The sequence below is a fragment of the Mchenga conophoros genome, linkage group LG7 (assembly GCF_057382185.1).
Source record: "Mchenga conophoros isolate Kocher_MC1m ecotype Shallow Benthic linkage group LG7, M_conophoros_male_GT1.1, whole genome shotgun sequence".
Classification (NCBI taxonomy): domain Eukaryota; kingdom Metazoa; phylum Chordata; class Actinopteri; order Cichliformes; family Cichlidae; genus Mchenga; species Mchenga conophoros.
This window is the reverse complement of record NC_140532.1, coordinates 48,018,362-48,162,540: the sequence shown is the minus strand read 5'-3', so window position 1 is coordinate 48,162,540 and position 144,179 is coordinate 48,018,362. Positions and strand designations below refer to the sequence as shown.

The 144,179-nt window shown below is 41.1% G+C and overlaps 3 protein-coding genes across 4 annotated transcripts; 1 reads left to right on the top strand and 2 right to left on the bottom strand.

Moving 5' to 3' along the window:
- Positions 1–39,859: 39,859 nt before the first annotated feature.
- On the top strand, positions 39,860–44,186 carry klf4 (Kruppel like factor 4). Its single transcript, XM_085279783.1, has 5 exons — positions 39,860–40,181; positions 40,312–40,423; positions 41,088–41,943; positions 42,512–42,682; positions 43,064–44,186. Exons 1-5 carry the CDS (start codon positions 40,177–40,179, stop codon positions 43,237–43,239), a joined length of 1,320 nt encoding a protein of 439 aa, XP_085135909.1. The 5' UTR covers positions 39,860–40,176; the 3' UTR covers positions 43,240–44,186.
- Positions 44,187–46,269: 2,083 nt separating this feature from the next.
- On the bottom strand, positions 46,270–58,405 carry rad23b (RAD23 homolog B, nucleotide excision repair protein). The gene is made up of 10 exons (XM_085279784.1): positions 58,187–58,405; positions 57,256–57,337; positions 55,558–55,637; positions 53,867–54,048; positions 53,725–53,774; positions 51,200–51,327; positions 50,973–51,108; positions 50,689–50,816; positions 47,032–47,202; positions 46,270–46,804 (listed from the first exon to the last, which is right to left on the bottom strand). Exons 1-10 carry the CDS (start codon positions 58,250–58,252, stop codon positions 46,691–46,693), a joined length of 1,137 nt encoding a protein of 378 aa, XP_085135910.1. The 5' UTR covers positions 58,253–58,405; the 3' UTR covers positions 46,270–46,690.
- A 4,276-nt stretch (positions 58,406–62,681) lies between these two features.
- znf462 (zinc finger protein 462) lies at positions 62,682–119,170 on the bottom strand. Of its 2 annotated transcripts, none has more exons than XM_085279781.1 (13): positions 118,370–119,170; positions 92,094–92,344; positions 86,644–91,841; positions 85,860–85,994; positions 82,286–82,689; positions 80,245–80,363; positions 77,959–78,156; positions 74,560–74,815; positions 74,023–74,162; positions 72,599–72,822; positions 69,292–69,649; positions 68,614–68,755; positions 62,682–67,074 (listed from the first exon to the last, which is right to left on the bottom strand). In XM_085279781.1, the coding sequence occupies exons 2-13, from the start codon at positions 92,302–92,304 to the stop codon at positions 66,855–66,857; spliced, it is 7,605 nt and encodes a 2,534-aa protein (XP_085135907.1). In that variant the 5' UTR covers positions 92,305–92,344; positions 118,370–119,170; the 3' UTR covers positions 62,682–66,854. The 2 variants fall into 2 exon arrangements, with proteins under 2 accessions (XP_085135907.1, XP_085135908.1); XM_085279782.1 differs by lacking the exon at positions 118,370–119,170 and adding an exon at positions 111,715–112,808.
- Positions 119,171–144,179: the final 25,009 nt, after the last annotated feature.

Here is a 144,179-nt window from a genome sequence, read left to right as displayed (position 1 = left end):
AAATCATTGTTTGCAAATGCTAACTTATTTAGCAAGAGACACCACGTCTAGTATAACCAGTTTAGATGGACAGGATTGCTCTGGAATTATTGCAGTTTATTAGAAATTAGGAATGTTTTGCTTGAATGGCCATAAATCATTTTCATAATCTTACTGGACGGCTTATTTTATAAAAGTCATAATGAATCTTTGTTATATCAACATTGCTGCAGAGTTTCAAAGGATTCCTCGGGGAACAAGCTGACTGGGCACCATCAATCTTTCTGTGTCAGGGGGGAAGGATTGGAGGTGGTTAGCACATTATATCATTATAGTAATCATAACTTCACTTAGGCAGAGTGTTTGTGGGTAACACACTGATCCTATAAAAGTGTTCTCAATAGAAATCCTAAACATAATATGAAAAAAAATGCTAAGTGCACAGCACTTTAAAATGCATTATCACTGACTGTCATGGTCCTGGGTCGGTGACCCAGCGCTTTTAGTTTGTTATCATTTTCTAGATGATGATTGTTTAAGTTCTGTGTTATTTTCGACCTGCCTCTAAGTCTGCGTCTGTACCTGTCTGTCTATGGTGTCTCCCCATCTGTTTGTGAATCTGTCTGTTTAGTTCAATGTCTTGTCTGGTTCCATGTATCTGAGTTTCCTGTTTTATTGTGAAGGTCTGTGTCGTATGTGAGTGTGATCAGTTTACGTTTCCCCTGTCCCGTCAGCCCAGATTCCTCCCAGCTGTGTTGCCCTCCTGTCTCTCATCCCCTGATTACTGGTGTGTGTATTTAAGCCCTGTGTGTTCTCCTGCCTGTTGCCGGTTCGTCTGTATTACTCAGTGTCAGTCTGTGTATCCACCGTGTCTTCTCCCTGCTGTTCATCGTCATCCTCCTCTGCTCGTTTTCATTCAGGTTTGTGCTCTGTAGTTTAGTTGTTTCCCAGTTTAGTTTAGTTCGAGCCCCGTTTGCTGTTTGTCCACATTCTTTTGTGTTCAATAAATCACCTTCACTCCTCTACGACTGCCTGCGCTTGGATCCTCATTTATTCCACACGGCTCGCCTCGGCAGCCGTGACACTGACAGTATTTACCACCACATTTAATGCTTATTACTTCAACCTAATTGTTATATACCACAATGTATAGATTTTGAATATGACACTTATCCTATATGTCTATGTCTATAAGTTGATTAGTGTGAATGTGTGTTTGCATGCAATCTTAATGTAAGCAACTGCAATCCCTGCCTGCCGTGCATGAACAGACCATGCATCTCATCTATACTGACTAACACTGCAAAACACTGCAAGTCTTGAGCGATTTTAATGCAAATTCCCCCACCTCCCACCCTTTGCATTTCTTTATATATTTATTTTTTTTTTAAACCAGGATGAGATTACAGCTTTTAGAGTTCGTGAGTGTGTCTTTTATCCAATTTTTCTTTTAGTGTGATTAAATAAGAGTCCAGTGTCATAAAAATTCCTCTGTGAAACTGAGGCATCGACGTGGTTGGGGCTAAATGCTAATATCTGCATGAATAGAGGCTTGCTGTGTCTCAGAATACGTAGCTTACTTCCAAACTTGCTATATATAATGCTTTAAGTACATGAGGTGTTCAAATGAGGACCCGGTGAAAATGTGATGAAATGTGAAATGCTTTAGACTTCCCTCAGTGGGTATGTGCTACTTAGTAAAGAGGGAGGGACCACTCGACAATCACCAGCCTAGATGAATGAGAAATAATCAGAAACAGTACGATGCCAATGCTCTGGCAAGCTAACAGTGCCAATGCAGGCGAAACCACACATTGCACATATGCAGAGGTGCTGGTTTATACGTGGTTAAGCTTGACAGAACTTTGACAAGACTATATGTATATTTATTTACCATGGACAGCAGAATTTTGCTTTTGTGTTTTATTATGGATACTCCATTATGGTAATTAGCGAGTAAAACCCGTCTTGATGTAATAGTGCATCATTCAATTTTTGCTGTTTTCCTTAGCTCCATGTATAGTGACATTGTGTTCTGAGTAGTTACCAGTGTTGGGGAGTTAGTAGCTGAATTGAGTTACAATAAAATTACAATTAATTGTAATCCATAACAATGAAAAAACAGTTACTAAATTACAGTTACTAACATACTCAGTATAAAAGCATGGAAGTCACTTTGGGGTAGAAGAAATGACACCAGTGTGGAAGCGCCTAAACTGTTAGCTGTGGTTGTAAAAAGACTTCCTGTGACCGTCTATGGAAAAATAGCTTTCTGACTTGACCTCTGTAAAGACTTTCCTTCCAAGTCTATGGGCTCGGTCACACATTATGGATCTTACTAATAATGAATATTTTTTGGTCAAAATGGAGGATTGTCCATGGCTAACAGCTTGCGATTGTAAAGTCCTTCGCCAGTGAGCAAGTTGTTTTAAAGTCAGACTCACCTTTCATTATCACATCTACTTGTGAAACCAAGATGGCAGCACAAATCTCAAAGCTTCAAAACAGCTTTAAGCTTCATGGTTACATATGAAAATGTTTTTGTATTTCTTATTTGTAAAAAGCTGATATGTAGGGTACAACCTTCATTCATTGACTCATTTAATGCTTTCACTGTGCAGGAATGAATAGAAATATGTGAAATGTTAGCAGAAAAGACCAAATTATTTTTATTAGCTGCCTACTTGACTCAAAGGGATTTATTAATTTGGAAACATTTGCTCAGATTTTGAACTTTATTTTTGCATGCTTCTTGCATCACCTCTTACCTGCCTGTCCAGCACTTACTAGGCCAACTGACCAAGACAACAGAGAGTGTCAGGTGGCTATGTTGCAAAAAAAGAAACCTCATGACTTTCAGTGTAGAAAATTTACAACATTTTCCTTTTGAAAACAGCAACGGCTGTGAAAGATTGGTGAGTAGTCCAGGGTGCACTCAACCTGTCTCCTTTGACAGATGGATGGATAGAAATCCGCAAGGGGTACTTGAAACTGAAATTATTGGGGAAACATCTACTCCCAGTAGAGAGCGTATGGGCTTCACGAATCAGTCTAAAGAATTTTCTTTTTAATAAGGATCAAATGTAAAAAGTAAAGAATGTAAATGACTCGTAATGTCTAACATATCATTTTGCAAAAGCGAAAGCAACTATATGTATGTTATTTGCTTATTTTTTTACTGACAAATTTATAATAACTAACAAACCAAAGAGAAAAGTTTAACAAGTAAACTGTTAAGGGCCTGTTTACTACATTCAAACTCAGTATATACAGTGACTAATGACGTGTTCGTGATGCAATAAAGTGAAATGAGAACAACACCGATTGCACACTGTGGACATAAATCACATGAAGATTACCTCCCTGCAGTAAAAATTATAGCATCAGGGTTATGGTTAGACAAGTAAAACAGTTTGGTTCAGATTATGTTCAGAGTTGAGAAACTTTATGCCTGGTTAAATAGAGGATAAGATTTTGGAAATGGAATCCTAAAACTCACACTCGCTCACATGAGTGGGGGATTAAACCCAGGTCAACAGAGTTTGAGGCAATATCCAACCATCCACCAGCCTAACCACAACACCCTCACTTTCCACTATGTTAGTTCACTGTGAAAACCACTAGCTATTTCCTTCACATAATCCTAATGTGTGGGAACTGTGCAACTGACACTTTTCATGAAAGTCAACAGTCTGCAAGTTTTCGTGTTCGTAACATGACCATTTTGAGAGGGCACTGGTGGAAATGAGAGCTTCCAATGAAACTTTTATCAAAACGAGAAGTGAGAAGTTGCATTTAACGAGGACTTGCATATAAGATTGCAAAATTAACCACCCAGTATGCCACTTTCCCAGATTTTTTTCTGTTACAAAGAATCCTGACAGAGTTCCTAATTAGAGCCAGACAGGAGTTGCCAGATTCCTCTCGATGGTTTACTGAATGCTGATGTCAGAGATGCAGTGGGAGTGAAAGTTGAAGCCAACGATTCAGTTTGCCTGTTCAAATCTGAATAAGCTGTCTGGGAAAACAGGCTTAACTCATATTTTGCCCTTGCTTTCGACTATCTGCTGGACTTTAGCAGAGTTTAAAAAGGCGGTTCATATCTACATGGAAATTTATTCTTTTAGATTCATTGTTTTGATCAGAAACTTAATAAAAATCCAATTAACTCAAACCCATTTAGTGTTCACTTTGCGCACTTTCAACCCCAACTGGAATCAATCAGCTTGAAATAATTACATACTGGGTTTGCACTGTTGACTCGCCAAGATTAAATATATTGACTTTTACAATGTGTTCCTTCCATATATAAACAGTGATTTTTAACACTTGGGTATTTTATTAGAGTATTACATTTATGGTTTGTTTATGATAAAATCTCACACTTCCAAAGAAAGCTAAAGAAAGATGTTAAATGAAAAGCTTAATGATTTTTTTTAAGTGCACAATCATAGCAAAAAGAAAGGTGAGAAAGTGAATTGACTGGTATGAAGACTAATAAGACCAGTTTTATTAGTGTTGTCTTTCAGCCACAAGTGGTTCAGATTTTGAGGAGGTCAGGGGTCATCATACATCTTAATCAGCCAGTAATATGTATCAGCATGAACTCTCACCTCCAGCGTAGCCTATTTAAACACTGGATTAAATTATCCTCTTTTAACATTGCTTGTCTGCATTTACATTTTAGGTTTATACATAAGTTGTATTTCTGCTGAAGCTAGTCTCAGACTGGAAAAGAAAGACACATATGATAAATTAATGGGAAGAAATGAAGCCAAAAGCATGAAATGAAGTTGAAGAATATTAAAGTATAGGAATACTGCCTAGTATACATTTGAATAAGCAACATAGCTCATCATTGTGTGCAGAAGTGAGGAAAATACAGTTTGCGTGGACAGACAGTATGAGCTGTGGTCACCGAGGCCGTATCAGACTATGGGGACCAAGCAAACATGACACCCTTCGGAGAGATAAGTTGGACCGACCCCCCAGACGTCTGTATGTTCAGCAAATGTAATTAGGGGTCAATTAGGAGAAGAACATTTTGACACATGTCTTATATTTGGAGTGAGAAGAATCAGATATCAGCAATAGAGGAAGGTGGAAATTGTGTGGGTGATATTCAATACACTGCTGATGTTAAGTCCACGAGGTGGATTTAAGTTTATGGTAAATCATAACCCAACGACTCTTGAGTAGAAATAGTTGGTCTTGCTTTTGCTTTTCAAACGTGCCTTTATGGAATTTTTCAGCAAACAGCCTCTCACACTACTATTCCTCTGGCAAAGCTATGAAAAAAAAGAAACTCGTGCTTTTGATCCAGTGCAGTACCAGCCTTGAAATTTCTTTTGGGAGTCGCTCCACGGCATAACACATTCTGGTGAGAAAGTACACTTACACGGCTGCCATGACCTCACATTTCTACATGCGTACATAAAGTCAGTCACATATCCAGGTTTCCTACGTCACTGGATAGCTCTCTGAAACCACTAAAGCAGAGCTGTGAGTCTTGTTTTGGTAAACACTCCTCTAGAAACCACCCCGATCAGAATGTGGCTCGGAGGCTGCTGCCAGAATTAATATACGCTTAATGACATGGTTTGGCAAGCTGCCCTTGCTCTATTGATGCAACGTGGATTCTTCCAGTCCGCTTTATTATGCTAATGTAAAACATTCATCACTGATGATTCCTGCTGTCCAACCCAGCTGAATACTGGGGAGTATTTTCCCTTTGGCAGCCAAAGAGTTCTCAAGCCGAAACGGAATATTTCACATCATCAGATTTGCATCAGATTTACATACTTGAGTCCTCTACAACCTTAAGTAGGTTAAAGGCCGTGAGCCATGGTCCTGGTGCTGAGAAGGTGGCATGATGTGCCACATTTTAAAAAATGTAAACAGTAGAAGAGTTTAAAACACATAAAATAAAGTACAGTTTATCGCTCACACTCTTTGCCTGACTGAAGATCATTTAGCTTTTGTGAGTGGGGGTCATGACAACATCTGGAGGCGATCTATGATTTCAGAACAGCAGAATAGCGGCGCACTGTTAGAACCAGTACTTGACAGCCAGCAGGAGAGAGAGAGAGTCCCTCAAACACAGCATGAGCTGAATAAAGCAATTAATCAGGAAAAACGGGTACTGTTTGAGACTTTGAAGTTATAGGCTCTCTCTGTGTGTCTCTGTTCCTGGGATGGGCTCCAGGTGTGTTGCAACCCTGTGGCTGTTTCCAGGAGAGACACTCATTGCATAGAGAGAGCTGCAGTTCCTCGTGATAGGTTTTTCATGAGATAGAGCCAAATCTAAAAAAAACTTGCATCATCATCTTTGTTTATTGTAATTTAAGGAAGGATGCAGAACTGCTAAGTCTTGATATTTTTTTATAGATCGATAGATAGAACTGTATTAATCAATCATGTAAGTTCCTCCTATTATCTAATATTGCAAATCACTGTTTATTCTGGTTATTCCTTGAAGGCATAAGGAAAACAATTACAGTAAAAAAGAGCAAATACTCAAAGCAAAATGCAAAGTAGCTGTTGGACAACAGGTTAAAATGTAGCATTCTAACATTCCTACTTCTTATCTCTTTTTTGCATGGGGTTTGATGGATTTTTGGTGGTGCTACCTAAACCTAAGTCAAACAGAAAGAGGAAACCTAACCACCACGTCTGTAAATGCTGCATAGTTAAGAGTAGCATCCCTCCCACAGGCCAAAGAAATGCTTTTTAGGTTAACTGGTCATTCTAAATTGGGTATAGATGTGGTGTGAGTTGGGCCCCAGTCATTCAAACCTAGAGACAAGTTGGTAACTGCCTGGCAACCACCAGTTGCTTGGAAAAAGTTTGTATTCCTTAACTTGTGAGTCATTGCTGGAGGCTGCTGGCAGTCGATGTGAAATTGATTGACATGCTCCAGTCACGTAGGCCTAGAGATCACTCAGTGATCCCACTGTAGCCACTGGCAATAGGGAGAAATACTGTATCTATTTCCTGACCAGTTGGTCAGGCATTGTGGAAGGTTGCTTGGTGTTACTAGCTGAACTTGGTCATGAAGAAGTATAGAAAGTCTCATGGTGATTTTTTGGTCACTAGCAGGTTGTCCAATTTACCAGGAGCTTGTATGGAAGATGCCATCTTGTCTGCACTTGCCTAGTGGAAGTGAAAAAGTGAAAAGTGTGACGCAAACTGGAAACCATTCACCTATAAAGTAAAAGTTGTCAACTGTGAAATGTGCAGGTTTCAGCAGTAAGGCACAACTTTTACTTTCAGTACTACTTGGATAGTTGTTGGCCAGCATTTGCAGACAATTCGGTATCCTCCCTGTGAACTATCCGCAACGCCGCCATTCTGCAAGCAACCAGGGGTTGTTTTGTGCAGCAGCCTCTTTGTGACTGATTTTGACCTACACTGAAAAAAAGGCCATGTTGGATTTACTTGATTCAATAGTGGACATTAGTTGCACACAAATGTTTTGCTTTGGCAGAAACTTAAACAACTGAGTTAAATCAACACAACTTTTTCATATTCAGTAAACCTGTGCATTTTGTGTTCATAAAACGCGATTGAAACATGTTTAGATGAAGTAAGTTGAGCTCTTGGAATATTTTAATTCTTTACAATTCTGTCATTTTATTTCAACACTATTCAATAACTTTTACCCCAATACTACTTGGTCACTTAAATACTACATGCTGTCTTCATATTACATAATCTTCAACAAAGTCTAGAGTCTGGTTACTATAAAAATTGAATGGGTCTTCAACAACTACCATCCTTCTATCTTTATCCTGGTTGCAGGAGGGCTGGGAAATAACCCTGAAGTGATAGGTTACAAGGCAGGGTACACCCTGGACAGCTGACCAGTCTATCACATAGAAACAAACAACCATTTACACTTACATTCACAGGTAATTTAGAATCACCAGTTAACCCTAACTCTAATAACTGCATGACTTTTAACTGCAGGAGGAAACCAGAATACCCAGAGAGAAACCTGCAAACTAGCCAGAATGTGGATTTGAACCCAGGACCTTCTTACTGTGAAGCAACAGCACTAACCACCATGCCAACAATCTAGGAAATGTAGGAAAGCTATTCAAAGGAGCTTGGAAAGAAAAGCGTCTGGACTTCTTTAAGTTGCTTGAAGACGTTTCACCTCTCATCCGAGAAGCTTCTTCAGTTCTTTTTTTTTTTTTTTTTTTTTTTTTTTTTTAAATGACATCAGAAACAGCAGTATGCGACATTACGTGATGGCAGAGCTTCAGTTCATCCTTTGTCATTTTTTTTTTTTTTTTTTAAATAAATAGGACAGGGGGAATGAATGAGAGAAAGAGGGGGAGAGAAAGAAAGAAAACCAAAGGGGAGAAGAGACGGTGAGAAGGGGGGGAAGAGAGAGAGAGAAAAAAAAAAAAAAAGAACTCCTGGGTCACCTGTATGGAGAAAAAAAAAAAAAACAAACAAAAAAAACAAACAGAGGAGACAGCAAACAACAAAGAGCAACATAATAATAGAGAAAACAAAGCACCATCACAATAAACTAGCTAGTCATAGATATCAATATTTACTAAATAATAAACGATATTGTGCAGCACGCAAGATAGACAGCGCACAGTGTGCTTTGAGGCAGCAGCCAAGAAAGCTTTAGTCCGCGTCTGTGAATACCCATGTGTGCATACCTGTGTGGATCAGCATGCTTGCATTCCAAAGGTTTCTCCATGTAATGATCTGCTAGGGAGTGTGGGGGGGCCACAGCCCCGTCCTCCAGGGTGTGAAGCAGGTATGGAGGAGATCAAAACTCCAGACATCCAGAGGCCCCCAGAACACAAGAGACCAAGGAAGACCAACAGAGGGGCAGCTGCGCCACTGTTCCAGTAAGAGCTGAGGAGAGTCCCAGATGAGGGCTCGCCCAGCAGCCGCGGAGCAGAAGTCAGGGGGAGTTGCAGTGACGCGCCCGTGAGCTCCGCCGGCCCCCAGCTGTGCCTGAGTGACCGAGCCCCAGGCCGAGAGGCCGGGGGCACCCCACCTCCAAAGGGGCCCGAGCGAGCCCCAGGCCCCAGGCCCCGACAAGCGGCCGCCAAGGAGTGAGCCGGTGTGTACCCGGACGCCCACCCCCAGACACAAAGAACCACCAACACACCGACACCTGAGGGAGTCCGCCACCGGCAGGGGAAGTGGTGGTGGGTGGAGATAGGCCTCCAGACCTTGGAGGGCCTGAGGTGTCCCCAGAGAGGTGGCGTCTGATACCCAACCTGACATATAGACACAGACATACAGGCACACACAGACACAAACATCCATTCCCACCCTCATGCTCTCATATGCACTCACTCCACACTCAACCAACGTGGAGACAGACATAAAGAGACGCTGTACACACGATCACACTCCCCAAGCGTACTCTACAAACCGGGTCTAGGTACCCTTGCCCCTGGAGGGGGGAATTGCACCCAGACCCAGGTGGTGTTACCCTTTTCCCTGCGGTGGGGAGAGGCAGACCACCCCGACTCCGCAGCAGCAGGGAGGCCCCACACCCCAGACCGCAGTCGGACGGCCAACTCCTCCTACTAGCCCTCCCGCAAGCTTCTTCAGTTCTAAGGTCAAATGGTGGAGAGTCCCAGATATAAACCTAGTGGGAGTATCCCCCCACAGAGGGACAAAAGGACCCCCTGATGATCCTCTAATCGCCTGAGCCAAGGTGTGAAACTGGGCGTGGGTTCCAATCAGCCAGAGTTTCGGGTGTGTTCATTGTGAAACCTGGCCCCACCTTATCATGCGAATTCCTGAGGTCAGATGGCCCAGGATGTGAGTGGGCGTTAAGGCGTCTGGGAAGGGATCTCAAAACTGGATTATAGATGGCAGAGAGTTGGTGTCGTAAACCACCGCCTCTGTTCAAAGATGGTCGCTCACAGTGGACATAGATGGCTTCTTTCACTCCTCTTTCAAACCATCTGTCCTCTCTGTCCAAAATGTGAACATCCTCGAAAGAGCGTCCTTTATCCTTAAGATGCAGATGGACTGCTGAGTCTTGTCCTGTGGAGGTGGCTCTTCTGTGTTGTGCCATGCGCTTGTGAAGTGGCTGTTTGGTCTCTCCAATGTAGAGGTCTGGGCATTCCTAGAGGATCATCAGGGGGTCCTTTTGTCCCTCTGTGGGGGGTCCTCCCACTAGGTTTATATCTGGGACTCTCCACCATTTGACCTTAGAACTGAAGAAGCTTCTCGGATGAGAGGTGAAACGTCTTCAAGCAACTTAAAGAAGTCCAGACGCTTTTCTTTGCAAGCTCCTTTGACTACGATGACCTGGATGACTGAGAACCTTCACAGACGTAGGAAAGCTATGATTTCCTGTATTTGATGCAGAATTTTTTTGTTTTTGTAATAATACACAATAAATAGCAATAGCATGCACGTGGTGCGTGTGTAGTTGTCTGCCTCTTCTAACTCCAGTGATTTTCCTGCAGTTTGAAATCTTGTGCGATCTTGTGAATTTCATGAGTTCAGCAACTAAGCACTCTTACTAGATTGTATCATGTCGTCTCAACAAGAACAAATTAAGTTGTTGAATTTTGTACAGATTCTTCATGATTTAACTACGTTCATAGAAACATGAAATTATTGTGTTCAAATTACAAGTTAGACTTTTTTAATGCAACAACCACCCAATTTACTTTTTTTGGTATACTAAAAAAACTAGAGGTGGCTGCTCGACTTGACTGAGATGGATGCCTTCCTGAAACCACGATCTAAAGAGCGCGAGTCTGAAACCCGTGCAGTGTCGCGGGATTTAACATTGATATATTATTGACTTACTTCACTTGAACATGATATGAACAATTTAATCTAGCCTCTCTGCATATCATGTCGTTTCTACACTATGTAGTTACACTTAACTTTAAAGCATGAGGCAATTGTGTTAAATACACGCAAGATGCTTACGTAAGAGCTGGCCAATCCCTTTTTTTCACTATAGTGAAAGTCAGAAACCTCAAGTAACCATTCGTCAGCTGGATGGGGAATACACATTTTTACCTAGCAACCAGTGGTTACCATGGGGTCACTTATCAGACTCAGGGCCTGCATGACTGGGTCTTAGCAACTGAGTTTTCATCAACTCTGCCAACCAACCAGTGTGGGAATGCTCATTCTTTTCTTGCTAGTTATCGGTGGTTGCCAAATGGTCACCAATTTTTTGTTGTTTTTTTATTTTGTTTTTCTCGCTATTTGTTTGTTTGTTTGTTTGTGTTTTCAAGTTTTACCCTGGCCTGGTGATGGGGAAGGAGGGCTTACTATATTTCCAAATTTTCCCAAGAGTCTTGCAAAGTTTGTTCGCTTTGCCCTTGCAGTCATGAAGCTGTTACTAATTAAATACTAGGATATTTTTTCAGGTGGGAATTAACGGGGGAAGGGGGGGCATTTGATGGCATCAATAAAGTTATACAAAATAAAACACAGGGTGCAAAAAACTTGAGTGCAGCCGTGTAGAAGAGCTGGTGAGCAAGGCTGATTTCCAAAGCTCTGCTCTCAATAACGGAGAAAAACCTGACATTTTAGTAGGTTACCAGACTCGTGACAGATTACATTGGTATGATACTTCATGATAAAGCCAAGTTTTCTGTAACCCTTGATCTGGGATCATGTTATTGTTTATAATGGCATCAAGCAAACCAAACTAAATAACTGCAATGCTCATTAAAACTCCAAATTAAATCCAGGTTATAAAGTGTATATGAATCCAGTAAAGCTGGCTTTTTTTTATTGCAATAAAAGCCTACAGAAAAACAAAGCTAACGAGGCAGTGATCCTAACAAGTATTTGCTAATTTAAACAATGAACATGCACGCTCAAGATTAATTTTAAGTCAGTCCAACATACATGTACTGTACAGCTCTGAAGCTGCATTTAAAAAGACAAAGGCAACAACTCCGTCTTTATATCTTTCTCTTTACCTTTCCTACTAAATTTATATCCATTTATATCCAATCCAATTTTTCACTCTGTCATCATATTTTTTCTCCACTTTTCCTGCTGTCGATGCAGCAGTGCTGTGCTGACCCACCTTACAGTACTGACACCTTCCTGTCTTGTCCCATCCCATCCTGTCATGCCTCGCCTTTCCCTGTCACCCCACCCCATCCTGTCCACTTCTGTCCCATCCATACTGATTTCCATACCTCTTCTCAGACTGTCGCTTCCCTTAGTCAGTTTCTCTTAGTCTTTGTCTCTAAACTACCTTGCATTCCTTCCAGTTTTAGTCTTTAATGAACGTAATCATTGTGATATTTACCAGGCAGCTAAAATATTGACAAACACGATTTGAATCTGAGCAGAGAGCCCTTTATAAACTGTACAAATTAGCGCAAGAAAGCCAAGCCTCAGATTGTTTAAATTAGAGCAACTGCGTCTTTCAGCCTCGCTTCTTCTACACACACACACACACACACACACACACACACACACACACACACACACACACACACACACACACAGGCAGTGGGTGAAGGAATTGTTACAATCCAGCTGCCTCCCATCTGAGACTTTTCCAACCCAAGCCAAAAGATGATGCTGATGATGATGAAGTTACACTGGACAGCAGGCCAGCGTTGGTCCCATGATGACATCACAGGCTGATGTCAAGCAGATGGGTGTGGTGATTAGACAGGCAGCTGAGAGGGGTATGTGTACTTGGTGTGTGTGTGTGTGTGTGCTTGTTAGGGCAGGGTGAAAATATGCAGTGTCCTCTGGGGTTTTCTGCAGTCAGAGTTTTGGATGGACACTCGCTATTACGTTTGTGCTGGAGCAGGATAAGATTGAGGAAGAGGAGTAGAAGGAAGTGGAGGGGGAGGAGGAGAAAAGAGGAAAGATTAGCAGGAAGGAAAAGAGCTCAGATGATTGATTTAGAGGTGGAAACGATAATGGAGACTAAGAGACTGAAGTCGTTTTCACACATACACTGAAGCTCTGAAGTTTTCCAGACCAGAAAGCAAATGTCTGAAGCAGTTAGACTGGATACTAGCCCTTTAACCTGCCGGGTCCCAAGTGCAAAGTCTATCTGATGTTGGACTGTAGCAACGTGTAACTAACATATCTAAAAGTGTGCTTGTGTCCTGCTCGTTGCACACTTTATCCAGTTTTTGCCTTTACATATACCAGATAGTCAAAACTGGAAAACTAAAGGAATGTGTGGAAAAAATGCATTTTAGATAACAGTAAAAAATAAAATTTAACCTTTTTTAATGCAAAAAACAAACAAACAAACTGAAATAATGTGCACCTAACTAATACAGTGAATTCCCCTTTGCAAGTCAGCAAAGTGTTACTTGTATTGCTTTTCTATGTCTGTTATTATTATTAGTTTGTGCTCACAAACTGCAGTTCCTCCTATGGCCACTTGAGGCTGGCTATAACAACAAGTCAATACTAATAAGACTCCAACTGATCCATTTGCTCACAACCCCAAAACCTGGCTCAAAGGTGGGAGCTAGTTAACATTAGTTATCTTACCTGACAACTCCCCAGGTTTAAATATAAATTTATAAAAACATGTGGCATCCAGATCTAAAATCCAGAAGTATCTCAAACCTGTTTTCTTTCCAATGACCAGCAGTCCCGTGGTTATAAAAAGTCCAGGATACAGTAACACTGCCCTCTTCTCCATTTCTCTATGACTTCAAGAACTTTCCTGATGACTGAATACAGTCTGAGTTTGAAACGCCAAAGTGTCTACGGCAGAAATGCTCATCAACAATCAGTACTTTAAATTCAAAACTGTGTTTTCTCTAAGTCGATGTATGGAGCTGAGAACTGGCATGATGTGCCCTCTCTTCTCGGTTTTTGTTAAAGTTCTACATAAAATGTGTTAATCAACATGTCACATCAACATGCAACACGCATCTCCAGTGTTGAACTGTTACTCCAAACAGACATGTTATTACACATTATTTGATACTATGATACTTTGATAAGTAACAGTGCATTATATTGTTTAATTACTTCCTGGAGAAAGAATTCTGTTGCCTTTATCACTACTGTCATATAACTGTCATATTACATCTCAATTACTGAAGTGCATTGTCAGTATAATGACCAGTTGACAGTACAGTAACACACGCTGACACAAACTTCTAATGATGACAAATACAAATAAAGGAATATCTACAGGTGACTGCAGTGATAGTGCACAGGGAACAAAAGCATATTTGATGATTTTTGGGGTAAATAGTTTCTTTCTATTTGTTTCTTTCTACTTACTTGAGGAGCCACTGTAACACAAGTAAAAACACAACTGTAACTTTAATGTGATTACTGAATTTAGTCTTTAGTCTTTATGTACTATAACACATTACTATGTTACAGTACATTGTAATGTATAACACTGTAAAGTAACTGTAACACATTACACTATAACATGTTACACTTTGTAACCTTTAATGCTTTAAGAAATTACACCTTGTAATGTTTAGCACTGGGTAGCATATTACACTTTGTAACATAATACACTTTTTAACAGATTACACCTTGTAATGTATAACACTTTGTGATTATAACATACGGTAACATATTACACCGAACACCTCTACACCTATTCTCAGTTTCATCCACAACCAAAATAAGTTTTAATTAAGTTGGAACATTTTGGCATTCATGTCACCAAACTTGTTACTGGAAATCCATAAACCATCTGTAATCACTGATTTAGCTCATACGTGGTCCACAATACCGCATACATTTGATAGCAACTCTAATCTAATCTCTACAGTTGCTTACAGTACACCGGAGTAGTGGGTTTGGCTTAAAGCTTAATTTTGTCCTCTCCTTCCTGTCAGTAAGCAAAACCCTGTATAATTTCTTGGACTTTGCGTGGCCTCCTTGTGGCACTACATTGCACGACAAACCTCCCACGCAGTGCACAAGCGATAAGACTATATCAGCAGCTGTGGCTGCTCATAACTTTAGGTTATGACAACAGTAAACGAGGCACATTATGCGGTACTGCCAGCATTAAGAAAGCAAAAATATTATTTGAGGAATGGGTAGGATATTTGAAAATAGTAACAGGAGACACGCAGGTACACAAACTTGCTTTCTCAAAATAGAGGCCAGGACAAAGAGTCTTTATCAGATAGCAGGCTAGAGATGAGTCATGTGTGGGTGAAAGTAGGGCAGTCAGAGAACGAGAGACACAGGTATTCATGGGTGGAATGTTACCATGGAGCGGAGCCACAAATCATAGCCTCACCTGTCTGCTTATACACTGCAGAAAATGTATGGATAACTATGCGTATGACTGAATGGATAGAGTCTTAAAGAAAATGATACAAAGAAATAACATAAATCAGTTACAGTGTAGAAAATGTAACATGAGAGTCAAATGGGACACCACATTTACGCAGAAGAAATTTCTAGTATCTTACACTGACAAGTTTTGACTAGCTAACATGCTACTGAACGGAGAATGACTAACAGATTTGAACGGAGTAAACAGTTGTTTATACCACAGTGGAAAGGACTTTTGTATTTGAAAAGTACAAAATCATAAAAACTGTGCGCTGTTAAGCATTGAGGGTTTAGATGAGAAAGCTGTGGCTCGGTTTGGTGATCTTCTTTAAAAATAGAAACTTAACATTTTGTTGATAATGTAGGACTTTTGTCAAAAACAGATAAAGGAAGAAGCTTGGCAACCCAAACCAACTTGATACTTTATTTATTAATTAATTAATTAATTTTTGGTGTAGAGAGTATGACTGCATGTTACATAACTTAGGGTTTGTTTTGCTGCAGTGAAGCAACTTCGAATATGGCCCCACAAACCCAGGAGGTTCGTTTATAGACATGCAATTTACTTTTATAAGCTCAACTTTTAGTAGATGAGAGTCAGGGATGAGGAAGGAAAAAATAAGTCTGCCAATGTTTGCATGGCCCGCTTAAGAAACGGTGCCCAGCAGAATGATAAAAGATTATGTGTGCGCAGTTATGAACGCGTCTTAAAATAAAATGACCAACACAGAAACTGATATGTTATGGTAAACATACAGATTTAGTGATACGGTGGAAGTCTGTAAGTGTTTGGACAGTGATAGACTTTAATTGTTTTGGCCCTGCTCCAGCACTTAGTGCAGTACTTGTGAGAGGAACAATGCCTTTGAGGTTCAAGTGTTGACTCTTGGTATAAAGGGGTTTCTGGGTGTTCCATACTAGTTGAACATTACAGGAATATTTACACACTGTAAGCCAGCTATTTTTAATTCCTTATCTGTTCATCCATTTCTTCAATTTCTTAACTGCTTGTGTTCCAGTGCAGTTAGTGCAAAGCATAAAGCAGCCGAAAACTTGCCTCAGGGCAAGAAAATACAAAACAAAGGCAAAAAAAAAGAAGATGTGACGTGCAAAAATTTACACTTCAGACAATGTTTACCTTTTTTTAAAAAAAAAGAGTGTTTAATATACTAGCTGCTGACACTGTGGAGGGCAGGGCAGGAATGCTGACTGCCAGACTGTAACAGTCGAGGCAGACAGGTAGTGAGGTCTGTAGTGGTTGATTGCTGGCCAAGGGGGTGTGGGTCCACTTCCTTTGCCAGCGTCGTGTCAAATCTTTGCTACTAGGTGGATGGAGAGATTCTGATGATGAAGTGCCCCGTCATGGCACAAGAATTAGGGAGGAGATGAAAGACTTAGGGTAGGCATGGATGCTGTCTACACTGACTTTTTAAATATAAGGTGAGTAGATCCAAATATCTCCAGCACTGGTAAGCAGATAGGCTTACATGGGTGTGTTTGCATTCCTTGTTTTTGGCTGGGCCCTTCTTGTGTGTATCCCTCCAGTTGACAGAAGCTTCCTGATGTAGTAATTGTCTTCTCTTTTTTTTAACTAGACTGAGGCGCCCTGTAGTCCACAGCACTTCAATCACCTGCTAGACAGCCGAGAACAAGTTCAGTGAAGGACTGCAAAGTAAAGCGGAAGAGAACAGACAAGGCTTTGAGGTGAGTGTAGGAATGTTAAAAATGTCACAAGGCGCAGAGGCCAGTCACTAAAGCACTTCAACTAGCATGAAGTGGCAGTAGCCATTCTCGACGCTGCATAAGTTTGGCTTCATTCAGTTCCCCTTGAACTACATGGATCTGAATTATGGCCTTCTCTGTAAAAGGAGCCTATAATTGTTAGTGAAATGAATAGTAACAAGATTAGACCTGGCTTGCCTTTGTGTCTGTAATAACTCCACCTCTGTGGCATTCATAACACAAGCCTGGGTCAGAGTTAAGAAAGCGAAAGGATAAAATAAAGCAGCAGCAACATTCTTATCCAGTGCTCCCCTCCCTTCTCTTTTCCTTCCTGCAAAATCATATCTGGCTTGTCTCTGCTCCTGGCCCCCGGAGAGCGAGAGGGGGAGATCTGTCTGTCCTCAGCGCTTCCTCCCTAGCCTCGCCAACATGGGTGGCGCTGGGAATGTTGCATAATTGCGGGTGGACAACATAAAATTATGAGGTCATCGCCCTTTGACCGAAGGTATGCCTCCTTACACTCGAGCAAGTCCTTTCCTTTCCTCTGATGTAGTGAAAGTAGGTCAGTCTAAGGTTACGTCAGGCTACAATAGGTGCATGAATGTATGTAAGGATAGAGACAATGACACTGAGGTATTATGTCATAGTTCAAAAAATAAAATAAAATAATGGCAGAGGCTGAAGCAAAAAACAAACAAAACAAAAAAAGCTACAAAAAAAGCATTAGTTGTGATTTACTAATCACACTGATGGACAGAACCAACAAGGATTGGCCACTTCAAAGAGTAACTGGAATAATATCAGTATTAGTCTCACATGGAACTATTGCAGCCACTATTTGACAGATCAGTGTGAAATGTAGTACATGCATAATGCACAGCATTTAAGAATGATGATGGTAGAGTTATTCAGTAGCACCATAGTGATGATGATTTATAGCCTGTGCTGCGGACATTACTTTAAAAAGTATTGTATTACACATTACACATTAGTTTTCTTAAAAGTAACGCAGTGCATTACGTAGGACCACTACTTGTCACATTACTATAACATTACTGAATAACAAGAGCTGAAATACACTGTCGCATGATTGTCAGTCAACAAAATACCTGAGGCTATAGTCCCAAGCACCAACACATAACAACACATCAAAAGTTGTTGATTCTTTTCCTCCTCCCTGCATATGAACCAAAATCAGCTAATTGTAGTGCAAGTGTGGATTAATAAAAACACATATTTTATGTTTTTTTAATGAGTGTTATGCAGATAACTTAAGAATCCTTGTGACGCAAGTTAAAATATAATTATGATATTGAGTTCGATTGTGAATTACATTAGAGCATCACTGATGCAAAATTGTAATATGATTACAGTAACATGGACATGTTACCCCAAACACTACTTATAGCTGTACAGAGTTAAATATACAAAATTATTTTTATTCAGCTTGCAGAATGCTATAAGGGCAGACCTGTCCTTTCCATTCAAGATTTTAAAAAGATTCGTGTAGCCATCGTGACATCACGCACCGGTTCATGATGTCATGCTGCATTTTAAAGGCTATGAAAAAAAAGAAAATGCATGACATATGAATAGACTGGATTGGCACACTGCACGGTAACAAACCAGCTTCCTAATCAGCATTAGTATATAGCCTAATTCGTTAGCTTTATGCTATAACAACATTTTTGGTGGGCATTTTAACATTGAAGTCAACGCACTTGGTATAAACACGCTATGCCTTTAGAAGTAGTTAGATTTTGTTTCAGGCATACTTACTTGTGTTACTGAGTGCTTTTGCCTTAATGGATGCCTTGATTCTCTCGAACAGTGTTTTGAACTACACTCACGTCTGGCTCAAATGGGCCTACATGAACAAAAATTACATTATGACACCTTCCAGCTTCAACTTCTCTACTTTTAGACTGGTGCCTGCAATCGGCGATAATATGAGAGTGTGTCTTTGTGCTTATCAGTGGAAGCATCAGTGAACTCAAACAGGAAATGTCTTTTTAATGACCACGCTGTCCTTGTACCGTAACGCTATGCTAGCCAATTAGTTGCCAATAATTGCGTGCTTGTGTGTGTTTAAGAAATGGACCTTAGCTCTGAGCACATTTATTCGTTTTGTTTAGACAGTGAAGTCACAAACAGTCCCTTTGAGAAGCTCCTCAGGTGTATTCTGTCACTGTGGTCTGTGAGGCCAGCTTTCTGTGGTCGACTTTAATGTTTCCTATTGCAAAATTGTAACATTTTGTGCCGTAGCTGGCCACGACATAGAGTGGAGACCAAGTGGCGCACTGAAATTGCGATAAGCATCAAATTGCTCCCGTCAGTGACAAAAAACGCCTCTGTTTCTCAACTTTTGCGGCTCGGGCAATGATCCTTAGAAAAAGGACGCCCTTTGAAAAGGAGCTGAATAACATATTATGGAGGAGTGAATAGAAAAGGAGAGCTATTTCAGCGTCTAGTTAGGGAATGACAAGTGGCTGAACCCTGTAGCATGTATATTAACGTTTATATCAACATTTTTCAGACAGGCAGCACAGCTAGAGCACTTGACATGCGATGCAGTCTGGCCTTAAATGCATATTTATTTACCATTTTATTCATTTTTAAAACTTTCCGTGTTCACTAAAGATGCTCCATCAGCAGTTTCTCATTGCTCTGTGCAGTTAGTTTTCTGTCTGGTCACCATTACAGAGCCTGTGTGTGTATAGTTTAAGATAAAAGGCTCCTCCTATCTGTGGGCAGAGGGTGTGTACTCCAGATCAGCACGCATGCCATCGTCAAGTGGATATTTACCCTCTGGCACGGTTCCCTAGCGTTTTTCTCACAATGGCATGTGACGTGGTTTCTGTGCCTTCGTGCTTGCTGAGCATGTCCCAACAGTGGCCGGTGCCACACTTTGATCCGTGCCCAAGCAAATTTTCACATTCGTATATGCCATTTTTCCTCTCGGTTTCAGACACTGACCAGAGCTGTGTCTAATATTGTCATACAGAAAAGCTGATACAGTGACAGGTTTGATATTTTATGAAGCCAAGTGTAATAGTATTGCTGGCAGTAGCCACTGTGACATTATAATTTAGGTAACACCCTCATTATAGCTTAATGGAGCTGTAAGAGTGACATAATACTACAGAGACCCTAAACTTCACTGGAAAATCCCCCTGACGCAGTCTTTCTTTGACCCAGAGTTGAGTTTCTTCGTCCTCGGCACCTGCTGATTGCCTTCGCTGGCTTTCTCCTGGACTTCACATCTTCACATCCTCACTCTTTCACTCCAAATATCCCTCTCTGCTTTCACATACTTTTGCCGCTTGTCACTATGTAGTTAGTGGATTGTTTTACTACCCAGACTTAGCAGTCCAATCTTAAATTGCACTTTAAGAAAAAGAAACAAATTCAACAGCTGAACATTTCTATGAAGGTGCAACCTAACCCGACTGCTACATCTTTTTGCATAGCTGTCAGTTACAGCAGCTTGGCACGGGGAACCGGCACTACAGCAACACCAACCATGATGATGATGCCGGTGAAGACGACATGACGGTAGTAGATAATGGCAGGAGTCATGGAATACTACTCTATGGCATGTAGCGGCTGCTTACGCTCTTATGAGAATGAGTCACAGGGAGGGGAGGGTCCTTCCTCCCTCTGCAGCTTTGTGGTTTGGTATTTAAGTAGTGAGGAGAAAAAAAACTGGTTTGACAGACGGTTACACAATCAGGATTCTTCTGTTATGTGTCGTGTCCAAATTCATGGGCTGCATTCTCCTGAGGCCGCATTTGTAGACCGATTACGTCACAGCGACGCGCCGAAGGCTGTCCAAATTCGTAGACCCCTCCGAATGCAGCCGACAAATGCGTGCTCCTTTTTCCGAATTTGAAGGATGGGTCGGGTGTGTCCTTCGTGGCCCACCATATCCCAGAATTCATAGCGCGGCCCAGCCAAGCTCCAGTTTCCGGCTAATGGCGGCCGCTACTAAGTTTTAAAATTACTCTTATTAATCTTTCTGGGTCACAAAATAAACTTTTAACATATTTTCAGGCGAGAAAGTAGCTGTGTAAACATCAAGATATCGCATCTTTGCTAAAGTGCTTCGACGTTTTCGGAGACGTCTGCTACCCACCAGCTCGATAGCTAGCCGGGAGCTCGAGGGTTACTGATGCGGCCGAGAATGGCACAACTCCCGGCACATCATTTTCAGATCACCGCGGACTTTCGCTGCTCGGGTTAAACGTTGTCAGCGGGGCCGGGGTTAAAAGAGAGACGCCACCCACCTGTTCGCCACTCAGACATCATTCTCTTCGTGTCAGGAGCTCCGAAACTCTGCCGACGTCAGTCTCCGCCTGATTCAGCAACCGTGAGTGATTATCCCTTCAATCCTTTTTCTCTTCCCGGCTCCGCTCGCTCTCTGTCGGTAACGACCGTTCCGAAGCCACGCTTCGTGCACTGATCGTTACTAGAATAACTGCGTGCCTGCTCCAAACCCACCGCTAGCCTTCGCCGCGCTTGGGTCTAGCCAGCACGCCACACGGGCACGCCGAATTACTGTGTGTAACCCGCCCGGCCGTGACAAACGTAATATATAAGTCACTTAGACAACCTAAAAATGTTATTGTTGGGCTTTTTTCAGTGTTTTGTTTGTTCGTGAGTAAATCGGTTTGGCTGAGATTAAAGTTATTAGATTAGATAAAATAAGACTTTATTAATCCCCCGGGTGGGTTCCTCCTTGGTTTTTACACAGCTGACTAAACGTCAAACAGAAAACTGATTAAACAGAAGTGTGAGATGGCCGAGAGTTTACTCCAGTGTCCTGTTATATTTTAGACAGCAAGGAGCAGACGGCTGAGTTTATTAAACTCCACCGAGACAGCGGTGACGCTAATCAGAAGGCTAGACCATCCAATTTCACGGCCGTCTACCCAATCTTCTGAGGACCCGGCCCACGTAGACCGCGAAGGCCGGGTCCTCAGGAGGATGCAGCCCATGAATTTGGACACGACCATGGAACGAGGGAAAGTAATTGTTGATGTGCTGGTGAGAGGCAACCGTGCACATGCCTGTGCTGTAAATGCGAGGACAAACAAGGCGACGTGCAAGTATTGTTTAAAGGAGAAAAATAAAAAGACAAAATAGTCAGTGTGGTATTTGAAACAGATCACATTTTTTATTACATCCTCCGTCCTCCACTTTACCTTAAAGGAGCCAAACTGGAACCTAAAAATGACTTTTGTGGGAACATTTAGGACAAATATGTCTTGGCATAATGTAACCTGCATGTGTGAGCAACTAAATACATTTCGGTGTCACTGTATATGCAGAGTAGTTTGGTGTAAGAAAATAGTGAAGTCTGCAACTTGATGTTTAGAGTAAACATCTTGGGGTAAATCTTTACTGCTTGCTTTTATTTTTTCAAACAATTCGAACCCTAGACTTTGTTTAAAATCACCATTGTCAAAAGCATTGTCTGTCTTGACCCATAATGCTTCTTTTAAGCAGTGCTACTGGCAAGGATTGGTCATTTGAAGGAGGCTGCCTATTCCCAGATTGGAGCAAATAACTTGATATGTATAATTCGATTATTACTTTGGATGGTTCTGAGCCCAAGCTATGTTTAAAATCCTTTGGGGGAGTACTGAAGCCTCTGACTGGTCTGTTTGCCTGCATAGAGTAGCAGCACACACCCTTTGAATCAGGTTGCATGTGCCAGCTTTCATTGACAATTGGGTTAAAATTGCATGTAGTGCATGGACTGTGCATGTAGACTCCACTTTATTTACAATTTGTCAGCTTAGATAACATTAAACAACAACACAAGGCTTGCAGATGGATTCTTTTCCCCAATTTTTCATAATAAAATGTGAGGGTCACACTTTAAGTTATGGGATTTGCCTAAGAAAAAAAGGCAAAAATACTGGAGAAACCATGGACGGACAGGAGTGTTGGCAGGTATAACACAAATGAAGTGAAGACCTCTTTGACATGCAGTACCATTCGGGAGACAATGTTATTCATTAAACAACTCTATTACAATACTCTAAAAACTAGAACGCAGCAGAGGCTTCAATTTCAGCGCCTCCATTAAGAGCAGAAGAGTCGTGGCAGATGCTGATTGGCTGCGTCTAACTGAAAACCTCTCCCTTGAAGCAGCCATTCCTCTTATGCAACCCTATTCACCCCCTATGGACACATTATGAAGGGGAAAATAGGGGAAAAGCCAAAGCGTTTTTTATACCAGGATGTAAACATCCATTTTAATGTTGTAAAGCTAGACATTTTAATATAGGAGTCTTTTTTGGGCTAGCTTACTTTTCTAGCCAGCCTCAGGTGGCCACTAGAGAAACTTTCCAACTTTTTTTGGTGCTGTATTGGCTTCTTTTTTAACTCCCCAGAGTCTGATGCTTGAGTGAAACCACATATCGCATATAAATGTGGATTTAGCCTTAATGATACACAGTGGATGACTGGCCCTGCCTAAGGTTCTGTCAGGGGGGTTTTCCTGTTGAAATGGGATTTTCCTTCCCTCTGTCACTACGTGCTTGCTCATAGGGCATTGCATAATTGTTGGGGTCTCTTTAATTTAAAGAAATACCTTCAAAAAGTAAGAAATTAGCTATTTATACAACCTATCCAAATCCGTTTTGGAGGGCCTTTCCCCAGCAATCTCTTCCAGCACATTTGAGGGTGCACTGAGGAATTCCCAAGCCAGCAAGAGGTATAATCTCTCCATCATGTCCCAGGTCTGACTCTGGACCTCCTCCCAGTAGGACATGCCAGAAGTATCTTAGCTGCTTCTATTCAATGTGGAGGAAAAGTGGCTCCCTGTATCTGTGACCTCGATCTTTTGGTCACTACCCAGAGCTCATGGTCATATGTGATTGTGAATATGTTAATACAATAATACCTTTAATTAACAAATAGATTGTAACCAAAATACATCTCAAAATCTGTATACCTGCATATGAAATGCTGACTCACATCATTGCGTAACATTTTTCTCAGATGAAGTTCTGCCCACTTGTCACCTGACCTGTGTAAACTTTTTGACCCCCTAAAAAATGTTTCACTTCAACAGCTACTGAAAGTCAAACACAGCCAGAGGGACTGAACGGTGACTGCTGTGTTTACTGCTGTGTTTCCTACACAGGATTCACTTTTGCCAGTTATATTTAAGCTATTTTTAAAGTTTATTTGTAATTTATCTTTATCAAGAGCATCCATGACCAATGAACAGACTCTGAACATCTGTCTCTTGGTCACTCTGTTATTATATTAGAAGACATGGACACTCCACATGGAGTGTCCATGTCTTGACATGGAGCTCCATGTCCATGACATGGAGCTCCACCACAACCAGAACCTCCAGTGTGAGCTCTGAGGTCACAGATGCCTCAGAGTGGGATGAGATGCTCGCCAGTCATGCAGCTACCCCAGGGACCACACCTCTGCCACAGTGATACTCCACCAATCCAAGTCTAGTGTGTCAACTTGAGATCAGACTCCCAGGACCTCTGCCCCTGACTGCCAACTGGTCTACAAAGCACCGAACGCCTACAGTCCTTTCAGTGAGGGAGTCACTGGAAGGGCGGGCCCATTTAGCGCTTTCAGGCCATGCCTGAACTGGAACGATGGGCTAAGGACCCAGCCACGGGCTGGTCTCCTGCAAGCACCCCCCTCTGCCCTATCCTGGGCATTGTCCCTTGGTTTTCTTAAGCAATTAGACACTGAAACCAACAGTTTTATTTATATTAGGTTGTAAAAATGTTTATATCTGCTATACAGTTGGCATTTTAACATGGGAGTCTATAGGGATTGATCCACTTTTGGAGCCAGCCTGAGCTGGCCAACCAATGAACATTTAGCTTTTGGCACATGGACCTTGGCTTCATTTTTCAGCCCTGGAGGTTGCCACTTCACCGAAACTGATGGTGTAATCATTTTAAGTCCATACAGTTGTCTTCTTTAAGGATTGTTTTCAGACACACACAACCACATGTAGAAACAGAAAATGAGGATAGTCATAGCTCCTGGCTAACTCTGAGCATAAGAACACCACCGTTTAGTCTCAGTGACCTCTCCGTCACAACAGGTACACAAACTGCTGATTGTTCCTGTCTTCACGTCATTCTGCAGACTGTGGAGCCAGCTCATGCACTTATTTGCTCTAGTCAGGAAGGAGTCCCTAACCTATTTAATAGGAAAATACACAGGTGCACTTTAAATAGCAGCATGACTTTCGTGCAGTATGTGAATGTGGCGAAACAGGTGCTGAAGCCTCCAAGGCAAACAAAAGTTGTATTTTTCCTAAAGCACACAGAGTCGAGGTGTGTGAAAGTGTGTGAAGGAATATGCTTACATGGCGTTTGCATGCTCACGTCATACTGGCTTTTTGTTAAGTTCCTTAATGTTGACAGCACAGACCCTGCATCAATTTTTCCCTGCTACAGATGTAACTAGCTCATGTCTGCCATGTATGTGAGCAGGCATACATACTGTATCTTGGCATAATGGAATAAGTCCACACGCTCTCACACCATCAACAAGCTGGAGAGCTTCCACTCTGACTGTAAGGGCTATAAACCAGTGCAGGGGCAACAAGGTCACGTAGCTTGAAAAAACCACAGAGTGAGTCTCCCAGTCCTCTTAAAGAGGTCGGTGACTGTATTGTTGGAAAAGCATTTAAGGTAAATTGTGCTAAAGTACTAAAGAACTAAATATGTTCAAGGAAAGACATCTGAACTGTAATACATGTGCACTGTATACAGTAGCTGAAAAATATGTTTGAAAAATGACAACTGATTATCTGCCTTCCATTTGTGCTCAAAGCAGACCAAGAAAGAAAACTGGCTTAAAGCACAGTAAATAAATAATACCATTAAATGTAAGTTGTTTTGCTGTAGTGAAATCTCTTTAGCTCTTTCTCAGTGTGCACCCCTAACAGTGTTCTTGTACGAGCAGCTGACGCTAATGGGATCAGTGCTTTATCTTATAAGTTCCATCAGTTCCAGTGGTTTAATGAGTGCTTTTTGCAGTGTTTCCGATACAGTAATGAACACTGATGTGGATTTTTTTTTCTAATCCATCTTTCTTATTAAACATCAATAAAATCTGTGCGCAAAAAATACTGTTCAGAGTGACAAAATGGCCAAACTTTAATGAGTGCCATGCTTTTGTCATCTTTATGGCCATTTATGTGGAAGGTTCTGCCAGGGAAACCCTAATTTAATTCTTAAGGACGTCTCAGTGTTTTTTCTTCTTCTATTTGCTCACAGTGCCATATAGTCTCCATGCTGTGTCATAAATGTCATTAGCAGCTGGTGAATTTACTTTAATGCCTTCTAAGTGCACAATTGATCGCAGTTGGTATAAAATCACAAAGCCTCTGATGTCTTTTCAAAAATGTCTGCAAATGAAAGTGCTTTGCTAATGTGGCAAATTTCCCATTTTGGTTCTAAAGAAATTCATGTGAACCTACTAATTTAGTGCACTTCTAACATCCAGTTTTCTCTTCAGACTCATTAAATCCATGTGTCTAATGAACAGCCTATGCAATAGTTCTCTCTCTTCCTCTCTAACAGTGCATGCACATGTATACTTTTACTTTGGGCTCAAAGAAGAACTTTGACAGTTTGACATTTGGAGAAATGCACTTATTTTCTGTTGTGCTGAAAAGACTGACACCACCCCTGAGACTGTCTAACAAATAGACAGAGGAAACCAGAGGAACCAGTTAGCTTAGCAAAACAGAATGAAATCATGAGAAAAGAGTTAGCCTCAGTGCAGATGCATAAAGTACAGTGCAAAAATCTGGAGCCACCCCACATTTTGTTATATATTTATATTTTCTTTTATAAAGTGGTGTTCTCCAGGCTCCCCTAAGGTTTTCCAATTGTTTCTATAGACACTGGCTGTGTTTTTGTTCATTTCTAATCCAGTCCTTGTACCTGACCATTTTCAGAGAAAAGGCACCTAATATGAGGAATGAACCAGTCTACACATGACAGTCACCTTAGCAAGGAACCAGTTTTAAATTGTGTCTTTAGGCACTTTGTTACCATCAGCCTGTTGCACAACATCACATATTTGCACTTCCTTGGTTGAATCTACAAAAAATGTCAAAAATAATATAGTTTGGCAGGCATGCAACAGAATTTAAACACCAACGAGGTTATTCCAAAAGAGCTACTAGGCAACCTGGCATATCTCGGTATGCTGTGCAGTGTATCATTAAAAAACTGGACAAGTGGAGAACAAAAGAAGAAGTGGGAGGCCTAAAACTATCTACAGCATATAAAAAAATTACAGAAAGTCATAATCTTAAGGAATGGGGGGGGGGAGTCCAGCAAAGACCTGACGCAGGACCTGAGAGGTTCATCTGGCTCTTCAGTTGATCCATCTACTGTTCCTTTAAGAGTGGCTTCTTGACAGCCAACCTTCCACTTATGCCAGTTCTGACGAGGCTTTGGCAAACAAGGAGAAAACACTGATGCACATAAATTACTGCAAAATAACAACTGGACTGTGTTATGGAGTGATGAATCCAAATTTAGAATTTCTGGTTCAAATCCAATCTCAGCATGACAATGATCCCAGACACACTGTCAATGCAGTAAAAACATACCTGGATAGAAAAATACAGAGTTGAACACCATCAGTCATGGATTGGCCTCCCCAGAACTTAGACATTATCAAAGCAGTTCAGGATTGTCTTCACAGAGAAGGAAAAAAAAGGCACCAATCCAAAATAGAGATTTAAATGTCTTTTAAGAAACCTGAAGAACTATTCCTGCAGAATACTAAATTATTTTAAGAAGGTTTGCTTCACCTAGTTACCATTTTCCTAGTGAAATATAAAGAAATTAGGGGTAGCTCGAGAATTTTCAACAGTACATCCCCCCCAAGTTTGTTGTGAGACATCAAGGGGACCATCTACATGTATACTGGAAAAACAAATGCACTGTAATAATGCATTAAGAGCTGGTCTTTATATAATGTTCCCAGACTTTCAAAAAAATAATACAGTGCTTTCTGATAGACTGCAATCTCCTGAACACACCCTCCGAGCAAACTTGAAAGTAGCAGGCTAAGAGCGAGCTACATGTTTATGGTTCCCTCAGTAGTCTGTTTGTGTGTCCACCACTAAAGTTAACACATTAACATATTATACCTGGTTTATCCTACAACCAGGTCAGCATATAGCCCTAAATTAGTCATAACATCATATTTAGAGATGCTGGTACATTTATTTCACAGAGCCAGGCTAGATGATTCTTGGCTTTTCCAATTTAGAGAGTTAAGCTAAGCTAATGGCTATAGGAGCTATAGCTCCAGCTATATTTACCATATGGTTATGTGATTGGTATCTAACTGTTGGCAAGAAAACAAAATGTCAGACTATTCCCTCAAGGGGATTCATTAGTCTATCCTGGCTGTTCCAACAAGAAAATCTGATGTAAAATCAGAGGATTTTAAGATGAAAAGACAGTACTTTCGCCATTTACCCTGCCATAGCGTCTTTATGATAAATGGCATAGTATCAAATTCCTACAATCAGTACAAATAGGTCAGTTTTACGACATTTTATTTCATAGTTAAGTATTTCATTGAGCCAGAGTAGCCCTGTAAGTGTAAGAGAAAGAGAAAGCCAGCGAGAGAGAGTAGAGTTGGGGAGGGGGGCTTTAAGTTCATGAGCTGGTGGCCCATCTGGTTTGAGTTACAGAAACCCCCCCTTCTCAATTAGAGGCAGCATGATGTCAATAAAACGTCAGACTGGAGAAGCCATCACTTAAATTGTGCCTGTCAAGTTTTGTTCTTTCTTCAGCATTCCAGCCGGGCCGATGGGTCTGAAATGATTTGTAGTTTGATTAAGGTTACCACAATGTGCCATTTCTGATTTGATTTGGGTGCTTGCCTCACAAAAGTTGCCACAAAAGTTGTTTGCCTGTTACTGGAGATGCATGCACAGAGCAAAGTGAGGAAGGAAGGTGGCTTCCCCAGTCAACGTGCTTTTTGAGCAAGAAATCAGCTTTTGCTTTTAACTTTTAATTAGTTTTCCAACTCTAATTTTTCCATGTCTCTGCTCTTCACAACAGTTGTCTTTTTTCCAACTGTTACAGAGTTCTGCCCTGCACCTCTTAGATTTATGCTTGAATATTAAACCATGGGGAGGTTTGGAGACGCAGTCGTGACATTTATGTTTCTCCTCTCTTATTGCACATAAAATTTATTAGGAGTTCCCTGGTTTTTCAATGGGGCTTTCCCACCAAGACAGTTTTCTCTCTTCTACAAACCATGGATCATCCAGCAGTATGTACGTGCTGATATTTTGGATTATTAGTGTCATTTTAATTCTCAGAACGTTACTCACTTGCAGGTATGTTTCCAGCACGACAATCTGAAAAACCTGAAAAACAGCAATACACAAAAGGGGTCAAACATTCCCAACCACTCCCAGTGGGAAAACTTGGTGCACAAGGAACCCAGGAGCCTGCTACCCTCAAATCTGAAAACAATTATCATATGAATTTCAGGACTTTATAACACTAGAGAGTAAACCTGTAGCCAAAGGTGTTCATCCAGTCTGGAGATCATCAGGATGTGATGTGTTGGCAGTTTAGCAGTTTTACATGTAAAGCTTGTGCATTCAAATATTTAGCCCTCAACCACTCTTGAATTTAATCCACATCATAAAAGCTTTAAAATTCCAAGTGCAATAGCATGCAAGCTCTAAGCCGTGTAAATCACAAACTTTTGGCCCCATTTCTATGTCGCTGAACCGCTGAGCGTCTATCACATTGCATCTTAGATTCCTGTAAGCCTCACAAACATAAAGATTTAATCAAGCGATGTAAAAATATGACAGGTCTGGTTTAACAGCACTGCATCAAGAGGATCGACGACCTGTTAGCTGCCTTTGAGTCAATGCCAGTGTTCTTCTTAAGCATTTGAAAAGTGCTTGTGATTGGCATATTAGCTGCGCAGGGTCTGATGCACTCATACAGTGAAACAGAAAACTTTAATACTCATATGGAACCTCTCTAACATTGTAAAGATCCTGGTTTACTCACTGAACTGTACACTTAGCTTTTATGGTACAAGCATGACTGAAATTCCTCGTGTTAAATTAGACTGTTTTGTATAGCTCATGTTCCCCTGGCCTGTACTTTAAAAATCATAGTTACAGGTTGGACAAAATAAAGAGAACCTTTTCAGAAAGATGCATGGCTACAGATGTGTACAGATGTGTGTTTCTGGTTATGAAACAATGCATCAATGTCTTTGTAAACATGCTATAGTTTGTGCTCTATAGTTTGTGCTCGTGCACTGAAGACTTGGCCACTCTGGCTTGGTTAACTAACTGCATCCTGTTGTCTACATGCTGTGGACAATGTGTGTGCCTAGCCACAAACAGTGTGTGTGTGTCTGCCTATTTTTTTTTTTTTTTTTTTTTATAGACTTTGCCTTGTTTATGCAGACAACTCAACCCAAGAGTGACCCTCAGCAATGCAAAATGACCATCATGTGACTATTTAACAATTTTTTGACTATTCTTTTAATCCTAAACCATATACGCACGATTTAACTTGATGCCATTTCAAAAATCATAGTGACACTAACAGTATTAAAAACATTGTATTTAAGTCTGATATTAAATGGATTCAAGGAACCTACAGCACTGTGCAGAACTTTTGAGTCACCCTTCATTTCTTTAGATTTTGCTTCCAAGGAGCCAGACTTTTTAAAGTGCTCTTGAGCAATAGTTGTCCAGGCTTTCTGAAAGCCTTTCAAAGTTTTTCTTTGAACACTGGCTGCTCTCTCACTCATCTTCATTCCACTCCATGTCGTCTGGCATTTTTCAGAGGAATGGGTTTTTTTATTTGTTTGTTTGTTTGTTGAACCACTTAAAACCGACCGGTCTAACAGAAGGGATGAACCAGTGTATTTTAGGCACTTTGTTGTTCTAAAAACTCACAGTTGAATGTGTGATAACACATTTTGACAGAAATAAAATTGTGTTTTTCCACCAAAAAGGTGATTCCCAAAGAGCCAGTGGCTGAAAACCTTGCATATCTGAGCATGGCGTCCAGTACGTCCATATAAAAAAAAAAAAAGAGGAACATGTACAAGTGAAGGAAAAAAGAAAAAGTGGCAGGCCTAGAATTTTTAAAAAGGACCCAAGAGATGCATCTGGCCCAGTTGATCCAGCTACTGTTCAGTGAAGCCTCATCAAAAATGGTCTTGATCGGTGCTCGAAAAGAAGACATTCTTAAGGAAGGGGGAAAAAAACCTTAAGAGAATCCAAAATTAGACAAAAACTGCCCTGAAAGTCAGTAGCAACAGGTCTCATGAAAAATATAAAATTTTTGGTTCAAATCAACATTGGAGTGTATGGAGGAAGTCAGGAGTACAGAGAGGTTCAACAGTGAGTGTTCACAGCCATCTGTGAAACAGAATGGAGGCTCTGCCAAGGTTTGGATCTGCATTTCAGCCAGTGGTGGTGGGGAGCTTGTCAAAACTGATGGAGTTATAAACACAGAAAAGTACCACTATCAGATTTTAATGTGAAAAGTATCAGATTAGAAACAGCTTCATTTTTTTTATGCATGACAGTGATGTTGATGACAATGCAGTAAGCATACCTGGATGGAAAAACACACATTGGAACACTATAAGTCATGGATTAACCTCCCCACAGCCTGAACATCAACATTACAACATCCAACAGTATGGGATTGTCGTGACAAAGAATGTAACAAAAGGTCAAAGGAGCTTGCAAAGAAAAGCGTCTGGACTTCTTTAAGTTGCTTGTAGACGTTTCACCTCTCATCCGAGAAGCTTCTTCAGTTCTAAGGTCAAATGGTGGAGAGTCCCAGATATAAACCTAGTGGAAGTGACCCCCCACAGAGGGACAAAAGGACCCCCTGATGATCCTCTAATCACCTGAGCCAAGGTGGGAAACTGTGCGTGGGTCCCAATCAACCAGAGTTTCGGGTGTGTTCATTGTGAAACCTGGCCCCACCTTATCATGCGAATTCCTGAGGTCAGATGACCCAGGATGTGAGTGGGCGTTAAGGCGTCTGGGAAGGGAACTCAAAACTGGATTATAGATGGCAGAGAGTTGGTGTCATAAACCCCCGCCTCTATTCAAAGATGGTCGCTCACAGTGGACATAGATGGCTTCTTTCACTCCTCTTTCAAACCATCTGTCCTCTCTGTCCAAAATGTGATCATTGGCATCCTCGAAAGAGTGTCAAGCAACTTAAAGAAGTCCAGACGCTTTTCTTTGCAAGCTCCTTTGACTACGATGACCTGGATGACTGAGAACCTTCACAGACAATGTAACAAAAGGCAGCCAGCAGCCAAAATAGAGCTGTGAATGTCCTTCAGGAAGCCCGGAAAACTATTCCCTACGTCTATTTAAAGAAATGACAAGAAGGCTTGTCTGAGAGGTGAGGCTATTCTGAAGAATAAAGGTGGTCACACCAGATATTGACTTTTCCCATTTTCCGAGCAAAAACTGAAGAAATTAAGCGTCTCTTGACTTTGTGCAGTACTGTACTTCCAAACAAAATGCCTTCATTTGCACTTTATATAATTACAGTACTCAAGGATGTCATTCATTTCTAAACTAAAATCCCTATTTTCCTGCCATTCACAAAGTTTATTGGAAGCGATGCAAACACCTTTAGGGGCTTTAAACTTTAAACAGAGTCAAATGTACACAGATTGGCCAGATCATTGAGTCACTAAGCAAACCTAAGATAACTGGCTTAAAAACAAGAAAGAAAGCCAAGCAAGCATGGGCAGATATTTGAGTTAGTCCTCATGCTCAACTGATGTTAATCCCAAACAAGCTAAATCGTTGTTATAGTTGGAAAATGTTCCCACTTGAAAGGACCTGCTTGAAGGACACTCCCATTAACGATCGGAAGCAAAAAGTGATGTCTAAACTGAAACTATGTGGGTGCTCAACAGAAAGGTTCACAGTAAAACCCTGTATTGGCCTACATTTCATGCTGGACAAATATTAAACTGTATTATATCGAGTGACTGGAAAATTAAAAACCAAACATAAGGCCCAGGGGCCAGAATCGGCCTGGCAAAGACTCAAATCCGGCCCACTGGGTGGCCTTGGAAAATGTGAAGGAGAACATCAATTTTGGACTTTTAACTGTATTTTCATAATTTTCCAGCTTTTCCTGAGATAAAGATCTCCCCTCATGGTCATTCATTTTAGGTCAAAGTAATTAATATATAGATTTCTGTAATTTCACGCATTTAATTCTTACAATTTAAGCCTAGACAATTTTCTTTCCAGCCCACATAATATCCAAGTGGGTTGTATATGCCTGCAATGTAAAATTAGTTTTAAGCAGAAACCCAAAGATCACCTACAGGTCACATGACCAATCTTGTCAGTGTTTGAAAGAAAGCCTTATGAGTCTGTCTTTTACTGGCTCACTAACTCACAAATATCCTGCAGTCAACCTGACTACAATCTAGACTCAGGTAGTTTCTGGCTGGTCACAGTTACAGCAGTCCCATTTATGTCTCACTGGCCATACTTGATCAGGGAAGCTGTTTTTAAATCTCAAAGAATGAGCAGATAAGAGAACAGATGTGTGCAGGGAGGGAAGTGAACTTAAGTGTGTGTTTCCTACATGGGAAATGTTCACCACAGGCAAAATGTTTGTAACATCATGCCACTAATTATATGTATTTACATTAAATTAAGGCAGACATATTTTATATTATCATCTAATTAACTGAGCCCCATTTGGATGAGACACAATATAAATCTGACAAACATCACAGGCTGTAATGTGAGGTTGGTAATGATTTCAGATTCCAGATTGAGACTCGAAGCGGTCCAAGTTCTCCATATGTCAACAAGGTGAGCTCATGGTAAGTCCCTGATTCTCCCATGTCAAACACAGAAACACATTCTCTCCAGCTCTGGCAGCCCAGTCCCAGGCCTTTTCTTTTTAGAGGCTTCTAATCCTGGTGGGTCCCTGGCCTGACGTCACACGGCCCTCTCCCCACCCCTCTGTCTGCTGATGTGCTGTACCCACGCTCTCATTTCCTTTGCAGCTCACGAACACCAATCACTGCCCCGGTCCTTTTGACTTCTTACGTCTGAGCATCTGATTAAAACAGACTGCCTCATCCGACGCCTCATTTGGCCAGCTGAGGCGTTTAAACCTTACAGAAAGGAGGCGCTGAGCGCTGATTCTGTGGGCTGGTGTGAGTACAAAGTAGCCAACCAGGCTCCCTCTCCTTCCCTCACTCGCCCTTCCCCACTCCTGTTGCATGTTCAGCTTCTTAGGCTTGATCACGTGACCAGGAAGTGTGGCTCTCTTCCATTTCCCCTCCTGAAGGAAAGAAAATATTTAAAAGGGGGCTGGCGCTAGGCTCTGTTACGTGGGCCTGGTTAAAAATAACTTAGATATTTAAGGCTGGAATCCCAGGGCAGGCAAAGGCTGGACAGCTTGCCGCCCGACAGGAGCTCTCGCCTCCCTCTCACTCTGTTTCTTGCTAACTTCTTCCTAACAGTGCTCCGTCGTCTGAAGCCATTTCGCCTTACCCACGATCAACACCCTGCACCTCAGAAACATTTTCCTACAACCAGTGGATGCTCAGGTCTACATTATTAAATGTTATGAAAATTCAGTTGGTGCTTCTCAGCCCAGCCGCAACTTTGTTTGGCTACTGAGGTTTGGCCGGAAACGTCCAAACAAAGCAGCCGGACAAACCCAGACTTCATCCATTTGCATACCATGACAGAACTGTAAACCAACAACTATCCATCAACTATCAAAATGTATGTAAACCACTGCAGTGATTTACATACAAGGCCACAGCACCACATGTGATATACTGTTGATCTAAAATAAGTACTGAACTGGACACCAAATCTAAATCCTTCAATAATTTGATTTAGCTTTAGATGATTAGAAAATGAATGCAACTCATCAGATCTGCCCCTAACCTAAGGTTATTTGAAAGAAGCACATCCAGTGAAAAGATGCTATATTGCATATTATTATAATATTTTAAACTGTAAACATATATTTTAATTTGGGAACAACTATTTGAAACAATGTTAACACCCATAAACTAATATATTAGGTACATTACATAATAATAATATTACTCACATAATATTTCAGTCAAATAACTAATAACAATTAGCCAGCTAGCAGAATAGCAATGCCTCAATTCCTTTTTCAGCTACAACTGCATAAAATTAACTGAAAATGTTTACGGTAATTTATTATTGTCCTTTCTTTCAGGTCTTTTCCACATTTGGGTTTTGGGCTGTAGGTCAGCAATTTAAATATAATCATTAGTGACATTTTTTCTGTAAACCTGAAATGCTCAAAGAGCAGTTTGGGATTTTTGAACAGATGCTGTTGTCAAATAGTGCGCTGTAAGGGTAAGTTTAGCTGCGAATGTTACAAACATTTGCTGCTTTTGTGCCGCTTTTTTTCTTTTGTGCAGCACCAGTGAAGGAATTGAGACTCGTAGCTGTCTGAGTGCTACAAACCACAGCGATAGGGGAAATAATTTGATTACAGCCACAGTCAGTACCTCGTTGCTCGTGCTGTTCGAAAGCAAATAATCAGAAAGTCATCTGAACTTGAGTTCCTCTCTGGCTTTGCACTGGCTTTGCAAAACAAAAAGTTCCTACATATATAATTGTATTAAACCTAATGCGAGGTGGAGTAGTGGGGAAAGTACAGCGCTGAGATTCAACAAAGCTTGACTCAGCTTTCAAGAATTAGGGAAAGAATGAAAGCTATTTTTTAATTACTGAACAGCATCTGGAAGAGAGCACAGCAAACCTCAATATCTGGAGTTATGATCCGCTGATACTCATATGCACTTGGGCGCTTTCCAGGAGGGGGAACTTGACTGAGGGACACCAGTGGAAACAATGCCAGAAAAGCTCAAATTCTCCAGTGATAGGCAGTTAAGCGTTTTGTTATTCAGTGTTCACAAGTGTGTTGTTAGACTATAAAATACGTTTGTTTTTTTTTATTTGAATAGCCACAGATTATGTCAGCAAACATTTTAGAAACAAAACCAAAAAAAAAACCCTCTCAGCACAGCCAACAACAACACCCCCGTTCTTCTTCAGGTAGGCATCATAGCACTCACACTTTATCCATGTTGATAAGCAGAAACAATACCAGGACACTTGTTGAAGTTAATCAGAGGAAAATATTACACCGTACAGATACTAAACAGTTATGCTTGCTCATACAAAAACATTACCTCAGTCTCACCACCTCCGATTCTTATGTCATCAATGCCTTGCAAAAAAAAAAAGTCTAAAACTGGGTATTGCAGATTTGTCTTTCATATTCTCAGCCGATACTGTGAGTGTTACATTAACATGTTCTATACAAGCGTCTGGTGTGAGTTACTAAATCACCACGACTTCATTGTGTCAGAAAAAGAACACAGCCTACAGTGGTGTCACCTTCTCCTCCTTTATCTCTTTCCTCTGTTCCTCCTCTGCCTGTCATTATTGCAAAAGCAACTCAGTTGTCAAAGCCAGGCCTTTGTTTTCAGGATCACTTTCACCACCATTATCTTCCATCATAAAGAATATGGCTATATTCACACAGGTTCCTTTATCTTCCTACCTGCTGTAGGAAGCAGGTCTTGAAGAACAAAAGATGTAGTGCAAACGTTGTTGGTGTGAAGCCATCACTTCCCACCGCACATTTACAGGCGTTAAAAGACAACGCAGGTTCGGATTTTAAGTCTCATAGTATTAGTATATCAAATTATTGCAGTGAGCTAACCAACAGGATACACTTGCTATTTACCAAAGAATATTTACATTTTAGTCTGCAATTTTCCCACGAGACTTGTTTGCCAGCCCAAGCGCTGTGCATTTGTGCAATTTCAAACGGTGAATGAAGATATTCACTGAGATGTGTCCTGTTGAAATGACGGCACATTTGTTGACATGCCTAACAGACAAGATCCTGATGCAGCAGGATCAGCAGCGAGCGCTTTGTTTGCTCTTGCACTGAACTCTTGATTCAATGTGTCTAATTATGCTGGATAGAGAGGTCTGTGTTAGTTCTCCTGTTCTGTGCAAACACTGCTGAGCCCAGTTCAAACGCAGCTCAAATGAGAAGTGTACTTTAATGCTTGCAGGAAAGGTTAAGTTTACAGTGCTGTTTATAGTTTTTCATGTGTTTTTTTTTTTTTATGGGTTAAAAGTGACAGCAAGATAATTATTATGTGTCGTTTCTTGAAGAAACGTAGTAAAATGTTAAAAGGGATTTAATTCTAGTTGCCTATATTTCAAGCACACCACATAGCATTTGTTTCAGAATGATAACATATTTTGTATATTGAAGGCCCATTTAAGGATAAGCATTGCACGTTACCTTTGGCTTTGGTGTGTAGCATGGCTAGCTCTCAGAATTTTGGCCATGCATAAACTGCAGTGTGTTTGCAATACAGTGTAAACATTCTAAATAATTATTAAAAATATTGTCCTAACATAATCATATTATTTTATAAATAATAAAATGATACATTTTGCAGAGCAGTGGGAACATTTGTTGCATGAAGGCTGGCCATAGACTGTATATAAAAGACAGGCATAGTCACCGTGGTTTCATTGATTTGTGGAGTGCCATTTTTTAAGTTTTTTTGTTTGGTTCTTTGATGTAAACCAGACGTCATAATTTAGAAAGGGAACTGAACATACCAGATGCTCATATAGTAGTGATCTGTCAGTGTCAGCCACGCCCTAAGGCAGGTCACATGTACGTCACAGTTCACACTGATTCACGTCAGGCTTCAGTGCTCTCTCTTCGCAATCATTTTGAGTTGGGCAGTGTCACGTGGATCTATTTCTTTGTTCTTCATGAATAAAAAACAGAACAAAACGTACTTTTATATAGTGCTTAGACAGTCATTAGCCACCCAGTCAAATCAGTTTAATCAAATGCTCCAGCCAATGAAATCATGAAAAATATTCCTGAGAGAGTGAGATGGTTGCAGGTCAGAATGAAATTTAAAAGAAGATGGCTGTTACTTAGCTTTTTATATACAGTGTCGTGTGTAACATGTTACAAAGTAACGTCTTACATGTTTCAGTAACACAGTAGTGTAACGTGTCACTGTAGTAATTCAGTAACTACACTACATTTAATACTATGTCGTTACTTGTGTTGCAAGTGTTCTTTAGACATCTGTGTGCTGGGCGAAAAAAAACACATCCTGCACAATCCTGCTAGAAGATTATAGCTATAGGTTTATATTACTGGTGATAATATGACAGAGCATTTCCGGTCATTTGATCTATTAATAAATTAGTAATGCAACAAGTAGTGCAACAAATTACTTTCTCAATTTAGAAATCAAGTAATATATTTCATTACTTAATACATTACCTTTTCTTGAGTAACAACTCAGATGCTGGTTATGTATGAAAAAGCTTTGTAACAGCTAGATGGTCTCATGGTAACTGCTAATTAAAGATATGTTAACTTGATTTGTGAGTGATTGATGGTTGGTGCTCCAAAAATTCCTCTTGAAGACACGTCGATAAGTAACAGGAGTATATCCTACCCATGGCATACTGTCTTTTCATCTATTTTAACTTAGACTAATTTATCTTAAACTATAATTTACAAATAATTTACAAAAATGAAACCTGAGTTGGATTAAATACGATGTTTCACTAAGGATTAAGACCATGCACTGAATAAGAAGGTGTCTACTGAGATTATAAATCAGGTGAGCAAGATAAAATCTGACATATTTTTTTAAAAACAGAAGAGTCGCCTGCAGGACTTTGGAAAGACAGCAGGGTGCAACATTGGATTTACTTGCTTCCGGCATTTCCGTCATTTATATACAGGCTGTGTGAAGCAACTCAGTACTCAGTATGTCCAGGACTAGATAGTGTTTTCACTGCCTTACAGGTCTGTCCGAAAGCAAAGTATTCAACCCTCAGTATTGTCTGTGATTTATTTTTTGTGTTCAATAAAGCACTTTTTAATTATGTTTTTAAAGTGCTATACAAATGAAGGTTTGCATTATTAATTATTATTATTTCACAAACTATAAAGCCATCATGCATTATTCTGAAGATGAAAAAAACGACCACAAAGTTGATTAATTTGGAAGAAAAGCACTCAGCATAATATTTGCTTTAATTGCGTGACACAAATTAGATATTTAATGGGGGATATGAAACGACTCCCTATGCGGTCCTTTACACAGAGCTCCCTATTTCACAGTGAGTGGGGAGTAGTGAGTGGCCGAATGATTTCCAACACAGGGTCCTTGTCCCGGCTCGTGATGTAACATAGATAAACATAATGTTTACCCACAATAATTTGCATATTTACCTGTCATGGGATAGGCCACCGCTTTTGGCACTACTCTGTGCCACTAAATAACAAATCCACAATTACGACGGGAAACAAACGCAGCAATGACAAACACAAATAGAGTTGTTGTTATTGGATAAATACGCCAAAAGCAGAGGTACCTGGTGTTTTTACAACTCAGGGTTAGCTAATGAAACTAGGCCCTAATATCACCTGCTCACGTCAGGTGACTCTCCAGTCGTTATTAACGAAAGTCTCAGGTATTCCCATGTCAGCCGTGTGCAGAATTTAGAACAACGCGGTTCTTCAACCACATTTCGCACGACTAACAAAAAGTAAGGAGAGTCACGGTTGCTATGAATACAAACAAACTTCTCTCTCCAATCTTTCGCTCTCCTTGCCTCTCCCTCCAGTCCCCTCCCCTCCTCCCCCTTCCGCTAATGTTTTGTTGCCGGGGCGACAGAGGCGGTTCCCTTCGCTCCAGTGATTTAAGACGAATACCTCTCACGCGCTTCCCTCAGTTCAGACTGCCGGTCCCTGCATGGCAACAGGAGCAAGGGATTCCCCCCCTGCCCCGTCGCCCCAGTCTATCTTCCCGTTTAGCATCGTTTCAGCTTTAAAAATGCAGCAGCCCGGCAGCTTTTAACCCGTTCGCGGTGGCATGTCCTGGAACCAAAGTGTAATGCGCGACGCGGAGCAGAAACTTTAAAATCCGGGGGATATTCAAAGCAGTGCAGCCGCATCCTCAGAAGAATCTTTTCAAACGGGACTCCGCATATATATACATTTATATATATGTGTGTGTATATATAAACTCTAAGCGATGAGGTGTGGACCTGACAAACTTTTAATGACAACATCTGACTGACTAACATCTCCTTGTTGGACTACAACAGCCTGCGCTCGCCCCAGGGATCAGCCCGCGAGGATTTACGTTATTTTTCTGTTTAAATTTCAGGCAGCCTCCAAATGACGTCGAGATGGCATTAGGTGGAACCCTTCTGCCCTCCATATCCACCTTTGCCAGCGGCCCCACTATCAAGAGTAAATCTATAGGAAACGCCAATTTAGTGAGTATCCTGTGGTCACTTCATATTATGCGCGCATGCCAAAAAAAATAGCACTGTGTGGGGTAAAAAACAAAAATAAAAAAAGCATCAAAGAATTGGGTGCAGTGTATTTCTAGCGTGCTTGTTTTTCCAATGTGTCTCTCCCATGTTGTTACACTACAGCCAGGGCTTGACACCACGCTCCAATGGGGCGTGCACCAGTTTACACAGGCTGCTTTAGCGTGGAGACAGTGAGACATGCACGGGAAGCGCACATGGGCTACTGTATTGCTCCGTGGAGAGCATCCAGCTCGATTAGCTTTCCAATTAAATGCAGTTCAAATTCAAAATATTGAAAGGAAGATTATTCTGAGTCTGATCATTAAAAAAAGGGCCCACTCTTTCAGCTACAAATCAGTATTCTTGGGAAGTGCTTACAGCCAAGGACACTTTCTGCACCACACTCAGCTCTGTAGCTAAGCTGTCATAATAATCAGTCTCCATACTGCAGATCCAGGTTCCCTTCACTCTAAATTACCCTGTTTTAGGGCTGTTTTCAAGCAGGACAGACAGGATAAAACCCTAGTGTGATTTTCTCGACTCTGTGCCTGTAAAAACAGCAACATGACACAAATGATCAAATTGTGCCAGCACACTCATAATTGCCTCTATAACTTTCCCGTAGAGATGGAAGGAGGAGTTGTCCCATCTTAAGAGATCCAGCGTGCCAGACGAAAGCAGCTGCCCCGACCCAGACCATCCCACTGCCACCAGCATGTCCAAGAAAGACACAGAGCTGGACCTGGACTTAGACTATGACTTTATTTTGTCCAACTCTATTCTGCAGCAGCAACAACTGCAGCAGCAACAGCAGGAGGATGCCATGGCATGCACCTCTGCCCAGGGACTGTCTCCTTCCCCTGGGTCTTTCACCTCATCTTACCCTCTCCCTTCCCCTCAGGGAACTGCCAGCGAGCTGCTCTACACCATTCCAGACATCAACGATGTTTCGCCCTCTGGAGGCTTCGTGGCCGAGCTCATGAGACCCGAGCTGGATCCGGCTTACCTCCAACCCACGAGCCTCCATGGGAAGTTTGTAGTCAAGACAACAATGGACATGGGAGATTACAACCAAAGCATGAATGTTAGCAAGGCCTGTGTTAACGCTGTGTCAGACCCGACTCCCTCACGTGCCTCGACGACCTTCGCGTGCCACAGGATAAAGCAGGAAAACCCCAGTAATTGCACCATCTCACAACCCATGGACCTACACCTGGCTGGAGTAAACTCCCATGGACGAGGAAGCCAGCAGCAGCAGCGTCCCAGCCACTTGGATCTTGGGTTCCATGGCAGAGGGCGCTCCATGACAAACAGCAGGTTATCCTCATCCTCTTCCCTCTCCCCGGACCACCCCTTGAGCCGGGAACACCAGGTGTTGGGCCATTCCCACTCTCAGATCCCTCTTCCTCCCCAGGGATACCACCATAGTTCGCCACCGGGATACACGTCCTACGCCCAGACATCATCCATGCAGTACCAAGGTTAGAGAGCATTTATTATAATAGAGAGTTCTTAAAACTGTGTTTTCTTAAAATCTGTCTAAGAACACAACTTATACAGAGTCAATGGTTTTAAACGAGCCATTGGTTCAAAGTATTGCACTTAAAAGGATCTTGTCCTCGTAAAACTCTTTAAAAGTCTAGCCCGCATACAGAATTTGAATTTCTATAGAATCTGTGTTGTTTGTTACTTTAAAACATTAAAACGAACCACTTCTCTGTTGTGGTGGGGGGTTTTTTTAATTAATTGTGGCACTGTGCAGTGTTTTGCAGAGAAGTATTAAAGCTTTTAGAATAGCAGCTTTATTTTGCACAAGCCTTTTATATGATTTAAGAGAGGCTGATGTTTTCTGAGTCCCTTCAAAGTTCGAGACAGAAGATACATTCTTTTTAAACAAATATTGAATTTTTATGCCTCTGTTATATCGGCTATAAGCCTACCCCACTGTTCAGTGACCTCTGATATAGTTATAAGTTTTCTCTGCTCATGTGGAGTATGATTAGGGACCATGATAACAGTTATTGTCACCTCTGTTTTTTGACTCCACAGAACCCCTCATGATATCTACTGGTGACTGCATGCCGGAGGAGCCAAAGCCTAAACGTGGTCGACGGTCCTGGCCGAGGAAGAGAGTGGCGACACACACGTGTGACTTTGTCGGCTGCGGGAAGACATACACAAAGAGCTCGCACCTTAAAGCGCACCATCGTACACACACAGGTATGCAGATGGGTGTTTGACGCTTCTGGCGTCCGCTTACACTAGTGTTAGCTTTTAGCCTTAGCACGCTCTCATTAAGCTTATTCTCTTATTTTCGTGATAGTTTCCTTGTTGAACATCACTTGCTCATTATGGACAAACATGTTTGAATAGGGGCTGGAAGGGTGGGGGCTGGGAGGGGGACTTGTTTAGCAGGTGCAGTAAAACAGGTTGATACTGATCCCTTTTCAAATACAAACCCCAGGCCGGATGGTTTGGCCTTTACACACTAGCTGCAGGACAGGATGGACCTCTTTTTCTCCTGAATGTGGGGAAGGCTGGGCCATTTTTAACCTCAGGGCCAGTGCTAACCGCTCTGTGTGTATTGTGTTTCCATCAAAGGGGAGAAGCCTTACCACTGCGACTGGGAGGGCTGTGGCTGGAAGTTTGCGCGTTCGGATGAGCTCACCCGCCACTACAGGAAACACACAGGCCACCGGCCGTTCCAGTGCCAGAAATGCGACCGGGCGTTTTCAAGGTCAGATCACCTAGCTCTCCACATGAAGAGACACTTATGAGACTTGGATGGTCGGTGGATGAAGGCTCCAGTGGGCGGGGAAGGGGACATGTATGTACGTTAGCAGAACCCTGAACAAACCTGTGACCTACAGTTTTTTTTTTCTTTTAAACCACGATTTGCCTTCAAACTGGCGTCAAGCAACAAGACAAGCTGTGGTGTTCATGGCAAGAAACAAAAATGAAAGAGCGCTGGATCTTTAAGAGCCAAGAATTTCTCTCAAGACTGATCCCGTGCTCGCACGTTGTGCAGGTGACTCGACAAGACCTCTCAGCCAGGGTTGTAAACTTTTTTATGAAAGGGACCAAACTGGAATTTGTGTTATTTAACCGACAAAACTTGGAGGACCAGGTGCCAACTGTTTTTTTTGGGGGTTTTTTCGAACTGGAAGTGTATTTTTGTCAGGGAAACCAGGAGCAACAGAAAAAACATCTCCAGAGGCCTTTACCAGCAACATGTCTTCATAGGCCCTGTAAACGACACACTGTACAATTAAATGCATATATATTTATATACACATTTCACCTGCAATGCCATTGATTTCAGGTACAATGTTAATTTATACAGAATGGTGCTCAGTGACTCTGAAGGGTTTTTTTGTAATAAAAGGTACCAAAGATTATACAAAAAGGGTGAAATGAAAAAGTGCCATATGGTTTTTGTGTTTCTTGGAAACCTCTCTTCCGCAATCTGACTTAAATCAGGTAAACACTTCATTTTTTTTTAAAGGTGATGGCAATCTTCAATGCACTGCAGCTGCAAAGTGCAATAATTTATATGAGACGCTTGTATTTTTGTATTGAATGAATAACTCTGAACAAATATTTGTTTGTTTATAGCCAAAATATGTAATATAATCTTGAACTTTGTACATTTGTAAATAATAATTCTTTGTTATTGTTTTGTATTTTACATTATAATAAAATGTATTTGGTATAAGAAGAAAAATCTTTATGACCTTTATGCCATTTCATTGACAACCTTTGATATCTAAAGACATGAACAGTTGGCAGGATGAAAGACATTAGTCCTATAAAAAAAAGTTTTACAGTAGGTTGAAGATTACTGCACTGACCTCTGTGGTAATGGTGAGATCACTCCAGGCGACCTAACACAATGTTGCCGTTAAAAAAGGTTTTCCAAAGAAAATTCACTCCTACAATGTCGCACTTCCATGGAGTTCTCTTTCCACCTGTCAGGCGGATGAATTGGGAGGACAACTGAGTTGGTGGCTGACGTTCAAGGGTGACACCAAATCTGACACCGATGTGCACAATAGGAGTACAAGCACTCAGATATGCTGCGGTGAGATAGATGACCTGAGACTTACAGCACTGAAAAGAGCTCAGTAGAAAGGTGATGTTGCTGAGCCGTTAAGGCTCTATACCTATACTGTGCAGGCCTCACAGTGTGACCTCGTAGAGATTTGGACTATAATAACCGTACTTATTTTTATGTATGTCAAATAAGTTTAAAATACAGATGGTGATCATTTTTAGATATTTAAATAGCCCTTCATTTTGACAGGGGATGTCAAAATGTAATAAATCTACCACTGTATCTAACACTGGGTTTGCAACAGCTGTGTTATTTATCACTAAGTATTTGGATTTGTAGCGTGATGACATTATAGCACCTTGCAAAGAATTTTATTAAATTTATCAAGAAAGAAAAAAGTAATTTACATCCTGATAAGAAAGAAAAGGGTAAAAACATAAGAACCCATGTATGAGTATTTACTTGTGTATTTAGATGTTGACACATTTGCTGTATAGTTACATTTATTAAAGTGGCACTTGGCAGGTGGGTGAAGCCTGAGATCAGATGTTGTGGTGAAGCAACGATAATAACAAAAACCCATAGAGACTCACCTTAAATTAAATCCTGAGTGAATTTGTACTGTGGCCTCCATTGGATTTGTTTTCTTTGAGGATTACGTGATCGCCTGAGTGGTGCTGCTGTGTCTCTGAGGTTTACTGCTCTTTGAGAGTGTACAGCCTTTGAATAATACAAAATTTTTATTATAATTTTTTAACAATATGAATTTATAAGAGGATTCAAAACATCACATACTGATTACAGGGAAAAAGCATCCTATAGTTAGGACATTACAGCATTCTTTAGAGACTTAAGTACCACAGCACAGGGATGACAAGGGGAAAAGAAGGATGTGGACCATGCAGGTAGCATTGCTTTCCATTTGTTGTGAGTAGTAGCCCCCAGTCACACATCTTCAGGCTTGGAAGTTGGAAATATATTGTGGTCTATGTTGCCCCCTATAGGTTTATTTGGTTCAAGCACAGCACGATCCCTTCAGAATCTCCCTTTTAATTAAGAATTACACTTCTTAAACCAGACGGCTATAATTGCAGGTGTCATTTGTAGTGCTTGTTGCTACAGAAAGAATATGCTAATTTTCAATGTCTTTTAATTCAGCATTTTAATGACTAAAGTGTCAGACGGATTGTGGATTTCTTGTGCATGTGTGTTTATTTATTTTTTACATATAGATGTAAAAGTGAGTATACACATTTATTAACAGCAAAAAAAAAAAAAAAAAAAAAAAAGCACTGTATTACTTCTCCCAAAGCTTTGACCCTCTTTATACAGTGCTCTGAAAAATCATCTCCTCCAAATGTGGTACAACTGGTTTTCAGGCGTTTTCCTACACCAGGCCTGGCAAGTTTGGGAACATTAACATTTTCACATTAATAAATGAAAAACTGGATTTTGTATTTATTCAAGTTACCTCTAATATTACATTTGTTTGATTATTTGAAAATAAAAAAATAAAAAAAATAAATCAGGAAGAAGGCTAATACTTCTCCATAGCACCACACATGTTAAAATGCATGCATATCTATCCATCTATGCGTATTGCAGATTCACCAGTTTAGTGTACCCTACTGGGACAGGCTCCAGATCCACCTCCGAAACACAACACTAACTCAGATAAGCAGTTAATCGTGGTGTTTTTTCATGCTGAAAAACAAAGATGAATAAAAAAAATAAATACAAACAAAACTCCACGTTGCTTGTGTTGAACACTTTAATTTTTCAAATCTCCATTTTAAGTCAACTCCAAAAATCAAATAAGAGTGCATGAATACTGTCAGAACCTTTCAGATGAACCCAGAACTCATCTCACATAACAGAAAAAAAAACTTAACATAAAACATACTGGTCTTAAGTATAACAAATAATAAACAGATTATTTCTGATGCAAAATTATTGTAATTTAATTTTTACTTCATTTTTAACCAATAACAAACAAAATCCTCCCCTCGTACAGCAGCCACCAGCTGATAAAGATCCAGTGTTACAAAGAAAGTAGAACGTGGAAGTGGTGAATAAAATAGTTTTTTTGGAAACTAAAAGGCTTATTGTGCACATTTATCAAAAAAAAAAATCTGCAATCAAAACATAGAGAAAGTGGTATGAAGATGGCTTGTTTAATCCTCATCAAAGTTCTGTTGTAAAAGGAAGTTGGCAGCCAAGTTCTCATTCTTCTCACAAGCAAAGTAGGCTTGTATAACAAGTCCCTCTGGAAATCCTAAGGCTTTTAGCTGGAATCAGAGAGTCATAGCTTAAAGTTAGTCAATCAATACGTTAATACATACTCCCCAGTCAGTAATATCCCTTCATTTGACATTTTGTTGAGTAAATGTTGCACAAATGTGACATGTAAGGGAAACTGGTTCACATAGATAGTCCACCATGTTTGGTAAAGGAGCCTTGAGCTTTGCAATTATGGAAAATGTGTCATGTGTCATCCATGTGTCGTTCTCCTCACCCTCTCAATGGCCTCCTTCTCCTGTGGTGTGACCTGGATATAGTTCATTTGATTTCCGCCGCCGCCGCCGCCACCTCCTCCTCCTGCTCCACTGCTGCCACCTCCTGGCACTGGCTCTGGGACGGGTTCATTTAACATCTGAATGAACTGCTCTTGGTGGCTGCTGATCTCCTAGTGTGGTAGATAAAAAGAAGACTCCATAGCAATGGAAACTCTCTACTGCAGAAATAAATAATACATTAAAAATAAAGACTACAAACGATAATTTTATAATTAGAAAAAAATAGGTGATTAGGTATAGTAGTTTCCTAGAGTCACAAGACTCGCAAACACCAAGGGTCTAAAGGTTTATTTGCACAAAGCAGCTGGAATCTCATGAATTTGCTGTGCAGTCACACAACTCAACACAACATGAAGCCAGAAAGTTTCACTTCTAAAATAAACAAATTAAAAAAAAAATACATATTTTCTGACTTAAAGTCAATTTGTCTGCGCTCCCCTTATAAGTAGTCTCCTCATGGCAGCACTCCACTACTTCCAGCGCTTTTGCTACTACAGCCCGTGTCACAGTTTAGGTGGTTTGAGTTTAATGTTCTTCCTCAGACACCCCTTTATGCTACAGGCTACAGCAGAGCTGTATGTTTATAGTTAGAGACAAATTCATGCCGTAAGCTCTTTGTTGCATTCTTAACTCGATGAACTGACTCGGACCTTGGTCATCCATGGTGAAGTGGTGCAAGTAATCAGATTTGGAGTCCTAGGACGCGTACTAAAAACAGAAACTACTCTGGAAACGGTCCAGAGGTGCCTAAGGAGACAACCTGGAAGGGGAGACAATCACTCTACAATTTGCTCTCAATGTAGAGCAATTTTGATATAATTTTTTTTCTAATCTTATGGTTAAACTTGTTAATATGCCAAGTTAGGAATGAACTGATCTGATATATGGACAGTATATCAGACTATTCCCCACTTGAAAAGCCAGATTAGATATGCTCACAACAGGCTGAAGCAATTCTTCATTTCTGTGTTCCTTGCCAACTGTGAGTCAGCAGCAGTGTAACAGTTGCTGGCAGGAGTGATACTGGCAGCACCGGAAACGTGCTCGTCATCTCCGAGCATGATGTGAGGAGAGCCTTCAAGAGAGTGAACACCAGGAAAGCAGCAGGACCAGACCCCCAGGTCGTATCCTCAGAGACTGCGCATACCAGCTAGCTCCTGTGTTCACTGAGATATTCAACATCTCTTTATCTCAGTCAGTGATCCCCACATGCTTCAAAGAGTCCATCATTGTTCCTGTCCCAAAGAAACCCCACCCTGCTTCTCTCAATGACTATCGCCCTGTAGCCCTCACCTCAGTAGTGATGAAGTGCTTTGAACGCCTGGTCAGAGACTTCATCATTTCTTCACTACCAGACACACTGGACCCACTACAGTTCGCTTACCGTCCAAATCGTTCCACAGACGATGCCATCTCTCATCTCCTCCACACATCACTCACTCACTTGGACACTAGAAGGGGGAATTATGTTAAAATGCTCTTCATAGACTACAGCTCTGCATTTAATACCATAATTCCCTCCACACTCACCACCAAGCTGGAGCATCTGGGACTCAGGTCATTTATGTGTCAGTGGATCTCCAACTTCCTAACTGGTAGACCACAGGCAGTAAGGATGGGCGGACATGTCTCAGCCTCCACCACTCTCAGCACTGGAGCCCCCCAGGGGTGTGTTCTGAGCCCCCTGCTGTACTCTCTGTACACATATGACTGTGTGGCCACTACCAGCTCCACCACCATCATCAAGTTTGCTGACGACACCGTCGTGGTGGGCCTGATCTCTGATAACAACGAGACGGCCTACCTGAAGGAGATTAGGAATCTGGAGAACTGGTGCCAGAGGAACAACCTCCTAAACGTCAGTAAGACAAAGGAGCTGATAGTGGACTTCAGCACTAAGCAGGAGAGGAACTACCAGACCCCCGTCATCAACGAGTGCCCAGTGGAGAGAGTGGACAGCTTCAAATACCTCGGAGTTCACATCACGCAGGACCTGTCATGGTCCTGTCACATCAACACCGTGGTGAAAAAGGCCCGTCAGCGTCTCTACCACCTCAGACGCTTGAGAGACTTCCAACTGCCCTCCAAGGTGCTCAGGAACTTTTACTCGTGCACCATAGAGAGCATCCTGACGGGAAACATCTTAACCTGGTTCGGGAACAGCACCATGCAGGACAGACGAGCTCTACAGAGGGTTGTGCGGTCAGCTGAGCGCACCATCCGCTCTGAGCTCCCTGACCTGCACTCAATCTACAGCAGGCGGTGCTGGACCAAGGCCAGGAAGATCGTGAAGGACCTCAGCCATCCCAACAACAGACTGTTCTCTCTGTTGAGGTCAGGAAAGCGATTCCGCTCCCTGAAGACCAACACAGAGAGACTGAGGAGGAGCTTCTTCCCGCAGGCGATACGGTCTCTCAATCACACCACCACACAGTACTGACCCACACATATAGTTCTTACACACACACACACACACACACACACACACACTGGACATTGTTTTCACTTCATCACTTAAAGCATATTTGCACTGCACAAGACATAATGTGGAGTGCACAACTCTGGTCACTATATTCTTCATTTCCAGTTAATACTTGTACAGCTGCTGTTATTGTGTGTGTGTGTGTGTGTGTGTGTGTGTGTGTGTGTGTGTATGTATGTATGTATGTATGTATGTATGTATATATTTTTTTTTATATTACTTCATACATTCTTATATAGTTCTATACTGTGTATTTTGTTGTACAGTTATTTCATTTTTAACCTTAATTTATATTTTATTCCTTCCTAGTTAAATTTACCCTTTTTAATTTTTCATATTTATTTCCTATCTTATTCATAGCCTTTTCCTTTTTTTTTTTTTCCCCTTTAGGTCACGAGCAGTTGTCTAAGCATTTCACTGCATATCGTACTGTGTATGACTGTGTACGTGACAAATAAAATTTGAATTTGAATTTTGAATTTGAGTGCTAACAGCATAGCAGAAGCTAACAGCAAAGTGTGAGCAGTTTGAGCAGAGGTATTTCACATCTGCCATAACTGAAAATCTCCAGTCATGGTGCTTTTCAAATTCCCATTATGTAAGCTTGAGGACTCATCTTCTTCAACTTATACGATTTCGGTTTCACGGTAAAGATGTGCACTTGTGATAGTGATTCCCAACTAGCTAAAAGAAAGCAATGCAAATACATACATTTGAACTGAGCAACGCAAAAAAAAATGTTAAAAATACCACTTCACTAAATTAGAATTATTTCATTAAATTATTTGTTGTAACGCTTAAATTCAGTCTGATGCTTCCTCAAATATAAAAGAGTGATTCTCTGAGCCCCTCCTTCAGAGTAAGGGATATAGCTTATCAACTTAACACTGATATCAGGCCTTCCAAAGGGAAGGTGTATTCTATCCAAACTGGAAAAACAGTTAATCTTGCATTGAGTAAGTAGAAGTATGAACTGGTCAAGTGACCTGTTAAGTGAAATGTGACTTTTTAACCCCTTAATTATATTAAATAAGAATTATGTTAAAAGCCTTTACTACATCCATGTTTCCAACAACATTTTTATTTTTTGACACATAAGGCTCTGTCCTGTCACCTGCAGCAGCTCTGGATTTTCCCTGCCGATCTCTTGCAGCAGGGCGGGAAGAAGGGCTGCGTTCTGCTGGATCAGCTGTCGCATCACCTGGAATTGGGGCTGATTTCTTAGGAAGTTCAGTGGATTGCCTACAAGTATGAGTCACACAGCGCAGGCAAAAAATTGAAAGAAAAAAGCCACAAAGACAAGGGGGACAAAAAAAAAAAAAAAAAAAAAGCCACAGGAAGAAGAACAAAGAAAAACATTTTTTCATTGAAGCTGCAGAACAATATAAGGCCATTTACCTCCCCCAGCACTTGGTGAAGACCTAGTATTGGCAGGAGCACTAGCATTGCCTGCAGGTACAGCTGGAGCTCCACTCGCTGGAGGCGCCGCTGCATCACGACCTGATGCATTACCCTGATTTCTGCTTGGGATACCCTGTGGGGAAATTGATGACATACACCTGTTTGTTTGCTATGACACAGTTACTGAATATACAATACTCTGTTAAAAATTTCACTGCTCTTACTGTGAGGAGGTATTCCATAGCTCTGTCGGGGTTGTTAAAGCTTGCTCTCAGAGCAGCCACCACCTGCTCCCTCTCGTAACCCATGAGCATCATCTCATTCACCATGGCATCATATGAAGAGCCTGTCACTGTATGGATACAAACACAAAGACGGAACATTTCGTTATTACAAACTGAAAGTCAAGTTTTGCTTTCCGACATTTAGTACGTCATCAGCCACTTCTAGAAGAATGTAGTAAACTTAGGAACTTCTGCTCAATGGTGCAACATTGTAATGACCCAATATCTGCATATATGTTCGGTTTCAACAGGGACATGGGCTGTGCGATATAGAGATGGACCGATCCGATATTACGTATCGGTATCGGGCCGATACTGACCTAAATTACTGGATCGGATATCGGAGAAAAATAAAAAATGTAATCCGATCCATTAAATATCACGAAAGCACCTCACAAAACTTGCAACACGCCGTAACTCGCGTCAGAACGTTAGCACGTCGGAGCAGTATGCATCACGTGATAGAGCGGCTGTGGCATGCGGGACCTGTCGGTGGTCTGGATAGCATGTGGAGCTTCGCTAGCAACCCGGCATTTCATCTCCGACAAAGTTATCCAGAGAGAAGTAAAGCAAGTTTGTAAGTCCATCTCTGAATGTTTGTAAAGCATTCCTGCGTTAAGCTTAACAAGCGACTGCCTCTTCTTGCTGCTACTTCAATCATGAAACTGCTTAACGATCAGCTGATCGGCTTTTCTGTCGCGAGTCCGTGTCTCTAGTTTGCTTTTGGCCCACTTTGCACCAGAAAGAGGAAACCAGCGGCTGAACAACAGCAGCACGTTTAAGCTTGATCAGCTGTTGTTAGAATGTATTTAATATTACTTTCTACTCCAGGATCTTTTTCTACGTAGCTGACGCTGGTAACTGTGCAGGGGCGGATCTAGCAAAGTTTAGCCAGGGGGCCGATAGGGCATTAACAGGGAAAAGGGGGCACAAAGACATACTTTTCTTTCTTATTCTCATTTAAAATGTCAAGCTTTTAATAAATAATTATCTGACACCCAAAGTTTTAATTTGATGCAAAATGAATAGAAGTCCATTACTGTATATAGTGACTATTAAGTCTAATATATATACCCTAGTAAACTATAGTACTTTTTCCTTTGGGAAGGTACCATCTGTGCAGTCTGCAATTTTGTTGAAGAAAGATGTTGAATCTATTTAATATTTCTTGAAAAATAATTGATTTCTGTGCATTTTTTTTTTTTTTCACACTTCATCAAATTAAGGTTGATTACGTGGATTAAGCATCATGAGGTGGAGCGTGAGGGGTGGTTCCCTATTTTTTATTTATTTATTTTTGTTGTTGCTGGGAGTTGGAACCCTATTAGTTAGGTTGCTTAATATTTATGCTAAGTACTCTTTAAAATACCAGAATAGGGAGGATGGTGTAGGTTTAAGTTTATTAGATTGATCAGTATTGCTGAACTATGAAATATTTTTTTTTTTGCATACAGGTATAACAGAATAGCTTTAGTGTAGTTGTTGTTTTGAACTTGAGTATGAACTTATACAAAATGCAGCAAGATATTTAAAAAAAACAGTTTTGTTGATTAAAAAACACTATATCGGATTCATATCGGTATCGGCAGATATCCAAATTTATGATATCGGTATCGGACATAAAAAAGTGGTATCGTGCCATCTCTAGTGCGATATGACCAAAATCTCATATCCTGATATAAGACATCTATCGATAACGATATTAAAAAAAAAAAAAAAAAAAAAAAAAAAAAAAATTAACATTTTAAATTCTGTGAATCTCGGGCAGCTCGACTTGCGTGAAGTGTTTCCAGCTGCGCGTCATGTACCTGGAGTCGAGTGTTTTAACCGATGCATGAAACGATACATTTTTAGACATAAGTTGTAACAGCCGCTATTTTCTTTGTGAATATTTATTGCACGGCGTGCTGCGGGGAAAAGCCCGTTCCAACGTTTGAGTCTAGGGTTTATTTTTTAGCACCTGGCGGCTCTTTTTTGCTTCTCATCCGTAAACACTGCATACTCTTTCATGTGAATTAGTTTATTTTGAAAAGTCTCAACAGTATCTTGAACTTTATTGTGAAAGCTTTATGTGGAAAATAAAAAAGCGGACACGCGATGGTTTTACCGTTGTTGTTGCTAACGACAACGCATAAAAACAGGCGCTTGTCCGTCCGTAGTGTGGTTATATTAAATATAAGAGAAAGAGAAAACTTTAAGAAATTAATATAGCCACTACAGTGACCATCAAAACGATGAAAAATTATTGCCGTAAATGGTTTATTTTGTGACACCACGAAACAAACGATAGCGTAAAAGGAAATGATAGACGTTTTTATACAGTCATCCGATATATATTGTTATATCAAACAGCCCTACTTTAGCCATTATAAAATCTTTCCCCTCAAATACAACAACAAGAAAAAATAGAAATCCAACAACAATAGAACGCAATAGAATACTAAACCTCACAAAAACAAGCTTACCTAGATTTGAAACTGCTTCACTGATTAAGTTTGTTGAATCTCCAGAGCGTCTGTAACAGAAGGAGACCTTGGATTAGGTCTAAAAGTCGTTTCTCAAAGCCACACACTGAACAGTTAAAGAGAAGCATCAGCCCGTCTTTACCCGACAGAAGTGGAAGATGCTTCAGTTGTTGAAGGCTGGCTCTCCTCTGGTTTGTCGTCTGTAGAAGATTGCTCTGCTGGTTTGTCTGAAGTGGATGATGAATCAGACTGTGCAGCTGGAGCTGTAGTGCTGGGAGCAGGCACTGCTGTTGAACGCTGTGAAGCAGCGGGGGCTTTCTTAGGCTGCAAAACAAATTTGTAGTTTTTTTTTTTTTTCTCTTTTAGTTGTAATCAAAATGGTAAATTTGGGCTGTATTTTACTTAAGGCTGCTCTCTGCTGGATCAGCTGTCGCATCACATGGAATTTGGGACTGATTCCTTAGGAAGCTCAGTGGGCTGCTATGGGTCAGACAGTGTGAGCAACAAAAAGACAGCCTCAGGAAATATCCAGCCAAAGACAAGGATTTGCTCACTGAACGATTGCTTGGATATAAAAAGTTCTAAGGTTGTAGCCGATTATGTGACTATGTGAATCCTTAGAAGGCCCAAAACTTCACTATTGATGTAGGTATTTGGGACAGCCCTCATTTTTTAATACCATAAACCTATAGCTTCTAGATACATAAGCAACAATTTTGGCACTGCAGTCGCTCCTCTCTCATAATCAGCATTTTACCTCATGGATCTTAAACTTGGAACTACACCATTCTCCAAAGTATAAAACTGTAAAAGCACCTGCTCATACCCAAAACAACAACATGTTTTAAATACACAAAGACATTGCCTTCATTTTCTGTGGCTTACAACTCAGCCTCAAACATGAATCAGAGCCCAAGTAATTGTGCTACTTTTACATTACTCATCATTAGGAGAAACTGATTTTCATTACCTTTGTTGGGCCTACTTTTGCTCTGGACTGTGCAATCTATTTCAGTTGTGGCGGCTGTATTCCTCAGGACTCCAGTGTGAAGTTTGTGAAGTGATGTAGAAGAGGGGGTTCTGATATTTTGGGCAATATTTGGCTTCTTATTATCAGTATTTTTTTCTAGACTACTCTGCACTGCTGAGCAAATAAGATTAGAGGCCTACAGACACACAGTGTAAACTGCACATTCTCTGCGAAACAGGGAGCACAGGAGTGGAGAGAGAAAGAGTACAGTAGCTCACATGAAAGTGCAGATAAAAGAGCCAATTAACAAATTAAAACTTTTTGTTTTTGTTTTATGTTTTTCTGCACTTTATTTTTTAATCTATTTTAAGTTTGGTTGGAGAGTTTACAAACGTATTGAAGGCTACAATCAGCCTATTTCTTATAGACACATTTTCACAGGCAGGGGACCATTGTGTAGCACAATAGAGTTAAAAAACAAACAAACAAAAAACAACCCCCTCCCCAAAAAAAAAAATTAAAAAAAAATTTAAAAAAAATTTAAAAAAAAAATCGTAAAAAAGTAATTCTTGTACGTTTTGAGGATAATCCCTGCTTGGAACAACTAATTTTCCATGCAGTGGAATAGACAGCAGAGCTAAACAGTGACCTTCTATCCATACTGTACTGATCATGCTGTGAGCACTCGTTCCTGTGCAGAAGAGGATATTTAATAGCAGACAAGTGGTTGGAAATGCCGAATCATAGTCGAGTATGAGCTTGTACTCATAATATGCAAGGACATGGCGTTCTACAGAAACATCACAAGATGTGCTTGACAAAGAACACCTGCAATTTACTAAAACTATTCCTAATTCCCAAACCTTTGTCACCATGACGACCACAAAGTTCTTCTCGTCGATTTTGTATTCTTTGAGCGGTGAGTCATCACTGAGGATTTTTCCTGTAACACACAAAAAAAAAAAGTCAAAACTTCAGGGCATTCCCTCCCTTAACCTCAACAACAGATAATATCAAACTATGTCAGTAAACAGATGAATCATCTGAATTTATCACCACAACTTGTTCTTCATGATATGATTTGCTACACGGCTTTTGTTTTGTACTTTATGTATGTCGGAGAATTTTTTAGCAGGTCAAGCAAAACCCTGAGGTCTAAATGGCAATACAGTATTGTTATATAGACAAAGCTTCTAAAGTACAATGAGCCCCCGATGGTTTTCAAAAACACAAAAGCTCAGCTGTGTCACTTAAGTTTGAGGGAGACAAAAATCTATATTTTTAATGCAGCTTTTCCCTCTATTGCACTTTTTGAAATATAGACACTAGCAAAAATTATTTAAACAAAGGAAAATTAGCATTTGTGGTGACTTCAATTGCAACAGGTTCCCTGAATATACTTGATTAAGGACTGAGTCACATAGCCCTAGAGCCTAGTCAGCCCAACAAAGGGTTGGCCAGTAACCCTGGAAACCCTTTGAAGGCTAGGAAAAAAATATGTATTCATTCACTGGTTGACGAGCGGTTGTTGGAGGTTGCTGACTGCACCCTCATTATTCTTTTGTTTGCTAGCCGACTATCATGGTCGCCAAAAGCTCACATGGAAGATACCAAGTTGTCCGCAAACACTCGATTGTGCAACGCAAGTTAGAAACAGAACATTCACCTTCAAAGTAAAAGCAGTGCTTTATTGCAACTCCAACGTGTTTCAAAAGACACAACCTTTAGTTTGAAGATGAATGTTTTGTTTACAGTTCGCACAGCTTCTTTAACACACAGCTTGTACATCAAGTGTATTTGCAGACAAGTTGTTGTCTTCCATAATACCTTTTTGTGACCAATTCCATATAGCCACTACTAGTAACTTCCTGCAACCACTTGACAGCTGGTCAGGGAATGCACATTTTCCCTAGCAACAGGGGATAACCAGTGGGTCGCTGACAGCAGGTTGCTAACTGGTCATTAGGGCTGTGTGACTACAGCCAATAATACCAATAATGGTTTAAAAGCATACATACAAAAAGCAACAAAAATTGGGACAACTTCAGTCAGTTCAATGGCTCTGCAATGGTCGTCTTTCATTGAACTGTAAACCTAAAAAAAGCCCTAGCCTACAACTCAAAAATACAAATAAAAAAAATCAGCTCCTGCATATATAGCAACACTACTGAGACCTTATAACAGCTGTCAACCTCTTCGATAATCTGATCAGGGTCTTTTAACAGTTCCCCGCCCTCATTTTAAATCTCAAGGTGATCATACTTTTGAGGCTGTAGCTCCTAAATTCTGGACCAGTGTAGTTTAAACGACTGTTAGTGTTTTCTTAAATGTTCACTCATGTTTCATTATGCGTTTATTGGAGTTGTGTGTATGTAGGACTGAATGTAAGCCAATGTTGGCATGTTTGACGCTTTTCTTTAATGTGTGATTTTATCCAAACTTTGAAGCACTTTGTAACTGTGTGCTTAAAAAGGGCTAAAAGAATAAAGTAATTTTTAAAAAAATGAATATTTCCTTGAAGAAAGAAAGAAGTTAAGAAGATACAAGAGCATATAACATACCAGCATAAATCAGTTTCTGTCCGGCAACTGAAAAGATTTCCTTCCCCTTTTCCTGCTCAATCCTCTCTTTCAATGTCCTCACCTGTGAAATAAACATATGCATTTTTACTTCATATTTTCATCCCTTACCAACAAAACCATTAAGATGTTTTACTGGCACCATTTTGTCCAGCCCTGCAACGCTAACAGGAGTAAAAGTCCAAAGTGTGACCCAACTGTGTCAGCTGTGTCATCGGTGATTATGCAAAACCATACATTTAAAAGCAGTGCAACTATAATCTGGCGACTAATATGCATACAAGCACGTCGAAAGTAAAAGTAAAGTGTCTGCACTAAAGTTAATCATATTAGAATGAGATGTAATGAGATGTGCTGTAGCCAGCCGGCCTTCAGTAGCCGACGGTTAAAGCTAACGCTAGCTCAAAGATTTATATCTTTGCCCAAAGACAAAAGGGAGTTTATACAAGCTTAATAACAAGTACAACATGTTTTAATTACTTTAAATAACACTACTTTCTCTAAATGGCACCAATGTTTTCTTGTTTTACCTTAACCCAAATGTTCCAATTACAATAAGTTTTACAAGCTAACATAAAAAGACTGAGAAACACTAAAATGGTAAGGTTCAAGCTAACCTGTCAACCCCACCCCGCCCCCCGTAACACTCACATTTGGAGCCTTAAGTGGGCTACGGCTAAATGCTGAAAACAAAAACAATTTCCTGATTGGTTTTTAAAAATAATGCGCATCTGCATTAAGCCGAACTTCTAATGCACGTCAGACGCATCCAAAAAGAATCTTACGTTATAACCCAGACTTGCCTATAAAACGCCAAAACTGGAAATGGTCAAAACAAATCATGTCGATTTCAGGACATACTCAACTCCCATTCCACTCCCCTGTCACAAAATGCATGATTATTAACTCTCACCGTCTCCTCTTCATCGATGTCGATTTTGAAAGTCTGCTGCTGTAAGGTCTTCAAAGTTATTAGCATTTTGTCGGTGGAGTTTTATTATTCCTGCGTCCGGTTTAAACGCTTTAAATCCAACTTGCACGAGTCTTTACTGTTTTCGTTAAATCATCGTAAACTGTCAGCCGCCATGACGTATCGCTTTTCTTCTTCTATGTTAAATACTTGACGGACAGCGCTCCTGCTGGATTGCTTCGGTACTGCAGTAAATTGAGCATTGGTCACAATGCTCAGGTGTGCTCGTTGATGAGTTTTCCAACACGCTTGATTCCAATGAAGTATTACAATGCAGAAACACTGCGAGCTGATTAACTGAAGGCACACAAGTATAATCGGCAAAATGACGCAGAAAAACTTAAGTAAGCCAAGAGTCTTGTGGATTATAATTTCAATAACATGCAAAAACATATTTTATAAGCTGATGTTTTATGGCTATTTATAATACCTGCAAATCCAGCATTAACTGGAGATGAATGTGAATTAACAGAAAACAGAAATTCTCCAGTACAGTTAAGCACATTACTTAAGAACATTTTTACTGCTCATCATTCATTTTGTTTCATGTGATGCATAAGGGCATACACATAAAAAGCCACTCCCCCAGCTACTAGTCCCCAGGTGAGCTTGCAAACTTTCCTTTCTTTTCTACTCATTTATTTGTAATACAGTACAGGGTAAGGTACTGCGCAAAAGTCCAGAGTCACCTGTCATTAGTTTATATTTTGCTTCGAAAGAGCCAGACTTTCTTGTACTTTTTCAAAGTGGTCTTGAGCAGGTCTTGGCTTTCTGAAGGTCATTTAAAGTTTTTCTTTGGACAATGGCTGCTTTTTCACTCATGTTCAGTCCTTTTACGTGACCATTTTCAGGGAAATGTTTGCTTGTTTGTTTCTTGAACCACTTAACTTACGTATGACTCACTAACCACAATAAAACACTTAACTCGAGCGATGAACACAGTGTCTTTCTACACATAACAGACATCTTGGCAAATTGTATTAAATTGTATCTTTAGGCACTTTATTACTAGCAGCCTGTCACAAAAGCACATCATTTGTTCCCATTTCTTTAGTTGAATCTACAAAAAATGCCAAAGATAACACAGTTTGAAAGGCATGAAATAATATTTCTGTACCAATGAGATGAGTCCCAAAGATCTATGAGCTGAAAACTTGGCATATCTCAGCATGCTGTGCACTGTGTCCTTAAAGATTTTGATGAAACTAGACAAGTGGAGGAAGAAAAAACAAACATTCCCCCCCCCCCCACACACACACACACACATCAGCAGATGAACAGTATCTGAAAGTCATGTTCCTAAGAAATAGGAAGTAAAAATCATAGGTCTGACACAGGTCTGATAGCTGTTGATCCATCTACTGCTCACTGAAGCCTCATCAGGAAAGAGGGAGAAAAGACTGGACCGAACTGAAAATCAGCTGCAACAGAATATAGGAGAGAGTATCTACAACCATCTGTCAAAATTGATGAATTGAATGTGAACACAGATAAGCACCACCAGATTTTGATCCACTGTGCAATACCATCTGGAAAGCATTCATTCAGCAGGCTTCATTTTTCAGCATGACTATGATCAAAGAAGAGCTTTGAGTGTCCTTCAAGAAGCCGGGAGAGCGATTCCTGAAGGCTACTTCAAGAAAGCCTGCCTAAGTTCTGGCTTTGTTGAAGAAAGAGGCAGTCATACCAAATATTGACTTTCAAGGTTTTATTTTACAAACTCAGTTTTCGTCTCATATACTTTACTGCTGGTTATGTCTGCATATGTTTCAATAAATTGCTGCATTTATTTCCCATTTTCCTTGTAAAATATGAATATAAATGAGGGATAGTTCAATAGACACAAAAACAATTTTCAGTGCAATAGTGTTAACAGCTCTTTTTTCATGGTATGCATTTTGCCTTGTCAACACAGGACAAACACATGAAATTAAAATAGTAACAAACTAAGTAACCAAGTAAGCCATTATAACAAGTCAAAAAGGCCTATATCTTCAATTTAATCCTTCAAAGGTCATTGTAGCCTGTTGCATACACTCGTATTCTACAGTACTAACCTCTTCAAATTAGATGCAAATTGTTTTCAAAGCAGGGACAGCATCATCTGAGCAGATGCGAAGGCTTGCAGTATGTAACCACTGGCATGCAATGCATTACTTGAATGTTTTTGCTGCTTGTTCATTACATTTGTCTCAAGACTGACGTTTTAGGAAAAACTCTCTCTCCTTAGTAAACATGAGCTGGCAGTTTATTCCGTTATCAACCTTTCAACAATCCCAGGTCCTTCTGGCATGCATAGAGGAATTTCAATATCACCCATCCAGCACTCAGCATTCAGAGGTTTTATTGGCTTCTATCGTCCAGCTGCCCAGCCCTGACTTTAAACAGGACTGTTGAGTGCAAAGATGATATGCTGGAGGCCGATGGGGTCTCTTCCCCAGGTCATTTCGCCCTTATTCTTATATCGCTCCCTCTTACCTGCAATGACTGTTTGTATGACTCTGTCTGTCCTTATCTACCACTCCTCTCAACTGCCTTTGTCCTTCTGCCTTCCTTGTATCCTGCCTTCCCCTCCTCTTTCTCTCCACTCAATCCTCTCCCTCTATCATCCAGTTATTACGACGGGGGCAGTGCCCTCGCCTGCCTTGGCCCGAGCGCTCATCAGGCATTCCTTATGTTGCTCCACTCAGCAGCGGCCGCACGAGAAACAATAGTGTCCTCCTTTCCCCTCTCCCACTGTGGCTGTGACTCTTGCTCCTGTCTCCAGGGGTCGTCAGTCTGCCGTCAGCCCCCCTCTGAAGTGAAGAGCCACAGAGATTACAGTCTGATCCCTGGTGACTTCAAGATATTTTTAAGAGATGATGTTAGACATGTGAAATCAAGACGTTGCAGGCAGGAGAGGAAATGCGGCAAAATAAAGGCTTTCTGGAGGAAGACAGCGATAATGGAGTAGTCAGAGTGGTGCCTCTTGGTCCAGCGTAATGGTGAGAAAATGAGGAGCTCGTGGAACATGAAAGCGTAGCTAAATGTACCTTTGGTGTCGGTGACTTGTGACATCCAGAGCTGCAGCATTTCATGCATGTGCAATAAACAGACACAAGGACTCACACAAGTACACAACAGACACAACTGGTATTTGCAGGAATCTGTGGTTTTGGTCAGCGGAGCTGTTGGAGGGTGTGGAGTGGTGTAGAGACACACAGAGAGAGAGAGAGAGAGAGAGAGAGAGAGAGAGAGAGAGAGAGAGAGAGAGAGAGAGAGAGAGAGAGAGAGAGAGAGAAGGGTGGAACACAGACTGAAGGCCACTGAGATGCCTTCTCAGCCCAAAGCTATTTCCTGTGAAAAAGGTGTAGGCACTGTTATTGGCTGGTACTGGGGAGATGTGTTACACTGGAAATCCAAAACATTGCTGAGTACATTGCTCTAAAGTTAAGTGCCAACCATTAAAGTTTTACAAAGTACAGAATATAACTGGAATCATAATTCACCAGATGTGTGAACAAAGAATCCAAACACAGTCTTCCATCTGAGCAAGTGAAATGTCTACTGCTGGTGGTTTCCGGATCTGGGTGGTGGCTGGTACCGTCAGATAAAGCCAACACGCAGTGTAAGCTAAAATGCACACAGTGATGATGCTGACATAGCCACTGCATTTTTTAAACAATCTTCACTATTTCAGTGCAGCATGTACTGTAGTTGTGCCAAGTTTTGCTAATTATCCCTAAGCACACAGCCGGGGCTGATGGCAGCATGCAGCCTATTACAATAAATCCTGTGCAAAAAATAAAATAAGGAGGAAAAGAATGCTCTGACTAGATCAGCAACACCAAAAAGGGCTGGAAAAGCACAGGAGACAAGTGAAGTGGGATGATCGCAGAATTCTTTCTTTGGTTAACTAAAAAGACTTCATGAAACCAAGTATGGAGGAAGAGTGAAATGCTTATGATCCAAAGCATATTACATTATCTGTCAAACATGTTGGAGGCAATATTGTGGCATAGGCACTCTGGCAGCCACAAAAGTGGGTCACTCGTGTTTACTAATGATGTGAAAGCTGATAGAAACAGCAAGATGAACTCTGAAGTGTACAGGGCTAGGCTCTGCTAGGTTCAAATGAATGCTGCAAAACTGATCAGACAACACTTCACAGTGTAAGTGAAGGATGACCCAAGGCAAGCTGCAAAAGCAACCCGAGAGTTTCCCAAGGCAAAGAAATGGGATATTCTTCAATGGCTGAGTCAGTCACCTGATCTCAACCCAACAGAGCAGCTTTTTTTTCCCTCTGATTTAAATAGCTCCAAAAAACATTATCAAACATATCAAGTCAAATGTACAAAACTAATAAAGTTGTTTTTAGTTCAAGTTCCACAGCTCTGTATTTTAACTAAACCTTTGTGCTAAGCAAGGAAAATTGGAAAAAATAGAAAAAACCCAACAATTAACTGTTATCTGATAACTTTATTATCAAGTTAAAAAAAGACAATGAATTACAATATTTACAGAATATCCAGAGATAAATGGAATAAAATTGTAAACAATCATTCTAGGCAACATCACAACCCACCATCAGGTAATCAGATTTATATGGGGAAAGGCAAGAAGGAGAGATTCTAGTGTCAAACTATGGAGACAACAGTCTGAAAGGAGAAATGCATTGGAAACAAACTAAACATATATACAAGTATCCAGTGTGTTGTCAGCAGGGGCGTAACTTTGGGTAAACTGGGAACATTACAGTCTAGAGACTGCACACAGTGAGGGATTCATAGTCCTTCTCTATTAAAATGATCACAGAACAACAAACAATTTTGGGTCGACAGCTTCATCACCCACATTGTCCCAGATTATCATCTGGTTTAACCCTGGGATTTCAAGCTGGGTAACAAGCTGCCTTACAAAGCTTATTTCTACAACAACTATTTTCAAAGAGTTTTGCTTTCAAGAAAAAAAAGGATACAAGCTGGTTCAGTAAAACAGAAAAAAAGGGCTTTGAGATTCAGCACCAACTCAACTGGTTTGAGGGTATTAGAAGGACCGGGGAGTCCGACTCTCAGAGTGCCACCTATGGTACTGTTGAGTGGGTAGACGATGGAAGGGTACACTTGGAGAACATGAGCTGGTGCCCCTACTTGCCATGGACAGAAGATAACGGTGTGTCAGATTTGGGCTTTGACAAGAATAAGCTAAATCTTAGAGCAGGTCAAGAGGCTCACTAGGAACTGGAATCCAGATGTTGATGATGGTCAAGCCCAGAAATAGAACGGTTTAGGTAAATGCTCCCAAAGCAAACTATTCTTTACTTGTCTCTTCCTCAACAGTAAAAGCCCTGGCCATCAATCAGTAGAGAATTGCATTAATTTCCTTTATGTTTACTATTGTACAACCACACTGTGCTTCCTATCTGCTCATTCCCATTACGATACAAAATAGGGATGCATTTCCATTGGAACCAGACATTGCACAACAGGATAATAATGTTCGATTGGGGACTCAAAGCCCCCCAAGGGTTAGCTATGATCTTTAGATTTATTTTTTTCCCTTTAAAAAAAAAAAAAAAAAAAAAAAGAGTCAACACTTAAAGAAAAAAAAGGGTTAAGTTATCCTTTCTGAAACACCACAGTTCAAAACACTTAACGAGTAGTTTTGTTGTCTATACATGGCTGCAAACATGTACTTCGTCCAAGTTCAACCCATAGAACAAGTCTATGGTTCAAACCCAGATTTGCCATTTCCATCAACAGTTCAATGCTTATGAAAGCCGATTCCAGCAGCAAACACATCAGGCGTGGTAAATATTTTGGTACCAAGAACACATTGCTTTATTACGTGTTCCTCTTAACATTGGAGTTATTAGCCATTCTTTTTTTCCCCTCTCCAGACTGTTTAATTGTTCTTGCTGGTCTTATTGGAGTTGGATGCAAATTTGACTTCATTGCTATTCACTTCTCATAAGGCTTATGGGCATTCAAGCAGCAGCTTCCAACAAATACAATCTCTGCCTTTTGTCAATATTAACAATTATATAACAGCTTTGTCTAACAAGAAGCACACAAATGCAGACTATGACAGGTGCGTCAAAACAGAAAAAAAAAAATTCCAGAGGTCTTTAAGATCAGGGAATTTGAGACCTTTAAAAACAGTGAATTTTTAACATTGTCTCATATTTTTCCTATAGATTTTTCCTATACACGTAGAAACAAATGTTTTCAGAGCTTCCTGCTCAGGTTACACTTGTCTTTTCATTGTATTTTTTTAAAACTGGGCCGGAGACTATAGCAAAACAGGGCCATTCCCTTAGCCTCAGCCATGTGTTTCTGAAGAGACATTTCAAAGCCTATGTTTGAATGCTCAACGCAAGCACATACAAATACAGTAGAGCAACCTTTCCATAATCTAATCAACAGAGGTGACAGTGAAAGGTCCAGACATTTTTCAAAGAAACAAAGAAGGCTGCAAACATACTCAGTTTAGCCCGGGATATCATTTGTGGTGCGAAAACATGAAACAAACACTCAAAAATAATCAAAAGCAGCTTTTCCTTCTATATACACACCATCCTCCTTATCGAACTCTCAATAATGTGAGCATAACTAATTAAATCCCATGTGCTTACAGTGGATCGGGGAGGTCAAAAGAAATAAAATGCACTATATAGTTGAGTGACTAAAACTATATCTGGCGGATTAGATTAGAATAGGTTTTTTTTGGTAATCTGGTTACGCTAAAAGTCTCAATATCTTTGCGCTACATGATAAATCACATTTTACTTTTCTGGTACTTGCTCTGTGCAATTACAATAAAGATAAATTTAACTCGATCTGATCTGATCTTAATTATTGCCAATAAGGCACACATTGGAATAGATTCATATAGAGCAAATTCTTGCGGAAAAACACACAACTTTAACTTGAAATTTTAGAGGGACGTTTGGTGTTTTCCTTATTACTGTTAAAGCAATCAAAAGCCATATAGCGGCCGTAAGGGGAGCTGCATTTTAAGGCACTTGTGCACTGGTTTTGAAACACAGCTGTGGTGGGTTGACACTTGGCGTGGTCCGATCCCCCGTGCACAGTGTAATCCAGTGAACCAGACCACTCCAATACGGTTAGAACCTCCTGATCTCGGCGGAGGCGTGGACTCTTACTCCTCCGCAGAGGACGAGGAGAGAGCGGGATTTCAGGCACACCTGATTACACATTTTGCATTGAAAAGACAAGTGTAATCTTTGTCTCTCAGAAAAGTTGCCATTGATCGTAAAACTGGTAGTTGCAATCCAGGCTAATCCTTAACGGACACAGGTAAGGTCATGACACATTAAACAAATCACTAGGTCAATCCATGTTAAAGTCACTTCCACCTCACAATCTGCCTTTTTTGGTATAATAACTTCAGTATATTCAATGAAGCAATGCAAAATCGTGGTGAATGACAAATGGAGTGGTACTTATACATTGCTTTTCTTTTTTACCTTCATGCTATGGAAATCAATTTAAGTAATAATGATAACTTTATTCTTCTGTAAAGATCCTTCTGTCCCTTACAGGTTATGGGGGTTCAAAAAGGCTAGAATATGAAATAGAAAGTGGCAATAGCAACCATCGTGTACTTGGGGAGGCTGTAACTCGGAAGAATTTCAAAGTATGAAGGTAAAATGTTCCACGGTTTCATTTAATATTCTAAAATTATTGGACCAAAAAAACAATAAATCAGCTGGCTGTGGAGAGGCGTTGTGGGATCTGCTGAGGGCAAAGGAAAACCCGGACTACACTCAACATAATATCTTACAGGAGATTAAAGCCGATCCCATTATTTCTATGATTTTCACAGTGAATTTCTGGACAATAAAAAAAACCCCCAAAAAAAACCAAAAGGAGTAGAAGTAAAATGCAAAGGGTGCCACAGGCCAAAGATTTATACATAGTATAATACTAAAGGGACCAAAAATTATAGCAATTCCGATCAAACGTTGGGGCAATTTGCAGAGGGAGAGAACAAGATTTGTGATTTTACTCAAATACATAAGGTGCCACTATTTCTCCAAAAATACTTCCACACACTTCACTAAAAAAAAAAAAAAACAAACCTCTGAAATTTTGATAAAATATAAGAAAAGCTTGGTCTACAGTGGGTCACAGCTGTAAATGCTTTCACGCCTTTTTGTTTTAGGTAAAATTTCAGTACCACTGTGTTGAATCAGCAGGGGAGGAGTGTGAAAGGTGCTTCAAATAATAAAATGCTAAAATTTAGTTTCTCGTTTTGGACAACATTCTCTATAAATAGTGGAGTTTATCTAGGTGGGAACTTTTACTGTGGATTTGACCAGAATGTCAGCAATAAAGAGTTCTGTTCACTATTGGTTACCAATATATTAAAATCTGTCCTAGGGGACCGCCCATTTAAAGAGCTTAGCCGTTTTATGCAGCACAACCTAATACTTATATATGTAACATCTAAAATCTAATAATGCACCAACTCATAAAAACTCTTTTTTTTTTTTTTGTTTCGACCTTTTGTTTCCTTTGACATCTTATTTACTGATCCCACTACTCGGCGCTGATCCTACCCAATCTTATCACTTCCTAGCACAGCATCTCAAGAGGCCACAATCGCTTCAGCTGAACTGTTGATCCTTTTTGGTGTCAAGCTTTTCTTTGTCTTCCACATACTGGCTTTGACTTGCCAAAGATAGATCAGTGGGGTTCCCGTCCTCTTTTCTGTTGCTGGACAGGTCCAGTCTTGTGTCTGCAAACACAGAGGAGCTGGTGGAAGATGAAGCTGAGGCCTCTATTGCTGAAGTGGTGCTGGTGTCCAGTCGACTGTTGTTAACCATCCTAAAGCCAGAGGAACAATGCACAGAAAAACATCAATGAGTGTGTGAGTTTGCAAAAAATACAGCAATTAAACAAAGTGGTGTGCACCGACAATGACACTAGCAGCAAAAGTGGTAACATATCTCAGTTACACTACAGTCATATTATGGAAAACAGTAGTTTGAGACTGTGGCACAACCAAAATTATTGCGACTGTTTGCAAGGAACTTTGAAATGACTCAAAAGACAAGGCCCCCGTTTGTGACCACTTGCAGTCAGTTGTTGTATTTATAACAATTTTAGTGCATCTAGGTGGTGGTAAACATTCAGACTCCAGCCAGAACACCATAGATTTGACAGATTTGATAATAGAAAATTCAGAGATTCCTCTGCAAATGAGTCTTGATTCCAGTAAGGAAATCCTAGGAAGTTGATTCTGTTCATCTGGAGCCAGAGATTGGTTTTTGATCAGTTATTATACAAATTGTCATGACCATTGAACAATGACCATGTGTCTGATTCACAGAGAGTTGGGGAACGGTCATGAAACTGATCTTGTGGCTCAGTGTTAAGCAGTGGTGCTGGTTTCAGTCGTTATGCAAAAGTACTGTTTGTAAGTTTGGAGAAACTTGCAGTCAACTGAGACTGAAGATGTCACTTGGATAAGTAATGAAAATTTTCTCCCACTGAAAACACTCTATATGAACAGAATTGGCTTCTTGCATTTAGTTACATTCAGACTTTAGCCAGATCCTCAGATTTAATTCAGATATAGCTTCACAAATAGTGACATAGTTGCTGCAAGAAAGCAATTTAACTGCAGACTGAAATAGGTACTAAGCAACGTTTGTCATACAGTATATGAATATTGGCAAACAGTTCATGAGTTGAATTCTGTGCAGATGAACTCAGATTGATTGCAATTTGTAGGCAATATTTCTGCATTCATAAGTTAGATGGCAATTATTTGCAAACAAGACAGGTTGCCTCCCATCCCATCGGTGCAACTGCCTTGAAATCGAAAGTCAGTCTCCACAAACGCATGCAACTGCTCTCCAAGAACAAAAACAATTCAAAGCAATTGCTGGGCAGCTACAGATGTAAGATGAAGAGCTCCAGCAGAACACAGGGAGAGGCAGCCATTTGCTGAGACAGGTTTGGGTTGACCTTAAGTAACATTAACGCTTGAATGCAAACATCTTTGAAAAGGATGCACCTGGTGCTTTACCAAAGTCACGTTTCTCCACAGCTGCACACCAAAGACAAAATATGGAAAAACCTCATTTTCATCAATTCATGTCAACCATGTCAACAAACATCTTAACTCTCGAATGATTTGTCAACTTTTTCCTTAGGTTTTGTATCAGCACAACCTTTCATCAGTTGAACTGAATGCAGATTTTTTTTGTACATAAATGACAGCAGAGAAATGGCTAAAAAGGGCCACAGAGGGCATTTAAAAGTAGGCTGGAAGAGCTGACTGGGTAGGGAAAGTATGCAGGCTCACACACAAAGAGACAGTTACGAAGAAGAGAGAGAGGAAAAAAAAAATAGACTTACATGCCATGTCGAAGGACATGTCGTTCCCATTCGAGGCTGTTTGTGAAGCAGCGGCCGCAGAACTCGCATGGAATACGCTTCTCTGCACTGCTTGGCCCAGAGCTGTTGCTGCTGCTGTTGCTGATGGGAGATGCAAGGACTTCTGGGAAATAGAGTTTCAGAATACAGCAAATTCACACATGTTTAAAAACAAGCCTCCACATCCCCATACCTACAGATTGATCAGATTTTTTTCCATACTTAATGTACTTTTTGCAGACATACCAATATAGTTAAGTACAGCAAAATAGAAGCTAAAATGATAAAATAAGAAAATCAGCTCAGAATGACAATCTGGTTTCTGAAAGCTGGACTACAAATAAAGAACATAAACATGAATAATTGACAAAGAGATAAATGTTATGGAATTGAGATAAATCATACTTCCAGAATATTGTTGCATGTCCTACTTATGGGCATATTTACTGAGATCAAAGAGCGACACAGGAGATAATGTATAGCACAAACATAGGTCAGCTATACTTCACATAATCCCTTGCACTGTGGTCCCCAGTAATCTTCGTCAAAGAGTCTATTCCGCTTTTATAGTCTAGTTTGTTTGTTTTTTAAAGTCATAATATAGAGTTTTGGATTTGACAGGCCAGTCGTAAAATAACAGTTTTTTGGATATGACGTTACCTCGAGGGGCAGGCTTCCCTTCCCCCACTTCCTGGACTTCCTCTTCGTCCTCCTCATCCTCCACTTCTTCTACTTCTTCCACCTCATCGTCTTCGTCTTTGACGTTTTCCTCCATCTCTTCATCGTCCATCTCTGTCTGGCCCTCCACCATGTTCTCAATGATTTCCATTCCCACATCATTATCGTCATTCTCCTCCTCCGCTTCCTCCTCTTCCTCCTCCAGAGCCACTTTTCCATCTGACACCATCTCCATAGTTTCTCTCTCCTCCTCCTCCTCCTCAGCACTGCTGCCTTGATCCTTTATCATGTCCAGCTGGTCCAGGTTGACCCGGCCCATCAGTTCAAAGTTGCGGATTACCTAATCGGACACAGGAGATGTGTGTTTTTCAGGTTAGTGTGGTGTTCGTCAGCCAGGGTTTATTTCAAGGAGCTCCCCCTGCTTGCTCCCCAAAATCAGAGTTGAAACTTTCCAGGCTTTGACAACATCAGAATGTGCATGTTTGGCCTTCTTTGTTTGTTTGATTTTAAGCAGGAAAATGAAAACCTGTTAGAAATTCCAGATCTGGGTTGAGACCACAAAGCTAACTGTTTCTGCTTGGATTTGGTTTTTGATGCAATTTTTCCTCCAGCAGCTATGTTTCTCTGACCTATATTCATTCACTGTAACACAAGTCCACATCCTGCCTGTATGGGATACGACAGTCATGGTGAAAGCGGTATATTTTTAGCACAAGCACAGAAATTCCTGGTATCAGTCAAAGTGAGTTTTGGTGGTTATTTATAGACCAAAGTGCTCAAACAACTGAAATGTCTGGTTTTTGTAAGACCTTAGCAGGTGAACGCCTGTCTTTTTTTAAACAGTCGTAGCTTTTGCTGAACGCTCTACTTCTCAGTCAAAGTTCCGTCTGATTCGCAAGAATTATGCAAGGAGATTTTTGTATCTCTAGTTGACAAACTCAGATAATCTAAAATAGAACATTTAACAAAGGAAGGAAACTTGTTCCAATATCTCATTCATCTTGTCACCTATTATCTCACACTTTCTGAGTAATTTCCTCCTCCCATACTCCCTGAAGACACGGAACAGCAACCCTCCAAACCTCAACTCACATCATCCTTTAGCATGAATAAGCTTTAGCCTGCTGCCTCACCCAGGAAGAAACCTGATCTGTCATGCTTCCTTCTAACAGTCTGAAAGTTTTTCAGAACTACCATTAATCTGAAACAGGAAAAAACAAAACAAAGATGATCTGAAATAGCTCTGAATTCATATAAATTCATAGAAAAACTCAAAACTGACTTTTTATATATAGGTTAAACACACAACAACCAGTGAAGAGGCAGGGGAAAAAAGGTCGTACTGACCTCTTCCATTGTAAATAAAACTATCGCAAACGTCAACCCCAAAAAAGTATTTATAGGCGTCTGATAAAAAGAGCATCGCACGGTTTAATCAAAGAGATATGATTATAAATTATATGTGAAAATCATGGCTCTGAAGCAAGCAAATTGTTTTTCAACTAAAAGCTGGGTTTGACTTTATCCCAACAAGCACTGGGTGAAATCTCAGGTAAAGGTTGAAAAAGAACTTAAGAGGGTGCCCTTTAAAGCTCTTTCCACCTACCATCGCACATCATCTCATCATCTTATCCCTATTAAGAGAGAGTAACAGATGAACTCTTTTTCCTCTCCTGGGCTGATTTGTAAGAATATATTGAAACTGTAGCAATATGACACCTACACAATGTATCAATGCACTGCCCTTCTTTAGTTTTGTTACACCTTGATAGATAAAGGGAGACTTTGAAATGGAGCCTATTGATAATATGAGAGCATCTACATATTTTTATTCGAATTGCAGACACTCCAATCCTCTAGTTTATGACCAACTAAGGTTTCATGTAAAAATAAATGAATAAAATCGCAGGCGTAACAAATGTCAGCAGAATCACTGAGGCAGTTTTTTTTCTACCTTAAAATGAGCAGATTTTAATGTCAAACCCAGAGCAGCCTCTTTACAAATTTTACCCCATGCTGAGCTACTATTTGGAAAAATGTGGCTCTTTTGATCTGAAGGTCAACTTGCTAACAACGTGTCAACAATGCTATATAGAGCTATTTAAACCTGTGTGCAAATATAGGCATAAAGGTAAAGATCTATGGGGATTCTAAATATGACGTAACCTTGACCTCTGACCTCTTCTCGAGGTCAAACTTTCATAAAATGCATTTTTTATTTTTAAAATTGTGCTTATTGCCTTTACTTGTATTGGCAACATTACAAACAAAGGCAATGTATTGGCAATGACACTGGCATTTCATTTTACATTTCCGCCTTTCTTTCAATATGACCCTAAAATACGGTACATATATAGATACCATTTTTAGAAAGAGAAGGAGCTGCCTAGTTGGTTAGAAATATATACTGTAGCATAATATTATGTAATAAGCTCAATTTATTCATGCCCAGTTATTTACAAATCAATACTTATTACCATTACCTACTCCTACACGTGTTTGTGTAATCAAAGTAAACGTCTGTCAAGTTGCCCTTTTCTGATTTTTACTGCACTACAAACGTCTTAACGTACATTTAAAAAGAACAAAGAAAACAGAATGAGTATATAAAAAATACAACAGTACTCCCTTAAAAGTAAATACTGCCTTGAGCGAGCTGCCTTGGTGGTAGTTTGTGCTCTCGAGAGTGCTTCTTGTTACTTAAAAGTACGTTTGTAAATGTTTTACAAATTACTCGTGCTTTGAAAAAAGAAAAAGACAAAGCAATGCAGTATTTTGCTCATTTCCTCCCTTTAGGAGGTACAGTACTTTTATGCAACACTGCCTGGGGTCCAGAAAACTGCCAACTGTACAGTGTTCCCCTGATCTGTTGCTTTATTGTACTGTAAGTACCATTTCCACTGGATTTTGGTGCGTTAACGTGAAACTCCTTTTCTTGCCAAATAACAATCTGTATTTTAAATGCTTAATGTGTTTTTTAAATGCTTAATTTCTTTAAATGTAATGCTAATATTTAAAAAAATGAATGTGTGTTTGTGTGTAATGTTTTTATAATACTAGATTTTCCGTCTTTACACATTGAGAGCGAGTAAGACTATTCAGTGTTTCAGTGATGAACATCTCACGTTACACCAAGTGAGAAGAGCAATAATTAAATACAAACATGTTTATTAAGACACTCTTACAGTGAAAAGCAAGACTCTCTCGTCTGCCAAACGACACCACGATTCAGAACTACTAGTTTGAATTTACTTGAACACCACACCATTATACGTGAACTCCAACCGACCTTGTGCTCAAGGCGTAGATGGTCCTCTAGCTGGATCCGTCTATTGGTGTCATAATAGCAGAGCTGGCACTGGTAGGGCTTGATCTCAGCGTGCTTTTGCAGGTGCAGCTGCAGGGCCTGGTCACTGGAGCATGTGAAGGTGCATTTGTGACAACGGAAAACCAGGCCCTGAAGGTGACGCGACAGCTTGGAGCGGCTGACCTCCAATGGAGCCACGCGCTCCTCTGGTGGAGTGAGAGGAGAGAGTGACGGGGAGAAAGTAAGGAGGAAATACAGGTAGTGGATGGTAAAAGCTTTCTATCATAAAAAGTACCCGAACACTATAAATGCAGTCGCACTTTCTTTGCTTGCTTTTGTTATCTGTCACTTTAAACGCTTTCATTTACAGAAAGTGATGCTTTAACTATTGAAAAACAAGAAAAACGCTCCACATAACATGTAAAGACCGTTGGTATCGCTTGTGTTACCGTTACTTTTACTGGTGTGTCTTTATTCCTCGTGATAAAAATACATGAAAAACATTCTTGTCAGGAGAAATTTAAATGTTTGCCTTGTCCATCAAGCCGAGCTCAGCTGCAGTTCCGGCAGATCAGCTGACCACAGTGCTAGCCCACATCAGCTGACGGCTCAGATGAGAAACCTCTATGTATCAGATTGGCAAATCTGACATGGGGCGTGTTTATTTAAGCCGCTTTAGCCTGCCTACAATTCGCTGTGGCTGCAACCCACCTCCACACCAGCTCCTTTCATGTTGGGTCTCTCATCAGTGTCATATCTACAGACGCTAACGCCTGCTCTCCCCTGCACGGGGGATCTGTGCTGTCCTACTCCACAGCCGAGGCATACCGCCAAGTATAAATTACAGCAGATGGAAATAACAATCTTCCTTTGACTGTAGTAGTCCTGACTCAAATATCATTTAACCGTCTCCCTCATGTTGAACACTGCAAATGCCAGCACAGGCAGTATGACGCCGACTTTGAATCTAATGGCGTTTGCTGTAAAAGGAATGTTTTGACATTTTAGAAAATGCACTGTTTTTCGGTCTTGCCGGCAGTTATATAAGATGATTGATATCTCTGATGGCTCATGTCTGTTTACTACACAGAAAGAACAAGAGCTAAAGAACAACTCAAGAGCTAGCAAACATTCGCCAAACTGGCCGCAGCGCCGACACCAAAGGTCTTCAGATCTCACCACAACACACGCCTTTCCTTTTGTAGCTGGTTTCACTCCTAAATGGTAAGTGCTAGAAAAAAAACCAATATTCACGCGGACTGACCCTTTGACCCTGAGGTTAATTCTACCACCTGAGCCACAGCATTGAAAACCAGTCTCCCACAGCATGACCCACCAATAAAGTTGACTTGTAAAAAAACAGAAAAACATGCTATGTGGCCGGTTCCATTTTGAAGGCAGCGTACCTCTGTGCAGAACAATGTGGTCGATCATGTTGCTCTTGCGTTTGGTGTGGTAGAGGCAGAGAGGGCAGCGCAGGTCTTTAGCGAGGTCCTCTGGCATGTTGTTGTAGTGACCCGCCTCTACGTGCATGGTGAAGGTATTCCTGAGGCAGATTAAAAGACAGACAGACCCTGTAAGGTTTTCATATTTGATCCGAGAGTTTTTGTGAATTAAGACGAAAGTGAGATTTTTGTTTTCCTGAAAAAGCTGAATACATTGTAGAATATGTTTTTAAGCAGTAAACTGCACAAAAGCGCCAACTGTGGCAAAAAATGATGGAAATTAAAACTCATATATGCAAATATTTAATTTCTTTAAAAAAAAAAATAGTCAGAAACTTCAGTAAACACTCCAGTTTCCAAAAAAAAGTGAATTTTCAGGCAATTATTTGACGGTTCAGACTTTATGAAGTTAAATGAGCACCTGCAAATGTGCCAATACTAAGTGCAACGTGTGCACATCTTTCTACGTTTCTCTGTTAAATTTTGTTTTTCACTTACTTGTAGCAGGTGAAAAAGGAACAGTCTTTGCACTTGAAGAGCTTCTTGCCACCGTGACGGTCCCTGTAGTGACGCCGTAGACTCTGCATGTATCCGGAGCTGAACTCACAGAACTCGCACGTGAGGATATTCTCAGGACGATTGTCGGCCACCGTTGAGCCACCAGGTGTCGAGCTGGAAGACATTTGACTGCGGGAGGCCAGCTGGTAATGACTGAGCTGCTGACGAACATCCACTGGCTCCAGGTATGACGGATCTGAGGGAGAGGCGGAGGCGTTTAGACAACCTCAGGGTTTAATAAAAGGTGACGCAGTGTATGCGGACATGGGGAAAATGTAACGTCTGGCAAGTAAGATCGCTTTTTACACTGACGTTTTATCTTTAGATGTTCTATGTTTTACCATAGGACAGGATTTGTATACAAGGTGGCAGGACTTGATTATTTTCTTCCCTCACCAAGTAACCCCTCCAACCACAACTCATCATCATCATCAGTCACCGACTGACTCCAGCGCACGGTGAAGTTGTCGAGCTGATGAATTTTTTTGCACAGCAGGGTGGAGTTTAACCTACTTTATCTACTTGGATCAATTGATCTCCCAGTTTTGTTCAGTTTATGTAAGAAGTCTGATTACATTTCATTAACATTTAATATTTTTTTTAGAGTAAACATTACACCAGGGAATTTATTATGAGCGCCATAACTAACACTGGGAAAAGCTTCGATTTGCTCTCGACAGACCCTCAGTTATTTGCAGCACAGATTCCACAAATGCTGGAAACTTTCCTTTGAGATTCTCCTCCACGCCGACATGATTGCTTCGCATAATTTCCGCAGATTTGTCAGCTGCATGCTATGAACCACACTTTACGCCACATACCAAAGGTGTTAGACTCGGATCTGGTGACTGGGGGGGTGTCACCGAGGAGCACGGTTGTGTCATTTTAATGAAACCAGTGTGCAATCTTTTACTTACTTACTTACTATGCTTAAATGTCGCTATTAGAGGGTTAACTGTATCATAAAGGGATGTGTGAGGTCAGCGACGGTCCTCCGATAGGCTGTAGCATTCAAACAATATCCGACTGCCATCGAGGTGCTCAGTAGTGAACTCTAAGAGACTGTGTAAAAATCTCATGAGATCAGCAGCTTCGAAAACACAGCCCGTCTGGAACTGACAATTATGCCACTAACACAAGCTTCTAACGTGTATCAGCAAGATTGTGCTACTACACTGCTGGAAAATAAGTGTCTGTTTAGATACACATACGAAAAGGTACGTGGTCCTAATAAAGTCTTCAGTAAGTGGATAGAAAGAATACATAACGTTGAATAAAAGGGCCATATATGATTCATGCCTCTGTAAAGAAGAGGTGTTCAGATGTGCTTACACCAAATGTCCCTCACACCCCCGCCGAAGTGTAACTGTGACTGTTGTCATTTTGTACCCTGCCTCTTTCCCTCCTCTATAATATCATCGAGCCGGCTCATATTCTCGTCCTAGTTTGAGCCTCCAACACATCAATAAATAAACTACAGTGACACTAACAGAGTATCTCTCCGTGCGAAAAATACCTCATTCAGCACTAAGAGTAGGCGAAAGCAAGCAGGGAATGGGGAAAAAAAAAAACTCAACAACTTTTCTTTGAAACTTTGCTGTTACAAAATTCTTGAGATCCATTTTTTGACTTAGGCAGAGGAGACGGAAGAGCTCTATTAAATTAAACAGCGCCACGCTTGATTAATTCCTGTAATATCTTCTCCGCGATGTGGAGGAGGTATGGAGATGAGACGGAAGATGAAGAGCAGATTCTGTAGTTAGGTGGGGACGTCGCTTCTTAAATTGTTCATTAAGGGCTAAAACTATTTATTGTACTGCATTAGAGATGGAATACCTGTGTGGGAAAGTTAAGGGAAAGGAGGAGAAAACTTTACGATAGCGGCTGTCTACACTAACTGCCAAGCTGTCGGCCTCAAATTGGAAAAACTAACACGGAAGTCATAAAGGAGTTACCTGCAAGCTAACACACATTGTAAGTACAGCTGAAACCTTTAGAAACTCACTCACTTTGCAGGTATTTGGTCATAAACTAAAGCACAGGAAAAATTTAACCTAATCCTTTGCTTTATAGAGTTCCTAAAGCTATTAATTATACATCCTGCGGGGATGATGAGCGTGTATAGCAGTTTAGTAGTCACCGAGATATGGTGTGGATCAAACTAATACGCCTGCTCTGCCATTTTGCTAAAAGTGATGATGAGGCTGGATTTCAAAGACCTTTTGGTTTTATTTTCATAATTCTGCCAGGTACAACTGTTAAAAGGAATTTTCCAAGAAATTCAAGTAAACATTGCCGCTAATAACAGGCGATCAAATGGAAATCTTTTTCAAGACACCCTGCCAACAAGACAAACTCCCTCTGTTTGAATTTCAGACATTCAGCTGAAGGTAGCTAGTTTGGCTCAGTAAAGAGACATTCAATATGTCAGCCCTGCTCTCTCAATGCTTCATTTGTCTTGGTGGGGCACAGCTGACAGTGGTGGATGGTGCATTGAGGAATGCTGCCCCGCTTCAGCTCCAGGGAAGATTCCACAGCTCCAGCAGCAAGGTGACAGCTGCTGCCAAGAACAGTCTGCAAGCTAAAGCAGCCGCTGCAAAGCCACTATAACACCTCAAACATGGGATTACATCAAGGGGTTTACTTCTACACCAGCCTAGAGTCACGGCGCGTCCCCGTCTGAACATATTCTGTGGAAAAACAGTGTCTTACGTAGTCAAATCTAAACAGCCACAGTACTACATTAAAGCATTTCTCCAACATGAATGCATGACTCACGAATACCAGACTCACTTCTACAGATGGCTATGCTTGTTAGGCATCCCCGCTTAATTTTATTAACACTATTCCCCCTCAATGTGACGGCACTTTCCTGCCTGCATATCCAAGCATACATTGAGAATGTCTGATACTTCGGGGATGGGAGGATCGTGACATTCAAGTGACTGAAATGTGTGTTTCGACAGACGTGATTGGGTGTGAGAGGTTGTTTCCCAATGATACCCCATATAGACACCTGAGATTACCCTGGCAACCAGTTATACAGTTAAATGCATACACCCTCAGTGACAGCTACTTCATGCTGACTCCTATTTGACTATAAAAAAAAAAACATTACACATGAGCTCCTGCAGTTTTCTATATAACTTCTTTGCAGTGAATTTCATTAAATGTAAGATTCAAAGCTGGAAAATGCTGTAGTCGACTGTGGTGAGCCAGGAGCATGCTGCTTACCAGCACCTATAAATCTCACTAGATAAAATATTATAATTTGTTCCTTTTACCCAGAGACAAACCGAAGAAAACAATGCTTAATGAAGATTACGCATGATCTCATACCATCAGGTGCTATGGGAGTCTGTTCTGGATTACTGGCCGGTCGGGGGGGCCTGAGGGTGGCATGCGCAGCCTGGTTGGCTGCTCGGAGTTTGGGAAGGGTCAAGACTTCACCGTGGTCTCTCAGAGAGTGCTCCTTCAGCTGGCTGATGGTCATAGAAGTGAAGGGGCAGGACAAGCACTTGTATGTGTGCTGCTCACCTGGAAGAATATTGAGGATCATGAGGCGTTGGACTTGATTTTTACATCAACACAGAAGTATTATACATACCAGGCTTGCAAAGACCTGCACATGGTTCTAGATAGCTAATTAGGGAGCATTTGTTAATGAAAGCGGTGATGATAAACACATCCCCGACCACAAACAAAGCCCTTTGAGGAAATCTGGAGCAAATGTAATAACCTATTGGCAACAGGGCTCCTCCTGCGTTACAGCGTTTATTAAAGCTTCTTAAACTTCAAGCAAAAATGCTGAAGCTGGTCCCATATTTTAGACTTAGAAGAAATTTGATTTGATTGCTATTTGAAAGTTTGAATTTGCACCTGAACGAAGAGCTCATAAAAACTGTAATCCTTGGTTCATTAAAAAGCGTTCAGCGCAGGTTAGTGAGCCAACAAAAAGAGTACTTCATAAAATACAAAAGGTTACAATGAGGTTATCACAGCTTATCTCTCATTTACAAATTGAAGCCCAATACAGTGACCCATTTTATTATTTTATGCTCTATTATAGCATCTAACTGCACACTGGTGCACGCTTTACTTTAGAATTTTTGGTTTTGATGTTCTGAATGTTCCCATGGGGATTTCCAGCCTTGTATTTCCTGCTTCTGTTAAATGTATTTGCTTAACATCTTAAAAGGAAGCAGCATCCTGATCCAAATCTAACTCTAACACTGGCTTGCCACACAGCACTGAACTATTTCTAGTAAGAATATCTTCAATATAAATTCCTGGTAGCTTCAATACAAAAGCAGTGTGAATGGAAACATTCAATGCTGATTGTTTTCACAATTCCACTTATTGAATGTAACTAAACATTGGTTTGCCTCAAAGATCTAGAGCGGGGAAGTCAGACTTTGATCTTAACCAGTGAACCTGCTCTTTCTGTCAGTGTAAAGAGGTTTAACTACACTTGCAGCCATAACAAATTAAAGGAATCTTTGGGCTTAAACTGTAAGAAATAAATTGTAAACTATGGACCCACTGTAAAATTTCTGACCTTTACAGATCAGATTGACTTATTACAAACTGAAAAAAAGTTAAATCAGTATACATCCATCCATTCGCGTCCGCTGGAGCCTATCCCAGCTGTCATAGGGCGAGAGGCGGTGTACACCCTGGACAGGTCGCCAGTCTGTCGCAGGGCTAACACACAGAGACAGACAACCATTCGCACTCACATTCACACCTATGGGCAATTTGGATTAACCAATTAACCTATCCCCACTAAGTGCATGTCTTTGGACTGTGGGAGGAAGCCGGAGTACCCGGAGAGAACCCACGCAAACACGGGGAGAACATGCAAACTCCACACAGAAAGACCCCGGCCTGATGGTGGAATCGGTATACATTTTTTGACTATTTTGGTGTAGTGTGAATGCATGTGGTGGAGGTCTTTATCATTAGGAAAACCTATAAAAGATATGAAAATACATTTCACATTTTCCAGAGCCTCACAGGATTGGAGTCTTTGCTGGACAGATTCTGGCCCCCGAGCCTTATATTTGACATCCCGGATATAGCACATCTTAGCGATTTTTCTTCAAAGTATTATTCAAATCCTCCGTAGGACTAGCTTATCTGCCTCACCAGTTTCAAGGTTGCTTCATTTTGCTTGTGTTTTGATAGCTCAGGTGGAGATTTTCCACATTTGCATTAACATGAATTCAAATTGCTGTCTGCTGTCTGGCTCCTTCGACAACAAAAATAATCTCATTATGCCACAACGGCCAGTAAACCTTCACTTTTGTAGCATGCTAGGTTCCCCAATGAAGAAAATGTTAATAATAGAATTAAATTAATACATAATATTAAAAATACAAATGCTCACTTGGCCTTTAAGTGTTAAAATAGGAATTCAAACTAAATCCCTGGATTTAGTGAATGGTTAAAATGCTGCTAAGGCTAACCCACTAGTTGAGTTGTGCTCGATAATCACACAGAACATCTTTTTGGAGAAGATAAACAGGAAGTTGGTAGGTATATGGGTCTAGGAATAGCTTGTTAGTCAGAGATACAGCTGTATGTGACAATGTTCTGTGTCTGCTTGTGTTATTTTTTATTTACCTGTGTGTGCCTTATGCAGGTGGCTCTTCAAGCGGCTCACGTAGGCAGATTTAAAGGGGCAGAGCTTACACCTGAAGGGCTTGTGGTGCCCGTGGTGAGACTGCACATGTCGGTCCAGACTGGCAATGAAACAAAATTAAAAAAAAAGAAGTTAAAAACAACAACAACAGCAAAACACAGAAGGGAGGATATGAGATAAGAGGATAAAATGAGAAAAATGGATGAAATGAGGACAAGAGAGAGAGACGGTGACAAGACGGGAGTACGAGAAAGAAAGAGAAAGCAGCTCTACAGCATCCACTTTGATGATTTCAACAGCGGGGGTTTTTTCCCTTCTTCTTTTCAGCGGCGTCTAAAGCGCTCGATTCTGTTTACCTCGCAAACAACAGCCACACATTTCCAATGACTACAGAACAAGGAGCCGTGGGGTGAACTCATCTACCCACAATCCCCTGGTGGGAATGAGTGTGTGAGTGCCTGTGGGGACGGTAGCTGTGTTTTTAATGCCAGCCTCCTAGGTGGCATGGGAATGCGGCTTCTTTCTGGGTCAGGGCACATACAGTACAGAGGGATTACACCTGGGAGCTCAGAGGAGATGAGGACTCTCTCTTTCCCCTCTCGCTCTGTGTCTCTGTGATGGATAAAACAAATCACGCTACCAAAAAAATTAAAAAAAAATGTCTGCCTCGCTTGTAATGCTTGTCTTTCTCTCCTAGGAGGCAGGAAATCTTGGAGAAGATTGAAGATTCAAAGGGATTGTGATAGGGTAAACAGAATAAGGTGTAAAACTGTGCTCTGTACAAAATGACTTTAACATCTAGTTGATCTAAAGAGCAGCTGGTGTAAAGGCTGGTGAGGCGTTTAGCTTAAATATACACCGCTTACTGGGGCTGCAAAGGGTTCAAACCACTCATCCGTTTTTAACTGTAATTTTTAATAGATTAATGTCTGACTCACTGCCTCCTGCCAAGTGACTGCTAACGCAAACTAAACATTTCCAAGTAATGCTGCTTCACAGTCAGAGCATTCAAATACCACAGGGTGCACAATGTGTATCGCTGAGGTTAACACTGATCGCACTTCCTCAAGGCTGCATCTGCTAATCCAGCCACTTAGCCAAACAGCACTAGCAATAGCCAAATAACAGGAAGAAGCTTCTCAGCAAGAAGTAGCTGCATGTAAGAGCTCCCCATAAAGCTGGACTGACATCTTAAAGAAAATGGTCTTTGCATTCATCCTGCATGCATGGCGATCGTTATGAAACTTCCCCTGCTTAAGGGCTAACATTAAGGCAATTTTTCTAACGACAAGTGGCCATTATCTGTCTAAATACGTGACAATTTGCTTTTCCAGAACCTAATTCTGAACATCGGACACAGGCTTCGTTTTGGTGGCATGCAAGAGACCGTATTTCTTCTTTTCGATTCACAGATGTGAAAAACTGATCAAAAGCCAGAAAATTCTAATTTTACACATATTTTGAGATTGTAAATGTTTGATAGTCACATACTCCTCTACAAAAAAAGAAAAGAAAAAGAATACACTAAAATTGGAAAGTTTGGTGTATCCAAGTCACACTAAAGCACTGATTCCTGGATATAATTTTAATTAATTTTATTTATCTAATATCACTCTAATTCATTTTTTCTTCCTGTCCCTTGTGTTGCAGTAACAAGTAAATTCCCCCACTTAAATAAAGTCTCTGTCTTAAAAAATCTGCACCTATGTGTATATAAATGCGCATTTGGATTTTCTTTGCACTATTCTAAAAGGAGACAGAAGCAAAACAGCCACTAAATCTTAAAACTTCATCTTAATGAAAAGCAAAAAATCTAAAGAACTGGAAAGTGAGGAAAGATAAAATGTTCAAAGGAGAGTCAACAGATAACACAGCAATATGGTGAATATGTGCTTGCCTCAGCCAAAGTGTCAATTTACTGCGCTCTACTCTTTAAAAACAGTACCACAGTACACACAAGGGACAGCACTGTGGAAGCGGTGTTAAAGGTGTCAGTCACAAACCCCGATCCTCCCCACTTACTTGTGTCTGAAGGGCGAGACAAACTGGCAGTACTGGCAGCTGTATTTGTCTTCTTTGCTGAACAGTGCCATGGCTGAGTGGCTCCTCTCATGGGACCTCAGGCCCTGCATGGACATGAAGACTCGATCGCACTGGGCGCACGGGTGACCCCCTGCTGCCAGCCGCTGCTTCAGCTGGCCCTCTGACACTACGGCCCTGGCTGCGGCCACCAAGGCCGCTGCCCTTCCTTCACCAGCGTCTGTCTCAGGATCCAGGTTCTCCACGGTAACAGCGGCATCATCAGAATCTTTGGGCGTGGCTCCAGGTCTCTCCAGGCCGTCGACTTCGGCAGCTTCATCCCCCTCCATGTTGCCATTAGTTAGGCTCTCGGAAGGTAGGATCAGGGGGACCTCGCTGACTTCCTGCTGCAATGCAAAAAGAGGAAAGGTCTTAGATGTTCAGCAACCTCTCAGTTCATGCTGATTTTTATCTGCCAACACCTTTTTTCATGTGGTTGCTGAATGCTGAAATGAAGAGATCGCTTTAATATAAATATCGCTTCAAGTCTAGCACCTACAGTTATTTTTTACTACATTATCTGCATACAGGCGACAGTTAAGCAGCTGCCTAACACTTCTGCTTCCATCCATGCAGTCACTGTCAGTTAGGCCTCAGTTACAGTTTCTCACACTCTGCCTTTGACCCCCCCTGTTTTTCTTTCCATCTCTCTGTGTTATCTGAAGATCAGCACTTTGGTTAACTTTAACTCAGACATAAAACTCTTCAGTGTGTTGGTTGAGAGAAACCGCACTTGGCTTATATTTAGCAGAATATGACAGAAAAATTCCAGCCCATCCCCTCGCCTCATGCATCAAGTGTGATAACTGTAACCAACCATAAGCATTTATTCGGGGTGACTAATCGAGACAAATTTTTCTAAAAACAAAGATCTTGCAACCGTGCAGTTCTACCAACAATTACTGAAAGGAACTGGAAAAACATTTCTTTCCCCCCCTCCCTTCATCTGCCAGAGTGCAGGCTGCTTGCAGCAGTCATCGTGAGCAGGCAGACGATCACCATGACTTTTTTATTGCCTCAAGGAAACTCATTCTTTCTGTAGAAGGACCTGACCCTGCACTTTGTGAATCCATAAATAAGATGTGGCATCCACAGCCCCAGCCTTACCATCCAGTCCCTGAATGCACCGTCAGTCTGCTCTTCACGCTCCCCTCTGAGAAACCAGCGCTGTTCTCGAATTTAACTCCCATCTTTGAACACTATGACCTCGTTACCAAAACGAATACAGTGCTTTTTCACTGGATCACTCTCGTTGGTGGAAAACATGGCGTCTTAGACACATAAAGAGAGACCGAGTGTCTGATGGAAGATCCAGGCCTCCATTTGGGTGAGGCATTGGGTCCTTAGGCCTGTTCCCCTCACTGGCAGCCTCACTGGAATACTAATGTTCGAATGGTTACCCGCCACTGCCCTAAAAGTTATGGCTCACCACTCCAACCCCCCTGCTTCTCTACAGCAATGGGACAGCACTGCTTGTTTTCTCTCGGGGTAGCTGACAGACTGTCTACCCAGAAGCCTCTGTCAGTAATAAACAAAATGGGAAACAGAACCCCAGTCCAGTAAAACAGATCACTGCAGTGCTAGGAGGATGAGAGATGGAAAATAATACAGAAGCACAGGGGACCGGAAAAAAAATGTGCCTTTGAAATATAGTTAGGAGGATATTACACTGATATCACATTAGCACAGTGGAATAAATTACATGTACTGTATATGTGGTCACGATTTATAAAAGGAAAGGTTTAAAAGAGTCATAACATCACAATAAATATGATGCTGCAGATATTTGATGTTTGGCTCATCATCTCTAACCCCTAAAGCACACTAATGCCCTGCTGCCCAATATGAGAACAATAAGAAGAAGGCAAGATATTCTTATAAGAATATATTCTATATTCTTAATAGTAAAATAACTTGTTTAATATATTTGACAAACGACTTACTTCTACTGTTGCCACACATTTTAAATAACGACTTATTTTATATAGGATATGGATAGTGAATATACACTATAGTATTTATTTGACGCAAGAAATATAACTATATATTATAAGCACACAAACCACCTGCAACTCAACACCTCAAAGACTAAGGAACTGGTTGTGGACTTCGGGAGGTCTAGAGCAGGTCCACTGCCGGTTCAGATAGAGGGGGAGGAGGTGGAGGTGGTCAACAAGTACAAGTACCTCGGGCTGTGGGTGGACAATAAACTGGACTGGTCATGCAACACAGAGCACCTGTATAAAAAAGCCCAAAGCCGACTGTACTTCCTCAGGAGGCTGAGGTCTTTTAACATCTGCAGGAAGCTCCTGAGGATGTTTTACCAGTCGGTGGTTGCTGGAGTACTTTTCTATGCTGTGGTGTGCTGGGGGAGCAGCACAGCAAAGAAGGACTCATCCAGGCTGGAGAAACTGATCAGGAGGGCTAGCTCTGTGGTCGGCATGAAGCGGGACACTCTGGTGACAGTGGCAGAGAAAAGGACATTAAAGAAACTGATGGACATTATGGACAATGCCAGGCATCCTCTGCACACGGCCATAAACAACCAGAAGAGTCTGTTCAGTGACAGGTTGCTTCTCCCAAAGACAAGAACTAACAGACTTAAAAACTCCTTTGTCCCACACGCCATCAGACTGTTTAACCCCTCCCTGGAGGGGAGAGGGAGGGGAAACAGGAGGACAAAGGAGGGGGGAACAACTAAGCTGTAGTGCCTCTTCACCTCACTGTGCAATACCTTTTGTAAATAGTCAACGGTGCAATAGACTCAATACTTGAAATGTGCAATTCACTTGTATTTTTATTCCTATTTATTCCATTTATCCCCTTCGTATATTTTATTTATATATATATATATATATATATATATATATATATGAATGACAGCAATATCAGGAAGAAGGAACACGAGAAGCTGGAGAAATACCAAGGGCTCAGAGAAGAGCTCGAGAGGATGTGGAGGGTGAAGGTAACGGTGGTCCCCGTGGTAATCGGAGCACTAGGTGCGGTGACTCCCAAGCTAGGCGAGTGGCTCCAGCAGATCCCGGGAACAACATCGGAGATCTCTGTCCAGAAGAGCGCAGTCCTGGGAACAGCTAAGATACTGCGCAGGACCCTCAAGCTCCCAGGCCTCTGGTAGAGGACCCGAGCTTGAAGGATAAACCGCCCGCAGGGGCGTGCTGGGTGTTTTTATATATGTGTGTGTGTGTGTGTGTGTGTGTGTGTGTGTGTGTGTGTGTGTGTGTGTGTGTGTGTATATATATATATATATATATATATATATATATATAATACACACTGTGTGTGTGTGTGTGTGTGTGTGTGTGTGTGTGTGTGTGTGTATATATATATATATATATATATATATATATATATATATATATAATATTCTGTAACTCTGTAACTTCTGTCGGTGCTGTGCTTTTTTGGAAATCGAATTTCCCAGAGGAACCCACCCGAGGGATTAATAAAGTTCTATCTAATCTAATCTTTAAGAAGCTTTAAAAGCAGCTTCTCTTACCTTGACATGCCCCTCTTTGACCTCACCATACTGGACATGCTTCCTAAGGTGGTTGCAGATGGCTCGGAGGGTTGGGTGTATCTCTACACAGAAGTTACACCTGAATCCGATGGGAGTTTTATTTACAGGACTCTCCTGTGCACAGAAAAGGAAAGATTTTCTTTTTTAAATGTCCTATTTAATAATATATAACAAAAATACACGCCATTAAAGCACCATAACTACCTAATTTAACATGAGTTGTGTGAATGGTTTCCACAAGCCAACATATCTGCCACAGTCAGACGACGGCATTATTTTAGTCTTGGTTTACAATTTTCACAAGAGAAACTACAGAATATTACCGTTCTATAATTTAACATGAAGTTAATATGAAACTAATTGGCAGATCATCAAATCACCCCATCATGCACAGTTAGCAGCTTGCAAATTGGCTCAATGAGCGAAAGATCTCTGGTTCAATCCTGGAAGGAGACACAAAATAGCATCTTCTAAAGGTAGCTTCTTCTACCATTACTTTTACCGTTTACTGCCAATGAAGTGCAGGGGCAAAGCCACCCATTAGCTTTAGCACAATGCCACAAATGGTTGTTTAAAAAAAAAAAAAAAAAAAACAGGAGGAAGCTTCCATCTTACAAGAAGATGAAGAACACAGGTAGAGCATTGGTATGTGACTCTCATGTAAATCACAGTATGCCATCACACACATTAATGGTAGGTAGAGAATTCTATTACGCCTTAATTCTTTCTTTGATGAGATTTCGGGACGACTATGTTTGCTCACCTTCTCCTGTTTGCTCTCAGGCAGCTCTGTGGCTTTCTGCTTGCTGAGGAGCTGCCTCCTTCTCTCGTGCCTCATCGCCTTTTTCTGAAACTCCTCATTGTGCTTCAGGAGATGTTTCGCAAGAGCGGGGAGATATAGGAACTTAAGCTCACAGTGAGAACACCGATATAAATCGGGATCCTCGTCCCAGAGACCAGGAGATACCACAAAGTCCCGCTTCAAGTCGTTGCAGTGGTGGTTGTTGTAGTGCATAGAGAGCAGCTCGCCGGTGCTAAAAGACAACCTGAAGCATTTCAGACACTTGAATGGCAGCCAGTCCACATCTCCATCCTGCTCAGGTTCGAGCGGGACCTCTATCACTTCCTTATCGTCCTCTGCTGATGCACTTGCGGCAGTCTTTTCGGGTTCTTTGGCATAAATGACAGTGAAGTAGCGGCCGAGTTTGCTCGAATGCTGCTTCTTAGGGAAGACACCCGGGTGGCGTTTAATGTAGTGTGAGACAATGCTCTTCCTGCTGAAGGCCTGGAAGGGGCAAAGAGAGCACCTCCGTCTCTCCACAGCTAATCGCAAATCTTCGCTCATTTCTGAATTGTCCCCTTCAGTCGGCGGGGGTGCCATCACTTTGTTCACCTTTTCATTCATAGTCTTCGAAGCAGCCAGACAGTGGGTGTAATAGGCATCGATATCATGCCGCTTCTGGTAGTGTGCTGCCAGGCCTTTGCGTATGGGGTTTGTGTATGAGCACAGAGCACATTTGAAGACGTTATTTTTACCCTCCGGCTGAGCACGGACGTTGTTGTGCTTGATACGGTAGTGGCGAGCGATGCCCTTCCTGGTCGAGCAGAAGTATTTGCAGAGCTGACACTTGAACACAGCGTGTTTTTCTGTCTTATTGATGGGTAACTGAGAGAGGGCAAGGTCCAACTCACTGACCTCCTGGACTTTTGCTGCACTTGATATATGACTTGCGCTGCACTCACCTGCTAGCTCTGTTTCTTTACCAGAAGAAAAATGAGTCAGAGAAGGAGAGAACATGTCGGAAGCAGACTGATTGTGATATTTCTCATAATGGATTTTGAGTTTCTCCAGAGTCCCATGTGTATACGGGCACATTTTGCATCTGTACGCGCCGTAGCCCTGCCTTTGAGTTTTGAACTTGTCGTCCCCTTCGTGCAACTCTGTGATTTGCTCTATGTCGTCTGCAAAGTCTTCCGCTGTGACTTTGACCAACGGGTGTCTTTTCTGATAGTGGGTGAGGACTCCGTGGATCCGGGAGTTCACATACGGACAGTGGCGACATTTATACACAGAACTGGGGTTGAGGTCTGCCTCCTGTGCAAAATCTGCAGCTTTCACTTTCATGCCAGGGTGCTTCTTTCCATAGTGGGTGAGGAGGCCATGCAGACTGTTGTACTCTGACAGACATACAGTACACTGATAAGGATTGTTAGAGATGGAAAGGCGTGGGTGGTGAGGCTGGGGATTGCTTTCTTGAGGTGGGGTGGCAATAACCAACGGGCCGTCATCTTCAACAGTCTGGCAATTCAGAGGCGTCTGCTCTTTGGAAACCTGCTGTTGGGCTTTTTCAGTTGAGCCGTTTCCTTTGATTATATCCAAAAGCACGGATTCGTCCCCTTTGATAGCCCAGGGGTGGACCGCCTGATAGTGATTGGTGATGTCCCATATTGTGCAAGCCTCAAAGGCACAGTCCCTACACTTGTAATGTTTTGTCTCTGCATTGCCTCCCTGTTGGGTTGTCTCAGGCCCAGCCCACAGCTTGCTGGCCATGTATGTGTAATCAACATTATGCTCAGGGTGGCGTCTTTGGTAATGGAGCAAAAGACCCTGGGGTTCAGCATGGGAGTAAATGCACCACTCGCAGTGGTAGCCAGCCTCCAAGATACCATCTTGATAAGCCCAGTGTAAAATTGTCATGGCTGTGGCTTTCACAGTAGGGTGCTCTTTCTTTAGGTGCTTCTTCAGAGCATAGACGTAGGGAGATGTGTAGGAACAGTGCCTGCACTTCAGGGAACGCAGAGGTGTAGTGTTTTCAGGGTCTGGAGGAGCTGGGACAGCGGCAGACGAGGCGACGCTGGACTGAACCATCTGCGCTCGCTCACGTTGACTCCGGACGACTGCAGTGTGGCGGCGCACAAGGTCAGCGTTGGCCTTGGTCTCCCTGTGCTTTTTCTGATAGTGAATAAGCACACCTTTTACAGTGCGGTTGCCGTAATCACAGTGCTGGCAAAAGAACAGCTCATCCTCGCCTTTCTCACCACTTCCGGGTTTGGGGCTCGAGTTATTAGATCCGTCGTGACCGTTATTTTGAAACTGCTTCATAAACTGCTTGGGTGCTGCAATCTGTAGCTCATCCATGAGCTTCATCAATCCAGGGGTAGGAGCGCCATGTTTGATGTATTTCGCTGTCACTTTCACCTCCGGGTGTCTTTTCTGATAATGGACCAAAACACCAACAACAGATCTATTGCTGTACACGCAGTGCTTGCAGTAATACATTTCTTCATCTGATCCATAAACTGCTGCACTTGATTGTTTTGGAGTCGAAGACATGCTGGTGTTAAACGAAGAGTTGGCTACAGGCTGTGACTGATCCACTGAGATGACCTTCATGGTTTTCTGTATACGGAAATAAGACGCCTTTTGCTCTGGGTGTTTCTTCTGGTAGTGGACCAGAACAGAGTGCATATTGGGGCTTGCAAAGGAGCACACGTCACAATCGTAGACGACAACATTGCTGCCTTCTTTGAGAGGTTCTGGGTCAGCGCTAGCTTCAGGGGATTTGGAAACCGCTTTCTGCACCGGGCTTGAGGTGGACCTGGGCATCGAAGTGGGAGAGTTAAAATTTTTCGGTCCCGAATTGAGTATTTCCCTCAGAGTCTGTGATTCACTGCTTTTGTGGGACTGCTCTACAATATAGCTGGAAAAGATCATGGCGTTGTTGATTTTCACGGTGGGGTGCATTCTTTGGTAATGGGGCATTAGGCTCCTCACGTTAGGGCTCGTGTACGAACAAAACCGGCACATGTATAAGAGATGGGGCTGGTTGAAGTTGAGCACATTGCTTGCTTCAGGGTGGTGGTCCATGTAGTGTTGGTGCAGATCGTTGTAATTTGTGTATTCGATGTAGCACTCTAAGCAGCGGAAGACTGCACTCTGGTCTTCAGGGTCCAGGATGTACTTAAAACTAAACTTGATGTAAGGGTGCATCCTCTGGTAATGGGTGCTGACGCTACGAGCCGACTTGTTGTGGTAATCACAGTGTTTGCAGTAGAAGCGTGTAATTCCAGGATCCTCTGAATATTCCATGTTCTCTTGGATAGCACTGTCACTGGCATCAGCGGAGATATTTTCACTATCGTCCGAGAGAGTCAGCGATATGGGGATGTTTCTAGGCTTGGACCTAGGGTTGCTTTTTCTTTTCCCTATTCTGCTGCCCTCATTAGAGCTGGCAGAGTCTCTTGCATAAAGCTGCTGTGTGTTGTAAGCAAAGACAGAGTTGTTTTCATTGTTTCTCCCCTCATCAGCGCTGGCATGATTTTCTCCCGCGTCTTCATCATCCATGTCATCCAGATTAATGACGGTGTCCTGCTGGCTTTGGCTTATCTTGCTTTGAAGGTTACTGGCAATTTCATCAATTCTGGTTCTCTTTTTGACTGAGGACAAATCCAAAGGCAAGTCATTAATGGACTTCCTGGCTCTTTTCCCTGTTACTAAGGGCTTTTTGGTGGCAAGCCCTAAAATGGGGGTCTGGGTTTTTTGTAGGAAGATTGGAGAAGCATCTACTTCAGAGTCTGGCTGGTCAGACAGCTGGGCTTCAAAGACAGTGGAGTCGAGGTCATCACAGTAGGAATGCTTATGCTGCTGGTGGACCCTCAGACCTTTCAGGGTGGTGGTGGAGAAGCTGCAGAGGGTGCAGCGGTGAGGGTTCTGCTGGTCATTTGGTGTGCTGGTTGTCTTTTTCCCATTGACTTTAGAACTCACGTTACCCTCATTAACTGGCTCTGCTGCGCTGTCATTATGAGGTCCTGGGCTATCACCTGTCAGGTCCAAGGTTTCTAAATCTGAAAAATTGTGGCTCTGTTTGTGTGTGCCTAGTTTCAGAGGGCTGGTGCAAATAAATGGGCACTCATCGCATTTGTACACCGTGGCTTTTCCAGAGAGGTGAATATTTTCAATGTGGCGGGAGATGCTCCGCCTGTGCATGGTGAGGAAGGAGCAGAATGGGCACTGAAATCGGTTCATGTACTTTCTGAAGGGAATTCCTTTAGTTTCCAATAATTTATTATCTTCATCTGTTAATAGCTGCTTTGCATCTGCGGACAGGGTTCCAGTGTAGCTGGGATCGTCCATATCACCCAGCTCTTCGTCGTCGTCATCGTCCTCTAAGCTGCTCCTCGAGTCTTCCTCATTGAGTAGGTTGGTGTCCATAGCTATCGCACTGTTGGGGACATCGGATGATGCAAACCTCTTGGATAGGATAGAAGAACCTGTGCTGTTGGGTGTAACTGCACTTATCTGTGCATATTGAAAGGATGAGATCTCTGAGGTGGACTTCTCCCCTGTGTTTTCTGGTGTTTTTGCTACAGACTCCTCCTTTCCGCTAACATTAGCACGGGAAGAGGAGGGAGAATCCGGTTTGGGGGAGCTTGCACTTGCTTGCTCTTCCACCTCCGCAATGCAGGAAACTATCTTGACCTTGTCACTGTGCTCCTTCACCACATGATTGGTCCAGCTGTCCTTCTGGTTGGTCTGATAGTCACACCACTCGCAGGCAAACGTTCCCTTCATGAGCTCCGTAGCAGAGTCCGATTTCTCACCGCTTTCATTGCACTCCGGGGGATCTCCAGCACTATCCGAAGGAACTTTGTTGTGATACATTAGTTGGTGTTTCATTATCCGTGCTTTCCTTGGGGACTTATATGTGCAATACTGACAGGAATACACTTTTGAATGGTCACTGTGCATTATGACAGTGTAGCTGGGCTGCTTTGCAGTCTTTGAGGAGACACTTGCATCCGAATCTGGCTCTATGACATTATGCACCTTTTTGGTGTGGTTTCTTAAGAAAGACTTTGATCTGAAGTAACGGACACAGAACTTGCACTGATAAAACTGCAGATGAGTTTCAGCTGTTGGCTTTTGTGATGTTTGGTTGGGACTGTCAGTAGAGTTGGGGCCTAAAAAGAAAGAAAAAGAAAGAAAAGAGAAAGATTATTAGACACATGCTGGAAAACAGTAAATTATTTTGTTGTAATTTCTTTCCCTTTCTGTTGTTTCTGCTGATAAAGTCCATCCACAACTCTTTACATTACCCAACTTTGTAAAATGTATGATCACCTTACTTTGTAGACTTCTTTATAACAGACACAGACATGATCCTAATCCTCAACAAAACAACAGCAACATCTAAATGAATGTGGTAGGCATACTCATTCCAGATTTAGGAGGCGTATAATCCTTGTCATCTTTATCATCATAGTCCTCTTCTTCTTCCTCGTCTTCATCTTCATCTTTCAGGGAATCAGACTCATCTGCATCTGCAGGCTGCAGAAAAACAGTGTGCACTTCCTGTATGTGAGTCTTCAAGTCGTCGTATGACTCGGCTCGGAAGTCACAGCCATCACATTGCAACACCTCCATTATTAAAACTGGGGAGAACTCCCTGGAAAATCAGGGAAACCTGCAAAACACAAAGAGAGAAAATCATGAGGACACAGAACCTTTTTTAAGAAAAGCCAAAGTAATATAAAACAATTGAGCTGACACTTTCACACGTGAGGTCAGGGCCCGAATTTTGTCAGACAGAAAGTATATACAGAGAGAGTCCAGTCCTAGACTTCAGGGCTGTCATCACCCTGTTCAGTGCATTAAACATGCTGTTCCATAAAAAATGAGCTCAGTGATGATCTGATATGATTATCAGTGATGATTACTGCTCCTTGAGCAAAGAATAATCAGGTGCAGGAAGGTACACACACCTTCACCAAATAACAACACTACGAAAGAAAAAAAAAAAAAAAAAAGAGAGAGAGAGAACAGACGCTTATGTGTATCAGCTCAAAAGATATGCTCCAAATGCAAACCCTAATTTCATAGCTTAAAGGACTCAGCCTAATAGAACCTCCTTTCCATTTTCACCTGTTACACTGTGAGGGGATATGTATTGGATAAAGTGCCACCTTTGAATGCACCTTTCAGGACTGCTTTGAAATGACACAATTAAAAGGACCAAAATCAATGGAAATGCCACCGAATTATTATTTTTTAAAAAGCAAAAAAACTGCAATAAAACAAGTACAGATAACAAAAAACAAACCCCAAAAAAGACACCCCCCCCACCCCCCCCAAAAAACAACCCAAAACCCCACAAGAAGCAAAGAAATAAAAAATTTATCTGTTCTCCTTTTGATAAAAACCCGCACGGATCAAGCGCCATAAATTCACATACAAATATTATCTATCGCTAAAATGACAGGAGATGACACAAAGCAAACAAAACATGACACAGAGGCAAATCAGCAGTCGCCGATGTTATTCTGAATACTAAGAAGGTTCCTTTTTTTTTTTTTTTTTTTTGCATAGCATCATTCCAAGAACAATGGAGGGACTGAGGAGGGATTATGGGCTGATTTGTCCCATTTTTATTACCTTGGGATAAGCAACAGCTGGAGAGCAGCTCCACAGCTCAGTATTTAGAGCAGACTATTCCATCAGATTGTATCAACTGCTCTGAAATAAGATTGAATGAATCAACTAAGAAATGATGGCTTTATGTCTTTGGGCTTCTCTGTAGTTTGGACATAGCCAGTAAAATGAAAGCTGACGGCGTGGCCGTTATTTCAAATCTCTGTCATTGTGGCTCTCTGATCACCAGCAGTGATTTTTCCCCCCCTCAAAACTACAAAAAACATGTAGCTGGCATTGGTTTTTGAAGAGCTGGTTAAAAGGGCAAAGTTTACAGCCTTTACTCTAGAATTAAAACACATTCAATCTGATTTTTTCTCCTGAACGCAGCAAATTAAATGACAGCAAAGTTTTTCTCTAACATGTTACATTTTTTAGGATGAGCTTCAAAGTGGGTTCATCTTTTCAGTAAATGTAACTAATATGTGAGCTATATGGTGTTATGGTCCACATAACCCCAGAAAATCTGAGATTCTTTTTTAATATACAAGTATGGTTCATTCCATAAATGCCTGAATACTGTGGGCAGATAAGGTTAAAACTGAGGTTTACTACCAGAATAAGTATGCTTGGTGTTTGAAAAGGCAGCAATTGATTTAACAAAGAAAAGGCTGTGTGTCAGCACACGTAGACGGGAAAAACGGAAGAATTCGTCCATGAACTACTTCTGCTTTCATAAAACACAAGCTGAAGCTTTTGTCCTTTAACATGACTGCAAAATCTGTGGAGCAGATCTTAACATGAAACATCTCAGAACCTGAAATGAAAAAGAAAGGATTTCTAAAATCAAAAGACAGAAAACTTGTGACAAAACTGAGAAACTGAGATAAACAGACCGTTTATCTCAGTTTCTCACTTATTAAAAAATAACTAGTTTTAATAAGTGAGCAAATAAAAGCAAACTATGCCACAAATCGACGGTTAAGAGATTACATTACTTTGGTACTAAATCAGCACCTCTGTGGCCTGATTTCAACAGGAACTGTATAATTTGAATTTACCTAAGCTGACATCTTTGGCAAGTTTCCCAACCAAACTGCTTGTGTCCAAGGACAGGGCACACAAAAAACACACAACCAACAAATGTCTAACAAGTATGGATGAGTAAGGTTGTGGTGTGGGAGTCTTTAGGTTTGTTCAACACAACCGGCATGGAGCCGTTTCACAGAACAAGACACACCCTGCTGTGCAAACAGCAGCTCCTCATGCTGTTTCTATATTTCAGGATGATTACACCTTCAAACCAAAAAGAGTTTCATGAAAAGTACCTGGAACATTTCAGGATGGATTAAAGCACCTCTGAAAGCACAGGTGGCCCTTCCTCACTGCCTGCTTGATGAAGTGCGATGAGTTCCCTTTGTTTTTCTACAGCACTGCATGTCCGCAGGATGGATAAAAAAAAAAAAAAAAAATTAAAAAAAAGACTAAAACAACAATGAAAAAAAAAAAAGAGAAAAAAAAACCACACACACGGGAAGTTGTGCACACAAGTGGTATGTACACAAATGAACACCAAACACAAACACACTTTACGTACACTGCACGCCACTTCTGCTCGAATCTGTTAAAAGTGGAAGAGATGAGAAGCCCCAGACTATAACAAAAGTGCTCTTTTGCACAATTTATAAATTTTTTTCCTGTCTTTATTGTACAACTTTGCAGTTTAATAATGACGAATGACAAGTGACGTTCCCCACACTACTCCCTGGCTCGATTCACAAATGGACGTCAGGGTTACAATGGACTGTATGCCCGTGTCTGACATCCCAGGAAGACTACTTTGGTATGCACTGAGTTAAATGTAACCCTTTTGGTCTTACCAACGGAAAAACATTTTCAAGCTGAAAATCAAGCCTCTTTTCCAAGACCCACTTCTTTGCAATGACTATTCATTTGTTTTCTATTAGGCGACGGCCAAAGTGTTTTGAATATATTCAAAGAAGATTAATGATTCACACTTCCAGTGTGACCCTTGTCGATCCCTTGTTGTTTTAATAAAATAAATAAATAAAAGAAAATAGTCTACACTGCACTGTTCTTGGATGTCTGGAATATGACTAAATCCTATCTTACTGCTGTACTTTTTGTCATTGAAAGAAATAAAAATATATGACTGGCACAAAATAAATAGTATCCCATAAACCTAAAGCCTTGAATCTAAAATTTTTTAAAGCAAAAATATATATATAAAAACAAATAGACTAGTAAAATATTAATCTGCTTAGGCCTGTTCATTTGAATGCTGCAGTGCATTAAATGTCTACAACACGACTAAATTAGACCAAGAACACCACAGTTGAAATTTGTGGGCATGGGTCTGGAACAGATGACTAAACACCGAAATCAGGTCATGTCAACTAGCGATGTACTTTGGAAAAAAACCAAGACAAGTACTGTTAACCAAGTATTTAGAACAACGTGAATTTAAAAAATAAAGCACAGTCGAATCGTGCCTTCACCAGATGGAAAAACCATTCATGGACACTTCATCTGAAAGTAGATATCAGCAGCCAGAGATAAGACATCCGAAGCAACATTAGTAGCCTACAAATGATCACTAAACGCTCCACGATGTGAAACCATAGAAAGTCAAAAAACTGACCTGTCTTTCAGGTCTTAAATGTTACGGCAAAGCAGAAGCGCCTTAAACCTGCTTTATTAACAGCCACTAGGGGGCGATACACATGGTTACAAAAAGACATCCAGTTCTATGTCTGACTGTAAACCTGCTCTTACAGACTTTATAGACTCAGTCTCTCATTTCAAGTCATACAGATTTTGTTTTTCTTACAAAAAGTTCATATTATATTAAGATTTATCAAAGCCTTCATTGCACAGGCATTATTGCATGCAACTACCTGACAAGTACCAGTTGCGAGAAAAAGTAGCACTCACGAAGGCCAACAGACTGGTCAGTGACCCTCTGGTAACCTGGATACTAGGGACCAATGGGCACAATTAGTGGTCAGTGGTTGCTGGCAGTGGTAATATTAAGTTGGTTCACAAAGAGGTATACGAAACCACACCACAAACCTCTACACAATTGCTTTGGTAGCAGGTTGCACCAGTTGCCTGTGTGGAAGATGCAGATTTTCTTGCCAGCCAGTTGCAAAGGTCGCGCCAAGTGGAAACGTGAAGAGTACAATGCAAATCAGAAATGGAAGCTGTACGCTATTAAAGTAAAAGTTGCGCCTTTGGAAATGTTTTAGCAGTAAGGTACAGCTTTTACCTTGAAGGTGAATTTTCTGTGAAACTTATAAGCAAGTGTTTGCAGACAAGTCTGCATCTTCCATACAAACTACCTGCAATCACAGCACTGGTTACCATCTCTATGGTTTAGGACGTTAGCCAACAAAGAAGCAGTTTTACACTCAGGCCTGCCCGCTACATCCATCTTGCATACAGTGTGTGTATGGAACTGAGAGGGAAATAAAAAGCAATACACAATCACCATATATTAACCTGTGTTAAGTGGAGAATTACACTTATTTTAGGAAAGGTCCAAAAAACCATTTGTTGCTATTGGTTTTTTCACACACACCCCCCACCACCCATTCATGAGTTCAATTCTGAAACAACAACAATTGAAAAAAGACAAAAAAAGAAAACTAGTATAAAGTATTTTAAGTGAAGAAAAAAAAAATACTTCCAGTGTAACTGAACTACTAGAAGAAAAAAAAGAATTATACTTATTCTACTTATATTTATTATGTCAGGTTTAAGTTGGATAGCTATCTGTGAAATGTAGTTTCAGTAACACTATCGTTTTCAGTCCCCCACTCTCACTCCCACTGCAATTCAAATGAGATCCAGCCAGAGACAGTTGGGAATCCTACCGTGCTTCCCACACCCAACTGACCAGCCAGTGGAGTGCTCCACGAGAGCCAGCCAAACTGCCAGCATGTCCCTGAGCAACCAGGGGAGCCATTGTTGTTCAGGGTCAGGTTACAACTTCACCACGTGGCCCCACCCTGCTCTCTTGGCAGTTCACTGCTGTTTTGAACAAAGTTGTCTCCTAATGAAGGGTTCCTTGACATGGATATCAAGAGAATCCCGTTGGAGAAGGAGGGGAGAGAGATGGCCAGGGAGGAGAGTGGGAGAGAAATAAAAACAACCCTTGTACACAACCAGAATTTGCCTCAGAGTTCACTGTGTCTTTTCAGGCAGTCAGTCCCTGCACCACACCAAGTTAATGGGTGAGATTGTGTAACTGCTTTCATCTAGTCAGCTGGGGCTCTAACAGACAGCGACTGAGCTGCTCAGATCCTCCTCTGAGCCGAGCTTCAAGGGCAGCCATTTTAGGAGCTGACTATGTGCGCTTAGGTGTTCAGCCAGCACACAACATGGACCCACAGATCTGATCCTCTTCCTCAAAGGCAGGCAGCCTGTCGCTGGAGAGCTGCTGACAGAAATCTATCTGCCAGATGTACAGTACTATACCCGAGCTCTCTGCCCACACGGCTCAGCAGAAAACATCTCACGCTCTTGCCAGCCTGACTTTGTGCAGTCTTTTCATTTCTCGGCGACATTATCTCTCACATCAAGAGATTCTCGGAGAAATGCTGGATGTCCCTCTCTAAAAGGAAGAAAGCGGAGGTCAGAGCAAGCGGCATCCACCGCCACTCTGCGGAGCAAAATACGGCAAAAGCATTTTGCGGAAGCCGCCAGCAACGTTCCACAAGGGGGTCTAAAAATGTGAGGCATGTCTGAACTTCTTTATCTCAGAGCGCTCTGCAACCCTGAGCCCTGAGGAGACAGGGGCACACAGAAGCAAAAAGGGAAGAGCAGATCTGAGAGGGAAAGGACGAGAAGGGAAGGGAAGGGTGGGAGGCGGTGAAAGTGCATGACGGAGCCACCTGGAAGACCTTCAGTGCAAGCAAAAGAGGACAAAGCCATCAGACTGGGCTCCCCAGATTCCAAAGTCTACTGACATTTGTTAATCACCAACCGGTCTCACTGCATTGGCAAGCTCTGCCAGCAGTCACACCCTCTACTCAAACTGGCTTACAGCAGCTGCTCTGTCTGAAAGAGGGCCTTTGAATAAGCCAGCATTAAGCTGATTAGGAGTACAGAGGTTTGTCCTTAACTGTTGGTTAGCGCAACCATCTCATGCTGTCTGGGAGAGAGAAGTCCACAGATGTGTTAAATTATTATATGGCATGCATCCTGGCGACAGAGAAGTCATCTGGCAAGCAAGGCAGGATGTGCATCTCGTCAACCTGCACATCCTCAATAATTAATGACCCAGTGAATGAAAACGACAGCCTGATTTTTTAAAGGGGAAAAAAAATGATAGTGGCAATAACAGCAGGTAGCCAGAATCATGGAAATGTATTTATTCGTGTTTTCTGCAGAGTTTAGATGACCACAACAGAGAAATATATCAATATGTTTAATTTTAGAAAATTTTAAAAGCAGAGAGACAGAAATGTGTAGGAAACCACACAATACTCCAAATCCTGATCTCTTTAGCCCGCAGTGCTTCACCAGGGTTTACCCAGAAGAAAAAGGAAAAGCCGGAGAAAGATCTCATTGTGTCTCGCAGAGGAGAAAACGTTGCGTCATGATACCAGTGAGAATTTGGCCTCTTGCACAAACAAGAGAAAGAGAGATCTGGAGATCAAGATGTCTACTCCCATCCTCTGATGTCAGCGGACCCGGAGAACTCAAGACACCGGATCAGAGTGTGTGCTTTAAGAGTTTCTCAAACACAAATAGCACGCAACATCTAACACAGCTATGAGTAACTCATAAAATAAACAAGTTACTGCCCGTCACAGGTTTGAGGGAAAACAAAGCAAGACGCTGAAATATAAACAATAAAATAAACATGGATTCAACTGTCGAGCTTCTCTATACAGATGTTTGTTTGCTACATGGGGCAAAGATTACAGAGATTATCGAGGCGTATTATGTCATCTAAATCTAATTTACCATTAAAATATAGTTTTTTCCTGGTATTTATTATGAGACACAGTAAATGTAAAGTTTGATTTTCCCATTCGCACTCCAGTTGTGGAGGTAATGGACCGTGATGCTGCTTACAAACCACCAGAAAAATCAAGAAGAAGAGCAAAATGTTAGCAAAGGTAATATTCACCAGAGCACACTCAGCAAATGAGTGAAAAACAGTGAATTTGTCAAACTCAAGCACGTTAATAGTAGTTAAGTAATGGCCAAACACAGCAGCAGCAGGAGCAGACCATTCACAGCCATGTCTTAGTTTTCAGGATTACAATAGTTGCTTTGAAAGTTTGGAACTAGCTTAAGAACCTGACATAAATCTTCTTCACAGCAGTGATACTTCAGTTCGTCTCATTATTGCTACCTTAGTGACTCTGTCACAACACCCAGCCAGTTTTAACAGCCTTTAGTAACTTTTTCTAAAAATGCACCAAGCGTCATATGTAATGTTTCCATCGTGTAATGGTTAGCACATTTGCCTCCTTGCCAGGAACCACACCCAGCCTAAGGGTTCACAAGGTACACCTAGCCACAAATCTAGTCCAGATAAATGGGACGTTAGAGGAAAAGGAAATAAAATTCAATAAAATCTGCGCCTTTCCATCCCTCCTTCATGAGCAGTCTTTCTACCCTGCCAGAAGTCACCTCTGAGAAGTAGACCTTTTTCTTACTCATTCAGCGTGCTGCAGCACCCAACACCGGTACAACAACATCACCAGCGGAGCTTTAAATATTCATAGTTAGCTACCACTTTAGCAAGCAGTAGTATATCGAAAATAATGGAAGAGACAGTGTACAAAATGTACCTGCAGTTGCAAGATTATATGCATTCAGCAGAAAACCATGCTGAGCTGTCGCTGCTTAACAGCAACTTGCCAAGACTGTTAAGTTTACACCTAAAACATCAAAAACCTTGCATCAACTTGGACATATCGGGCGTACAGCAGACTGCAGTGACTCTCACTAATAGAAGATTAGTTCACCCAAGTGAAATCTTTGCTTTATTTTATGGGGGTTTTTTTCCACAAGGAGTCAAATTTTGCAGCTCTTTGCTATGATTGTTTTATCATAAAGCCACAGAGCCACAAGAGACAAGACTTCTGCTGCACACCACTACAAAACAAGCAGGTTCATAACCAGCAGCGTCTGCATGCTGGCACACTGACTCTGTGAAAATAACTCATATTTATATCCAATGATAGGTTTTCACAAGGATGACAAAAAGACTGCCTATACAAAAAAAAAAAAAAAGAAAGAAAAAAATCAGTAATCTCTTCTTCAACATTTTCCTCTCAGTAGTCTATACACACCTGTCTTTTGAACATTATTCATGAAATATGGCAGGTTGCGGCAGAGTGCTGCTGCAATAGAAAGATTTAATCAAGAGTATTAAACAATATGATATTCAGCCAAAAAGAATGAATCTGACAATGAGAACTTAAATTCCAACGTTTATCTCACAAGTTTGCCGTCAATCTTGATATATGCTTGCTTTTTTCTTTAAAGAGTTGGTCATACCAGATTTTGACTTTTAAGTTTGTTAGAATTACACAACTTGGTTTTTTTTTCTGAAATATTTCATTTTCATTTATATGTGCACATTTCAATAAGTCACTGGCAGAAGATAAAGAAATGAGGGGAGGCTCGAGGGTTCTGCACAGTACTATATAAATCACTGTAACTAGAACCTGAGTTGAATTGAAACAAAGTGAAGCTGCAAGCACATCATGCACACCGACATACAGCTGAAATAAACCTTTTTATTAGTTTATCTGTTTACTGATTGTTTGAACTGTGAAATCCAAGGAGAGCATGACCATCAAAATCTCTCTATGAATTTTAACCCACTTTTCCCTGCATATCATGTCAGGTTCTGTGATATGTTTATGCCTTCTTGCACACACAGCATGTTTAAGATGTCTACCCAGAGACTTTGAATGTTCTTCAATTCAGGGGACTATGAAGGCCACTCCAAAGCTTCAGCCTGAGTTTCTTTAAGTAGGTCATGCTAGATTTTAAAGGTATGCTTTGGAAACTCGTCTCGATGTGGGAACCGGTCTCTTTTCAGTTTCACATTTTTTTTTTTTTTTTTTTTTTGAATGACTGCATGACTGACGCATCCAGACTGTTCTATATTTAAGTGCAATCCAATCGTCCTCATATCTGTGCAGTGTTGTCTGTTGCAATGGGTTACAGACAATGCTAAAGCAGAATATTTCTTCTCCCAAGCTAAACAATTGGTAAGCTATACGCAATTTAATCTTCATGCGTCCACCGTTTTCCAAAATAACGTGCTTTTGCAGGTGTTTTGCATGCTTCCCATGTCGATTTTTGTGAGGTTTCCTGATGACTCTTCCGTGTAGACCCTGTTTTTGCAAGCAGCTCTATACAGAGGAATGGTGCCCCGATCTCATGTGGGAAGGTTCAGCTGACACATTCAATACAGACTTTGCTTTTTGCATTTTTCTAAGTCCCGACTTCCTCTGTTAAGAGAAACTACTCACCGGGCTTTTTTTTCAGATCCTCAATTATTAATTCAAATGACGATTCTTGAGCCATCTTACAAGTCTTGACAAGTCAATGACTGTCTAGTTATTCCCTAAAGCCTTTGGTAGTTGTGTTTGGGGTTTTTTCCACATGAAGAAAGTTTAAAAATGTAGTCAAATTTAGTCAAACACAACTGCAGCACTGTGAGGCCAAATGAACAAATGGATCAGACACTTGGGAGAATTATGACTGGCATATAATATGTAAGAAATTTTTAACTGCAGCTGTAACTTTTCATCTTGGTTTTAATTCAGGCAATACTTTTTAAACGATACCACCATTGTGTCCTCAGGCTTTCAAGCTTGTCTGATGAATTTAACTGTTAATCCTATCAGCTCTAAAAGATGTTGCTGACAGGCACCGTTTAAATAACAATAATGGGCTACAAATAACAGGATTTGATATTTAACAGAATTCTAAGTAGTGGATGAGTATGGGTCAGTTCATCATTTATTATCGAATTATGCCTTAAGCATTTTTCCCCCCTGCTCCTTTGCATGCTTTCCCGCTCATCTTTAATGGAACATATTTTAAGTTTAGTAAACATTGAACTACAACATTTGTTTCTGAATGGGGCACTTCTACTTACATGTCTAAATCGACACAGATAAAATATAAAAATCAAGCATGTATGTATACAGACTACTTCTGCAAACATTAGTGAAAGAATGGGTCACTCTCAGGAGTGAATTCCACCTTGGTACCATGAAAGGATGCCACCTGTGTAACAAGCCCAGTCGTGAAAGTGAAAGCGACTGGGAAATGACAGCAAGTCAGACATGAAGTGATAGGCCGTGTAAAAGCACAGAGAGGGATCAGGGGATGTTGAGTGTGCAGAGGTTGCTGACTTCCTGCAGAGTCGGTTGCCACAGACCTCCAAACTTCATGTGGCCTTGAGATCATCTCCATGTGTAGAAAGCTTCATGGAATGAATTTCCATGGCTGAGCAGCTGCATCCAAGCCTTACGTCACCAAGTGCAATGCAAAGCGTTGGATGCAGTGGTGTAAAGCACTGCATCCGCCACTGGACTCTAGAGCAGTGGAGATGTGCTCTCTGGAGTGACGAATCACTCTTCTCCATCTGGCAACCAAATGGAAGAGTCTGGGTTTGGCAGTTGCCATGAGAACGCGACTTGTCTGACTGCACTTTGCCAAGTGTAGAGTTTGGTGGAGGGGAGCAGGGGGGTTAACAGTGTGGGGTTGTTTTTCAGAAGTTGGGCTCGTCCCTTTAGTTCCAATGAAAGAAACTCTTCATGCTTCAGCACACCAAGACATTTTAGACAATGTCATGCCTCCAACATTGTAGGAACAGTTTGGGAAGCATCAGCGCACCAAACGCAGCATCCATAAAATCATGGATGAGTTTGGTGTAGAAGAACTTGACTGGCCTGAGTCCTGATCTCAACCCATGGAACACCTCTGGGATGACTCAAGTTTATACAGGAATGAGGGCATTGTGAATGAATGTATGGTTCATGATTTTGCTTGGAAAAAGAAAAAGGATTTTGTCTCCATTTTCATCTCAGTACATACACATTAAATTTTTTTTTTTTTAGAAGACCTCTTTCCTGCCTAACAGTTCCTTAACATTGCAAGTCAGTCTTTATAAGTGGAGGCTCAAATTATCTTCGTGAAATCAACTGATGCAAGTGTGGGTCAAGTCAAGCAGCAGCAGGAAATATTTATTTTGGCACCAAACTGTTAAACCTTTTCTTTACCTGATACTGTGAGACTTTGAAACCAGAAAACCAACAATGTAAGGCCTCAGATTCATTTTTTGCGGTCATATTACACCTGTTCACGCACTGTAATCATTAGACGGAGTATTAGATCCCGTTGGTCTTTTATTGTTAAATTATTTACCAGCTGTTTTGACACAAACAGGAAAACCAGCTCGGCTGATGTAAAGCAGTAGTGACTTAATGAAGCTTGGCAGTTTGATGATGATGAACCATATTTAAATGGACAAACTTGATTTGGTGCCTAATGTGGTGGAGAACAGTTAAATAAAAAAAATAAAAAAAAAACATCTGAAGCTCCTATTTAAATTAGACTGAAACTTCCTGAAAGCAAATATTTGATGCTTAATTAAATAATTCAAGCAAAAATGCCAGTGTATATACCGTGACGATTTGCTGACTTGCTCGATCATATTTGAGATTATATTGCCTGAAAACAATGCAACCAATCTAAAAAATGTCACAATTTGCTTTTAAGAAACTGGAAAAGGTCCTTCTCACTTTTTTCTAACAACCTTGTAGACTAGAGAACGCCTAAAAGTGAAACAAATAATGGTTGTTATCTTTCAGCAATGTGCACACAAAAGTAGGGGGTATATTAATATATTAAGAGCTCATGTTACCTGGCATATGTATGTTGAAAAGAGCAAAACTGAAATGGACAGCTTTAATGAACCGAACATCCGAGAACTTTTTTTTTTTTTTTAAATCTCTACAGACTTGTCAGGAGCACCTTTAAACAAACAGCCTTGTTGCTTACCAATCGGACATGGTACATACAGATGGACAATGGGATAAATCATGAATCAGTACCATGGTGTTGGAAGACTTGTTACAGCAAGTCTGATTTGCTTCAGCTGCTCCTTACAACTTAAAGGATTTAAAGGATCTGCTAATTTCTCACTGTCAGATACAACAGGGCACCTTAAATGCCTTATAGAGTCCATGTGGGTTTGATTAGATTATGGCAGCACTTAATAGACCAACATCATACTAGGCAGAGGTGATTAGAAGCTACTAAACTATAGACAACATTGACTAGTTCCCCTTTTATTAAAAAAATTGAGTTAATTGTTTAATGGGAAGCACTTTACAGACAGCATTTAAGCTTTTTAAATTATGACAGTTCCACTTAAACTTGCATGCGTTTGAACGTAAAGGCAAAATAACAAAGCGCAAACGACAACCCAGTTTTTGGAAAAACACAAAGCTCCCACTAGCACTGAGACTGCTCAGTTGCATATAGAGCCACCACAGACACTGACTAGATGGTCAGGACAACTGACTCACTCCTTCCACATCTGTGGGAAATCTTAACATACTATTTTTATATTTTTGTTAGGGCTTTAGCAAATCCCATTAAAACGTATCCGTTAAAAAAGGCCTGTTCTGTGATGACTACCTTTTCCGCCTTAACACAGCTCCCTACTCAACTATTAACAACCATTGCTGCTTTTACCATGTGTGCGCTCATGGCGTCAGAGCGAAAAAATGGTCCTTGAGCGACCTATTGTAGCAAGAACCAACACAAGAGCTAAAAGAGAGCAATCATTGGATTTCAGAATTTTCACATGGCTCAAAATAAATTGATTTGTTGTATAACGGGTGCATTTAGAAAAAAGTTACTCTTTAAGATAAAACACTTTATTGTGAGGCCCAATAAATATGGAGCTGATATATCGTACGATATTAGCTTTTAGACGATATTTCAATTTTGGCTTTTATAATGGGCGATAAATGAAAATTTTGAAAGTACATAAAAGACGAGAGAAACACCCTTCAACCATGCTATAAGTGTTGATATTAACACCACAAACGACAACCAGCGGCCCGTATACTGGATTTTCTTAATAATCAAATATCGTTATCGGTTTTAAAAATCCTGCATTTTGGGGGGTTTCGTTTATTTTTTCCAAATTTTTTAAATTAATGCATTGCAGTAGCGAAAACTGATTTGCTAAACGTTCATCGTAATGACTCAAAAAGGTGATATGTCACTGATATGTTGACAGCGTATCATAATAGCAGGTAAAATGTTATTTTAAAGAAAGGTTAACAGTGTTAACAGTGTGATAAAGCCACACATTTATCAGTTAATTTAATTTGTTAGGGTCAGCAAACACAGGATGCTACAGGCCCTGAGACAGCAGCCAAAGGGCAGCCAGGAAGCATAATTAACATTTGTACTGTCAGCTTACATGCACCCATATGCGTCTAAATTTACTGCACTGCACACACACACACACAACAATCACAAAGATTACACAGCATAACATCCTAAAATACAATGTGCAGAGTTCCAGCAGCAACTTGTCTCAGACTTTTCGTGGTGTAGCTTCACCTGAAGGTCTCAACAAACAATAAAACCATGGGGTGTGAATATGCCACAGCGCATTAATCCCCTGAAAAGGATCAAGAATTACTTTGCATGAGCGTTGAAAGTTGCCTTGGTTCATTTTGGAAGGGTGCCCTCAAATACAACCTAGAAATATAAGTCGGGCTTGAAGAACGAAAAAAATTTGCATGCAGCTTAGAGTTTTGTTGCTGCACAGTTGAAGTTTTATCTGTTGGCAGTGTAGCAGATAACAACACTGGCTCAAAACAGAAAGGCTTGTCCAACCTGACTGACCTTCTCAGTCCAATCACAGAAGATTTAACATACTGAAAGACAGAAAAAACACTGTATAGTAGTTTCCTTTTGCATAGTAAAACTCTAATGTAGAGATCCTGCATGTAGGGGCTGTGCATCGCTAATGTGGGATTGATTACTGATTGCTTGCACCTAAAGTTGCGATGTGCTTGTTGGTTCAACACTTAATCTAATGTGTTTCAACAACCACATGATTGTTTCTATTAAATCTGTTGCCATCATTGATGGTGCACATTGGAGGACTCTTGGCAACTTATCATGCAGAGTGATTGCATTTGTTTTTAGTCAAATGTCTCACCTACTGTTTTGGTATTTAATGCAATTTCTATTTCTCACTTCAGTAATCAGTTCAAACCTGGCATGACTTTTAACATGAAACAGTCCTTATTTTAGCACGGGACACTGTCATTGTATTTAGCTAAAAGTAACTGTGTGAAAGTGCAACCTCAGAGCTAACTCTTTCCCACCAATGTAGTCAGTGTTCAAACAATGTGATGATTTCCACCAAAAAAACAAAAAGAAAAAACTGGTGCCCAAAATCTGTCACCAGTGTGGCACCACAAAAAAGTGTTGAGTCCAAAGGTGGAATAATTCATCATTAACTATGGAAGGGTTTTTTTCCTACATTCAGCACCAGTTTAAATGACTGGATAGACCCAATAAGTGGGTGTGTTCAAATGTTTGACAGGTACCAACAAGCATGCAACTGGTTTTAGAAACTGATGAAGTGAAAGCTGGTTCTGAAAGACACCAAACGCTCCGCACTTGCACAGCTGCACCAATCCAAAGTTGGAAGAGATGTAATAGATGAAGTAATGAAGTAATCTCTTTTGTAACATATTTGTTACTAGTTTACAGCTTTGGGCACAAAAAAGGCACTAATAAATAACACAAAAGTGCTTCCAAATAATATTAGCACCAAATCATTATGGTGGATGACCACTGTTTGCTTTTGAAACAGTACCAGTGCTTAAGCATACTTTCTTTCTGGTTTGTAGAATGCTCTGAGCAACTTCAGGAACTTCAGCAGTCTTCCTGTGAATTTAGACTGCTTCAGCCTCTTCATGTAATCCCAGGCTTACTCAATGTTGTTGAGGTCTGGACTCTGGAGTGAGGTGGGGGTGGGGTGGAATGAGGTAAGTGTGCACTACCGTCTGTTGCAGAACTCCTTGTTCTTCTTGTTGCAGAAGATAGCTCGTTTATGCTCTGGCTGTATATTTGGGGAGCTGCAGGATATATTTGGGACTTGCTCAGATATCCCGACTGATTTCACAGTCTGGAGTTCTTGAATAGAAATACCAAAACAGAAAGTAGCAACCCCATATATTATACTCAAATTGGTGCTCCTGCTACTTTGGCAGTGTTGATAATTAAAACAATGACATTGATAGGTTTAAGCAACCTGAATCTGACAGATATTTATCTTGCCACTATATTACTGATGAGCATATCTGTCTCGTTACAACAGCTTGTGCGATAAGAGCAGTTAGTTGGACACTGACCTCATTCTTCTGTGCCTGTGATCAGAGCACAGAGCTTCCTTAAATGACGTGATCACATGATCCTACTCATTTGAGGAAGTCTGAATGTGCCGAGATGAAACATCGATCCCACCTGGCCGATCAATGAACCAGGCCTTTTCAGAGAAGATGTGAGGAATCAATAATGTTCAGTATGAACATTTTGTCATAACATTCATCAGACATCTGCTGGAATTGAATGAAAGGGATGGGGAAGGGTATGAAAGGCAACAGAAAAAGGGCTGAAAATACATCAGCAATGCCACCACGCAATGCTCTGCCTGTCGAGCATTAGCATATATTTGAACTTAAATATTCTCTGTCACATTTCTGTTCAGTTTTAGTTTTGGTTCTAAGAAGACAGTGTTTTTTTTAAATAACAGCGCGGTTTGACCAGCATTATTACTCAGTTTAGGAAAAACCAAAAAAAGAAAAAAAATACCATAATAGTCATGGCATTTCTATCATGTTTCAAATGAATCAGCCAACTCTGCAGAGTCTAAAAGTCACAAACATCTTCCAGAACACCAGAAATCCACCACATTGTCATGAGATATGATCAGCTATCTGACTAATAACTAAAGGAGAAGTCACAAAGTCAATGTGTTTTCAGACCACACCCATCTTTAAACACGGCTATAATACTGACCTCAGCTACCCACCTGTACATGGTGCCATCATGCTGACAAAATCTGTCGTCAGGCACACAGACCTATAAACACATGCCAAAGTACCCAGGAGTGGCCTTTCTACTAGTTCTGGCTCTTTTGGGCTACATTTTGCAACGGAGCCCTAAACACCAAAGCCTGAAAACAACACCATAATCACCATTGTGGCTGATAAAAATGCTGGGCGTAAAATCTGAGAAGAGATCTGTTTCAGGAGGTATATGGCATTCAAAAAAAAAAAAAAAAAAATTTTTTATATATATATATATATATATATATATATATATATATATATATCAACCATAACCAGCTAAACAGCATCTCTCTGACCAAAGACATTCTTCAGCCTTACTTGGTTTGATTTGACCGGCAGCTGATAATGACTAATATCACGTAATGTCCGCCAACATAAGACTGAGATTCTCCTGCCTTCCTAAAGTCAGTTTTTTCCAAAGACCCCAGGAATATTTTCAGTCAGAGTCATGATAAATATTTCTATTTACATTTTCTCTCAAAATCTTCTGAATTTATTCTCTCTTCCATCTACACAACAGCTGTATAAAGGTTTTGACCTGCACTCTGAAACGTACCACTCCTCCATATTTGGCGAGTAAGATCAAAACATTCAACCTTGATTTCATCGGACCACAAGTTCCATTTCCTGTCATGGGAATTAACCACATGCTTGCAACATTAAAATGTGCCTTTTGGAGAAGAGAAATCTTCATGCCGCTGCCCCGCAGAGAGTTCAGAAGTGTGCAGAACACATGAATCTCTTGCTAACTGCATGTTGTGGACAGACTCTGCTATATAGTCCTTCAGATATTTTTAGCTTGCTGCTGGCCTCTTGGTAGTTTTTCCTTTTGAGCTTCCTCTTTATAAGTGTCCATCATAGGAAGATGACCTGATCTACATGTGGTCCTCATGGTTCTATAATTCCTTCCATGACATCCATCTATGCTGTGTTTCAGAGAAAACCTTCATCTAATTTTTTACCTTTTTTCCCCCCATCTGAAACGTTACTTTTTTAGCATGCAGGCTCTTTATGCTTATTAACTGCACTATTTTGACGTTGGAAAAATCAGCTTTTTCTAATCAGAATGAACACAAGCAACACTGGACCGTACATCAGCACAAGTCTCAAAAACAGCAGACAAAGCAGAAGTAGCCCATTTTTGCATAGACAAACAGCAGTCATTTGTGTCTAAACTTTAACTGCAATTGAGCAGAATGAATGAAAAGCAGTGAAGATTTTTGTGAACATCCAGCTCAGTAATCCTGGTTTGTGTCAGAGAGACTGCTAAATGCAGGTGCAGAGCCTTTCAGACGCTGCAATCCAGCAAGCTTTGCTGATCTGCCGCAGCCTGACCTTCACGAGTGTCACATTCAAAGGGCGTAAAAGAGAAACAACTCATCGCAGCAGGATCAGGCAACCCTTAAGGATTCTGGGTAACTGAGAAGATCATGTAGGCTAACCGCCATACCGTTAAGATGACTAAAGGGAAACCAAATGAAACACAAAGATATGTTTTTCTAGTGTCAGTTGATAAAGGTTTAGAAAATCGTTACTGCTCTTCAAACTGATTGCTATTGCAATACACTGCACGCAGTTACAATAGTATCACAATACAGCATGATATCTGTGTAACTAAAGAAGAGCAAACAACGTTAAAAAACTGCAAAAGCCCGAATTGTGATGTTATTCAGTGGCTTCTTCACATTTTCCCTCTGTGAGTTTTACTTCTAAACCGCAAGTTAGTTAACTTTTTTGCAAGCGGCACCGTATCAGTTATAATGCACCAACTCTGAACAATAAAACTGGAGGAACAAGTTTTTTTTATACAATTATTAATACTGGCCTGCACATTTATATTGAAATCGTGCTGAAAGAGGAAGCTCAAGAATACAACATCTGGTCCCAACTCGCCACACGGTCAAGACATTAAACAAAAGGAAGACACGCCACCTTTGTAATAAATGTCAGCAACGCCCCCCCAGTCCAGAGATTTTGATCTATGGACCTCAAAGTATTTGAGTGACTGAAGCCTTCAAGCAAATCCTCACATCAAAAAGAGGAAAGTTGGAATTCTTTTAGCACGGCACCTAGTTGGAATGCTATGATGAGCCCAGAATAACTTTCTCTTTCAAAAAAACTAGAAGGAAAAAAAATCAAACAAACACATGCACACTTATAGCAAAAAGCTTGACCAAGAACAAGTAAACATAAACTGAACCACGAAAACAGTTTCAAATGCAGACCTCAATAAGAAGAATAAAAGAAAATATCAAGCATACTTTTTCTTCTTCCTGTTTTTACTTTCTAGTTTATGTCAGTCATGTATAATACAAGGTCAGACAGCGCCTGGATCAGCCTGTCTCTCTGACACGTTACCTGACATCACCCATCACCAGTCACTTGGCCTTTTCCATTTAACATCAGTGTACTTGCTGACCTCTATATAGACTTACTTTGCAAAGCAAGACATTCCCTTTGTCAATCAAAAGACATCCAACTTGCCAAATCCATGTCTCTCTAAAGCTGCATTTGAACAAAAAAAAAAAAAAAAAAAAAGCAAAAGAAGAAGAAGAAGAAGAAGAAGAAGCAGCAGCTGGCCATCATGGTACAAGTAACCTTGCACCAAGGGTAGCCTTTGTGCTTAGCAAAGGGCTCAGATTGTTCCTTCTGAACAGGAGGACGACTGCAGAGCACTCAGTAGTAACATTTGGTCCTTTTTTTTGCACAGATGATAATGACCGAGCAGATTAGGAAGGGACAAGCATTAATGGTTATCTGCTGTGAGGCTGCCGTCTTCAGGTTGTCATGGTGAAAACTAACCAATAAGAAAAAAAAAAATACAAGTCCACTTAATATGCAGCGCTGACACTCTTTTAAATCTCGTGAATTTGCGTTTTAATCACGAGCCTGAGAGATATTTATGTGACCTTCAAGGCTGAAAGCAGCAAAACAAGGGTCTGGTAAATCCCTCAGCTTGAGCCTGCTGGGTGTGAAGGTTAGATACCGAGATACCGAACACTCTTACACAGACACTTTCTTCATTCCTACAAACGAAGCCAAAACATAAATCCCAACTGATTCCTTCCTAACCTGTTACAGGTCTGTTTAAAGCTAAAAAGCACCAAAATATATATTTTTAAATAGCTATTAATAGAAATCAGAACCCGGGAGATCAAGTAGGACAGCAGATTAGAAGATAAGAAACAGAAGCAAGCAGACACAAACATGGCTCGAGTCCTCTGCCTTCTTTTAGTATAGTCACCTCACTTGGCTGCTCTCTCGTCTCTCTCTCTCGAGGCTGACAGAATTATCTTCTGCATCAGAGCTGAGGCTGGGCCAACGCTCAGCACAGAGGACTCCATTTCACACAGCCAGCCCCACAGTGGCCAAGGAGACACGCAGCCAATCATGCTGGAGAATCAGTGGTATGGCCATCCACCATTTTGTGCTCCTCAAGGTCTTTGACTGTCCTGCTCAGCTGAGTGGAGCTGCCTCTGCTTGCTCTGCTATCTTGTTACACAGATGGAAGTGTTTAACTTTAAGAGCGCAGACCTGAGCAAGCTGCTTCCCCTCCTGTCGGTTCCTCTGCACGCTGTCATTGCAGTCAGCGAGAAAAGCAGAAGTGAAAAGCGTGGTTTTGTGAACTGCAAAGATGGCCTCCTGCGAACCTGCCTTTTGCTGTTCTTCCGAGGGTGAAGACAAGAGCCCAGATCTGATTGTCGTGCATCTAAAACGTGGCTCCTTCGACCGCCCGGTCGAGTACACTTTAGAGGCGATGTCGCGTCCTGAACCTTCTGCGAGCGACATCATACTTATATGGGCGACCGAACGTGGTCTAATCAAGATTTCCATGAAAGAGGTTAGAGCTTCTTTTCTACACTGAAAAGCATAAGAGAGGAAAACTTGGGGCAACCCTCAGCAACACGATTAAATATTCCATCCAAAAATGATTAAGTGCACAATTTAATTAATAGCCTCAGGCGTGATTATTTTTACAATTTTATATGGGAATAAGTAGATATTTTTGGTTTTCTCGAGAGGTTTCTTCCCTTGAGCTTAAAAGAGAAAAAAAAATCCTGACAAAAGATGTGGTGTACACAAGTAGGCTAGAGCAAAAAAAAAAAGAAGTTGTTCTGCACACAACACATAAGTCAGACACATGAGCCTGAAGACATGCTTGAGTCAGATCTCTCCAAAGTGAAACATAAGGGTTCATGGGCTAAACAAACAAGAGTGGGGCAAGTGAAGGACAGATCTTGGAGAGAAACCAGGAAGTGTTTTTCCACAAGGACAATTAGGTCCAGGAAACCTTGCATTCCGTGCAGCCTTGAAGCCCATCTCTCCTAGGAAACCATTTCCTGACGTAAATCAATCCACTGCTGTCTCAGATAAATCGGCATCATCTCACAAAAATTGTCCATAAATGACCCCGAAGTTTTGCTCTTGAGGTACCAAACTTTACAATCGAGGGAAATGTTTAGTATAACTGAAATGCCTACTTACTGTCAGGAAAATTACCCTCAGCTGGAGGCTGAGGCTGGAGGCAACAGGAATTTTACTCCTGTTTTTCCATTTTACACATCAAAATGCCTTTTGGTTGTATTCTATTCGCCCAATTCACAAAAAAAGTAAGGAAAGGGGGGGGAAAGGATTACATGAAAGGACTGCAAGATGCACTGAAGGGTTTCTTGTAAGTAGTGCTCAGTGGACAAATGCCAGAAAAGCTTGCAATGCTGACTTCCTTGTAAGCCTGACATGGCAGTTACTACAGTTACAAGGACTGGGTGAGGTTACAAGCTAGCCAGGATGGAGTGTTTCACAGTGACCATGAGAGGACACAGGAAGAAGCTGAAAAAAAAAAAAGGGGGGGGGGGGGGGGGGGTGTCAGAAAAATTCAAAAGCCAGCTGCAGGAAACACTGCAAACAAACTCTGTGAAGGTTCAAAGTTTTTTAAGAAGAAAAGAAGGTAGGTTCCTCTCCAGACCTGCTAAACCAACCTCTTGAGTCAACTCAACAAGTTTGAGAAGGGAAAGATGAGACCCATCAATATTAACTTACCACTGAGACCTCCTTTCCAAGCTCTTAAATATTTAATCGTCCTTGGACAGTTCTGTTGCTTCGGAGGCTGAGCCACTGTGGATCCCATCTACAAGACCACTCCTGTTTCTGCTCAATGAAGGCCTTGTCTGGTGGCACCACACTGCCCAAGGAACGGGCGTCTCCAAAGAATTTTTTTCTCCTTTTTTTTTTTCCTCCCCACCACAGGCAGCTCGAGACTGACAGAGCTGGTTCACTGTGTCTTAGCAGAGAACAGCACAAATCCTGAATTTAGGCTGGAAACCTGAGGACGCCGTGTAGACTGCTTAATTTATCCCACCAGACGAGCTGTCTCTTCAGCACGGCCACTTTAGACCTTGAATTTCAACAAAACGAGTCCCTCACACGCCTAAAATATGCACCCTGAAAAGATCAGCAGATCTAGATAAAGGTAGGGCACAACTGCAAGCTTCACTGAGCTACACAAGCATTTTTTTCTCTTCCTCGGGACACAGTTGAATTGTTGATGTTCTGATGGAAAGCAGAGAGGAGGAACCAGTTTTGCAGCAGTATAACGTCGCAACTGACAACAGAAACTGGAATGACACCTCTAAGAAGCTACTTCCTTGTTCCACTTAAACCCTGACATGATATTGCCTTTTAGTTCTTCAAATATACCCGCTACAGTTAAACAGCATTAAATTATTCAGATGGGCAGAGCAGGTTTGGGCATATTGTAAGAGCATGCATGTGTTTGGTGGCTACTTATGAAGGCAGGAAGGTCAGGAGAAAATAGTGAGGGTTTTTTTTCCCCCCTTGCAGCTGTGCTGTGATGACTGTGGTGTTTTGGATCTACACTTGCAGCCTGGCCCTGCTGCTACACTTGCATCTTGTGAGCCATGCATCACGTCAAGAAAGCACTCACTGGAGCATTTCAATTTGCTTTTGTGCGTCTCCTTAGCCTTCTTCAGTGCCCCAGGTAGAGAAGAATGGAGACGTGCATCACCCAGTGTGAGTGAGTGAGTGAGAGATGGAGGGAGGGGAGGGAAGGACAGAGAGAGAGAGCAGCTGTATGCATGTATGTGTGTTTGTGTGTGTAGAGGGGGGTGATGAGCTTCATGACCACTTCCTCCGAGCGTTCAAACCATCACAGAAGTCTCTCTTGTTTGATCCTCCGTCCTCTCTGTCAAGCTTTTCTAACATAATCCTGAAATACCTTGCAAACAAATCCAGTTATGTAATTCCTCCCCCCGCCACCTTAAAGCTGAGCTATGGTAACACTGAGTATTAAAATTTTCTTTCTATGCCGCGCTAAAATTCAAACAGTTTAATACGAGCGTGCGCTACATGCAAATATTCAGTCAGACAGAAAGTGGTCCATCAAAAAAATAAAATAAAACCCAAAACACTACTGTCTGCTGCACCACATCACAAGTGAGAGGGGGACCCGATCAGAGATGATCTTGATCTGCTTTTCAGACCATTTATTACTAAACAAACAACAGCACTGCCCAACTGCCATTCTCCACTTCAAACTTAATGCAAATTAAGGCAACATTCGCTGGAATTACTACAGGTCCTGGAGGTGTAGTCTCTTTAGAACAAACAGTAATCGAGCAGTGGAGGTCACAGTGTCACGGCGTTTGGTCGGGACTTTCAGAATAAAACAGGAAGAGTGAGACAACAGGAAGAAGGGAATGCGCATTGGGACATTCAGCGATAGCCTTTCAGTCCAACATGATGGTGCACATCTGCTCGTGTCATCACATGACTTCAGTTAAATCTTAGAAGATCATTCAGAAACATGCAGCTCAAAGACCCAACACATGTGCTCCCACACAGCCCTGCCCCAAGGTTTTCTGTACGTCACTGGTGATGATTACACCAGCAGAGAAATGCTTTTGTAGACACGAAGCGAGCAGAAGAGTGAAACACTAAACAGAGCAGCAGAAAAGTCCAAGATCAAATTTGAGTAGAGCATTCTGGCTCTGTGAAATTCTTAGTTTAGTCTCAGAAATACAAGCAGGAAAGGGGCACAAGATGTTTCCTCTTATTTACAGTCTAAATTCCAAGCCTATTTTGTTTACCAGCACACTAGTTTCCACTTACAAAATACATATTTCCCAAGGAAAGATTGATTTTCTTATGGGCGTTACAGATAGTTGCCTTCCAGGCTATGTAAAAATACAGGAGCCACTTTAAGGACCCTGCGTTGTTCAGTTTTTAATTCATATGTGTGGCACATATATATGTTACTGCCACACATGAGTGTCATTTGCCGAATTATAACAAAGAAATTCCTACAGGGAACTTCAGGGGCCCTCACGCAGTCCAGGGGGCTTTGGTATATGACTATAGGTCACCCGCCAGCGTAGTACGAATAGGCCACGAATGTGCTGGAGACTTGTGAAAGTTATTACAGGAACTGCAAGTGCAAAGAGAAGCACACTCTGAGCGGGAACAAAACACTGCGATCACGGGGGCTTGTTTCTGCAGAACATCCACCATCCACCTGACTGCATCCATTGCATTGCAGCGATGCAAATGTGTCGCCGCAGCAGATTCCTGCCCGTCTCTGTCCTCTATTGGCTCCTCCTCGAGAACCTGTTTGCCCTGCCACGCCGGGGAGAAGGAGCCTCGCCACCATTTTGATTGCTCCTCTCAGCCCCGGCATTGTCGCAGCACAGTGTGTCAAGCTCACAGTCTCCTTGTCAGCAAGATTTCACACAGTGGCCAGGGGAACTGCAGAGCGTAGCACAACCTCACACACTCCCTCTCTCTCCTTCTCTGTCACACACACACACAGAACGTCTACCCACACACAGACAAACACACTACAGCTTTCAAGCCCCCCACCCCCACACTCTCCTGCCAGGCTGGTCAACAGACACCTTTTGGATATAATGTGTGAAAAGTCACCCAAGGCTTGCAGAGCGAACGCGGAGCGCATTGCAACCGAGAGGCTGTTAATAAATGACCAACAACCTCAATCGCAAGTCTAAAATAAGTTTTCCAAAAGGACCCAGAATCTCAAATAAGTCCCAAATAAGTCTGTAGAGCCTTACAGTAACGTGCACAGTGGAGGCTCCTGCTTCCTTTGCAAATTATGGGGAAGCCATAAGGGAGCAAAATTTAAAGCACATTCATGACAGTATCTGAACCCTCGTCTGACCAGAGCACGGAGTAAAAAAAGAAGAAGAAAAAAAAGAATCATCTTGAGAACTTCCTTTAAGAAACTGTTTGCGACAGTCATTACTTCACCCTCACACACTCAACCAGAAGAGAGAGAAGAGAGCGAGAGAGCATGTGTGAGTGTGTGTGTGTGAGTGTGTGTGTGTGTTGACTCCACTTTTTGTTGAACATTAACTACTTGCATGGTCAAAACACTGCATTATTGAGCCTTAGGATTCCTGTCTCATCCATGTGCTCCCCCCCAGCCAATCACAAGCGCACACTTTCCAGAAGCCTCAGCAGTACATCTCTAGCAAAAATAAAGAAATATTTGAAAAGCAAGTTTTTCAAATCAAGATGACTTAAACAAGCAAGCCAGGGGTTAAAAATGAAGAAGTTAACCTCGAAAGGCCCCCCACACACACAAACACACACACTGGAGGATCTAACCTCACTTTTTAGAGTTCTTCTGCTTCCTCTTAGACTAAAACTTCCGAGCTGAAAACGAAGCAGAAGAGGAGGAAGAAGAGGATGTGGCCGAGCTTTTCTTTTTTTAACCCCCCCTTCTCTCTCTTTCTTTCTTTTTCTAAACACAACCTTTGTTCTGGCGTGAGGTGGGGGGGAGGTGGGGGGAGATCCTGCCTATCTGACTCCAGGGCTCTCCTTGGATACTCATCTGCCTTCCTCCATTTTATGGTGAAGCCCTCACTAGTGTGACATACCTGACTTGAGACCAGTGACAGCAAATAGACATCCAAAACAGTGCAAGGGCACATGCGGGTTAAGAGTGTAGCAAGAAGCACCCAAGAAGAAAAGCAAAAGGAGGACCAAAAAAACCCGTTTGAATTAAAAAAAAAAAAAACATCTAAAAAGAAAGAGCAGAAGAAGAAGCCACACTGCGCTTTTAAATTGATTTCACGACCAGCAAGACGTGTAGTAGCTCCAGCACTGTGGACTCAAAAATCGCCACCACGTTAAGGTTTCCTTTTTAAAAATTGAGAGAAGCAAGGGGAGGTGGAGAGCGCATATAGCCTCCACACAGTGGACATGGCTTTTCATGGTGTGTGTGTGTGTGTGTGTGAGAGACTGGACCAGCGGCTATGCCAGCTCCACTGTGTCGCTAATGGAGGCTGGTTGGTAAAGGAGAGCAATCCGTGCAATGGCTTCTCCATGAAGCTAACGCGCAACAACACGCACGGCCGAAGAGAGGGGGGGTGCACAGCCGGGGCCAATAATTCCCCTGACCAGACATGTCAGAATAACAAAACACTGGCGCTCCGGTGCTGCCGAAACACGCAGGCGAGCCTCTTTACACCGCCGCGTCCATTTCCTTGTGTCACTTTGACAACAAACCGAAAGGCGACATAGCGAGGAAGCGCTAGGCTGGTTAGGATATTAACTGGGAAGCGAGAAGACCCACTTGACTTTGGCTGCACGGGTGCCAGCAAGAGCGACCACCCGATTAAAAAAAAGAGAGAGAGAGGAGAAAATCTCGCCCCGACTTCCTTCTCAGTGGTAGCATGGACCTCGACTACAAAAAAATGGGGGAGAAACGAGGGGAGATCAGCTCTTTCCAGGTCATTCACGAGGCGCTCTCCAAATTATATCCCATGATCTACCATACCGACGTTCTCGCAGACCTTGAAAGCTCAGCCGAAATCTTGACGAAACTGGAAATATAGAGCAAGAGCACACACAAAAAAACTCACTGGTACAATCTTCTCCTCAAGCGATCCTCCCAAAAGTTGTCCTCCGTATTTCATGCGTGCGCTCGGTCGGTCTAGTGGATGATCGCCATCTTTCCTGCTTCTCCTTTGCTGCAGCTGCAGATGACCTGAGATCCGTCTGTCTCTGAATAATGAGCAACCACACAGACAAGGAAGACAATCTGCAAAGCAGGCTACACAAAGAAGTTTGGGAGACTAGCAAGCACCAGAGGGTGCACAAGAGTTTACGATGAGACGAGGGAGCATCAGCAGGATGGACAACGTCTGTGCCTGAGAAGCTCATCCTTCATCTAGACTGAAGTCAGATTGTCTGCAAAGCCTTATCAAGCGACGCAGACCACCACCAGATACATGCGGCCACCGTCAATTTTATATAGGGTTGCATACCATGTCTGCAACGTCATGAGGTTATCTGCAGTTCACTTTGGTGGTGATGCTGCTTCCCAAGTCAACCAAACACACAGATAGACACATAGATACACAGATTCACTATACACACCCCGATATTAAAAGATAGATATAATTTAAACTGTATATTTTTACACATCCCAATATATATAAAATATAGAATATAAAAAAATCTCCCAGTGACTGACAAACAAAAGGTTTATTGTTTTCATCCAAATAATAAAAAATCAAGAATTCAAAGTATTCTATTTAAATTAAATTAAACAATTAATTATATATAATTCTATATATGTATATTAGATTTAATATTTTTTAATATATATTTTATGCTTGATTGATAGTCAGAAAAAAAAAAGGTAAATGGCTGATGAGATGCAGTTTTCTGTCACTTCCCTGTTACTGTAGACATGCGGCATGCAGGCTGCTGCTGCTGCTGCTGTGTCCACCAGCCACTAACAAAGGAGGGAGCCCAAGACAAAAGGTGCTGGGTCCTGCTCAGATGTATGTCAGTGTAAACGGTGGGTGGGTGGGTGAGTGGGTGGGGGTTTGAGCGGCAGGAAGGGCACGCATGGGTGGGTGGGTGGTGAGAAGAAGAGTCTACCTTGAGTGGTTGAGTAACTACAATGTGAGCGGGGAAATGTGTCTCCCTCCATGACTTTTTGTTGGGAAGAAGTGTATATTTTTACCTGTTATGTATGGGCTTTCTTTTTAAATCGATGCTGTTTACATTATATCTCTGCACAATATTTCTGATATGGCAACAGCTTATTGTCACACACTGCATGTCTGAATATTTAAAAGCTTTGTATGATGTCAGGCACTTTGATTTTTCACATAAATGCAGTTGCAGCAGCAGAATTGGGCTGAAGTTGCAAGTATTTGCTTTAAAGCAAGCGTCTTTTGTCATTGGTAGTTTTTACTTATCAGTTAACCTAAAATGAAATGAAATCATTTTTTAAAAACTTTATTAAAAATGGAGATCTGTGTTTGGTTCGGCAGCAGTTAGGTGGCTCTGTGTATCTTGGAGACCTTGTTGTGGTTCTTCAGTGGATTTAGGCTGTCTCGTTTGCTTCTGTTTTTTCATGTAATCCCAGTCTGATTCCATGTTGTTGATATCAGGGCCCTGGGGGGGAGGGGGGGCAGGGTAGGGGGTAATACCATCTGTTTCTGGACTCTTTGTTCTTCTTGTTGTTGAAGATCTTTGGTGCAAGCACTGTGTGTAAGCCATGCATTATACAAACCACCCAATAAAACTCAATTTCCTTTCATTGCATCTACTTGACTACACTTGTATATGTGTAAATGGTGGTAAAACATGCTTATTAATACTGTACAGTATATGTAATAGTTGCACTATGTTCATCTAAAGGCCGATGTGATTACTCTTTAATACTCACGCAGAGTAATTACTTCACTCTACATGATGTGCACAAGGAGATTGGTTGTTTGTTGTTTTGTCTTTTCAAGACAGAAGACAGAAAAGCCCAAGCAAAAAGGGGGGGGGGGAGTAGTTTGGATTCCAGAAACTTTTCCTTTCCTGTGACATTCAAACCCACAAAAAACCTCAGCCACAAATCTTGCGAGCATGCTCACTGGTGATTGTTGCCTGATTTACAGGCAGAGACACAGAGAGGAATTAAATTTGTGTAAGATACAGACATAGTTAATCATGTTTGACAAGTGTTGATGTTGCCTCTTGCGAGGTTCGGTTATGAATTATGGATTGTGGAATGCATTTTTTTTTTGTCTTGAATTTAATAGAAAGCTTGGGTTAGCAAATTATATTCAGTCACTCTTTCTATCACCATCGCCGCTGCTCGTGTCAGCAGAGCTAATGCTCGAGTAGATTCTCCGCAACACTACTAAGCAATGTGATACAAGTGGTGTCTAAAATGTGACACCTTGTGAGCTGAGTCATGTGCAAATATGAAATGTATACAGTGCTTATAAGCATAAGGTGACAGATGGAAACAGGACTCGGCCTTTGTTAATGCACTTCCATTGTGCCAGTTCTTCTGTCGCCGTGACGTACATAGCCCCATGTATTTCCCAAACACTGTGGCAAATGATCATTTGGCCCAAAAGTGACTTCCCCCTCCTTCAGGGTTATTGCTCATAACCTGTGTTATATATTTTCTTTTTAAGTCAGAGCATCTCAAAGAAAAAGAAACACACACACAAACAGAAAAGGCCTAAGATATTCATGCCAAGCATTTTTGATGTCTCAACAGATCTTTGAAGGAATGTCTCTGGAGTAAAAGACTTGTGAAATATACACACCTGCGCAGATGAACACACACTCTGTTGACAGTGAGTCCTTTGGGTGCCAGGTAGCAGCCGGGGTTTATCACGCTGCTTGGACATATGGCTGCTGCGGCAAATCTGATTAATATGGGATGGCCAGGAGACCAGCGTGCAGCGTGGGACAGACTGCGCCAGGACATCCCCACTGGTCCGGCCTCCCCCTCACACCGTGCCAGGCCTCCACCCGGCGCAGCTAAAAACAGACCCGTCGTCAGGGATTCAGATGGTCTGAGCAGTGGGAGAGCGGGAGCAGAGGAGGTGTTGTACAGATTTAGAAGGTGACCGATGACTTTTTGGATACGCTTACATCAGCGTGCCACCATTTCAGTGTAAATATTTACTGCTAATTAAAAACGAGGGTCTTCAGTTAATTCAGTCAATTATTTCTTAAGAGTTTTGCAAATAAAAAGAATCAGTTTAACAGATATTTTGTGTTGTATATGTTCTTAAATGCTTTTAGGAGTCTTTTGGAACTCAAAAACACTTAAATTGAGTCCTACAGCATTTGGGTCAGCAAAAGTTGCTAGATATGTGACCACACATAGACGGAGGTGATACAAGCGGATAAAGTGATTGCTGCTGTTACGGGACTTTTCATGGACATCTACCTTCAGCTACAGGTCTAAACATGCTGCCTGTGTCCTCTTAAATTCTCATTTTTCCCCTTTCACAGCATAACAGCACACGTACGTTCACAATGAGCACAACAAAGTGCACACGAACTGTTTGTGCCGGTTCTGTCGTGACGTAATTTTCTTGTAATCAAGCAGGCAATGAAATAATTATTTCAGTTGTCGGACAGATTTTTAAATATGTACTCCGTTTAAATGTACGAGATTATGATGAAAGAAAAAGAAACTCATACAGTTTCTTTCTTTCTGTATGTATTTCCCAGAATAACTTCTTTTAAACTGTCATTGCATTTTTGATATATCTCTTAAATTACAAAACACACCATTACAATGTGTATAAAGTGGAAATAAATCCACTAACTGCTGCCTGCAAGGACCTTTAGACAGAGATGTTACATTCAGCAAATTACCACGGCTTAGGCCTAAATGGATAAATGATCCTGAATTATTAATGCTTGAACTACTATTTTATATAGTTAAGCCCTTTAACTGTCTTTATATGTCTTTTAAGGATTACCAGAAACTGTTGCACTCCTCCACTTTTTTGCGAATGTTTAACTTTCTTCCAGAAGCCTGAACATCTTTCTGGCAGTGTTTATTTTAAAGGAATATTATTATATTTTGTATACAATCTTTACGTAGGAGTAATGAATAATAGGTATTGATTTGTAAATAACTGGCCATGAACAACTTGGACTTATTACATAATATTATGCTACGGTATATTTTTTACTAACTGGGCAGCTCAATCTCTTTCTGTTGCTGTGACACATGAAAGAAAGATGAACATGAAAGGTAAAAGTGAGGTCAGAAGTTAAGTGTGACATGATACTTGGATGCAAAGTATAATCCGATATTTAGAATCCCCATATAAGAAGGTCAGTTTTGAAATGTTGCTAATACAAACAGAAAGTAATTTCAAAGATAGGTTTTTTTTTTTATGACGGTTTGACCATATTTGACCTTGAAGAAGAGGTCAGAGGTCCAAAGTAATGTCATATTTAGAATCCCCATATATCATTGCCTTTGCCTATATGTTGTTAATACAAGTGTGATGGCTGCATGCAACCACACAGTTGAGATACTTAGGCAATATTCATTTGGTCTTTTGTCTTATGTTTACGTTATGCTCTAAAGCTTCTGTGAGCATAAGTTAACTAATTTGATATTTTGAGTTTACCTGTAATGCATGACAGCACTAAGCTATAGCCCAAATGGTGGCATAGACTTTGCTTTGCATTGTTTGTTATTTTATATAGGTATGTCAAATTCAAATTCAAATTCAAATTCAAATTTTATTTGTCACGTACACAGTCATACACAGTACGATATGTAGTGAAATGCTTGGACAACTGCTCGTGACCTAAAGAAAACAAAAAAAGGAAAGGCTATGAATAAGATAGGAAATAAATATGAAAAATTAAAAAGGGTAAATTTAACTAGGAAGGAATAAAATATAAATTAAGGTTAAAAATGAAATAACTGTACAACACAAATTAGAATGAAGGGTAAATTTAACTGGGAAGAATAAGATAAAATATATAAATTAAAGTTGAAAATAAAATAACTGTACAACAAAATACACAATACACAATATAGAACTATATAAGAATGTATGAAGAAATCTAAATATAAATAAATATATACACAATAACAGCAGCTGTACAAGTATTAACTGGAAATGAAGAATATAGTGACCAGTGTTGTGCAAAAACAATGTCCAGAAAGTCCAGTGTGTGTGCAAGAACTGCATGTGTGGGTCAGTACTGTGTGGTGGTGTGATTGAGAGACCGTATCGCCTGCGGGAAGAAGCTCCTCCTCAGTCTCTCTGTGTTGGTCTTCAGGGAGCGGAATCGCTTTCCTGACCTCAACAGAGAGAACAGTCTGTTGTTGGGATGGCTGAGGTCCTTCACCATCTTCCTGGCCTTGGTCCGGCACCGCCTGCTGTAGATTGAGTGCAGGTCAGGGAGCTCGGAGCGGATGGTGCGCTCAGCTGACCGCACAACCCTCTGTAGAGCTCGTCTGTCCTGCATGGTGCTGTTCCCGAACCAGGTTAAGATGTTTCCCGCCAGGATGCTCTCTATGGTGCACGAGTAAAAGTTCCTGAGCACCTTGGAGGGCAGTTGGAAGTCTCTCAAGCGTCTGAGGTGGTAGAGACGCTGTCGGGCCTTTTTCACCACGGTGTTGATGTGACAGGACCATGACAGGTCCTGCGTGATGTGAACTCCGAGGTATTTGAAGCTGTCCACTCTCTCCACTGGGCACTCGTTGATGACGGGGGTCTGGTAGTTCCTCTCCTGCTTAGTGCTGAAGTCCACTATCAGCTCCTTTGTCTTACTGACGTTTAGAAGGAGGTTGTTCCTCTGGCACCAGTTCTCCAGATTCCTAATCTCCTTCAGGTAGGCCGTCTCGTTGTTATCAGAGATCAGGCCCACCACGACGGTGTCGTCAGCAAACTTGATGATGGTGGTGGAGCTGGTAGTGGCCACACAGTCATATGTGTACAAAGAGTACAGCAGGGGGCTCAGAACACACCCCTGGGGGGCTCCAGTGCTGAGAGTGGTGGAGGCTGAGACATGTCCGCCCATCCTTACTGCCTGTGGTCTGCCAGTTAGGAAGTTGGAGATCCACTGACACATAGATGAGCTAAGTCCCAGATGCTCCAGCTTGGTGGTGAGTGTGGAGGGAATTATGGTATTAAATGCAGAGCTGTAGTCTATGAAGAGCATTTTAACATAATTCCCCCTTCTAGTGTCCAAGTGAGTGAGTGATGTGTGGAGGAGATGAGAGATGGCATCGTCTGTGGAACGATTTGGACGGTAAGCGAACTGTAGTGGGTCCAGTGTGTCTGGTAGTGAAGAAATGATGAAGTCTCTGACCAGGCGTTCAAAGCACTTCATCACTACTGAGGTGAGGGCTACAGGGCGATAGTCATTGAGAGAAGCAGGGTGGGGTTTCTTCGGGACAGGAACAATGATGGACTCTTTGAAGCATGTGGGGATCACTGACTGAGATAAAGAGATGTTGAATATCTCAGTGAACACAGGAGCTAGCTGGTATGCGCAGTCTCTTAGGATACGACCTGGGATGCCGTCTAGTCCTGCTGCTTTCCTGGTGTTCACTCTCTTGAAGGCTCTCCTTACTTCATGCTCGGAGATGACGAGCACGTTTCCGGTGCTGCCAGTATCTTCCTGTCTGCAGCCGTTAGCGCCGCTAACACTAGCATCGTTGGAGTCCTTAGCTGCAGCCTCGAAGCGAGCATAGAAAGTGTTCAGCTCGTCTGCCAAAGTCACGGCCGCGTTCGTCATACCGGTTGTTGGTGTTTTATAGTCCGTTATTGTCCTTAGTCCCCGCCACAGGCTCCTAGAGTCACTCTGTTGGAGTTGTGACTCTAGTTTCCTCCCGTAGCGCTGCTTCGCCTCTTTCACCGCCCTCCGCACGTTATATGACGCGGCTTTGTACGGGTCCATGTCCCCCGTCATGAGTCCCGTGTTGTAGGCAGCGGTGCGGGATCTCAGAGCGTCGCGGATGGTTTTATCCACCCACGGCTTCTGGTTGGGAAACGTTGTGATAGTCTTTGTCTCCACGGTATCATCCGCTAGTTTCCCGATGAATCCCACAACCGCTTCCGTAAACACGTTGACGTCATCGTCGGAGCTGTTTCTGAACATGCCCCAGTCTGCGTCATCGAGTGCGTCCTGTAACGCGGCCACCGATTGATCCGTCCAGCGCGCGACCTTCCTCTGAACCGGAACTTCCTGTTTCAGCCTTTGTTTGTATTTTGGCATGAGGAAGATGGCGGCGTGATCAGATTTGCCAAACGGGGGGCGGGATTGTGCCTTGTAGCCGTCCTTGACCGTAGTGTAGCAGTGGTCCAGTGTCCTTTCACCCCTGGTGGGGCAGGTGATGTGTTGATAAAAGTTCGGCGCTGCGCATTTGAGGTTGGCGCTATTAAAGTCCCCCGTCACAATAAGCGCAGCGTCCCGGTGTTGTGTCTGGTGCTGTGTGAGTGCCTCATGCAGCTCGCATAAGGCGGTGACCGTGTCCGCTTGTGGTGGAATATAAACGGCACTTACAATGACCGATGTAAATTCCCGAGGTAGATAAAAAGGACGACACATGATGGACAGTAGTTCCAGATTTGGTGTGCAGGAGCGTGTGAGAGGAACAACGTTCGCACTGTTGCACCAGTTGTTGTTCACCATTAAACACACGCCGCCTCCCCTTGACTTCCCCGAGTCCCGTGTCCTGTCCATGCGGTGAACCGAGAAGAACTCGGCCGGCTGGATGGCGTGGTCCGGCACCGCTGGGTTCAGCCATGTCTCGGTGAAGCAGAGGAGATTGCAGTCCCGAATGTCTCTCTGGAACTTTATCCTGGCCCTGAGGTCGTCAAGCTTGTTCTCCAGTGACTGGACGTTGGCGAGCAGGATGCTAGGCAGAGGTGTGCGGTGTGCACGAGCTCTCAGCCTGTTCCTGACGCCGGCTCGCTTCCCTCTAGGCCGCCGCCGCTTCCCTTTGTTCTCCCTCGAGATCTCACTCGGCCAGCTCGGATCCGGAGTTAAAAACTTCGAATTGTGAGTACATTGTATACCAATAGAAACAAGAGTGTCACTGTCATACCTAATGTACCCAATGGTGATGATTTTGCCGATTTAGAAACGCTGAAAACTAACTTAAAAAACAAAGACAAAGAAAAAGTGGTCGGAGCAGTCGTGACGGCAGCCGACCTCACCGGCGCCATCTTACTCACTATGTTATATTGATTATATTTCTGCTCTTTCTGAGTTACCTGACCTCCGCTCCAGTCCTTCCTGGTTTGGCTGAGGGTGGAGCTGGTTTAAATGCAGAAGCCAATAAAGTGGACTGGACCATCTATTGTGATCATGCAGGGGGAATGGGGTTCTTCTTGAATGATGGTTAGCTGTAATCTCTTTAGTTTTCACCTTTGGTGTATATAATGGTTTATTCATTTGCTATATAACTGGAGCTGTTTCTCATTTGGGCAGGTCAGTTTGTTGAGTTATGTTTTTGTTAAGTGGCTTTTGAGTAGTGTTCTGTTAGTTAACCTCTTTTATGAGCCCACTTGGTTCTTAAAAACTTTATTTTTGTTATTTTGAATTTTTGTAATCATCTTGTCCTTTTTGGGGGTGTAATAAAACCCATTTTTGAAGATTACATTTGTGCCTGTGTGTTCCTGGCTGCTTGGATCATGACAACAAGTAATGGGAGTAAGAAACATTTTTAAATATCTCTGTATAGCCTTATTATCACTTTAGATCAATCTATTAAGAGATCAGAGGTCAAATGTACCATGATATTTCTAATCTTTATGTGACACTTTTTATATGTTGACATTACAGGTGTGTAGAAATCATAATTTCTATGTTATAAGGCTTTTTTTTTCTTCTTCAAATTTTTAACCAATAACAGTATTGTGGCATGGTGGTTATGCCAGTACTCTTACTCTTGCCGCACAGCACGAAGGTCCTCAGTTCAAGTCCACCATCAGGCCGGGGTCTTTCTGCGTGGAGTTTGCATGTTCTCCCCGTGTTTGCGTGGGTTCTTCCTGGGTACTCTGCCTTACTCCCACAGTCCAATGACATATAGGTTAATTGATCAATCTAAATTGCCCATAGGTGTGAATGTGAGTGCGACTGGTTGTTTGTCTCTGTGTGTTAGCCCCCTGACAGACTGGGGACCTGTCCAGAGTGTACCCTGCCTCTCGCCCTATGACAGCTGGGATGGGCTCCAGCGCCCCTGAAAAAATGATAAGCGAATGGATGGATAACCAATAGCTTATTAAGTAGACCTTGGTGGATGTAAGCCAAGTTTTAATAAATTGTCAACACGACCCAACTCTGCACCCCTACAAAGTGTAATCCGAATTCTCCAAAACATTTTGCCTTATTGTATTTTCAGACAGAATGATTCTCACGTAAGCGCGCAGGTAAACACTATCAAAAACATATCATCCGTGGTGGCAGTAATCAGGAAGGGGGCAAATACTTTTTCGCAGCACTGCATCTTCATTAGTATTTGCATTAGTTTCCCCCTCCTTGTCTTTGTGATTCTTTGTCTCAGTGTTAGCATTTACGCTCATGGTATACTGAGTTCATGGTCAGTTCCTTAACTGCAAGGTGATCCCTCTCCCACCATGCTTGTGAATTTTGGCCAAACATCTCCACGTTGGTCTGTCCAAAGGTTTTGTGGTTTAATTCCTCATCTGTGTGTCATGGGGCTCTTTGTGCCTAAATCGTCCTGTCTTCTCCTCTGTTTTTGAGTATCTATTATACTCCCCAGCTGTGCCCCAATCCCCCGCTCCTTGTTTCTGTGAGAATTTGGTTTTTGCATTTAATATTTGGTGTATTTTGATCAGCCTCAATAAATGACTGACTTTTTGTTAAGTTTGAATCCCATATTTGGATCAAAACTCTGAATCTCATGTCTTTGGGACAAAGAGCATTTTAAATTTTGTGCTTCCTAGCAATTTCTGACAAAATAATGGACTGATGCAAACATTTCATTAAAGATATGAAAGGTATAACATGCTAAAGGTAAGAGGAACTAGACAAATAGTATGCAATGTGTTTACTTCAATTAGCATTTAATACATATAAAGCAATTTATTTTGGTACACATCTAAGTAGATTGAAGTTTTTTCATGTTGACCTACGTACATTGTTTGAAGAAGACATTTATTTGTCATCTGAACATGACAGAACCACCTTGGCATTAGACTGTCAGAAAACTGCTGCCCAGTGATTTTCATAACCTTTCCATAACTCATTTGGCTATGATCTCCTAATCTGTTGATGTTATCAGTGAATATATTACCTTTCCAAGGGCTGAAGGATTGCTCCGCCATTCTTGCTTATGCTTCACATTCCTCATGGTTGACTGACTGACCCGCTGATGGCACTGAAGTAAGAACAATCTGTGTATTAGGACTGGATGCAGTACACATGGGTAGATCCTGTGCGATTTCTCAAATGATTAGCAAGTAGGCAAGTCATCGGTTAAAGCACAAAAAACATCCCAAATGCTTGCTCATAAATGGTATTTCAAAAACACGATTCAGTCTCTATCAGCCACCTGACTCAGCTGGTCAGCTAATAGTAGCACTTGCCAATTTTAATCTAATGTCTTTTTTGTGTTCACTTTTGCACAAATGAAAATGTTTTGTTTGATATTGTTTAAAACCTGATTAGATGGGTTGCTATATATTTTTGAACAATAGAAATATCATTATGGGTGTGAGTGGGTGATGGTGGTTAATTTCTCTTTGTGATGAATTTTATTGCTTTCAAGATCTCATTCTCTGACCTCACTGAAGTGATTGTATCTGATAATGCCATTAACCACTGCCCTGCAATTCTCCAGAGAACAATCAGGCCACTAGAATAGAAAATACTTTGATTTCTGAAAGAGGTGTGGATTTTTCTCAGTCCTGATTTATCAAAGGAGAAGATAGAGGCAAATATAGTGCAGTCAAAGTAACTAAATCATGCATTGATCTGTCCACACCTGCTAAGCCTTTCATTAGTATGCCAATGGCTGATGGAAAGAACGAGAGTAAAATTAATTGGTAATAATAAAAGACTCACTGATGTTTCATAAGCCCTTTTGTCATACGCCATTTGTTGTTGTAAACAGCAATAGAGCAGGGCATAAAACTATTCCTTTGATATTTAGCCATTATACAACACTGTGAAATCGTCTTTAGCCACCCCTCATTTCTTTAGATTTTGATGGGAAATGGGTTATCTACTGAAACATGCAAACATGAATGGAAACAGACTATATAGGGTGACTGCAGAGTTCTGAAAAATACAGTTCTACAATTCTAAAAAGCCTGAAAGTCAATTTGTCACCTTTACTGTTCAATGCAGCCCGAACTCTTAGAGCCATGCTTTCTTGTCATTTGTTAAGTAGTCTTCAGGAATCATTCTCCCGGGTTCTTGTAGGACATTTAAAGCTCATCTTTGGATGTTGGCTGCTTTTTGTTCTGTTCTCTGTCACAGTGATCCCACTCTTGCATCAATAGCGCTAAGGTCTGGGCTGTGGGAAGGCCAGTCCATGACTGCTAGTGTTCCACTGTGTTTTTCTATCCAGGTGTGCTTTTACTCTACTGGCAGTGTGTTTGGGATGATTGTCATGATGAAAAAATGAAACTGAATAGTATTGCATATTGGATAAAAATCAGAAACTGCTTTTCTGCATTTATAATACCATCAATTTTGACAAGATCCACAACACCACTGGCTGAAATGCAGCCTCAAACCTTTACTGATTTACTTTACAGATGGTCATAGACACTATTGTACCTCACTGTACTCCTGACCTTCTACTATGCACTGGCAACATGGATCAACAGAAGGGCCAGATGCATCTCTTAGGGTCTGTGTCAGGTCTCTGCAGGATTTCTTTCCTATGTCTTAAGGACATGACTTTCACATACTGTTCTACATGCCATGCAGATATATGCAAAGTTTGCTAAGCAAAGTAATAATCTGAACATAGTAATGTAGCAAATATTACACCTGCTAAACATCAGTATGTTCATCACATGCTGCTATGCTGATGTTAAAGCTAGCATTTTTACTCAGTGTTCTTTAGTCTGTGACTCTTTGTAGCTTCATTTAAATCATTTTGAGGTACATCTTAAGCGCGAGAGGTGTTACACAAATACATTCCACTGTTGTTAGTATTATATTATTATGTTGTCCTTGTCTCATAGGCCATCTCAATTACACATACAACTTTTGGCAGAAATTGATGTTGACAGTACATAGATGATGCAAAGGCAGAAAGTAAAGACATTTTGTGCAGCCAATATAAAATCTACGCATACTACTTCACCCAAATCTGCTTGCATCTTCTTTCTCTGTCGCTCCCTCGTACTTTTATCTATGTTTCTGTCTGCTGGCACAGTCCAAGGTGCCCAGTCTTTATCCCCATCTATGCAACAATAAATCTGCTCTGCCACAGGAACTTTAAAGTCCCCAGGTGAGAGCTGCGAAAGGAAGGCCCTCCTATCAGAGAACAGCCAAGCATATAGTGGACAGTGTCATCTCTGGGATTAAAAACTGCTGCATCCACTGTTCCCCTGGCCCATTGACTGATGGATAAAGCCTTGGACTTCACCTTATTGAAAGAAGGAGAGAGCGCCCGGGGAGCCATGAAATCCATAGACCCTTCTTTAAATGGGTTTGTAAGAGGCTTCCGCCTAGCAAACCACGGCTGAAAGAGCCCATTAAATAAAGCCCAGCTCCTCGCCGAGGAGCTGGGGCAGATTCATCAGAGAGAAGAAGGCAAAGATAATGATTGCTCATGGCCAGATGTGAGACGTTGGCTCCACTCACATGCCACGTGGGACAAAGTCAGTAACAGCAACAGACACACAAACAGTCTTTTCGAACTCATCTCTAGCTGAGAATTGTGTTTGCAGAAGCAGCTACATGCAGACAGACATATGGACACACAATATACCCACAGATCTGAGATATACAGAAGAGAATGGGGTTGGATATTTTTTTCTTAAGCAGTCTGAAAGTGTTTTATTAACCACCTTCAGCTGATTTAATCAGTGACCTTAGGTTAGTAACATGGAAATGAGTCTGCAAAGCACAAACCATAGCATAAGTCAATTTCATATATCCAACTGTTGAGTCAAAGTGGGGAACTTTTTTCCTCTCTCTTTGGTTTGGTGAGACCTTCACGATGAGAGGAGATGGAACGCAGCCGGGGCAGATTTGAATATCAATGCGGTCAGATAGGATGGAAAGGTGCTGGAAGGAGGGAGGAAACAGCCAAAGAGGGCCTCTGGCAGGACAGTGGGAGAGATGGCGAGAGAGAGATTTGTCATTTGCTCTCCGTTCCACCTGCTCCCTTGTCATGCATCCTGCCGGGGGGGAAATACGCCCTGATGTCTGAGGGAGACATGAGGGGAAAAGGGTGAGTGAGGTGGGGGGATGGGGTGGAGAAGAAAAGAAGCAAATAGATGAGGAGAAAAGATGGACGGGGCTGAGAAGGAGACAAAGGAGGGTGAAATAGAAGAAGAAATGGACAGAGCTGTTGAAAAAAGGAAGAAAATCCATGCATACCCAAGCGTATCTAAGGTGCCAAGTCCTGAAATGCAGGAGCTAACTACAAGGGCTGGCAGGTATGCAAATAGAAGGATGTACCAGTGCGCCACCAGATTACTTTTCCTGCATTTGCTATTCATATATTTGCAAGGTGACTCACTTCAGACAAAGCAGGTGATCAAGAGCTCTTTCCTTTTCCCTCCAGCTCTCCTCTTTCTCTCTTCCTCCACATCTGAATAGCGAGGAGAAGAGGAGAGCAGGCAAGTAGTGATGGATCCACACCCTCAGCAGGAGTCATAAGCCTTGCAAAACCCGCAGCCAACAATTGCATGCCCTCAGATTTGATATGTATTCCGTCAGCAAACCCCATTTAATCCATTTTCCTGTCAGCCCTCCTTAAAAGCATCTCAGCTACTACAAGGAGAGTTCAGAGTGTAGGAGAGAGACAAACAAGGCACCAACATCCACGGCTAACAATCAAACCCCAATCACTGAGAAATGTTTTATGTTTTCAACTTCACACTCATCACTTTTGCTTTTGATGAATGATTCTTTTCACATTTTTATCTTTATCTTTTGGAGAGTCAAGAGTGTACATAAAGGGATGGCCTTCCTTAGAGCACCAAAGCATCCAACATATCTATTTTCTAATAAAAGAGGATTCAAATTGACTGAAATTCTTTTGGCACAAAGAAGCTCAGTCTGAACTGTTTTCTGTTGTTCATTTAGTGAACATGTAGTGCCTCTGCATAAAAATATATCAATATATTAACAATACAATATTCATAGTGTAAATTACATATTCACTACCATCAGTGGGAGCTTTCATCATCCTCTCTAGTTCTCATCTTAGCTCCTTTTCTTCCTTTAGCCTCTCATTTTCTTTCTCTTTGGTGTTACTAGGTGGTTCGCTTACACGTGCTTCTCCTTTCTCCATTACTGTGCTCGCTGCTTGGCCACTGCTTATTTATCTTGCCAGATACAAAAATCTCACGGGATCCAAGCTACGCTACTTTCAACAATTTGTGGTCTGCAAGGGTTATGCTGGGTTATATAAGTCTGAGTCGGATGCGTGTCACGCAAGGTGTTGCACACCACTAAAGAAGATTCACTGGCTGTGCTTGACTCAGAGACTGGCTGGTCTACTGAATTTCATTTTTTAAGTTAAATGTGACTATAAGATATTAATAAAAGCATTTCAATGTAAAGAGGACCTCAAAGAAATTCAGTTTCGAACCAAGGAAGAGCTCCTACTCAAATGCTGCTGTCACAGACATCTATTTTTCACTGCAGCACACTTGCAACACGAGATACGTAATAGTTTTCCACCTTTTTGAAGCTGCAAGATGTGAAGGTGGCTGCATAACTGGGTGTGAAATAAGACATGAAAGTCACTTTGTATGGATTATCAGTTGCCAAAATACTGCATAGCACTTTATAATCCTCAACATTTTTATCTTTTTTTTTTATCTTCTATTAAATTATTTGACCATGGACAATGTTGCACCTTGGCAGATGGCATAGAAGTCGAGCAAATTCAAAGTATTTTTGAAGTTTTGTGGAGTTCATTTCGTTTTAAACTTACTATATTAACTGACATTCTCTATTCCAATGAATCAGAAGACTTTGTTTGAATGGCTGCTTGGTAATTTGTTAGCAGGAGTAATCAAAAGGATTTACATTTAAAAAAAAAATTATGATATTTTGCTGCTTTAGCTGTCGGACAGATGGCTTTGTATCTGACAAGAATACGCTGGTATACATAGAAGTTTGTGAACAACTCAGTGATTGCAAGGTGCCTGGGTCCTGTGGTTGTCATGAACCTTTAACATTTAACATGCTAACTGAGGCCTGCAGAGTCTAAGATGCAGCTCTTGAGTGTTTTCCTGAGCTTTGCATGATTTGACCTTGGGGTGAATTTTTAGTGATGTCCACTCCTGGGAAAACTGAAACTGCCTTGAATGTTTTCCACTTGTGAATAATCTTTCTCGCTGTAGAATGATGGACTTTAAATTGCTTGGAAATGGCTTTTTATAACCCTTTACAGATTGATGGGGAGCAACAACTGTTTCTCTAAGACATAATCGCTGTTGTATTTCCTGCTTGCCTTTGTGTTAACACATGCCTGAATACTCCAGAACAGCAAACTCCTTCCGCTTTTATAGAGGTTCTCACACTTGGTGGTGATCATTTAATCCAGTGCTTTTGATTAGCAGCAGCTGACTGCTTCCTACCCTCTTGATTCCGTAAGACTGCACATAGTTTTTCACCCAGCTTCTGCATTTTTCCTTAATCTTTACTAAGTAAATAACAATAATAAATGATAACATGATTTAATAGGTCATGTGTTATTGTTTATCTGAGGCTATATTTACCTATATTTAAGACCTAGTAAAGATTAGAAAAAAAATGATTTCATGAAAGGTAAAAACTTTGTACTTGTACCTGAAATGCTTTTTCTCATGGGACTTTTGGCCACATTGCGGTAATGACCCCACACACATTACGTGGCACTCAGTTGTGATGGAAAACAACCAAAATTAGAATTAAAATGAGTAGAGCTGAGTCGTGTCAAACTGAGCTGAGTAGGTACTAGTGAAGGAGAGGCTTTTGTTTTTCACATTTATTTGTTCCATCCTACTTACCATCTATTTTCTAATTGGTTCTAAACACAAAGTGAAGGGCTTTTGCAGCTGATTATATTAAAAAAGGTTAAACCAGTACATTATCATTTACAGTGTGTCAAATATTGCCTTTTTGTCAAAGCTACGAGCATCTCAGAGACACCAAATGATAAATATCTGCAGAAATTCTGCCAACCAATAAATTTGTACACAACAGCAGGACTTAAATGTTACAGGAACATTTAAGTCATTATTACCTCTGAATAATTAAGGTTGGTGACTGTAAGAAAACAACAACATTAGACTGGAAAATAAAAACTTCGATCTTCTGGTGGCACTCTGAAGAGTCAGAGGATTATTGAAGTCATTTAAAGTCATGCATAGCAGTACCAGATGTTTCAATATGCCAGCACTGTCATCCATGGAGACACAGTTGTAGTGTGACTAAACTGCACAAATGTTGCTATAAGATGCCTGCCTACAGCCTAACCAGAGAAACTCACATGAATCAAGCATACTGAGCAGACTGACTGAATAACTGTGTCTATACCCCACCTCAAGCCTCAGAGGGCCTCTGCCTGTTAAGATTTAAGATTTCATTCCAACAATTCTATATTATTACATAATGTAAGCTGTCAGTAAAAAGAGAGGAAAGCGCGGTGAGAATAACGTTGTACATTAAAGCCATGAATTTGTAAGTGCCATCATATGAGGGGATACAGCACATAAAGAGCAAATCTGTGATGCACTCACGGTGCTTACAAAATACCACTGTCTCTCCAAGGTCACATCTTTCCACCAAGGATGTCATGCAATCAAGAGAAATAAATGGAAATCTCGCACCATCCCGAGGGGGGGAAAACCACAACAAACACTGGGCTTAGGAGGAACTAAATGCTGCATACATACATACATTTTATAAAAATAACCACTTTTACATGTTTTTTAATCATTACTATTTTTGTGTTTTAATTTCAGGACAGAAAACTGGCAGTGATGCTTGAAAATGTCCATGTCAGTTTGAGACGGGAGACCCCACATTTGTGAATTTCATATTGGGGTGAATTTTTCCTTCAGGCCAGATCTTGTGAATCAGATCCATGGCTCCAGGCTGCATGGTGACCCATATTTCTTGCTTGACCAGTTCCCTCCACTGACTTGTTGCTGTTATTGTTCAACCAATTGTGGGCAATGCACCATTTTCTGATCGTTAATAGAGTCACAACAAGTCTTTATCTAAAAAAATATGCTAGATTTGTTATAGTTGTTTTACTGTAGCCATGTGCTCATCACTCAAACAGGGTTAAAGCAATAATATAACAGCAGAAAGAAAAATGTAATGTTTTAAAAGTGTTTGAAAAGTGTTTTGCTATAAATTTTATACAAATACATAAAACAATTTTTTTTGTAACCCATGTAATTTAAAAAAATTGCAATTCACAACAGTTAACTTGATCCCGTAGTGCACTGTCTAATGAATGATTTTTCTCCAAAATACAAAATAATGGATATTTAAACATTCATGAAATATTTGACACAAATCAAAAGGTTCTTCATGATGCAAAAACAAGCCGAGACTCGTGGTCATAATCCGTAAAGGAATACTATTCACAGATGTCGTCCTTTGTCTTGATTCCTTAAACCTGATCCTCAAAAGGTCTGATGTCAATAAAAGTATATGGAAGCGGCTATGAAATATTAAAGCCTGGTTGTAACTCCAGGAAGCACAGAAGAAGTTGTCGGCATTTAATTTCACTTCTTTGTTAAGATTTCTTCCTGAGACAGTTGGCGGCGTCAGCAGATTCTCGTATGGCACGAAATTCATGGGACAAGTGTCCATGTCAGCACTTTCTCCCCCCTCAGCCGGTGTGTAAAAGGACATCACACTTGTCAGCCGCAGTAAGCCCAAATTCTAAGGACAAATAAAATGGTGTGTTTGTGGCCAGGCTTTTTCAAAGGGGATGGGTGAATGATATGGTAACTTCTATAGCGTTCTCGCATGGGCTGACAGCTCCCCTGCATGTATGTATATATAAATATAAACATATAGCAAATGTATATGCAAATAGATGCATATATGCATGCATGTGTGTCAAAGCTGGAGAGCAAAGGTATCTATGTGGGTATGCTGGTGTGCATGCTTGCTTGTCTGCACCGGTTCATGCTAGCATTGTCCAGGCATGCTAGTGCCATCTCTGCAGATGAAAAAAAGACAAACCCATTTTATACTATAAAGGGAATTTGCAATCATTCATTTTGAATTAATGATGTCAACATGAATATGAATAACCTGTATCAACTGAAAGCCATGCTTTGGACCGTTTTTTCTATTTTTTCTCTGTATGATGTCACGATAATAATGTCATTTCAGGCAAAGAAATATATTTTTCAGAGCTGATGAACTGAGGGTCTGCCTCAAGGCCCAGAATAAGGCAAATAAGGATTTCTTTGAAATGTGACTCATGCATAGCTACTCTAGTAGACTCCAAGAGCTGGTAACGAGCACAGTAGGTCCCCTATAAAGGTGAACTTAGATTCTTCTTCTTTACGGTAGCTGACCTAAACATTCAGGTCAAAACACCAAGAATTTACAGTATATACTGACATCTTATCATGAATTTTAATTTCTACTGAACTTTAGTATAGAGAGACTGTGCCAGCATACTCTTACTCAATACTAGCTTGCTGGTTTACAAGCAAATAGGAGGTGAGTCAGGAATTAGCAGCTGCTAGTTGTGGATTAAGGTTTCCACTCATTAGACGGAGGAAGCAGAGCTATAATCCAGATCCTTCACAGGCTGTTGACGCATTTGCAGGCCTCCATACAGTACACATTTAGCAGCAAACACACTGCTATGTCCATTCAGAACTTTATAATCATCAATTTTGCATGACCAAGTGGCAGGGGCCTCTCTTTTAGGTTTAACACCTAGAGCTGCTGATGTAACTGGGTGAAAATGACAGAGGAGCTGCTGCAGGTAAGTGTAGGATGAGATTTTATCAGAGAAAACTGTGAGAAATGGCTGCAATGTTGCAGTACCTGAATCTGGATTATGACTGCAGTCTTTGCCTGTGGCTTCTCAATCAGTTAGATGGAGCTGAAGAAGCTGTCTTCAGAAGTCTAATCCTCTCCCATTTCTATCAAAATCCTCACAGGGCATCATTATGGAGGTATTGATTTGATGACTGGCTGTGCTGAATGTCACAGCAAAGATAGTGATAATTTTCTTAGCATTGGAAGGCACCGAAATTGAACGCACTTTTTTTTTTTCAGATTTGTAAAAAAAGAAAAATGATCCAGGAGGCAGACAGCACTTATAATTATGGGAACTGACATTACAGAGAACGTGACCTTTGTTTAGAGTGGACATTATAAAGGAATAAGCTGGTGTACAAATCCATTCACAGGCAACACATTAGAGTTATAATGGTTTAATGTTTTCTAATTACTTCTTCATTTATTTTGACTCCTGGGTTTTAATTTGGGTTATTTTACATTTCAGCTTAGTTTGTATTATTTTTAAAAAATGTTTTTGTTTTTGCTTTTATTAGTTTCTGTGTTAGTTTTGGTCTTTTTGAGTATTATTGTATGAATGCCATATACCATTTATATGAAGCCAAAGAGTTTTTTATTTTTTATTTTTTAAGGGTACCTAAATTCAGGATATGTCCAATATCTTTTGTCTGTTTGTGTTTCAAACATACACAAAAATAGTTTCGGTTAGCTAATTTTTCTTTTTATGCTAATGAACTAAAATGAGTTAGTGTTCTCTCCCTCCTCTAACTCGCAGAGGCTGCAAAAGATGGATTTCCCTCTCTTAGCGTGTTTCTGCTGGAGGTTTCTTCCTGTTAAAAGGGAGGTTTTCCTTCATACTGTTGTCTGCTCACATGACTGTTGAGGGTTTTCTCTTGTAGGATCATCACAATATAAAGTGCATCTAGGTGACTGCTGTCGTGACTGGACAGTATATAAATAATAATAAATTCTGACAGATTGCTTAAAACCTTCTTACTTTCTTCTTGAATTACCCACTTATTGAGAATTCAGTAATATTCTATTGAAACTTAACTTCACATATGGAGATAGTTTATAATGGTACTGTCAGAATTAAGATTGGAAGGGAAGTATAATAAAATAATTCACTCACCAGCCCCTTTATTGGGTTCTCTAGACCACCTGATGTGATCTTTTTCTACTCTAACCCATCAGCTTCAAGGTTTGACATGTTGTGCATTCAGGGATGTTCTTCTTTATACCCTGGTTGTAACAAGTGGTTATTTGAGTTACTGTTGTCTTCCTATCAGCTTGAAGCAGTCTGGCCTTTCTCCTCTGATCTCTGACATCAAAAAGGCATTTTTGCCCAGAGAACTGCTGCTCAGTGGATATTTTCTATTATTTTATTTATTTATTTTTTATCTGTTGCTCTGTTGCATGACTACTTGTTTTTCTAGTGGTGAATCTAAACATCTAAACCACCTTTTTTGAACACAACTTTTTCGTTTTGCTTTTATTTTGCTGTTGTTTTTTATGCTGATATAACAGCAATGAGTCATTTTTACAGAGCATCAGGCTCTTTAGTTTTAATTGAATGCACCAATACTCCAAAAGCTATGCACTATGTAGTCAGAGGATTATATTTAGAGTGAAAAACAAATCAAAACTCAGTAGCACATTACGACAAAGTAAAAACATGTTTTCAGATTTTTTATTTTTCACATTTCTTTAAAAGTAAAACTTGGATTAATTTATTTACAAATCCTTCAGACACTCTATTCATTACCTCGTAGAAGCTCCTTGAGGCACACATTATGGCAGAGGTGAGCAATCAGTTATTCCAAGAGTCCACATGAAAGCCTGGGACTGTTGTGGAGGGCGGTGGACAGGTGATCATCACTGACAGACCATCTGTATTTCTTAAACTTCATCACTGAGAATGTTTTCTCACATATGAAGAACAAAGAGAAGCAACATCTTCTGAGCCTTCTAATGTGTGGAAAGCTCTCCTCTTTGAAAAAAGAATAAAAATACAGGAGTGATCCTGGCTAGAAGTGTTCTGCAACAAGTGAATCAGGTCAGTGAGTTCAAGCTCAACATCACTGGATGCATTATCTACACTGCAAGTGAAAGGATATTGAGTCATGTGCATTTCACTCTTAACTGTTTTGAAGTCTTCAAATTGCTTTGCAAACCCATCGTGCAGGGCTGTAATGGCTCCTGCCATCAATGTTTGCATGTGATTGAGAATGTTGTTCTATGAGCTGAACTGAATTGAAAGAAGCTGCAGGTTTCTCATTGAAGCTTTTACTATTTTGCAAATAGGCCGTTGCCTTGCAATTTGGTATTTACTCAAGTCATTAGTACAGTCACATCAATATCAAATACAAGATCTGCCTTTTACTCTACAACATGAGCCCTCTGGAATGTCCTTTAAAACTCTTGAATTTCTGCAGGTCCTGTAGTCCTTTTAGCACTTTGCCCAGGCTAAGCTACCTGACAGCTGTGTGGTAGCCTATGTCACCATTTCCTGTTTCATGCTCTTCCAAAAGTCCAAAAAGACTGACTCTGATTCATAAGTGTTTTAGTTATTGTAGAACATCAATAACACAGCTAATATTAGCACTGACTTTCACAAGCCCACCCGATGTATAATGTAATTCAAAAGTATCAATATCAGTTCTGGATTTATTTCAGTGGTTTTATTTATATTTATACTTTATATCCACAGATCCAAAATTTTCCCTGCCAGTTTGTCCCATTCTGGCTTCAGATGTGATCCTGGGGGCACAAAGTGCCCAAGTCAGTGTCAGCAAGACAAATCAGTAGATGATGATGTCATGACCTCATCAGCCAGTTACTTATTTGATAGGGTAAGTGGTTGTGGTAACCATTTAGAAGTTTTTGAGGCTACTCTTCTCCACAATCTTATCATGTAGGACTACAACGCAGACGTGAGGCTTGGTTTTTATCTTGACATGCACTGCTAAATGTGGGTTCTTATATGCAAAGATTTGTGTCTTTCAAAACATTTTATTCTGTTTACCGCAGTTAAAGGTAGGCAGATAAACACAGCAACAGGATGGACCTGACCAAAATGTTAAGTGGCACAGCCTCAGGCACATTTTATGAATTCGGTTTTAAGTAATTTGCAAATATTTCTAAAAACATGTTTTCACTGAGTAATCACATTATTATTGACATTACTGAGTGTATATTAATGGGGATGCCTAAACACCCTTCTCTTTTTGTGTAATTAATGAATAAAAGTCTTAGTTTAAAATAATATTGCAACAAACAACATTGTACACATGAACCAGTTGTTAACAGGCAACACTTTATGAAAAATGATCAGCAACCAGTGAATTCCACGTGTTTAACTTTTAGTTGGTTGAAAAGGGAAAAGAGTAAAGAAAAAGGGAACATGGTGCACTGCCACAGTAAACAGTGAACAGTCTGTTCTTTCAAACTGTCATGCACTGTGCACAAATCTTCCTCATTTCTTTATATCTTGCTTCAAGGAATCAGACTTTCTTGTGTTTTTAGTTTTTTTTCTACAGTATCCCAAAGTCATGTCAAGAAACAGGAAGAAAATCAAGCAAAGACCAGACACAGGACCTGAGAGATGCATCTGACCTTTCAGTAGCTCTTCAAAGTTCATCAGAAAGTATTTCAGTGGAAGAGTGGTTGTCAAGTAGCCATTCTTAAGGAAAGGAAATGGGGAGGAAAGGCTGAGGAATGCCAAATCAGTGCCAATAGGTCTTATGAAGTGATGAATACATTTTTTAAAATATTGGTTCAATTAATCAATAATATGAATAATATGAATTATTCTAAAGGAGGTCAGGAGAGCGGTACAACAGTGAGTGTTTCAGTGAGTGGTTTGAGGCTGCATTTCAGCCATGGTGTTGGTGATCTTGAATGATCCCAACTCACTGCCAATGCCCCCCCCCCCCCCCCCCCCTTTTTGCACGCTGCTTTAAATGTATGATTATATATGCTGCCGAGCTTAAATGCCAGTGATTTTGAAGGGTCACATGGAAATACGTTTTGGCTCTTCTTCACCAACCATTTTGTTAAAATAGGTGCAGTAAAACATGCTTTAGATGCCCAACTGTTAATATTCTACTGACAGTGCACCTTTTTCCACGGCTACTTTATTTATTGAAAATGTTGAAAGGATGCCATTAGGTATTTCAAGCACACAGAAATGTGCTTTTTGCTGAGTAGATTGACATTTGGGTGTCCGTAATAATGGAACAGTGAGGAAAACAACACCTTAATGATCCAGTGAGTTTTTGAACTAATGAGTGTAAATCAACAACGACAGCTCCAAGTAGCTGTTGGGAACAGTGTGGCTTTTGAGCTGTGAGATAATATATCTGCTTTAAATAAGTAATCTTAGCCGTGTAGGTGGGCTCACACTCCTCAGTGGGAAGTCTCCTGTATGTGTTTGCATTTGTCAACATTCATTTTGTAGTGATGGAAACATTTTTTTTTCCAGATTGAGACTGCCGTGCTACAGAAGAACTTTTACCAGTTACCTAAGATGCTTTTGATCTGGGCAGAGTGAAGGGGACATTCATTTCAAATAGGGCTGGGCGATATGACCCAAAATTCATATCTCGATATTTTTTAGCTGGATGGCGATATATATCTCGATATTTTTTTTAAGCCATAAAGTAAGAACAAAAAGAGTTCTTAGTCAAAGCTGTGTCCCAGATGTCACACAGGCACTTTTATTAACATACAGCACAGATGTACATGAAAAATTACTCAAAATTAAATTATGAGCATTCATTAAATAATAATGCTCCATAAATAAAAGAAAACAAGGTTGTTTTTGTGCTAAACAAAGAGCTCACAATTGTGCAGTCAAAATGTAAACTAAAACACGCTGAGCGTAATAACAAAGACAGACAGATTTTACAGCTGCTCTGTTCCCAAGTTTTACTGTGTGACTGATAGCCTGGAGTTTGAAATCCGCTTCATAACCACGTCTCTTACAGGTGCCATTTATGGTCCTTATACACACACAATACGGTAATATTACGTTGATGCACAGTACGTATCACTCCGCGAAGCTCCTCGGTAGCCGTAATGCGCCGACAATCTATCAAGCGGTGCAGCTCCGTAGCTTACCAAAGTCGTACTCAAACATTTTTGACAGATTGCTGAACGCCGTGTACCACATAAAATCGGTTCGCGGCCACCAAGCACAACCAGAATTCATACATAAGGCGCGCTATCAACTTTTGAGAGAATGAAAGGATTTTAGGGTTAGCGCGGTTAGCTCGTTAGCGCGGATAGCTCGTTAGCATGTTTAGCTCGTTAGCACGTTGACGCCGTCCAGCCCCACGCATGGGGCGATGCGCAGTAACTCGTTAACGGAGATTTGCCGTGTCCGTCTTGTCGCTGCCTGCACGTGAAGCGATGGGGTAGGAGGGGGAGTTGTCTTCAGTGAAGGCGAGGCGGAGTAACGTTGCGTAGAGACAAAAGTGGACGAAAGAGAGGCAAACTTGCGGCTCCACAACTATAATTATAACGTAACATAGACTATATCGATATAAAGGATATTGTCACATCTTATATCTCGTATAAAAATATATCGATATGTTTTAAAAACTCGATATATCGCCCAGCTCTAATTTCAAATGATTTGCTTGTTTCAGTGAATGCTTTTTGCATGTGTTTCTGTGCGTACTTTTCTTCCCTCCACATGTAATCGCATGAGATAGCAACCTAGCTCTGGAAAAAAAAAAAAAAGCGGCACCTTTGTGAAATACAAAAAAGAAAAAGAAAGGGGAAAAAAAAATCTGATCTGCCTCTGAAGAAACACCACCTTATCTCAGAAACACTGGAGGCAGCTTGTCAAGCTTCTGATGTTTTATATTCAGGGGTAATATCTGGATTCAGATGAACAGAGGAACCCAGGTGTATCTGGCCACTGTCTGTGCAGGATTCAATCAAAGCCAAGTCAGATTTGTTCTGTTTTTCCTTTTCCTTTGCTCCCTTGCTATTTCTCTTAATTTCACTTCAATTCACTGTGCTCTATTGGCATGAATGATAGATGAGCCGTGCTGCTGCAGCATCTAACAATAAACAGTTTTTGACCATTTGTATGATTGTGTGTGTTGATATATGTGTATCTGTGCGTGTGCTATATATATATATATATATATATATATATTGATTTTCTTTTTGTTTTCCACCAGGCAGATGTCTTTGTTGTAGCTTCATTTCCATATTTACCTTTTGTCTGCCTTCTCCTGTGAGACATGAAATCGCATCTAAAACAAATCATCACGATTTAAACCAGCTTTGCTGTGTAGTTCTTCTGAAGCATGGTTTTGCTTTGTTTTTCATCAGTTTAAAGAAATTTGTATTTACAGTCTTCAGTGGCATTCCTCTTTTTCCGAAAAACATGTTTCCATATGAAATAATTCGGAAGAATAATTTCTGCAGAGATACATGTGTGTAATAAAATAATTCACACTTTCACTCGTTTCTCGTGGCCATGTTTCTAGCTTTCGAAGTTAAATAACTAATTAAAATTAATAATTAATAATTTTTTCATAAGAGGTAGCTGTAGTTTAGAGGAAGAGCAGGTCCTCTACTGTCATGGAAGGTTGGACGTTCAATCCCTGGCTGCTCCAGATCCATGGTAATCTTGCAATGGTGAACCTTTTTCCAAAGATCCTCTCATAATCCTAACTCCAGTTCAATTTATCTCAACTTGGAGTT

Coding starts and splice junctions, on each gene's coding strand:
- klf4 (XM_085279783.1), top strand. Junction 40,424..41,087: donor CTATAGGAAACGCCAATTTA/GTGAGTATCCTG, acceptor ACTTTCCCGTAG/AGATGGAAGGAGGAGTTGTC. Junction 42,683..43,063: donor GCACCATCGTACACACACAG/GTATGCAGATGG, acceptor TTTCCATCAAAG/GGGAGAAGCCTTACCACTGC.
- rad23b (XM_085279784.1), bottom strand. CDS start 58,252: ATGCTAATAACTTTGAAGACCTTACAGCAGCAGACTTTCAAAATCGAC. Junction 55,638..57,255: donor ACAGAAACTGATTTATGCTG/GTATGTTATATG, acceptor TGTGTGTTACAG/GAAAAATCCTCAGTGATGAC. Junction 54,049..55,557: donor TGGTCGTCATGGTGACAAAG/GTTTGGGAATTA, acceptor TTTGTTTTGCAG/CCTAAGAAAGCCCCCGCTGC.
- znf462 (XM_085279781.1), bottom strand. CDS start 92,304: ATGGAGGTGTTGCAATGTGATGGCTGTGACTTCCGAGCCGAGTCATAC. Junction 82,690..85,859: donor TCAAAGAGGGGCATGTCAAG/GTAAGAGAAGCT, acceptor TTTGCATTGCAG/CAGGAAGTCAGCGAGGTCCC. Junction 67,075..68,613: donor CATGTCCTTCGACATGGCAT/GTAAGTCTATTT, acceptor CTCTGGCTTTAG/GATGGTTAACAACAGTCGAC.